Source organism: Apium graveolens, chromosome 2 (assembly GCF_009905375.1).
Source record: "Apium graveolens cultivar Ventura chromosome 2, ASM990537v1, whole genome shotgun sequence".
NCBI lineage: Eukaryota > Viridiplantae > Streptophyta > Magnoliopsida > Apiales > Apiaceae > Apium > Apium graveolens.
This window is the reverse complement of record NC_133648.1, coordinates 6,093,746-6,229,030: the sequence shown is the minus strand read 5'-3', so window position 1 is coordinate 6,229,030 and position 135,285 is coordinate 6,093,746. Positions and strand designations below refer to the sequence as shown.

The 135,285-nt window shown below is 33.0% G+C and overlaps 13 protein-coding genes and 1 non-coding gene across 20 annotated transcripts in view; 7 read left to right on the top strand and 7 right to left on the bottom strand.

Moving 5' to 3' along the window:
- The first annotated feature begins 21,202 nt into the window (after positions 1–21,202).
- LOC141705793 (thylakoidal processing peptidase 1, chloroplastic-like) lies at positions 21,203–24,665 on the top strand. 4 transcript variants are annotated; one of them, XM_074508682.1, is made up of 6 exons: positions 21,203–22,062; positions 23,806–23,853; positions 23,961–24,029; positions 24,108–24,194; positions 24,326–24,393; positions 24,499–24,665. In XM_074508682.1, the coding sequence occupies exons 1-6, from the start codon at positions 21,424–21,426 to the stop codon at positions 24,605–24,607; spliced, it is 1,020 nt and encodes a 339-aa protein (XP_074364783.1). In that variant the 5' UTR covers positions 21,203–21,423; the 3' UTR covers positions 24,608–24,665. The 4 variants fall into 4 exon arrangements, with proteins under 4 accessions (XP_074364783.1, XP_074364782.1, XP_074364781.1 ...); XM_074508681.1 differs by having other exon boundaries at positions 23,803–23,853; XM_074508680.1 differs by having other exon boundaries at positions 23,785–23,853.
- Positions 24,666–27,702: 3,037 nt separating this feature from the next.
- On the top strand, positions 27,703–32,169 carry LOC141706815 (lysine histidine transporter-like 8). Its single transcript, XM_074509658.1, has 5 exons — positions 27,703–28,284; positions 30,048–30,181; positions 30,411–30,838; positions 30,952–31,083; positions 31,554–32,169. The coding sequence occupies exons 1-5, from the start codon at positions 27,881–27,883 to the stop codon at positions 32,040–32,042; spliced, it is 1,587 nt and encodes a 528-aa protein (XP_074365759.1). The 5' UTR covers positions 27,703–27,880; the 3' UTR covers positions 32,043–32,169.
- Positions 32,170–37,816: 5,647 nt separating this feature from the next.
- Positions 37,817–38,698, bottom strand: LOC141705792 (dof zinc finger protein DOF3.4-like). Its single transcript, XM_074508679.1, has one exon. The coding sequence runs from the start codon at positions 38,560–38,562 to the stop codon at positions 37,948–37,950; it is 615 nt and encodes a 204-aa protein (XP_074364780.1). The 5' UTR covers positions 38,563–38,698; the 3' UTR covers positions 37,817–37,947.
- A 5,003-nt stretch (positions 38,699–43,701) lies between these two features.
- On the bottom strand, positions 43,702–47,426 carry LOC141706814 (ent-kaurene oxidase-like). Of its 2 annotated transcripts, none has more exons than XM_074509656.1 (9): positions 47,280–47,426; positions 46,925–47,091; positions 46,461–46,621; positions 45,467–45,628; positions 45,236–45,376; positions 44,883–45,137; positions 44,641–44,802; positions 44,379–44,573; positions 43,702–44,292 (listed from the first exon to the last, which is right to left on the bottom strand). In XM_074509656.1, the coding sequence occupies exons 2-9, from the start codon at positions 47,076–47,078 to the stop codon at positions 43,981–43,983; spliced, it is 1,542 nt and encodes a 513-aa protein (XP_074365757.1). In that variant the 5' UTR covers positions 47,079–47,091; positions 47,280–47,426; the 3' UTR covers positions 43,702–43,980. The 2 variants fall into 2 exon arrangements, with proteins under 2 accessions (XP_074365757.1, XP_074365758.1); XM_074509657.1 differs by having other exon boundaries at positions 44,641–44,793.
- A 6,338-nt stretch (positions 47,427–53,764) lies between these two features.
- LOC141705791 (ent-kaurene oxidase-like) lies at positions 53,765–57,090 on the bottom strand. The gene is made up of 8 exons (XM_074508678.1): positions 56,929–57,090; positions 56,674–56,834; positions 55,516–55,677; positions 55,277–55,417; positions 54,924–55,178; positions 54,680–54,841; positions 54,415–54,609; positions 53,765–54,333 (listed from the first exon to the last, which is right to left on the bottom strand). Exons 1-8 carry the CDS (start codon positions 57,053–57,055, stop codon positions 54,010–54,012), a joined length of 1,527 nt encoding a protein of 508 aa, XP_074364779.1. The 5' UTR covers positions 57,056–57,090; the 3' UTR covers positions 53,765–54,009.
- Positions 57,091–65,117: 8,027 nt separating this feature from the next.
- LOC141684842 (uncharacterized) lies at positions 65,118–67,638 on the top strand. The gene is made up of 2 exons (XM_074489983.1): positions 65,118–65,519; positions 67,048–67,638. Exons 1-2 carry the CDS (start codon positions 65,118–65,120, stop codon positions 67,636–67,638), a joined length of 993 nt encoding a protein of 330 aa, XP_074346084.1.
- Positions 67,639–67,849: 211 nt separating this feature from the next.
- On the bottom strand, positions 67,850–68,569 carry LOC141684835 (uncharacterized). The gene is made up of 2 exons (XM_074489974.1): positions 68,320–68,569; positions 67,850–68,232 (listed from the first exon to the last, which is right to left on the bottom strand). Exons 1-2 carry the CDS (start codon positions 68,567–68,569, stop codon positions 67,850–67,852), a joined length of 633 nt encoding a protein of 210 aa, XP_074346075.1.
- A 6,771-nt stretch (positions 68,570–75,340) lies between these two features.
- On the top strand, positions 75,341–82,632 carry LOC141684829 (protein FAR1-RELATED SEQUENCE 5-like). The gene is made up of 3 exons (XM_074489964.1): positions 75,341–76,148; positions 76,205–77,404; positions 82,442–82,632. Exons 1-3 carry the CDS (start codon positions 75,341–75,343, stop codon positions 82,630–82,632), a joined length of 2,199 nt encoding a protein of 732 aa, XP_074346065.1.
- Positions 82,633–82,667: 35 nt separating this feature from the next.
- Positions 82,668–84,312, bottom strand: LOC141705790 (protein JINGUBANG-like). Its single transcript, XM_074508677.1, has one exon. The coding sequence runs from the start codon at positions 84,198–84,200 to the stop codon at positions 82,845–82,847; it is 1,356 nt and encodes a 451-aa protein (XP_074364778.1). The 5' UTR covers positions 84,201–84,312; the 3' UTR covers positions 82,668–82,844.
- Positions 84,313–99,206: 14,894 nt separating this feature from the next.
- LOC141706811 (wall-associated receptor kinase-like 14) lies at positions 99,207–103,444 on the top strand. Of its 2 annotated transcripts, none has more exons than XM_074509652.1 (3): positions 99,207–100,074; positions 101,701–101,769; positions 101,852–103,444. In XM_074509652.1, exons 1-3 carry the CDS (start codon positions 99,315–99,317, stop codon positions 103,075–103,077), a joined length of 2,055 nt encoding a protein of 684 aa, XP_074365753.1. In that variant the 5' UTR covers positions 99,207–99,314; the 3' UTR covers positions 103,078–103,444. The 2 variants fall into 2 exon arrangements, with proteins under 2 accessions (XP_074365753.1, XP_074365752.1); XM_074509651.1 differs by having other exon boundaries at positions 99,208–100,074; positions 101,695–101,769.
- A 900-nt stretch (positions 103,445–104,344) lies between these two features.
- Positions 104,345–106,696, bottom strand: LOC141706813 (allene oxide synthase, chloroplastic-like). 2 transcript variants are annotated; one of them, XM_074509654.1, is made up of 3 exons: positions 106,355–106,696; positions 105,862–106,012; positions 104,345–105,008 (listed from the first exon to the last, which is right to left on the bottom strand). In XM_074509654.1, the coding sequence occupies exons 1-3, from the start codon at positions 106,373–106,375 to the stop codon at positions 104,542–104,544; spliced, it is 639 nt and encodes a 212-aa protein (XP_074365755.1). In that variant the 5' UTR covers positions 106,376–106,696; the 3' UTR covers positions 104,345–104,541. The 2 variants fall into 2 exon arrangements, with proteins under 2 accessions (XP_074365755.1, XP_074365756.1); XM_074509655.1 differs by having other exon boundaries at positions 105,862–106,008.
- A 184-nt stretch (positions 106,697–106,880) lies between these two features.
- Positions 106,881–108,829, bottom strand: LOC141706812 (allene oxide synthase 1, chloroplastic-like). The gene has a single exon (XM_074509653.1). The coding sequence runs from the start codon at positions 108,612–108,614 to the stop codon at positions 107,040–107,042; it is 1,575 nt and encodes a 524-aa protein (XP_074365754.1). The 5' UTR covers positions 108,615–108,829; the 3' UTR covers positions 106,881–107,039.
- Positions 108,830–119,852: 11,023 nt separating this feature from the next.
- Positions 119,853–119,932, top strand: LOC141709979 (small nucleolar RNA SNOR75). The gene has a single exon (XR_012570526.1). It is a non-coding gene; the product is annotated as a small nucleolar RNA SNOR75 (small nucleolar RNA).
- Positions 119,933–132,611: 12,679 nt separating this feature from the next.
- Positions 132,612–135,285, top strand: part of LOC141705789 (protein PATRONUS 2-like) — a 3,535-nt gene continuing 861 nt past the window's right edge. The window contains exons 1-3 of the mRNA XM_074508676.1: positions 132,612–132,772; positions 133,964–134,044; positions 134,213–134,470. Of these exons, the coding sequence (XP_074364777.1) occupies positions 133,978–134,044; positions 134,213–134,470 (325 nt within the window). The 5' untranslated portion in view covers positions 132,612–132,772; positions 133,964–133,977. The remainder of the gene's footprint in view (positions 132,773–133,963; positions 134,045–134,212; positions 134,471–135,285) is intronic.

Here is a 135,285-nt window from a genome sequence, read left to right as displayed (position 1 = left end):
TCTTCCTTCTCCATCGTGAATTTCCTTCCCAGTGCTTTTTGGGCATTTTCAATGAATTCCTTCAACCCCGTTGCCGAACTCACATAATTATCAAAGAAATAATTTATCCCCTCACTCCTCGATGTACTATTTTAAAACGTCGAAAATGTGTTTCTAGTATATGCAATGAGTCACTTGCCCTTCAACTCATATAACCCATTTAATCATTTATGCTCTTGCAAGTGATACTTATCCATAAATGATTCCCATTTATCCTAAAAAATATCTTCAGTGAGGGAATTATAAATACAATGGTTGAAATCCTTCATGAATTCCGGGAAAGCCGAATAATAATGAGCTAATTTCTCGAGGAATTTCTGACTAATGTGCCAAGAACACAATAAATGAGTAGTACGAGGGAGTACCTCCGTAATAGCGCTTTCCATGGCTTGATCTTGATCTGTAATTATAGTCATTGGAGGCTTATTCCCCACACCTTCAAGCCAAGAATGAAGAATCCAAGTAAAAGTCGACGCGTGTTCATCTCGCATCAGTGCAAACCCAAAAATCACCGATTGATAATGATGGTTGACTCAAGTAAATGGGACAAATGGCATTGCATATCTATTTGTCCAATAAGTGGTATTGAAAGCCACAACATCGTCAAAATTTTGGTAGGCCATTAATCATGTCGGATCAATCCATACTAGACACTTCAAACTATTCTCTTCATCAACTTCGGTCCTAATAAAATATTTAGAATCACTTTCGTCATTCAACCTATGCAACAAGTTCAACCCCGCTTGGGCACACTAATATCAAACCTTTTCTTCTTCTCGTCTCTTATCACATTCCTAACATGTTGAACAATGAAACCAACTTTATCATTACCTCCATGAATGTTACCAATCACATTCATCACTTGACAATTACGAATCCCCGAATCATAAAGAGTTTTAATCAAACTATGGGTAGCGGTGTTGACATGTCTTTCGCATTGTACCAAATTCATCTTACTATGGGAAACAAGACTGTGGTTGTGTACCAACTCAAGGCTAGTTATCTCCTAAAGACATTTTTTCTTTTGATAATTGATATACATCCTCACCTTGCACCCACTTTTAGGAAGAACCTCTCCATGCCGTTTATTTTTGCAACTCTTGGCGGCGACATTTTTTTCCATAAAGCCTATCAACATATAAACGACCATGTATCTTGTTGTCTTTGTTAACGTTGACTCGCTTGAATTTTAATAACAAATCCATTTCTTAAAGCATAAGACCTAAAAAATGACCGGCCTCATCAAAAATTTGAAAATATTGATTCAAATATATACTCCTCCCCTATCAACATTATCATACATATTTGCATCCTCTACATTATCAGATTCATCCTCACCCTCAACATTATCATTATCATTTTCAAGCTCATTTTCATCATTTTCATCTTCAACATCAACCAAATCATCATCTAAATTAATAAATTCCTCATTTTTATCTAAAAACTCATCATCTTCAACAAATACAGGGGTTTTAAGTTCTCCACTAGTATTTAAATCATCAAGATGTAAAATATGATCAATACCCTTTTTTCATTTTTACGTTTATGACGAAACATACGAGCAAATAAATTGTCCGCCATGAAAAATTGAAATTGAAGAGAAGAAATATATCTTGAATTGACAAAAGTACTTGATTTTTTTGATAAAAATGTCCCAAAATCGCCTAACATGTAAACTTGGAGATTAGAGTTTTTTTGAAGATTTGGTGTTTTTGTGTGGTGAAATGAATGTGTTTGGGAATTCTGGGATAAGGGAACAGTCCCAACCGCGGACAATTTCCGCAGTCCGTCATCCCCAACCGCGAACAATTTTCACGGTCCGTGTGTAATCCCATCCCTTTGTTCCTCATCCAACGGTCTACAAAGCGTTTGTTGTCAAACGGTCTACAACAAACGGTTGTTGTAGACCGTCCCCCAAAATAGAATACTTTCACCCCACCGTCCCCTTGATTTCTATACATTTACTATTTACACGTATTTCGAGACATACTTAAAGTATAGTTTTATAATATTTTCTTTAAAAAAATTGTACAAAAGTTTAAACATAAAACTTTTATTCAGAAAAAAAAAATAAAAAATATATTATAGATGTTACTTTAAATAAGTATTGAAAAGCGTGCCAAAAAATAACGTATATAATTCAATGAGACAGAGGAAGTATGATTTATAGTGAGCAGTTGTAAACATATATATTATATTATTAATTAATTAATTTAATTAAACGGATCGGTTCGGTTTTTTGGGGTTTGGTTTTCGAACAATTGGGTTCGGTTTCGGTTTTTAAATTTTCGGTTTCGGATCTGTTCGATTTTTTACGGATCGGTTTTCATCACTTTTTACCAGCTGTTTCGGTTCGATTTCGATTTTATTTTGATTTTTTGCTCAGCCCTGTTATTATTCCACCCGCTAAGATCTTCCAGCTCCCAAATCTCCATTCATGTATCTTCCAATGCTAAAATTAAGATTTTCCAATACAAATCATAAACTAAGAAAATGAAATTAAATGGTTATTAACTTTAAAGGCTAACATGTGTGCAAAGTGCAAATAACAAAGGGCTACCATTCTGCTAAAAAACATGTACAAGTGACAAAGTAACAATGTTTTTGAATTCCACATTTTGTTCAGGAATTTCAAAATATTATGTAATTAACTACAAAATAAGGACTTAAGCTTATAGAATTTGTAAGTATTACATAATTTAATAATTTCCTCTACAAGGGAAGTCGTCACTGTATCACTAGGCACTAGCTGAGTTAACTCGAATAAAATCTCGTTTTATAAACCATCAGCATAAAGGGGGGGAGACAGGAAGAAGAAGTTTTATATACAAACAAGTAACTAACTCTAAAGAACTGTTTGTGTGAAAGGTAAAACTCTTGTAAAAGATAATGTTATTTTATTGCTAACTATCTTAATCAGCAAACAATCCTTTGCTGACTTGGCATTTGTAGTATAATGTTCATTAGTCCCCCCTTAAACGAGCATGGCCTTAACTGCATTCACAGATGCACTCACTGTTGTACCGGATTGTTGTGAATATGTTGTGAACTTGATCAATTCATTAACAAAACACCATAGTAGATTTAACTTAGTGAAAAATGTAGCACCTGACGGATAAGGAATATAGTCCCAACGGATGACTCAATATAGTCCCGACGGATGATGATTTATTATCCATCGAGTGAGTAACTTATGTAATAATAAGTCATGTAGCACATTTCTGCAAACACCTTTGTTTAGATTCTGTAGTAGCATATAAGTCATGTTGACTTTAATTAAATATGCAGAATAGGTTGATTAATTGTACATAAGATGATGTCTTGTAATTCTGCATAAATGAAATGAATTCAAGTGCCAAATAGCTACCCGACGGATGTTCAGCAAAGCTACTCGACGGATGATCAACAAGGCAACCCGACGGATGATTATGTACCTGACGGATAATCAATTCAAACATCTGTTGACAGTGAAAACACAGTCACATGCGTCAAGTGTATGTAAGAGGAATGTGGAATCATATTCAACCGGGTTTTTGAGAACAAAGAAGCATTTCCATTTCCATGCTATTATGAAGATATTCAAAGATGCCGGAATAGAGTAATGAAGTAGCATAGCATTAAACTTGATAGGTTTTGTTTTATTATCTTGTCTTATTACTGTGTAATCTTGGTGATATATAAACCAAGAGTAGCAATTAGAACGTATTGTAGACTAAACAACACATTTTCTCAGAGAAACAATTGTAAGCTGTATCCTTAGCATTTCTCTATAAGTTTAGTTGTTCTTATTGTTATAAGCAGCTGTGAGCTATTCAAGCTTCACAGGGTTCTCTTGATATATATATATATATATATATATATATATATATATCTGGTGGATACATTCAAATCCACCAGAAAGTTTTAAAGACTTGTATTTTTATTACTTTGTGTTTTGATTTAACTAACTCTTATTCCGCACCTAGCAAATCAAACACCTATATATATTATTAAGATAGAACATTTTGTAATTCAGAAAAAAAGTTTCAAAAATTTCATTCAACCCCCCTTCTGTAATTCTTGTTGCATTGTTAGGGACTAACAATTGGTATCAGAGCTAATCTCTTGAAGAACAAAGAGTTTAAAGATCACAACTAACAGTAAGATGAACAAGAAGGATGTTGGAGTCAAGATTCCTTTTCTGGACAAAGATAATTACCATCACTGGAAGGTAAACATGCATCTCCATCTACTCTCTCAAGATGAGGCCTATGTGGATTGCATAGAGAGAGGCCCTCATGTACCAATGAGAGCTGCAACCGGAAATGAGCCATCAGTTCCCAAGCCAAGGCATGAACGGTCAGATCCTAACATTGAACAAGTCAGGAAAGACAAAAAGGCCATGAATATTCTGTTCAATGGAGTTGATGGTGACATGTTTGACAACATCATCAATTGCAAAACTGCCAAGGAAGTTTGGGATACAATTCAGATTATCTGTTATGGCACTGAACAAGTTAGAGAAAACAAGATGCAGTTACAAATCCAGCAATATGAGCATTTCCACTTTAAGAAGGTGAATCTCTCACTGATATCTTTAGTAGATTTCAAAAGCTACTATATTCTCTAAAGCTGCATGGAAGGATCTACCAAACCAAATATTCTAACCTCAAATTTCTGAGATCCCTATCAAAAGAATAGAAACCAATGACAGTCTCCTTGAGAAATTCACAAGAATACAAGGACTTCACACTTGAGAGACTGTATGGCATTCTAAAGACTTATGAGCTTGAAATAGAGCAAGATGAAAGAATGGAGAAAGGGAGAAAGAAAGGAGGGTCCATTGCACTAGTTGCTGAGTTAGAAAAAGAGAAGGAGATGAAGATAGAAGTTGTTGAGTCTACTTCAAAGGTTCGTGAAAACAAGGGCAAGGGGCTGGTAGCAGAAAATGAAGATTCTTTGAGCCAGGATGATATGGATGACATTGATGAACATCTAGCATTTCTTTCCAGAAGATTTGCCAAGCTCAAGTTCAAGAAGAACTTTGAAGCAGCTAAGCCAAATAGAAATATGGTGGATAAATCAAAATTCAAATGTTTCAAATGTGGCTTGGCAGGGCACTTTGCCAGTGAGTGTAGAAAGTCAGATTCCAGCAAGAAGAAGTTTGAGCCTGTGGATTATAAACAGAAATATTTTGAGTTGCTCAAACAAAAGGAAAGGGCTTTCATTACACAAGAAAATGACTGGGCAACAGATGGTCTGGATGAGGATGAGGATGTCAGTTATGTCAATCTAGCCCTAATGGCCAAGTCTGATGAAACAGAGACAAGTTCTTCAAGTAATCAGGTAATCACCACTAACCTTGCACATTTATCTAAAGCTGAGTGTAATGATGCAATAAATGACATGTCTATAGAATTATATCATTTGTGTGTTACACTTAAGTCCCTCACTAAGGAAAATGCTAAAATCAAAGAAAACAACTTGTTTTTAAGTGAGAGAAATAATGTGCTAGAGTCTCAGTTTATTGAATTTGAAAAACTGATAATTGAGTGTAAGATTGCTAAGGATGAATTAACTAAGTCCTTGAAGAAAGAAGAGATCTTGAAGAAGCAGCTTGAACGAGAACAGGAAGTGATTAAGGCATGGAAAAAATCTAGAGATGTTCATGCTCAAATCACCAAAGTTCAAGGTATTGAGTCCTTTTGTGATGCAGCCTGGAAGAAGAATAAGGAGAAGCTGGAATCCAATTTGGTTGAAGGATTGCTAACAGATGTAGACTCGACGGATGATGAGAGTCATCCATCGGATAATCAAAAGGATTATCCGTCGAGTGACATAAATCCCCATCTGTCGGTTGTGAGCAAACCTGTGAGTAAAGCCAAACTTTCCAAGTTAAATGATAAATATGGATCAGTTTCCAAAAACTTCATTTTAGGATAATCTAGTCAAGTGAAGAAGGAAAAGAAAGTGAATGTGGGTCATCTGTCTATCAAGCAATTGAATGACAGACTAGAAAAGATTGAGGTTAGAACAGAGGCTAAAAGGAAAAACAATAGAAATGGTAAAGTAGGGATTAACAAACATAACAACTACACACCTGATAAGTATACTCCAAGAAAAATATGTGTTAAGTGTGGTAGTGTAAATCATCTGTCTGTTAATTGCAAAACTACTATGCCTACTTCCATATCTGTGCCACCTTCTTTTCCCAACATGAATGACATGCCTTCTATGCCTATAAATGCTATGTCTACACAGAATATGAATGCACAATTTGCTAACATGCCATTTGCACCTAATCCTTATTTTGTTGCATTTAGTATGCCTCAAATTCCATTTAGCATGCCCTACTGGAATAACATGTTTACTAATAGCATGCCATTTCATGTTAATCAAAATGTGCATGATAATTATGTCTTAATGAATGGTTTCAAAGGTCCAACTCAGATGACTAAGGATAAATCTGATATCCCCAAGTCAAATGAGATCAAACCTAAGAAATAAAAGAAGAAAGCTAACAAGGCAGGACCCAAGGAAACTTGGGTACCAAAATCAACTTGATTTGATTTTAATGTGTGCAGGAAAACAGAAAGAATCTGTGGTACTTGGATAGTGGTTGTTCAAGACACATGACTGGTGATTCTACCCTGCTCACAGAGTTCAAGGAGAGAGTTGGCCCAAGTATTACTTTTGGAGATGACAACAGGGGTTATACTATGGGATATGGCTTGATTTCAAAAGACAATGTCATCATTGACGAGGTTGCCTTAGTGGATGGTCTCAAGCACAATTTGTTGAGCATTAGCCTGCTATGTGACAAAGGTAATTCAGTAACCTTCAACTCAGAAGCCTGTGTTGTGACTAACAAGAGGAGCAACAAAGTGGTTCTCACTGGTGTGAGAAAAGGTAATGTGTACTTAGCCGACTTCAACTCATCAAATGCAGAATCTGTCACTTGTCTTCTCAGTAAAGCAAGTCGAGATGAAAGTTGGCTATGGCACAAGAAGTTATCCCATCTAAACTTCAAGACCATGAATGAACTTGTAAAGAAAGAACTGGTTAGAGGCATTCCTCAAGTGGAGTTTTCTAAGGATGGACTGTGTGATGCTTGCTAAAAGGGAAAGCAAATTAAAGCATCATTCAGAAAGAAGCTTGATTCAACAATTGAAGTGTTGGATTTTTAACGCAGCGGGGGCATGGCAAAACACTTTTACACATACAAAATCCAAATAAAAGCATATAAATCGTGAATAAAAATTCGAGGGATCGAATCTAACCTTTTAAAATTAATTCGGAGATAACGATCAGAGATCCTTAGCAGTTGCTCCTCAAGTGTGAAGCACTCCACCGGTATCCACCAAGAAAGCGACTTTTAGGAGGAGGAGGAGGTGGAGAGAATTTGGTTTTCTAAAACTTTTGGGTTTCTGGGGTTAGAATAAAATAGGGTCTATAATAGTGTATTTATAGGCAAAATTTTCAGCTGAAATTTTCCCATAAATATTATTATTATTATTATCCCATTTATTATTCTCATTAATAATTAAAACACCTTTTAATTATTAATCCTTTTTCTAAACACTTTAGAAATAATTCTCTCTCTTGATTTAATTTCCAAAAATTAAATCCTTAATTAATAATATTAAGAACTCTTCTTAATTAATTTGTAATCAATTAAATCTCATTTAATCAATTATTAAATTTGCCAATTAATTATTTATTTCATAAATAAATAATTATTAGCCATTATTAATTAATTCCTCCACCATTAAATCATTCTCTTTTTATGGTGTGACCCTGTAGGTTCAATATTAAGCCGGTAGTAGAAATAAATAATAATAAAACTATTTTATCATTATTTATATAAATTCTCTAATTTATTAAATATGATTAATTAATTAATCACATTTATTCTACATCGTGAGTGATGCTTCTCAACATATCGCGACTATCCGGATAATATGAATTCACTGCTTAGAATACCAAGAACCTGTCAGTGAATAGTTACCGTACAATAAACTCCTTCTACCCTACAATGTCCCGATTAAATACAAGGCATGGATCTCGTGTCAAGCCTATCTAATTTAATCACTTGCTCACCATTTATTATGCGTAGTTCTATGCAAATTAGAAACTCCTTTCTAATTTCATTCACTCTGGCCAGAGATTCCTGAACTAGCATAAGTGGATCAGCCTTGAACATTCGCTTCCTTCACTGGAAGGGGTAGATCCTTTATTGATCATACACTATCTTCGTGTACAAATTCCTATACCCAGAAGAGCCCTAATAATTGTCCCTGGAGACTAAGAACTAAACCAAAGCATAGTTCAGTGTACACAAGATGACTATGATGACCTCAAGTCTAAGGATACTTGTACAACTATCACTAAGCGAACAACTGCTGACACGTGAGTGAACTCCATCAGTTATTCAGCTGGGCGAGTCATGTTCAGTGAACTTATTCTATAATAAGCACCTACATACTAGCTATAGTGTCACCACACAAATGTCTATGAGAACAGACATCCTTCATAATGAAGCAAGCATAGTATGTACCGATCTTTGCGGATTATTAATTACCAGTTAGTAATCCTATGACCAGGAACTATTTAAGTTTAGAGTTATCATCTTTTTAGGTCTCACTATTATGATCTCATCATAATCCATAAAAAGCTTTACTCTAAACTATGGTATATCTTATTTAAACACTTAAATAGATAAAGCCCGTAATAAAAACAAAACAAGTCTTTATTAATATTAATGAAATCAAAACAGATTACATAAAAGTTATTCCTAAATCCTAATACATGATTGGACTTAGGACATATTCCTTTCATGAAGAACCTTTGCAACTGCTACACACGGATTGGTTTGGACCAGTCAATGTGTTGTCCATTTCAAGGAAAAGATTCTGCCTAGTAATTGTGGATGATTTCTCAAAGTTCTCTTGGACATACTTCCTCAAGTCCAAAGATGAGGCTAGTGAAATCATCACCAATCACATAAGGCAAGTCAACAATCATCCTGATTTCAAAGTTAGAAGAATCAAGAGTGACAATGGAACTGAGTTCAAGAATTCTGTCATGAGAGCATTTTCTGAAGAAAATGGGATTTTGCATGAGTTCTCAGCAGCAAGAACTCCACAACAGAATGGAGTAGTAGAAAGAAAGAACAGATCACTTATTGAAGCTGCAAGGACAATGCTTGAAGAATATAAGTTACCAACATATTTCTGGGCTGAAGCTGTAAATACTGCATGCTACACTCAGAATATTTCTCTGATTAATCAAGCAAAATGCATGACTCCCTGTCAATTGTTCAAGAACAAGAAGCCAATTCTTCATGTCTTTGGCTGCAAATGTTATATCTTGAGAAATCAAACTGATCAGAATGGGAAGTTTGATGCTAAAGCAGATGAAGGAATTTTTGTTGGATATGCTGTTGGTAAAGCATATAGAGTCTACAATCTGATAACCAACATTGTTGTGGAATCAATACATGTTGTGTTTGATGATAAAAAGATTGAAGGACTACAAGATGGAGATTACCATGAAAGCCTCAAATTTGATAATGTGGAGATGGTTAGTGATGACAGTGATGATGAAAGTGATCAAGAAATAGTATCAAAGGATAATACAGAAAAATCCATTGCCAATGAAGCACAAAATTCAACATCTGTCGAGTTGCAAAATACTTCATCCGTCGGGAGACAATCTGCTTTATCTGTCGGGAGACAACCAGCTTCATCCGTCGGGAGACAACCAGCTTCATCCATCGGTACTCAAAGTTCACCATCTGTCGGGTCATCAAAAGAAGCTGATAGTCAGAATAGATCACTTACAGAAAGTTCCCCTTGCTCAAATCAAAGATCCATTAACTCGGGGGGAGTTTCCAATAATCAAAACTCAATCACACATCAAGACAACAATGAGGCCTCTTCATCTAGAGCTAATCTACCTCAACAAAGGAAATGGACAAAGGATCACCCCTTTGAGCTCATCATTGGTGATGTATCTTCTAGAGTTCAAACAAGAAGAGCAACTCAAGAAGAATGTCTATATAGCAGCTTCCTCTCTAAGGAAGAACCAAAGAAGGTAGAAGAAGCTTTGTTGGATCCTGATTGGATTTTAGCTATGCAGGAGGAGCTAAACCAATTTGAAAAGAATAAGGTATGGAAGCTGGTACCCAAGCCTAAAGGAAAGAATCCAATAGACACCAAATGGGTATTCAGAAACAAGATGGATGAAAATGGCATAGTATTCAGGAACAAAGCAAGATTGGTTGCTAAGGGCTATTGTCAATAAGAAGGAATAGATTTTGATGAAACCTTTGCTCCTGTTGCAAGACTTGAAGCCATCAGAATTTTCATAGCCTATGCATCCCATGCCAATTTCAAAGTCTATCAAATGGATGTCAAGAGTGCATTTCTAAATGGAGATTTGGAGGAGGAAGTCTATGTCAGTCAGCCTCCTGGTTTTAAAGATCCAAATCTACCTAATCATGTATACTATCTTTTGAAAGCACTCTATGGATTAAAGCAAGCACCTAGAGCCTGGTATGATACTTTGTCAAAGTTTATTTTAGAGAACCACTTCACTAGAGGTACTATAGACAAAACTTTATTCTTTAGAAATGTTAATGGCTCTAGCATACTTGTTCAAATTTATGTAGATGACATTACTTTTGGCTCTATAGATGAAAAACTTTACAAAAAGTTTGCCAAATTGATGCAAAGTAAGTATGAAATGAGCATGATAGGAGAACTAACCTAATTTCTTGGTTTACAAGTTAAGCAAGTTAATGATGGAATATTCATTAGTCAAACTAAATACATTTATGATCTTTTAAAGAAGTTTGATCTAATGGATTGCACATCTGCAAAAACTCCCATGGCCACTGCAACTAAGCTTGAGTTAAACACTACTGAAAAGTCTGTGGATATTTCAAGTTATAGGGGCATGGTTGGCTCACTTATGTACTTAACAGCTAGTAGGTCAGATATAATATTTGCTACATGTCTTTGTGCTAGATTCCAGGTTGATCCTAGAGAATCTCACTTAGTAGCGATTAAGAGAATTTTCAGATATCTCAAGGGAACACCAAAACTTGGCATTTGGTACCCTAGAGATTCTGGTTTTGATCTAACTGGTTATTCAGATGCAGATTATGCAGGTTGCAGAATTGATAGAAAAAGTACAACAAGAACCTGTCAATTTCTAGGAAACAGGCTTGTGTCCTGGTTCAGTAAAAAGCAAAATTCAGTTTCTACTTCTACAGCTGAAGCTGAATATATTGCTGCTGGCAGTTGCTGTGCACAAATTTTGTGGATAAAAAACCAATTGCTACACTATGGTCTGCAAGTAGAAAGGATTCCTATTTTCTGTGACAACACAAGTGCAATTGCCATCACTGAAAATCCAGTACAACATTCAAGAACAAAGCACATAGACATCAAGTACCACTTCATAAGGGAACATGTAATGAATGGTACTGTGGAACTACATTTTGTTCCAAGTGAAAAGAAACTTGCAGATATATTTTCCAAGCCACTGGATGAATCCACCTTTTCAAGGTTGGTAAGTGAGTTAGGTATGCTTAATTACTCTTGAATCTTTACATATAATTTGCAAGTTGTAATGTAGCCAGAAATCTAATTGATTTTTCAGTCTTGGATGAAATTTTGGCTAAGTCAAAGTTTACATCTCGACGGATGATCATTATCCATCGAGTTTGATCATCCGTCGGTATACTATTTGTTAATAAAATCAATTATTTTTCTGGAATATTTTATGACTCGACGCATAACTTATTTATCCTCATCCATCGAATTGTCTTATTTTTAGCCGTTGATTCTTTGAACATTATCCATCGAGTATACTTACAGTTTGTAAGCATAACACGACGGATAATTGATGGAAATTTTACAGTTTATTTTTAGAAACGGCTATTTTGGGTAATTTTTATTGGTCACTTTATTTTACTTTATTATTTTATGACAGTTATTTTTGAGATAGTATAAAAGCATAATTCATTTTCATTGCTTTTCTTTTATCATTCTCAAATCATCTGCTCTAACTTCTCTCTTTCTCAAAAGCATTTACTCTCTCTCTCTGCAAGTTTTTACTTTCTAACAATGGCACCAGTCATCAAGATCATGTCTCAAACTGGATTTATCTATGAGAAGAACAACTTCACTGCTCTTGTGAACAAGGGGATTCAACAGTCTGGCGACTACCACAAAATGATGGATTTTGTGAAGAACTTCAAACTCAACTATGCCATGCAGGAATCACCAACCATCTACTGTGAAGTTGTTGAAGAGATGTGGACGACTGCAACATACAACTCAACTGATAAGACTATCACTTTCACTATTAAAGGTAAGGAATTTTGTGTCAATAGTGATTTGTTAAAGCATGTTTCAAAATTCCTGATAATACTGTAACTTCACCACACACAGACACTGACATTGTTAATATGCTTAACTCCATGGGCTATGCACTCTCTACTTCTAAATTAAGTGAAATTAGGAGGTTGGGTCTTAGGAAGGAATGGAGTTAATCCATGTGATGTAGTTACTAAGGTATTCTCTGGTAAAATCAGTAATTTTGATTCAGTTAATATTTCTATGCTTTGCATGCTAGTTACTGATAAATTTTTCAACTTTAGTGATCTTGTCATATTTGAGTTGGGGTTTAAGTTAGGGGAGCTAAATAAGAGGGGTAAAAATGTTTACTATGCTAGATTTTTAATGATGCTTGCTAACCACCTCTCTGAGGATATTGTGCTTGAGAACCCAACCAACAAATTAGATTATTGGGTTCAAGAAAGGAGAATCATTGCAGATTTGAACAGGGCAAACCATCACAAAGAGGTGCCACTCTTCTACTTTCCAGTTATGGAGGCACCTCAGGTAAGTGAGGTAAGTTCAACTGTCTCTACTCTTCCAGCCTCACAAACTTCTTTGCATTCCAGTGTAGCCATGACAACTGTGTCATTGACCCAACAGTTGCCTACCCAAGCTACCAAATCCAAAATTTCAAAAACAAAGTCAAAGAAAGCCCCATCTGGTGTCTCTCAAAAGATGCCAGTTGTAAAATCCACCAAACCAAAAGAGGGGAGTGTGAAGGTGGGTAAGAAAGGTGAGGGACAGGGTGAACATCAAAGAAACCCTAAGGATAAGGTTGGAGAGGTGAGTGTTTCCCAGCCTAGCCACACTGCAGTTTCCCAACAAACTGCAGTGCTTAATAAGGATATAAGCTCACTACTAGTTACATCCTCCCAAAAGGATGTGACTATTGAACATAGCTCTCAGCCAAGAGCACAGGCCAAAAGGGTAAGGGACACAAGCTCACCCCAAACTTACACTAGAAAGAAGAAATCAAAGACCCTTGGGGATGCACAAGGTTCACACAATGTGCAAACTGGTGCTAAAGACACAGTCACTGCACCTTCTCAAAGTCAGGTTGATGTGGCTCCAATAAATGTGGAGTCACAGCCAAAATCTCTAACAATTGAAGCCCCTGAAACACCAAACTCTCTCACACACTCTTTGGATGTTGACATGATAAACACATCACTTCCAAATTCTCCATCTTTAACTCTCTTGGAGAAGCCAAAAATCCAAGCAAGTGAGCATCATCTTCTAGATGATTTGTTGGCTCACTTGCCATTTCTTTCTGAAACTGTTGAGACATCTATGACAAAATTCTCATCAATCTGCACAGAGTCCACAATAGTTTCCACTCCAAACTCATTCATTTCTACTCACTCGATGGATATTGTTCATCCGTCGAGTAGTGATTGTATCCCGATGGATAAGCTTAACAGCAGTTATCCATCGGATAGTCAAACTGCTAACCTGACGGATATTCCTTATCTGTCGAGTGTCTCTGCACAGCTTCAAATTTCTTCAATTATTACAAGTGCAGCAGACTTAGTGGTAGTGCAATTACTCATAGGATTGAGGGAAGGGAGTGAAATGAGTGAGAGTCTGGGTTGCTCCCAGGAAAAAGGAGAGGAAAAGAGTGAACAAATGTAATCCATTTTTTCAGGATTGGAAAAAGTGAGTGTGAGGAGTCTCACCTTAGATGGTGAAGGTGAGGGTGTTAGGGTGGGGAGCCAAGGTGAGACCTTGATGCAACAAAAGAGAGATCAATAGAGAAATGCAGGTACAGGAGTGATAAGGATGGAAACCATTGCAAGTGAGTCAATGAGTGTCAATGATGCAGAAAGGGAAAGGCTATTTCAACAAGAATATCAAGCGGTTATAATTACCATTTCCCTGGATGTTGAGACATTTACTCACCCTGTGACAGCTTACCAAACTCTAGCTGTATAGGGCATTGAGGAGGCTGAAAGATTGTTGAACTTGGTGCAAACTACACAATCTTTACAAAGAGCAAATGATCCAATCACTGGTATGCCTTCCAACATTGGCAGTGATTTTGAACTAGATGAAGCTTCTTTTGGGGATGCTGATGGGGATGATGAGGAAGACAACATGGACATAGGGGGAGATGCAGCTAGTCCTTCCTGGATGCTTACAAAAGAATGTTCCTACTCACATCTCCAATCAACACTATTCAAGCTAATTCATGACACCCAAGCAGCCATTCAGGAATCTTCCAATGCTAGCACAAATAAGCTCCTCACAGCACATCTTGAAGCATTCCAGCTGCATAAAATTTAAGCCCTCCAACACAGTCAAAATATGGATGCTATCAAGCAAGAAATCTCAGAAGTCAAGAAAGATGTTATAGAAGGGATGGATGCTAGACTCCCTACAACCATCATGACTGAAGTTGCTCAAAGCTAAGAAAGGAGGCTGATCTCAATAGGAAAGTTGAGGCCATGGACTCAAGACTGTCTACTGTAGAGAAGTCAATGGCCAAGATACTCACCAATCAACAAGCTCAGACTGCACTTCTTCAACAGTTGGTGGCTGCTCAACTCCCTCCCACACAACTTGATGATAACAAAAATGGGGAGAAAGGCTCAAATGAGGGGGAGAAGCAGCTTAACATTCAAGTTAGCAAAATAATTATGCCTATAATTGCTTTCAACAAGCCACCAACTACAGACAGTATTGATCTGATTAATGAAGCAGCAGCCATATTGTGAGCAGCTGAAAAGAAGCAGTTGAGTCCAAACAACTGGGAGAAAATTGATGAGGATATACAAAAGAAATTTGGGCTAGCAAAGAAGCCAGAAAAATCAGCCATTCATCACTCTCAAGTCAGGCAAATCTCTGTGAATGAAATGAGCATGAATAATCTGGAAAGAGGACAGTCATCCTGCATCAAATCTCCAAAGGCTAAGATAATTTTGAAGCCAAGGGTGAACTATCCAAAATCTTCACTAAAGAACCCCTTGGACACAGTGTATGAGACACCAAAGCCTGATGAAAATAAGCTGTTGGCAAGGTCTATAGCATTCTACAAGGATCCAGCTGATTCAACATTAAAAAGAAGAATTGCAAAAGTTTTCAGGAATGATAAGGAAATTTGTGTGGTGGCTGGACACCGTCAATTTGCTGAAGCAAAGAGAGAAGAAAAGGCAAGATTGAAGCAAGAAAAGAAGCAAGCTGCTTTAGATGCTAAAAAGGTCAAACAAAAGAAGGAGCAAGCTGCTATCTTGGCCAAGTTACAAGCTGTGAAACCCACACAACAAATTTCTGCACAACCATCTGAAATTGTTGAATCTCAAGATCAAGAAATGCAAAATGCACCTCCACAGACAAAGAAGCCAAGGTACAAGCAAAGAATCAAGAGAAAATTGGACTTCAGTGATGAGGAGATGGAAGGGTACTTTCCCAAAGAGTCTACATCTACAACAACTCAAACATCCATGCCCTCTGTGGCACATGGAGAATTTAAGATAGATCCATCCAAGAACTTTCATGGTGAACCTATCATTCCAAAGGATGAGCCAATAGAATGGGATAGTCTACCAATACATGAACTCAATCTACCTCAATTCATGAAGCCAAAGAAGACAAAGACCAGAGCAGTCAAGAAAGTGAAGCCCTCAACTCTCAGATCCAAAGCTCAAACCAAAGTCAACAAGGGAGACATCATGTACATCTGTGGCATCAAGGAATTCTCAGATTTAAACCTCTATCTAGATGAACTGGAAGAAGTTAAAGGAATTGATGCATACAGGAATCTACCTGAAAGGTTAATATTCAAGTACAAGGGAGGAAAAGAGATACAGTGGCCACTTCACAGGATCCTTCAAGAAAGCCAATTTATGCTTATAAAGGTTTATTCATCCTTCAAAAAGAACTTTGGATTCAATGTGACAGCTAGAAGACTTGTTCTAAAGAAGATTGAAGAACTGAGGAGTATTAGAGCCAAAGATGCACTCTCAAAGACTCTAACTATTCCTTACACGGGGAGTAGAGTGCATCGAAGGCCCTAATGGTTGATGGAATTCATGGGTGATAAAGGAGTTAGAAGATTCTTCAGATTAGAAGACCAATTGAGCATCTCTAGCAATGAGACTCTTTTGGAAATGCAAGAAATGTTAAATCTCTCAGAATCTGATGAACTGGAATTCCAGAGACAGCATCAAAATCAGATAGAAGCAAACAACAGAAAGCTTGGAAAGAGATCCAGATCTTCAAGGAAATAGATTAATCTGCTCAGGCTAGAGGAGCACCTTGAAAATGACTGTGAGCAAATCTTTGTACACTTTGTTAATTGAAGCACTTTACAGTTTTATCTACTTCTATTTAAATTTGTATTTTTAGGGTGTTTTGTTATCATCAAGTTTCTCTTAATTTATGGCTACAATTCTATTAGACATAAATTGGGGGAGATTGTTGTGAATATGTTGTGAACTTGATGATTTCATTAACAAAACACCTTAGTAGATTTAACTAAGTAAAAAATGTAACACTCGACGGATAAGGAATATAGTCCCGACAGATGACTCAATATAGTCCCAACGGATGATGATTTATTATCCATCGAGTGAGTAGCTTATGTAATAATAAGTCATGTAGCACATTCCTGCAAACACCTTTGTTTAGATTCTGTAGTAGCATATAAGTCATGTTGACTTTAATTAGATATGCAGAATAGGTTGATTAATTGTACATAAGATGATGTCTTGTAATTCTGCATAAATGAAATGAAGTTAAGTGCCAAATAGCTACCCGACGGATGTTCAACACAGCTACCCGACGGATGATCAACAAGGCAACCCGACGGATGATTATGTACCCGACGGATAATCAATTCAAACATCAGTTGATAGTGACAACACAGTCACATGCGTCGAGTGTATGCAAGAGGAATGTGGAAGTCTATTCATCTGGGTTTTTGAGAACAAAGAAGCATTGCCATTTCCGTGCTATTATGAAGATATTCAAAGATGCTGGAACAGAGTAATGAAGTAGCATAGTATTAGACTTGATAGGTTTTGTTTTATTATCTTGTCTTATTACTGTGTAATCTTGGTGATATATAAACCAAGAGTAGCAATTAGAACGTATTGTAGACTAAGCAACACATTTTCTCAGAAAAACAATTGTAAGCTGTATCCATAGCATTTTTCTGTAAGTTTAGTTGTTCTTATTGTTATAAGCAGTTGTGAGCTATTCAAGCTTCACAGGGTTCTCTTGAGATATATATATATATATATATATATATATCTGGTGGATACATTCAAATCCACCAGAAAGTTTTAAAGATTTGTGTTTTTATTATTTTGTGTTTTGATTTAACTAACTCTTATTCCGCACCTAGCAAATCAAACACCTATATATATTATTAAAATAAAACATTTTGTAATTCTGAAAAAAAGTTTCAAGAATTCCATTCAACCCCCCTTCTGTAATTCTTGTTGCATTGTTAGGGACTAACACGGATTCACTCTCATCAAAAGTATTACTAAGAAAAGACAAACCAAAACGATTGAACAATTCCAATGTAAACTCATGCTCAGTCCTTTTGTAAGAATGTCTGCAAGGTTATCTTTAGAAGCAACTTGAGTAATCTGTACTAAATCGAGTCAAAATTTCTCTCAAATAAAATGACAATCGATTTCTATATGTTTGGTTCTAACATGATATAGTGGATTTGCTGTAAGATCAACAGCAGTTTTGTTATCACAAAACAAAGTAACATGACATCAATTGTACTTTCAAATCAGACAAAATGTTTTTGAGCCAAACTACTTTACAAGAACAATCAGCAAGAGCCTGATATTCCGCCTCTGTTGTAATCCTGGAAATTAAAGACTGTTTCTTGGAACGCCAGGAAATTGATGCAGAACCTAATAAGAAAATATAACCACCAAAAGAATATCGTTTAACTGGATTACTTCCCCAATCACTATCACTATAGCCCTGTAGTTGTAAATTATTGGTAGCTGAAAAGAACAAACCATGTGTAATGGTACATTTAAGATATTGTTAAACTCTGACAGCTGCTTTCATATGTGCCTCTCTTGGAGCACGAAGAAACTGACTAAGTAACTGAACAATATAAGAAATGTCAGGCCTAGTGGTAGTTAAATACAGTAACTTACCAACCCAAGTCCTGTAAACTGTAGGATTCGAGATAAGAGGTCCTGATTCATCATTATCATATATTTTTAAATGAAAACAATGGGCACTGAAAGAGGGATACAATGTGTCAAGTCAGGTTTTTTGTAACATATCCAAAATAAATTTTTACTGACAAAGAAGCAATCATTTCTAATTCCTGAAAGCTTCTAAACCCAAATAGTATTTAATTGGTCCTAAGCCCTTGATTGTGAACTTGACATTTAACAAATTTTTGAGGTTGTTTATCAAGGTCATATCATTGCCAGTAAAAAAAAAGTATGTCATCTACATACACGACCACAACAATGAAACTGCTTCCAGAAGTATATGTGAAAAGTGAATGACCATACGGAGATTGTACATATTCAGCATCAAGTAAACTGATATACAATTTAGCAAACCACTCCCTTGAAGCTTCCTTCAAATCATACAAAGACTTGATTAATTTGCAAACCAAATTTGATCCCTGAGACAGCTTATAACCTAGAGGTGGTTGTATATAAACCTCCTCATGTAAGTCACCGTGAAGAAATGCATTATTAATATCAAGTTATTCTATGTGCCAATGCTTTGTTACTACAACTGTTAATAGTGTTCTCATAGTAATCATCTTAACCACAGGTGCAAAAATATCATGATAATTAATACTTGTAGCTTGTGTATATCCTTTAGCCATTAATCTGACTTTGAACCTTTCTTTCTGGCCATTTTGCAAAGTATTAATCTTATAAACCCATCGACAACCAATGCACTTCTTATCGGGGGTAAAGGAACCAAAATTCAGGCGTTATTATCTTCTAAAGCTTGTAATTCCTTGTCCATGATATCAACCCATCTACTATCCTTGCTAGCTTCATAGTAATGTTTGGGTTCAACAACCATATCAGCAGAATTGGCTTGAACAGTAAGAACCTGACTAGATACAGTTTTTAAACCAGGGGTGGTAACACTCTAATCTTTAAACCAAGCTGGCCTAATTTTAGATATGTGGGAAACTCTAGAGGGAACAGAATTACTAACAAAAGAAGGTAAATCTGAGATTAAAGGCTCATCTGTAGTAATATTATTATCAAAAAAATCAGGTAAAGAAGATGAAATCTCTGTAACAATTGGTGATTGAACTGGATGCTAGCATCATTATGATCAGAAGGAACAACTTGTGAATTTAAAAAAGAACGAGAAAAATTGTGACTTAGCCAATTGAGAAAGGTATAAGAATTATCATAAGAAAATTGAACAGACTTATCAGAAGAAGAAAATTTAAGCTGATAGGGAAAAATATTTTCAAGAAATCTAACATGACGATTAACAAAGATAGTATGAATAACAGTTTATAGCCTTTTTAAAGATATATTCAACAAACATACACTATATATCTCTATCAAACAACATCATCAAGTACAATAAATTTTAGGTTTGCTAACTTTAGATAATATTTATTTTACCATATTTTATATCAATAAAATTCTTTTTTATTTCATGAAAAAAATATGTACATATTAAAATACCTCATTTGTCCTTGTCCCTTTTAATTTTTTAATGGTCAAATTGATCAACTTTTGACAAAATATTAAATTTCGTTTATTAACTATTTTCAAAAATCCGAGAAAAAATCTTTAAGAATTAAAATATAATTTTTAATATTATAAACTTTTCAAATATTTATATTATACATAGTACAAAAATTTCAGTCAAACTAAGAGTTATATTCAATTCAGATTTAATCCATTAAATTTAAGGAATTTTTATTTATTTTTAAATTGTTTGCATATTTTGACCGAATTAATCTGAAAATCTTGTACAATATTGATGATTTTGTGAGTTTATTATAAATCTTTCAAAATGTCAAGTATTGTAGAGAGATTTCAAAAATTAAAAATATATTATTAAATTCATCAAAATACACCAATTTATCAAATAAAACAAAATTATTGATTTTTGAATACCATCATATTTCAATGCATTTTTAAAAATCTTTTATTTGAATATCAAAAAATGTTAATAATTTTTTAAAAATTTATATTGAATACACTCCAATTATTTCGATAAATTTTTACAATATACAAATTGAATACAGAGTTAGTCTCAAATGAGAACTAGTTCCCTGAAATCTAGTATGTTCTATAATTATATTTATGTGTTCTGCAAATTTGTTTTCACTAATTTTTCTTGAATTGTATCAAAAATTCTAATAAATATATTTTATTTTTACATAATATTGTCATAATTTTAATACATATTGTCATAACACTAAATATAGAATTATAGTATATTTTGTGATTTATGCATAATCATATAAATTTCATTATTTTTATTAACATAACATATATATATTTTGAAAATATAAGAAAAATGAATTATTTTTCAGTATTCTCCTATTAAGATGTTTTTAAGGAAAGCCAGCCCATCGAATACATCCCTTTTCTAAAACATTTTTAAAAGAGGAAAAAAAACAAATAGCCGTAAAAATTTGGAAAAAAATCTTAATTACTATACACTACTACTAGTTTTTGTCACCACGTGAGTTTAAGATATGCCAAAAACAGATTCCAACTCCTAACAAAAAAACTAGTAAGTCGTTTTCAAACATTCTCAAAATTTCTCAAATATTATCTCCCACACACAAATGCCCTTTGTTCTAAAACCCTAGGGTTTATCAAGATTTCGAAATTCACCCCAACATTCTTACCAGTTCCACCCCCACCCCTCTCTCTCTCTCTCTCTCTCTCCCTCCTTCCCTCCCTCTCATATTTATAATATCGCTCCCTCCCTCTCTCTCTCGTTTTTATAATCTCTCTCGCTCTCTCCCGCTCCCTCCTGTTGTCTCTCCCATACATATTTATAAAACATGGCGATGAAGTCAGCAGCAAGCTACTCAGGCCATATAGCCCAAAACCTAGCATCCACAAGTAAAGCCACCGGCTTTCGCTTATTTCAAGATTTCACTTTTTTAACCCAAACTCTTTTTTCCGACCCCAAATCATCACCCAATGTCAAATTCAAGAGTCCCGCTTCAAATTACTCAAATCTCGCTGGAGAGATTCTCTCTAGCTCCTCAATTTCTCCAGTTTCAATGGGCTTGTCTTCGATATTGAAATCGACAAATGTGGTTCCTGCAAGTGGGAATTCTTTCGGAGTTTCGCAGTTGAAAGCCAGCTTTGTGCTCCCTTTTACGCAAGTGTCTAAGTGGTTGCCGAGTGTGGGAAATAAGGTTGAGCAAGTGGGGACTAAATGCGAGAAAAGTAAAAGTTTCGTTGATCAAGTGGGGAGTGATTGCGAGAAAAGTAAGAGTTTGATTGATGGGGTTAGTGGGAAGGGGAGTTGGGTGAATAAGTTACTGAATTGTTGTTCGGATGATACAAAGGCGGCTGTTACTGCTATGAGTATAAATTTGCTTTTTAAGTCATCGTTGGCTGAGCCAAGATCGATACCTTCAGCATCTATGGCGCCTACCCTTGACGTTGGTGATCGTATTTTGGCTGAGAAGGTATGATCTTTGTTGGTTTGAGTGATAATGTAGTTTTATTTGTTTTCAGTGAATTTTGAGTAATGTGTAGTTTTATTTGTTTTCAGTGAATTAAGCTGTTATATAAATTTTAGAATGTGTATGTTGATCATGACATATATTGCAGTTTGAATTATTTGGTATCAGTTGTGTTATATGATTGTACGTTATTTGACTGAAATTAAACAAGGAAGTGTTGAAATGGGTACTGAATCTGAATGGAGAAAGACAAACCAACATGATATACAGGGCACTGAAATTAAAGTAATTAACGAGTCACACTGATGAATAATAGTAATATTGAGTGAGCTGCAGTCACACTAGTAGGTTGGGTTGCAGCCCTGCTTCTGCCGGAGGGTCAACGGTTCCTCTTCATCTATTAATCTTAAGTGATTCCTTAAAAAAGAACTTATTTGTTTCTATTTTTAATTCGTCCAATTTGGCCTCTATATGTACATATATTGATTATTGAAGAGAAATGAATAATTTGACATGAATTTCAAGATTACAGCAAAGCTGAATCACAGAAAAGAGAAAAACAAAACTGGTCGCATTTAAGTTAACACACACAAAAGGGAAAAAGAATCATAGTAGCATTCCAGGTGATTGTCAGAATGATAAGAATTTACCAGTTTGTACCTCGTGGGCCTCAGTATTTTCTTTTTTTTAAAAAAAAAAAAAAAGAGAAGCCAAAGCTCACGTTACCATATTTAGATTCCCCAACAACTATTGATGTTTTGTCCTGCGTAATGGTAGAAGATGTTTCTTCTTATAAATTAGCTTGGTCCTATATCCAGGTGAAACTCGTACTGGTTCTTTTTCATCAGAAAGGGGAAAAAATACAAATATCTAACAGTTAGGTGATAATATATTTTTATCTTCTTTCTTTCATTTTACATGTAGAAATTACCTACCTGTCTAGAAGTTCTACGGGGATCTGTCACTGATTAACACTTCTGTTGTTTGTTCTCGTATTGGCATCTGCAGTGCATTGACTTGTGGGCTTTATAAATGAAGGAATTGTGGGTTACATTGTTGTTGTCGATTGACTTGTTAATACTCTAGGACCAAAGATAGGATATAATTTTTCATATTCTGCATAGTACCGGCTGTTGTTAATCGTGCACTAGGGGGTAGATTACCCCAATGAGCTGTACTATCAAACAGTTTAAGCTTTTACTAGTGTCGCAGGAGCCAACTTTCTTGAGAAATCACTTTCATTGAAGGAAGTCGGTCACTATTATGTATTGATTTGTCAATGCAAAATACTTGTGGGAATTTCACTAGAGATATAGAGTTACTTGTTGGTCAGTTTTTGTCCTATCCAAGAGAGACAATAATCACTTCAGTCTTCAGGTGCTTCGCAAAATTTCAAAAGATATTTTTTACTGCCTGACAGTACCTCAAATATTGCAGCTGTGTGGTAATTAGAAACCAACACAAAGTTTGAGAAACAAAATAAAAGAATTTTTTTTAGAAATGTCCGTCCACGTGGTACTCTAACCTCTTCAGATAACAGGTGTGCGGTAGCAATATAAACTGAGAGACTGCAGAGAGTTCCTGTGCAAGTTCTAATTTTCATATATCAGCATTTCTATCCGGCATCCGTTTCCCATATATCTTATCTTGGCTAAAAGATGATATTTGTATGACTTTGTACTATGATAATTACATAAAACATAATCACTTAAAGACTAATTTTAGGTTTCGTATCTTTTCAAGAAGCCAGAAGTCTCGGACATCGTTATATTCAAGGCCCCACCAATTCTTCAGGTGCCCATGACTGAGTAAAGAATTTTATGTATTAAAGCAAAATGAAATTGTGTTATGCAAGGCTGTTAGGAAACCAAAATAGTTTTTGAAAATTCCTGTGTATGTAGGAAATTGGTTATAGTTCTGGCGATATCTTCATAAAGAGAGTAGTGGCTAAAGCTGGGGATTATGTTGAGGTAAGATAAATCTTCTCCTGAGGGGTACCATTTTTTTTTACTGGTTTTGAGCACTCAAACATTTGAATATTATGATAGGTACATGATGGTAAATTAATAATCAATGGTGTTGTTCAAGAAGAAGATTTCATTTTAGAGCCGCTTGCATATGATATGGAGCGAACGGTATATACTTTTTGCTCATATTCGTCGATCTTGATTTTTCTGTAGATTAGTTTTTATTATAATTGATGAAGGCCTTTATTCTTTTTTCTTCCTCTAATAAGTATTGGGTGATCGCTTTTTTCGTATTACAGCTTGTGCCTGAAGGTTATGTGTTTGTGATGGGTGACAATAGAAACAATAGTATTGACTCTCATAATTGGTAAGCTGGTATTTTCAGAATACAAATCTTCACTAATTGTTTTCGTCATTTTCTAACATGTCTAGATTTGTGTATTTCTGCTGCTTCTTTCACAATACTTTCCAGGGGTCCTCTGCATATCAAACACATACTTGGTAGATCAGTTCTTCGATATTGGCCTCCTTCCAAAATTAGTGACACTATGTATGAACCCAGTGTGCAATTTGCCTGTTGAGACTGATTCAGATAACTTGTTTCATACCGAGTTCATAGTCCTGTGTTTTTCTGTTCTCCATCTCTCTCTATCTCGTATTCCACTCTTTTCTTTCGTCTGTCCTGTGCAATGAAGGGATGAAACTGGATAGAATTGGGAAATGAAAAGATAGGCACGAACTAAGTATATATTTTCTCACCCCTACATTTAGGGGTGAGCAGAAAAAACCGAAACCGAAAAAATAACCGAAAAAACCGATAAATCAAACCGAAAAAAACCAAACCGCTAAAAAACCCGAAGAAAACCGAACCGACAAAAACCAAATTAGCGGTGCGGTTTCGGTTCCGGTTTTCAATCAAAACCGAATCGAAATTAACCGCACCGCTATATTATATATATATATATAATATTATGTATATATACATGTATATATTTTTATAACCTGGTTCTAATATTTTGTTAATTAAATATTTACTTAACATTAGTATGATAAATTGTATAATATAATACCATTAAATTAATTAAGATTAATATGTAAATACTCTTAAATCATAATTTTTTTAATATGTATATAATCAATTTTATCATATGTTTTGATATATACTCTTTTTTTTCATTGTTGTGAACATATATTTTTATCATATTTCGTATCTATTATTTAAGATAATATGAATTATACATTCAAAAAATAACTTTATGAAAAACATCAATTTTATTTAACGAATTTCAAAGTGACAAATCTTTGGTGATTAATGTAATATTATCATTTACTTTGATGTTATTTTTTTATCCAACACATTATCAACAAAAAAAATTGTGCATAAAAAAAATATAAAAAACCGAATAAAAACTGAAACCGATATATGGTTAACCGAAACTGAAAAACCGTTTTAAGCGGTTTGGTGGCGGTTAATAGCAATTAACCGAACCGAACCGCATGTATTGGTTTGGTTACGGTTAATGCTAAAAACCGCACCAAACCGCACCATGCACACCCCTAGCTACATTGCGGGATTCGTTAGGCATGCATGATTACTCGATAGTAGATAGCTTAGATTAGTGTAGTAGTCTCACCCAAAAGCAGTGTTCTGATTTATTTTTTTTGTTTTTAGTTTTTTTAGTTTTCTGTTCTATTATCTATTCCCAAGGGTACACATTTATTTATTTTTTAAAAAAAATTAATTGTATGGTCACATTGATTGTCCATAATCCCAACACTAGAGGGATTTTCATCAATATTATTAGTATTATATGGAGAATTTAACTTACCAACAGGTGTAGATGCACTTTGTTTGGAAAGTAAAAATATGTTTTCACCTCTTTTTTCTTTGCTCTTTTTTCTTTGACTTCTCATCATTTTTTTCCCTGTAAAAAAGAGAGAAAAAGAGATTATTACAATACTACAAATATAATTGAGAAGAAGAACCACAAACTGAGAAAAAGATAAATGTATCTTCTTCTTTTTTAATAGTGTCCTCATTGTTCTTCTAATCAATTGGTAGTAAGTAGTAACCTAATTGAGTTGGTTGTGTTAGAAAGTTGTATGGGCTGATTTTAATATATTTGGGCCGCGGTCATGTAATCAACAGGCTTTCAGTCTTGTAAAACAGGCCACTACAAGCATCCAGTCTGAAAAATGATCTTTCTATCACATTTTGGCTACTATATACTAGATTTTAATTTTATCAATGGTTTTTTTTTTAAAAGAAAAATAATTCAATAATTAAAAGACATATGACATCTACATATATAATCGAAATTGAATAAAAGCATAATCATATCCCGTTGATTTCTTTTTTTATAGAGAACCAAGCGAATTTTTGAAAGATATATACATGTTGTAATCCTCTAATTATTATTTTGAGTAATCGACCATAATTACATCACCATAAAAATCATTTTTGCTAAATTAATATCATGTAAATTCCGCAGATCAAAATCTTAGATCGACTCTTCGAATACTGAGTCAAGGAGTACTATATAACAATAATTATATGTATAGGTGATGATGTGCGATTATTACATGTGTTGATTATGATTCCCATGAGCAGCATAGCAGAATGCAACCTTACTTCGCATGCGGGTACTATTATCCTGCCCTCAAGGCTCAACCTGCGTCCCCTCCCATATATTAATCATTACTCTCAACCGTCTCCGCTGATTCACAATAATCGATTGTTTGAAAATTATATGTTCATCATATTTGCATAGAGTAAATTTTTTTACAAATGATATATAAAGCGGGGATAGATAATATGACCTTCACATTTATAACAATATTTCGGTAATAAAGTATTCATGAAAAATTACGGTGAACAATTAATTTTAACAATGAATTGTGAAGAAACATCATCTTCGATCTACTATACTATGTTCAAATAAAAAAATTCAATATTTCTATCAATCGGTGTCACCCACTCGAACGCGGATGTTTGAGTTCAAGTTTGCGATCATTTTTCGACTCGAACTCGAGCAAGTATACATTCACGTAATATTGGAAAACATTTTTAAATAATCTCCATTCAGGTTTTTGCTGACAGCTTGTAACAACATGTGAATAAAGGACCCGTAAACCCTAATCAAAACTCAGTCAACACTGCAAGGTCAACATAAATTTCCTGCTCCCCATGTTAATTCACCTTAAAACCTCCCACGCGCAAGCAATCACCTGTTCCTCAGCCCACCAAACTAGTCATGAACCCCATTAACAACAACTCGTACAAGCTCTCAAATCATTTTACCAGTAATCAACAATATCTCTAGTCCCCCGCAAAGCTAAAATCACTTCAAATTACGTATTCCAAATCATATTAGTGTTATAAATCTGTCAATTTCGGGTCAAGATAAAATCACTTAAGACTAAAACTAAAGAAGTAAAAATCTAAAAATGAGTCGTTTCAAGTCACTTTCGGCTCACTTTCAAATTTTTTCTTAGTTATCTGAATTATAAACTGTATCGAGTTAAATCGAGTTTCGGGTTGTATCTAATATTGTCGTCCCTACAAATCATCACACTCTCGTAAACAATCATAAAAGCAAATCCACTCCGCACCATAAGCTTCCATGTTCCCCACACCACTACATCCCAACCCTATACCACTCTTAAATTCAGTCAGTCACTTGTCGCACTTCGAGACTCGAGTATCACATTCACAAACTCTCCTCAAACTTCTATCTCTATCACCACCGTTAAAACCCACCTCGAGATGCGTTTCTAAAATCCCCCACCAACTAGAAAGACAACAAAAAACGGTACGTACATTTTTATTTTACTACACAATTATTTGTTGCACCATGAACATGAACACAAGCATGGAAGAACGTCCCGAGACTGAGCTCATTTCAATCCCGGCAACTCCACGTGCATCAACTCCGGAGATTTTAACTCCCTCAGGACAAAGGTCACCTAGGCTGGGAACTTCAAAGGAGGGGAAATCGTCGTCGGCCTGGACGCCGACGTCGTTTATTTCCCCTAGGTTTTTGAGTCCCATAGGGACTCCAATGAAAAGAGTGCTTGTAAATATGAAAGGTTATTTAGAAGAAATGGGTCATCTTACCAAGCTGAATCCTCAGGATGCTTGGCTTCCTATAACGGAGTCGCGGAATGGGAATGCGCATTACGCTGCATTTCATAATCTCAATGCTGGTGTTGGGTTTCAAGCTTTGGTCATTCCTGTTGCCTTCTCTTTTCTTGGCTGGTACATGCATTTATATTTCCATACTCTCTTTTCTTAATATTGATTTCATGTGTTATTATGATATATAAGCATGATATGCATATTAAGTTTCAATTCTAACTTGTTGAATAGCATTAAGTTTCCATTCTAACTTGTTGAGTAGCATTAGATCGTGTTGAGGCCTTTATCTAACAACTTCAGGTTTTAGTTTGTATGTATTCTATGCCCCCTTATCCGTATCTAGCGAGTCATTTCTCTGATGTCTTAAGGTTTCAGAGTGACTGGTTAAGTAATACTCGTATCAAAACCTTTAATGTTGTGAACATTGTCATGCGGAAAAGTTACTTAACATGTTACCAGAAACACGAAAAACTGTCTTTGAGTTTAAATTCTCTACTTCGTATTCCTAAATATGTGCTTATAGTACTAATACAATATCTAATCTTAAAAATAAATTTCATTGTTCTGATGCTTTAATTTCAATGTAATAAAATTAGAGGTAGGACCATATTTTAATTTTGTAGTGAATGAAACAGCTGGTTACTGGGATTGAACTTGGAGAGATGTGAAAATTGAAAAAAGGCTACCTAACTGAAGATTTTTGCTTAACTATGTGTCCCTAATGTATTAATTTAATCATGGTCATTATGTCTTTTAAGTAAAAATAGTATATTTATGTCTCTTAATATTTTGATAAAAGAGATTAGTAGTGTGGGTCTGCCAATCAATGTGGAATACTGTAATACTGGGCTGTTTGCTTTTGGGAATTTATCATGCTTTTGACTGAATGGGGAAAAGAACAGATCTTGAAGAATATCACTGGATTTTACTTTAGAATATTTTTGTAGTTTCTTTAATTTAGCTTTTGCTTTTACAGACTATTTAAGTTATACTGTATGAAATGCATCAGTGTTTTTCCAGATTGGGGCCTGATGTGTGTTAATATATATTATTGGAGCCAATGGGATAGTTGGTATAAGCTTTATGATTGATTGTTTTGATCAATAATTATAACTGTCAAGATTTTATGCAGTCAATTATTAATTTCATTTGGCAGAATAAGAATCCAATGCTTAGAAATGCAGAACTTGTTCTTCATCTGGTGAATATTTTGGTTAGAGAACTAGTATATAGCCTAATTCGACTTACTTACTTTATGTTCTTTAAATAGTAACATTATGGGAATGTCGAGAGAAAAAATTAAATCCATTTGTTAAACGTAACTCTGATATCTCTACTTGACACAAAAAAATGGAAGAAGAAGAAGAAAAACCTCTGATATCCCCACCCAGTCCCATTGCGCTAGAGTACTGGAAAGAGAAGTTATTGTAGACGAGGCTTCTGAATAAATTTCTGCCAATATTAGCAATGATAATACTGGTTTTAGCTACGTTGCATTGCCATGTTAAAGTATTTTGTTATAGCGATTGGGTGATTGTATAGGGTTTGTGGCACTTAACATCTAACATACGTAGTAAGTAGCCAAAAGCACACAAATTTACAAAACTGAGGAATTGTATTTTTGGAGTAGACTATTTTCGTCTGGGAGCAATGCTCTTGAGTCTTGAGGACTTGTATTTTGATACAGCTGCACATCTATAACTCAATGGCATGTACTTGTTTTTTAGATAAGTAAATGGCATTGATAGGTCTCATTTACTACGGACAAAGAGATCTAGCTTATTGAGAAGGAATGCAATTTCATTAAATTTATCCATTTAATCATGCTAACTTCTGATCTCAGTAATTATACTTATTTTATGGTTGTAATTCTATGTATTCAGGAGCTGGGGAATAATATCATTAACCATAGCCTACATATGGCAATTGTACACACTCTGGATTCTTGTTCAGCTACATGAAGCAGTTCCTGGGAAGAGATACAACAGATATGTCGAACTTGCACAAGCAGCATTTGGTAAGAAAACTTGATAAATTCACTGCCCCTATATATATATTAAAAGAACCTAGTGACCTGTGATTTATCAATGCAACCACCTGCTCATTCATACATCTCAACTTAGCTAACCTGAAATGATTCGGAATGTTGAGAATTGCAGTGATATTATTCTTGTTTCATTAAATTCTCACTGGTGATCTGTTGTACTTGTACATGGTTTTTAAATTATGTTAACATTCTTTTTCAGGGGAAAGATTAGGCGTCTGGCTTGCTCTCTTCCCAACTGTCTACTTATCAGCAGGGACTGCAACAGCTCTGATTCTTATTGGAGGGGAGACTATGAAGTTATTCTTCCAGATTGTTTGCGGTCCTCTTTGTTCATCTAATCCATTAACAACAGTTGAATGGTATCTGGTGTTTACTTCATTGTGCATTGTGTTATCCCAGCTTCCAAATCTCAACTCGATTGCAGGACTCTCTCTTATCGGGGCCATTACAGCCATCACCTACTCGACTATGGTGTGGGTTCTCTCTGTCAGCCAAGAAAGGCCACCATCAATTTCTTATGAACCACTTTCATTTCCTACGGTTTCCGCCTCTCTTTTTTCTGTTCTAAATGCACTAGGTATAGTCGCATTTGCATTCAGAGGCCATAATTTAGCCCTGGAGATTCAGGTGAGTTTTTGTAGTTGGAATATTGACCATGTATTTTTTTTAATTTTCTGAAATACTTCTATTAGAATGTGGCATCTAATTATAAGTAAAATATTTATCTGTGACTTCTTCAGTCAACAATGCCATCAACTTTCAAGCACCCTGCTCATGTGCCAATGTGGAGAGGAGCCAAAGTTGCATATTTCTTTATTGCTACCTGCTTGTTTCCTGTTGCCATTGGAGGTTTTTGGGCTTATGGAAACCTTGTGAGTATTCCAACATAAGATTAAACTCGAACTTCAAGTCTACAAGACTAGAACCATGTTTGCTTATCTGTTTTTTACTACATCAAAGACCAGAAACAATAGAAACTTATCACTAAACTTGGCTGTAGTCTACTTCGGTTAAGTTTTCTTTCAAGCACAACTGACATGACAGTAACACTTAAGAAACATGTTGCTGATCAAAATCGACAAAAAACATTTTGTTGCTCTGTGAAGGAAAGAGAGCCAGTGAAGGTTCTAAATTATCTGGTTGTAATTACGATAGAAATTACAAAATTGACTGGAGCGACTTGCATTCGGCCATATGCCATTGCATCCACCCCCCTAAACTCACACTTGAGCAACTGCATTAATTAAATACGTTTTATTATCGTTTAGATCACTGTTAGATTAATAACTTTTTCGTGTGGTTGTATACTTGTATTAATTTGCAAATGTGCTTTTTGGTGCAGATGCCTTCTGGAGGGATGCTTAACGCGATCTTTGCATTTCACAGTCATGACATCTCAAGACCACTCCTCGCAGTGACATTTCTTCTAGTCGTGTTCAATTGCTTAAGTAGTTTCCAAATTTACTCCATGCCTGTTTTCGACAGTTTTGAAGCTGGTTACACTAGTCGTACCAACCGCCCTTGCTCAATATGGGTCAGGTCTGGCTTCAGAGTCTTCTACGGATTCATCTCATTCTTCATCGGGGTTGCATTGCCTTTCCTGTCCAGTCTTGCTGGTCTGTTAGGAGGACTTACATTACCGGTCACATTCGCCTACCCTTGCTTCATGTGGGTTCTCATTAAAAAGCCGACAAAATACAGCTTCAACTGGTATTTTAACTGGATCCTTGGTTGGCTAGGTATTGCATTTAGCCTGGCCTTTTCCATGGGAGGTATTTGGAGTATGGTTAATAGCGGTCTTAAGCTCAAGTTTTTCAAGCCCCCCAACTAAAAAGCATATAAATTTTGTGTATGTATTTTCTAGTACCATGGTTTTAGTCTTATGCTTATTTGTACAAGTATGAAAACTGTACTCTGTACCTATAATATTCATCAAAATTACATAGTCTGCTGGTGTATTTGCTTGTGTTCTATGATGCACTATATCTGTTCAGCAAATGTGCCATTACTGGTGTAGCCATTACTTGTGTAGCCATTTAGCGTTGCCTACATATATACCTTTCAACTGCACCTGGAAAATGTCTCTAATCCTATCGAATAATCACTATTGCATTCAACTAATCTCACAATCTTTGATAACCTCTGTGGGAATTGTCTCATTATTTATGTCTGACTTGTCTGAATTAAAGTTTGCATCTGCATGCCCCCTTATCTGATGATGTTTCATTTATCGGTTGTCTAGTAAGATATGCTATATTTCATCCGTCCAGAAATCACTTCGCATGATGATTTGTACTCCCTTAGTTCCGGCCATTTATATACAGATGGTCCGGACGTGGAGGATAAGAAAAACATTAAACAAATATTACTTTTGGTCAGCGTTTTATAAACAAATATTACTTTGGGTCAGAGTTCTAAAAATTGACCGATTAACCGATTAATCGGATTTCGGACGCGTCTGGTCTGGGATTAATCAAAAATCGGGTCAAACGGCCGGTCAAAAATCAGTTAATTCGGGTTAAAAATCGGTTAGTTCGGTCAAAATGTGAAAATTAATTAAAAAAAAATACTTATTAGAGAAAAAATGAAATTCAAAATAATAGTTAATATCTATTATATATATAATAGAGCAAATAGCGGGTTCGGTGAAACAATTTATTCCAAATTACTAATTTACCCCTCAATAATAAATGCAAATAATTATCAAATTTAATATCATGTATTAATTACACTTAAGTCAGTATTACTCCTTTTTAATAAATATAAATAATTGTCATATTTAATAACATATATTAATTACACCTAACTCATTAATATTAATAATTTTATATATGTTACCATTTATTATTGAATATTACCAACCTATAATTTAATATCTAAAAAAAAAATAATATCTGCTTGTATATATACTAAATTCTTGTTTTTTGAAGACTTTATATAAAATAAATTTATTTTCAGCAAATAAATTTAATATGTTAGCTAATCTGAAAATGACAATGTTAGTGTATCAAGTTTTAAATTCAAGAAATATAATAGATATTCTCTTTGTATGTGAATAAAATAGTGGGTTATGAGAGCGTTTATAATAAAGTTGAGATTCTTATTATATGACCAAATCGAATATAAACTAAGACTGGTTTGAAGATTTTGAATATATATAATAAATATTAAAATATCAAGTTCATTACAGTTATATTAATATTTTACAATAGTAAGGTAAATCATTTTTCTTACATTAACCAATTTAAAGTTTTTTCAGAGGTATAAGTAAAAGAGTTATAAGATTACAACAGTGGTATCAAAATCAAAAATTTCGCCGATAAATTGCTACAAGACAACCAAACAATCTATTGAGCAAAATCGGAGCATACAACATTTTTGCCATTTTTTATCAAAATCAACAATTTTCCGATCAAAATTTGACGAATCAAACACACGATTTGAGGCTATGAAGAGAAGAAAAGGAAGAAGAAATATACTCAGCATCGAGTTGTTGAAAAATGACGATTTTAAATGAAGAAATCAGACGGCTGCCGAATAGAAACTGAAAAGATAAGGGAAGAAAAAGAGAGATGCATAAAGATTATTAAGACTCTTATTATCTTAATAAATAATGCACACAAAATAATGTTATAACTTAGTATGGATGTACAGATGCAATTTTACACATCTCAAATATAATTATTTTACATATATATTTTAAAAAGAATATAAAAATATGTTCGATATTATTTCGATTTAGCATTTCGATAAATTCTCGATTTTTGATAAACCGTAAATCAGTAGTTCAACCAATTTAGTCCATTTTTCAATTTTCATTACCATTGATTACTGACCTATCTATTAATATATTTATCATAAAAAAATGATGTATATTGAAAAATGTATTTATATTATCAATTGTACAATATTATATTTAATGTGTCGTCTTTCATATCCAGTCATTACATCTCTAATATGGAAAGTAAGATTACCTCATATTCATTATATTTTGTATCACTAATTGTACCATGTTAACAATTATAATAACTATTTAATTAACTCCGCAATATTTCATTATTATGAGTTGTAATTATTTTCATAAGATATGTGTGCTTTCATTTATATTATATTTTGATCGTATATTTCAATTTCATTTCCGCGTATTCAATTCATTTTGAGAAAAAAACACGTTAAGTAAAATATCAATCTCAATTTCATAAAGAGAGATATTTAGTTAATCGATCCATCGTGAAACAACATGAATATATCGTCGATAATTACAATCAAAATAACATCAATTCACACGCTATAAAACATGTTCGTGCATTGCACGGGTTATAAAGTTAGTTTAATAATAATATACTGACTCTCCCTAAATCCTAATATCTTGAATAAGTTTTTTCAGTTAAATTACTTTTATTTCTCCCGAAAATATACTCGATTGATTCATTTCCTGTAATTGATTTGCTATGTAACTAATTTTAACATATCACGAATTTATATTTAATTTATATATCGTAGTTACTAATTTTATAACTACTAAGTAGTGAATATTTATTATTATGCATAAATCAACTATAAAAAACATGTATATATTACTTAGATATCAAATATGAACTAGTAATAATGCGGTATTATTTTTGTAAATTTTATGAAAATTTAATAAAAATTTATGTATTATTATTTAATTAATTAAATTAATTTCAATTAATGCTCCGACTAATCATTGATTATCCGTTTAATCGCCGAAAGGTACCTCTATCGAACAATGACGATTTCCGAATTTTAGAACACTATTTTTGGTAGGTACGAGGTGAGAGAAAAAGAAAAAGTGTAATTTAATGAGTGAAAAGTAAAAAATTGGATGAACTGGATCAAATAATATAAAATCAGTTGACGAAATTGGGGGATATATTTAATTTTTACGTTATAAAATTTTATTATTTTTAGTAAATTTTGAAATTTATAGAATTCGGTAGGTCATCCTATAAAGTAGAAGTTTTACGCGTATTTCTTAAAATCTGATGACTTTCATTTTATCGATTTTCTAGTTGGGAAAGATATGCATTATCTCATCCTTTCATAAATCATTTCGGGATGATGATTTGTATAAGTTTTAAGGAAAATATTGGTTCTCAGAACGATAATATATGTGTATTTCTTTAAATTTGAGAACTGACTTTGGATATTAGGGCAAATGTTTGATTTGATTTGTCACCATATCATCCACTTAGTGGTGAAACTTACGGTGGTTGAGCATTTGGGGGAGGGCGGTGCGGTTTTTCCTCAAACCGCAAAACAAACTGTATAAGCAGTTTGTTTAAATTTTCAAACCGCATCGCGTACCCTCAAAAATCGCATAAACCCATCACAAAAATGCGGTGCGGTGTGGTGCGGTTCATTGCGGTTTATACATTACAAGTTCGAAAATTTTAAATAAATACAAAACTTAAATTTAATTAAATTTCCGAATAATATAACAAAGTCGCCAATATTCTTCAATAATATAAATTAGAAATTTCACATTGTAAAGTTTAACGTAGAAGTTTGGCTCGGCAATTAAATGAGTTCACTATTAAATAAGTGGTTTTGTACCATGTGTCTCATTATTTTTTAAGAAACACAAATAGGATGACCAACACGCAACAATTGGTCCTGCATGATCCCTAAGCAAACACTCTTAGTATGTTAAATGAAATCAGACTTAATAAATGTAATCGTGAAATATAAGTATTATATATATTAAATATTGCGGTGCGGTTTGAACCGCATTTCAGAAATTTAAAACCACAATCTGCACCGCACTGCGCGGTTTATTAAAAATTTAAACCGCAACCGCACCACGAAAATTAAAACCACGTTTTGCGGTGCGGATTGATGCGGTGCGGACGGTTTTTGCGGTTTTCTGCTCATCCGTGTTGAGCATGAATGGTCAATGGTTTATACTCCCTTCGTCCCATATTGTTTTTCCCATTTTGACTTTCTCTATTGTTCGTGATAAGCGATTGACTACTAATTTACGTCTAATTTATAAGATCAAACATAGGCTCTGTTTGGGATTGCTGTTAAAAATTGCTGTGCTGTTAGAAAAAGTGCTGCTGGAAAAAGTGCTATTGTAAAAATCAGATGACTGTTTGGTAATTTTTTTGATTCGTATATGTTTTGATGCAAAAAATTAAAAATAATGATGCTTTTGGTAAGGTTTGATGGTGAAATCAGCATCTGCTTCCCGCAACAGCTGAAAATCAGCTTTTTCTAAAAGCATGGGGGGACTTACTTTCTCTAACAGCAGTTTTTAAGCCAAAAACACTTTTCAGAAAAGCAGCTTTTAAATTTTACCAAACAGTTTTTTAACTGCTTTTCAGCGAAAAGCTGCTTTTAAATTTTACCAAACAGTTTTTTAACTGCTTTTCAGCGAAAAGCTGCTGTTGCTGTCTGCAACAGCAATACCAAACACACCCATAGTCGTGAGTGATTTTGTTGGATTCGTATTTTTGAGTATTTTAATATAATGAAGTTTTTATTTAATACTAATACTGTATTAAAGATATTTATTAAAGATATTAACAATGAAAAATGTGTATTAACAAACGTGTCCAACACAAAAAGTAAACGTTTTTAGGCACGTGCCGAGTATCAATCTTTCACATTTTCAGCTTTGCTTAAAATTAAGAAAACAAAAACAGTGAAAGCATCTTATGCTCATTTCAGTTTCAATGGTTGAGATGAACCGATATTTTCAACTTGTGCTAATGTCAGTGAGTGACACTCTCCTACTAGTAAACAGTAGGAACAAGAGCATAGCTCATAGGGTTATGTTTGGGTACCCCACACTAACAACTCTTCTCATTCACGCCATTCGCATTCCATACCAAATACTAAACCAATGAAATAGTCCAAGCCAAAATTTTCTTGATTTTGTACTGAGTTTGGCCAGATACAGTAAAGTTGAAGCATTCAACAATGGATAGCTTTCAATCATCTTTCCCATTCAGTGGATACACTACATTTGTTAAACTTTTTCATTTTCAGCATTGTCATTGAATACATTCAACAGTACAACAACATTAAAGAACAAAAAAACATTCATTCCGTAACCCAACCGAGCCCCTAATGAGCCAAACTCAAATTTGTTCGTGAACGGTCAGCAAGTTTTTAAATAAGTTATGCATTTTCAATTTTCAATATGATCCGTAAGAGATACACAATTATTGTTCACGAAAAATGTACTGCAACAATCATCTTAGGGTGAATATCACTAGAGGTTGAAGGATTAGAATTTAGAACTCGTACAGAAACAGGAAAATAAAATAGACAAGACTTCACTAGACACTAGACTATGAAAGCATTGGAAGAACTTTCAACAAGCCAATAAGGTATAGTTGAGATTGGTAAACGAATAAGCCAAAGTACCAAACAGCTTAGGAAGCAGGATCAGTTCTTTTACTTGGATTCTAAACATGTCTCTGTCAAAAACAAATCAGACCCCTAATCAGGCACATAAAACATATGATTAAATTAAACCATGAAATACAAATTGCTTAATTTCCCGAATGATTCATCTAACAAGTTCATAACACAACACAAGTCATGATGCATCGAGAGAAAGAGAGAGAGAGATCGAGAGAGAGAGACAGATTGGTATTTTTCATATTCATATGATCATATCACATACAATATTTAGTAGATATTTATAAAATCCACAAGAACTAGTAAAGTTAGAACTTAAATAAAACAAGCATGAAAACTGAGAATTATTTGACACCATTTCCAGGAGTGGACATAGCAAGATCAGACCAGCAATAGTATTCTCCATCACCCATCACATTTTCAACTTGCCACGTGTTGCAACCCCCACCAGGAGCCACCATTGCACCACCACCACTTTCATCATTTTCTCCACCAACTTTTATCATCGACCATTCCCAAGGAGACATATCAAAACCAAGCTCAAGCCCAGCCATAGGATCTTCTAAAACAGCCTGGTTAAGATTAAATTCATTAACCTGATGCCCCATATCCTGGTTCATAACAGGCATCTCTTGCACCAAATCATTGCAGGCTAAACCAGCAGGAACGGAGACAATGGAGGTGGAGACAGAGCGAGATTTCTTGACAGAAGACTTGCGGGTGCCACCGCCAACAGGGACATTACGAAGAGTGCCACCTTGAGTCCAGTAACGACGGCATGACTTGCAGAAGTAACGAGGTTGGCCTAGATTGTAGTTGTTGTAGTAGCAAAATTTAGTGTTGATTGATTCACAACGTGGGCATGGTAATGGTTCGGTTTCTTGTGGTTTAGTTGTTCCTGTCTGGAGAAATCTCTTTGCTGCTGCTGTTGCTGGTTTTTCGCCAGAGTCTGAGGACATTTTTGTTTTGTTTTTGGTTTGTTTAGCACTGGATTGTATCACTAGTCACTTTATATTATATTGAGGAGGACGAGAGAAGAGCTAGACAGAGTGGGAGATGTCCCGGAGTGGAGACTGGAGAGTGTAGAGAGAGTATAAGTAAAGTTTATAGATAAATAGCTACCTCTCTATTCTAAAAATCTAAAAATCACCCATTTTATGGATTAATTACCCGATTAATTATTTTAATATATTATGTCAATTCAATTATATAATTCGATTAATCCCTGCACTATTTTCTTAAATTAATATATTTAGTATAATAAATTATTTATTTTTATATTTTATTAAACACATCCGATTAATCACCAATTATTCGATTAATTACTCTACCGAATAACGCCGATTTACGTTTTTCAGAAGAATGGCCTATGTAATATGTAGATATGTTTCGAGGAGATGACCCATAATATTACTATGGTTAATTAATTTCAATACACTGTTCTCGTGATTAAATATTTGGAAAAATGGAACTAATGGGTTGATTTTTATATATATATATATATATATATATATATATATATATATATATGTATGTATATAACTTATAGGTGATAATTAAAAAAATTGAAGAATTTATCAATGAATTTTCGACGATTAATCAAATTGGTTGAACATTTTTTATAAATTTATCGACAATTTTTTAAAAAACTGGCTAATTTCTATAATAATGATGGTACTATATTAATCAGATATATTTTAATTAATATTTTTTACACTAGGTTATCCATATTTATATTTTGAGTAATGTTCTAAAAATTTCCGATTCAACCGATTAATCCCCTGCAAAATACTCAGCCGATTCGATTTTTGAAATCCGATTAATATTTACGAATTTTCCTTTATTGAAGTATAGATAATTATTTATTAAACTTAAAATATTATATTAATTTAAATTTGATTAATTATAGAAATTATGATGTAATAAGTATATTTTTGTTAATAAATAACTATTATGGTCATAATAATACATTAAATATAATTTAATATTATAATATACCATATTTTTATTCCGATTAATTCTAAATTTTTAATTAATTTTTAAATTATTAACTCGACCATCTTGCTCGATTACTTAAAATTTTGAACAATATATTTGACTTTGAGATATGGACTAGAGATTTTAGAATGGGAAACTAGGAGGGGACTGTTGGCACTTGGAAGTGAAAATGAGCAGAACCTGTTGAGTAACCAAACACCGTCATTCATTTTTGGGTATTAATTGCCTTTTTAGTGTTCACATATTGTGAGAATACTGAGGGTGACTAGAAATCGAATCTTAGTTCTTCAGCCAGTCTAAGCTCTATAACATATTGAATAATCAGTTTATCTAAAATTTTAAGGTGTTAGAGGAAGGTCTAATAAGATCATATAGTTAACAGAACCCAGAATATCGAATAAGTCAAATCTTTCAGACTGCAGTAAACGATATGACTGTACGCTGAACCAAAATATTTGGGCCATTTTAAACAAAAGTTTTGAGACAGCGAAAATATGGTTAAGGTGAGATTAGCTTTAGAGCTCAAATGCAGAACAACAATATCTAAAAAAGGATTATTTTTTTGACAAATAAAAATGGTTTTTGGTTTACAATAATTGGAATTTATCGTTTTCTTTCCACATTCATAAATATTATGATTTGCAAAATTAAATTGTTGGATATTCTATTTAATGAGATTGTAAACTGAATTATCCACACTTGATTAAATACATAAAAAACATTTATACTTGTGAACATTTTATAATTTAATGTACTTTAAGTTTGGTTTATCAATGTAATAGTACTATTTATGTACTAGACAATAGTAAAACTTTCGAAAGATATGTGGGTAGAATGAAACTAAAAACAATCTGGTTCATAAAATCAGAAGGAAACAGTTACTTCAAAGACAAAAGACAAAGCTTACAAGTAACCCAATATCAAAACAACCAGTTCAAAATAGAGATAGGTTGAAAACAATAAGCAAGACCATAGTAATAGTGTAATAATATCACATCTTGAATTTGACTAGACTGTAGAAATTATTTGACCAAATATTAAAAATAATACTCCCTCCATCCCATTTTAGTTGTCACATTTTCTTTTATAGAAATTAAATTGACCAATTTTTGACCAAAAATTAAATATTACTCTTATATTATTTCAAAAAACTGAAAATTATATATTAAAGTAGAAATCTACTTTCGGGTGATATAATTTTTTTATTTTGTTCAGTTATAAATTATTAATAAACTTCGATAAAATTTAAGTTAATTTGACCAGCACAAATCCACGACTAAAATAGGATGGAGGGAGTAATAATTGATTATATTTACGGAAGAGAGTGAATTCAGATTGAAAAGTCGGTGGAAAAAATGATGAATGTCGGGAAACGTGGTAAGAAGAAGCATACATGTCATAGTCTAGGTCTGTAACCATCTTATTCTTTGCTTCCTTCCATATTTTGATGTGATTCTCTCTTATCTTTTCACTGTCACAAGTTTGCTCAGTATTTGTGTAGCTATCATTTTTACTCAGCCTTAAAATACACGTAAAAAATTTAAAGGACTTATATTTTGGGACGGAGATAGTACTTATTACTGAAATAAATTTATGATAAACAATTTATAACTTGAAAGCCATATATTTTAGTCCCGGATAGTCGGTCTGATCAAACAACAAGACTTGCGTTTGGGAACCCTTTCACGCTCAAAATCTCAAATGCCTCAAAATTTTCAAACTCTCCTTAACTGAATATTATATGTAAAAATTTGCATGGTATATACTGCGCGTTGGAAAATCTTAAAATATGTAGTTTATAATTTAAAATGAATAAATGACTTATAAGTGATAAGTAAATTAATGATTATAAGTTATTTAAGCGTTTGGATAACTTTATTTATAAGTCAATTTTCTTTTACTTAAATGAATTAAAATAAATAATTTTTAAATATAATTATCTTAATTCGTGAATTTTAAATTAGATTAACATTTAGAACATATATTTTAAAACTAAAGTTGCTAAAAAGGTGAAAAATCAAAATAAGTTGAAAAAAGTAGGTCTTTACTAAGATTCAACTTATCAGCTTATAAGTTATAAATCCCGCTTATAAGTTGGGTCGAAAAACACTTATCGATAAGTTGTTCCGAACTTGTAAGTCATAAGCTGCAGTAGCCAAACATACCCATAATCTTAGAAACTGATTTCGGCTAATGTATACTTCAGTGACAAAAAACAATACACGAAATAAAGGTACACGAACACGAAATGAAACGAATCCTTAACGGTTCAGATTTGAGTTAGGCATTCATGAGATGAAACACGAAAGTAAACGAGATGAAAACATACGAAACGAACAAATTGACAGCTTTATATTCAACTTACCATGCTTTGTCGGGGTTGGCAAGCCACCAATAGACCAGTTCAGAGTGCTTATATTGTGTATAAAATGCGACTATTATACGAGAAATGTGTTGAGATAATAGTACACGCGAGCCTCAGTCTTGTTCACGCTAGCTTGTTGAGCATACCATAATAAAAGAGCAAAGCTGCATATTCTCTGCCCCTGGTGGCTGACTTGATGGACCATGGACGTGTGACACGGATGTTAATAAAAAAATGTCATTTAGTGAAGAAAAATAAAAAAAATGAATAAAATATGAAATCGATGAATATTTAATATATAAAGTGGGTATAGTGAGAAAATATAGTGAAGGTAAATGGTTATAGTTATTTTTTATATAATAAAAATTTACTATTTTTGAAACGTATACAAAAGTGACATTACAAAAAATAAATTGTATAGAACTGAACAGGACCCGTGGGGTAAGTAGATTATTAGATACGCTACGTACAAGTTACAACCGGTAATAAGTTGCTCGTTGTTGCTTGTTGATCAAGCAGTTCCTTCCACTTCCCCATCTGTTCAGAACAGTTGGGGGTAGCTTTTAAGTTTAAATGTTTGATCTCAGCACGCACAGTCTACATATAAACGGAGCAATATATGCATCACTGTTTACACTTTACATACAATAGACCTCTACTTTACCATTTTTTATTACTAAAATATTCCAGACCCATGGGTATGTTCCAGAGTCCTTTTACAGTATCAAATTAAGGCCGCTTTGTATGTTAAAGGAGTCTTTTTGCAGTATAAAATTAGTAACGATTCGAGAATAAAGGAGTCACTTAATTATCAAGTATTTTTCCAGGGTGCGCTCATTTTCACATGTTAATAGTTAGTACTTGACGAAGTGTTCACGAAATATTGATGGAGAGCTTATTAATAATGATAGACCCCCTCCATGCACAAAAATCTCCGTCAATAAAATTTTTATAACTTATCAATCACACTTTATTAACACGTGTCAATAAACACACACTAGACAAACCGAATTTCTAATATCATACCTTGACCCAGTTGTTTGATTTGATCACAATTCACAGCAACTATTGAGTCAACACTTGTACCCTACCATTCACCAACTCCCAGGTCTTCACTCCGGGTGGTGCTAAAAATCAAATGTTTCACCATCCTTATGCTATGTTACATATACACCTGCATTGTAACATCGTTGCATAAACATGCGAGGAACCGGGAAAGGCCAATATAGGCCGAGCCTCGGTTAAATTGAAAATTTTCGTATTATTATTTTTTCCGCAATCCCGACTTTTAGTTAAATAGCATTAAAAATAAATTATTAAGTGTCGGCTAACATCCAAAAATTAGCGACATTTCATTTTAGTGTCGTTTGTTTTGAATTCTTGATTCCGTCACACATTTTCTTACATTTGTAATGCAATAATTTGAAGAAATCATTTATATGGTTCGTTATTGGCACCTTCATGAATTCGCCTATATATGCAGCCTGCGAGTTACCGAGAGGCTCGTTTTGCTACCCCGGCCAATGAGCATGTAAAATTGTGTTGTTGAAAACAGAGAACGCGTGCAACGGAGATATTCCATTACTCCACAGCCAGTGTTTTTATATATTACAAGGATAACTCTAAGTCCAGAATTTTTTTGGAGCATATTGCGACTTTAACAACTTTTAACTAGAATCGGTAGAGTATATTGGAACGATTAATCACTCGGGTGATTAATCGATAAAATCGGCGATTTTTAGAACAGAGCCTCCGAGTAACGATGAGGAGCAGGTAAGGCGTTCAACCTCACAAGTTATGAAATCACAACTCGAAGACATTGGATGCATAACATCTACAACCAAACCAGTACAACAGCTTATGAACTACTTGGAAAAACACTCTAGTAAACATTGAGAACTAAATTAAGCAAAAAAAACATCGAGAACTAAAGGCAGGGAGGCAAAAAAGTAACGTAGTAGTACTGATAGACACCTGGTATCCACGGGTGTTCTGATTTTATTTTTGCAATCAATCAGCTCCTTGGCTTTATGATTGCTTTCATCGGATGGAGTTTGCGAGATGTAAGCCCTACAGTATCAACGTCGGCTATCTGACCATCCGTCAATCTCCATTCAAACTCTTGTGTTAGTCTCCCGATTGCCATACGAGAGATTGTCATTGCCTCAAGAGCTCCTGCACACACTCTCTTACCTCCTCCAAATGCCATTGACTTGTGCAAATCCATGCTATCGGATTTTTCTTCCATGAATCTCTCGGGAATCCACTGTTCAGGATTCTCCCACACATTCTTGTCCATGTTACATCCATAGATATTTAGGGCAATCTGAGAAAATAATGTTAAGGGTTTTAATTAAGATTATGTCAATGTTGGAGGGAAATATCATGAAAGTGTACAGGGAAGAAAAGAACCTCGCTACCGGCAGGAATAAAGTAACCTCCCAGCTGAGTATCTTCGTGCGCATATCGCAAGGGAACAATTGGAACAGGGCAGTGAAATCTTATAGTCTCTTGGAAAATAGCATAGAGAAAAGGAAGCTGAGGCAACTTCTCTTCCGTAATTCTGTCAGACCCACATACCCTATTGATCTCTTCATACAGCCTTTCCTGAAGTTTGAAAAGAAATTAAATTCATGCATAATTCTTCATTTCAAGAGGGAAGAAATGTACCAACCTGTCGATTTGAATCTTTAGCAAGTTCATACATGGCCCATTCAGTTGCAACCAGCATAGTATCTGATGTTTCAATGATCACCTCCCAAAGTAACATAAGAAGTTGTTTTTCTGATAGCGTTTTCCCCTCAGTTTCCAAGTAATCAAGATAACACTGCATACCCTATTTTAATCACGGTCAAGTTATTTTGGTGTAAAAATTATTGAAAGATCATTAGTAACTCAAAGGCAATGTATAAAAACCTCTCTTGAAGCACTTTGTTCTCGAGCTCTTTGAACAAGGGATTTCATAACTGCCATCCTGCGGATATCCATCTGTTCTATTTTGTTTTCAAAACTTCTATTTGGAATCCATTTTAAGTATGGGAAGAAGTCGCGCCAATCAACATCAATTGCACCCACCATTGGATCATGAACTAGACAATTAAATATATCATGTCTTGACATTGTCATACCAAGCTCATCCACATAAATGGACTCCAAATCCTCTCCTAAAGTCTGCAAATTACAAGTAGGTGTTCAAAAATTAATTTACCTTGCTTCCCATTTGTAAAATTACAGTTACAAGTACATGAACCATAATAAATTGAACTCACTTGTTTCATTGCTAATCCAAAAAGTCCAAACTCGAACACATTTCTGAAATTTATAGACTCGAGTGGAGAATTCTTTAACATGGTATGCAACTGGTTTGATGTGTTCTCAATCAAAGCATCTCTGTAGATGCGATGTCGCTTCTGCTTGAGGTAAATAAATAAAAAGATGATAGTATAAAACTAATATCAGAAAACAAAACGAAGTTTAAAGTTTTCTTTCGGATCACAAACCTGAGCATTTGGTCCCAGAATATGTGTTAGTAAATGTCTCTTTACTGTCTTGTGGAACTCATCATAATCACTTGTTGCAACCATTGATTTATCAGCTGTAAGGATCGTTAGTGCTTTTGAGAGCTTTCTAGTAGAGATGGAAGGGAATCTTGTCACCACAGCCTAAAATTAAACCATAAGATTTAGCACACAAATATTATTGCTATCACAGTCCATTCCCAAGTATAACAGAAATCGTTTGTGCATCAATGTTTCATAAAAATTACAAAAATCAGAAATATATTTCAAACCATCAAGCTAGTCTTAATATGCCAAATATGAACGTTCGATTACAGAGGACTCAAAGGCACAACTTGGAATCCCAGGCCTTGTAAAACCAGAAGTGTAGAAGAGAGACCATCAAAAAGTCATGAATGAAAAGTTTATATCGGATACTTAATACACATAAAATACTCATGAGAATTACAAAAAAATGCTACAAATGGATTAAATAGATAGCATTACCACATATACTTTACACTACTTCTTAACAAGTCTAGCAATGCATTCACACAGAAAGACTTGAAAGACATATTAGCTTGTCCTATACTTATCGTCAAAGAGTATTAGTTGTATTATTCAGAGAGGGGATTAAGTAACTATTGCTTACAATCAATGTTCATTAAGTTGATTATGGTGATTCGGGGAAGTGAGTTTAGTTGTTGACTGAATCATAAAATCAAAAGATGCTAGTCGAACCTTGTATCACACTCTCAAACAAAAGCACCCATCATACTTTAAGCTGATACAAGAATAGTTATTAGTTTCAATTTGGTTTCTACACATGTAAGTATGTCACTCTAAATTACAAGTTTACATTCTACGCAGAAACCAGTTACAGGTATTATTGAGCAATTGATACGAGCTACGCTAAACAGATAGTCCACAAAAAAAACATATTTGATTGAAAAACAAGAAAAAATTATGAAAAATTCAAATAAAATAGTGTTGATACCTCCTTGACAACATCATTGGAATTGAGAACAACCATAGTGTTGGAACCGGTTTTAATCGAGTAAATAGGACCATACGTGACAGCCCACTTAGTAAACGTCTTATGAGGTTTTTTCTCTTTCAGTTGCAGCAAATTCCCAATCAATGGTAGCCCTGGTACCTCTGCATCAAACACACACACACAATATGACACCTATGTCAAGAAACCAGTCGCCTTTGCCAGGATCTTATATTAATATTCTAACAACCTCCGCACAAAATCAATAGTTTACTATTCGTGTAATTGAATTATAATTTATTCACATATACCTGGTACCTCTGCATCAAACACACAAACACAATATGACACCTATGTTCAGAAACCAGTCGCCTTTACCAGGATCTTATATTAATATTCTAACACCCTCCGCATAAGATCAATAGTTTACTATTCATGTAATAGAATTATAATTTATTCACACATACCTGGTAAAGGAGGGAGATTTGAGGGTGGTTTTCCTCTATGATCCACAAATCTTTTGATCAACCAAAGAGAAACACCGCCAAGAACTACAGCAGGGCCACTAGCAGCAAGTACAGTGCCCACAGGTGTTGATTGCAAATTCACAACTAAGTCCATATTATTCAAATGCCTACAACAAGTTGAAAATTCAAGAAACAAACATAAACTCAGGCTATGAAATGATCAAATGTAAACACAAACATATATAGAAACTAATCATCAAAAAAATCCAAAAAAAATTGGAAAAAATCAGTAGTGTGACACAGAAAATGAGGTTGACTGAAGGAAAGATCCAAAGGTGGTATGGAGAAATGATACCTTCAAGAAATGGACAGGGGCAGGAGAGCAGATGAATTTTGTTTTGTACTGTCCAAAATTTACGTTAAAAATGTAATGGAATATGTGTGAAGCCCTTGAGTTGAAAGAGTTGTGCTCTTTTCGACATTCCACTTTTGTCGGTAATGTATACAGATATTGTCCTCTTTTGTAATGCATAATTAAAAAGATCGGTTTTCGTGTATATAATAAGTGCGTAAATTTATAAATTTTAATCATTTTAATTATTATTTGTTTTGAATATGTAGAGTATCTATTATTATAAAAAAAAATAATTAAAATTAAACCAGTTAAATATTTATAAATTTTCACGTTTATTAATGTTCATAGCACCTGATAATTTTTTTTTTATTTTAGAAAGATTTATTTATGTCGTTATCTATAAAAGATACTACTCCTCGTCTCTTTTTCCGTGCAATTATTTAGGCAGGTTTCGCTTTCTCTAGAAAACTACGACTACTACTCATTATTGCACATTGTGATAAAAGGATTTAAAGTTATCCTAAAAGAACTTTAATATATGGCAAAAAAAAAGGATCTTTAATAAAAGGGTCTCATCTACTCACTAATTATTTGGTTATTTCTGTTTCGGATCGTTAGCACTGTGGCTTGCCCAGCTCGACGAACTCGTTTAAGTGGGCTCGACTCGGCTCGTTTAATTAAACGAGTCGAGTTCGGAAATTAAACGAGCCGAGTTCGGACAGAAGTTCCGAATCGTTTAATTATCCGAGCCGGCTCGACTCGACTCGGGAAATTAAACAAGCCGATTTCGGGTAGAGTTTTTGACTCGATTAAGTGTAAAATTAAACGAGTCGGCTCGCCCGACTCGTTAAAACCGGCTCGTTTAGCATTAAACGAGTCGGCTCGCCCGACTCGTTAAAACCGGCTCGTTTAGCTCCGGCTCGTTTAGGTTTAGCTAAACGAGCCGGCTCAACTCGACTCATGAAATTAAACGAGTCGAGTTCGGGTAAGGATTTAGGCTCGATTAGTTAAACGAGTCGGCTCAACTCGACCCGATTAATCTCAACTTGAGTTATGTGCAGCTTGAAACTCGGTTTGCTCGGCCCGAATTATAGTCCTAGTTATCACTTGACCAAGCAGCTTTAGCTTATGCCATCTAGGTCTTTCGACTCGCCGGAGTTCTAATAATATTATTAAAAAAATAGTTATTCTAAAATTTAATTTCAAAATATAATTCTAACAAACTATACTCTTTATGCTAGTAATTAATCAAACAAGAATAATGCTACATATCAAAAAATATCCTAATCTTTTTTTCAAAATGACACATATTTTTTATTTATTTATACAGATTTATATTAATATGTGTAGGGTCTATTTTATTAATAAGCAAACATACACTAGTTCGATAACAAATTATTGTTTAAGAATGTTTCCGGGAACCGTTTTTGAAACTAATGCATTTTTTTTAAAACAATTTTTTTTGCAGAATATGAATTTGGTATAGATTAAGGTTTTGTGTTATTTGAATTTGAGTTTTCAATTTATTAGTGAAATTTGTCAATTTGATTGCATATTATAGTTTTTGATAAATTTGTACTCCCTCTATTTTCTTTTATATGTCGTTTGACTTTCTTGCACACAATTCTAAGTATTTTGACCGTATTGATAAAATAATATTTTTTAAAATTTTATTTTTCTAAATTAAAGTGTTATTTATATATTTTTATTCACAAAAAAAAAATTTAAAAAAATATTTTTCAAACTATGCGATCAAAGCACTTAGAAGTGTGTGCACAAAAGTCAAAATTTATATAATAAAAAACAGAGGGAGTATTAAATTTGATAGGTGGTGCCAAATGCAGGTCACTTTTGCCAAATGCAGTTTGATTAGATTGCGTTAAAGCCCCTCGTGCTCAATAAATAATTCAACCCTAATTAATGTATACATGTGTACTTTTCGTGATTACTACGTAATGTTGTTGATTGCTAAGTAGATTAATAATTAGACTTAATATTCATATAAAACAATATGTGATATTATATTTTATGAATATTTAACTTTTTATAAAATAATTTATCATGTCAATTTTTATTGAAAATATAATACATCAAATTTAAAAAATTTATTGAATATCATTAATTTTTTTTATATTTAATATCAGCTATTTTCATTTTTCTTATATAATATCAATTATAAAATATGATTTTTTTATAGAAATTGTTCTCAAAGTATACTTATTTAAAAAAAATTAAAATATATTTTAAATTGAGATACTAATTAATGAATTATATAATTTATGTTTCTATTTTAAATACACAATAATAATATTTAAAATATACTTGTAAACTAATTTGCAAGTATTTATTTATAATCTTTTAAATAGTATATGCATAAAGGTCTCAGGTGACGGAGGTGTTACCCTCTAGTGGATTAGCCGAGCACGACCATGCTAACTAATTCACCAATATTTATTTGTACATCTTTTAAATGTATAAAAGATATATTAAAAAAGTACATACACATTATTAAATTACATATTAACATTCAGTACGTAAAGATTTTCATTTCTCAATTCTAGTCATCAGAAGAGCATCTCATCCATGTACAAAATTTTCATGAAATTTGAACCAAAATCTATAAATCTCTAAAAGATGACAATTATTGATCATAGAGACGTGTAAATATAATCATAATATCAAAACAATATGATATGAGGTAATAAACATTGACAAACGAGTAAAGCATATATACCGAAACAAAGTGATTAGAGCTTCTTAGAAATGCTATGCAGATGAGTTTCTCCGGACTACTAATATCTTCTGGAACATATAGTGGCAAATATGTCAAAGTACCCATTTGTATCAGGTCCAAAGCAACTAAAATCACATTGTAAATAGTCGCAATTATTGGACTCATTTCATCCAAAGACATCCAATACTCATATGAACAAGGACTTTCACAATGATTAACTTTTCTTAATGTCATTCTAGTTTCATCTAAATTTTTTATGCCATACTTTCATCCAATAATCTAAACGCGTTTCTATGAAATCATGCAAATCTGTACGCACCCTTCTCCATTGATCTTCTGACCCATAAATCTGATGGGCTACTGATCTATATCCCAATTATCGTCAGCGGAAACATTTACATATTCATGAATATATGGAACAACAAATTTTGGAAATTCTGAAGGAATGGATTATTCTGTTGCGGGCCCTTTGAACTTTTTACCTAGATTTAGATGTAGAAGTTTATTTGTCAACATGCTCAAAGTATGAAGGATCTCTTTTTGTGGAACTCCTACTTTTCGGGCGCCCCATACTTTGTCGATCACTAAAAGGCTCTTCCACTATCACTGTCTCTGGGTGCATCATTTTCTCCAATTTAGATATATACATTTTCTTCACCTGCGGTGATTGTTTCAGCATAATGTTAAAGTAATTCCACAAAATCTCATCATCATCTTGAAATTGTTTGTGGTTATCATCGGGAAAAAAAGTATCACCTTCCATATGAAGAGTTTTTCAGAAAATATGAATACTATTCAACTCGATACACTTTCCTTCATTATCTAATATCCTCATCTGATGCGCGCATGGAAGACCATGAGTTGTTCTCAAGTAACAACTACATGTAGCAGGGTCAATGCTTACTCCGTGACGACTATATTCCTTAATATTTTTTTAATAGTTGTATGAAAAATTTTACCGGTCAATTCAGTCAAGAGATGCAAAACAGTGACATGAAAATCTTTGTTCGTGGACTTGACGAAACTAGCTTTAATTTCATTTTCTTGAAGTTGTAAATATGAATGCACCCTCGACCAAATTGTGTCTAGACTCCCCGTTGAAGTCCTAAAAAATCTCTTTAGTGGACTATGAGCGCTTTCAACCCTATTATTAAGAGAGGATAATATTCAAATAATACAATAAATTATTAAAACTAACAAAAAGAAAAAAATGATGAACAACTAAGATGTCTAATGCACACTAAGATGAATATGTCAAGACCATGTATTTTCACTACTCACTTTTACCAATTTTTCAACTATATTTACTTTACCCATTCAAATAATACTCTCTCCGTCCTAATTTATCTGTCTTGTTTGACTTTTTATGGTCAAACTGACTCAACTTTGACCGTAAATAAAAATTTATTTTTTCATTATTTTGAAAAACTAAAAAATACATATTAAAATAGATTAAACATGCTTTCTAATGATATAATATTTATAAATATTTTCGATAACGTACTATGTGAAATTTTTGGTCAAAATTTGGTCAATTTGACCGCAAAAAGTCAAATAAGACAGATAAATTGGGACGAAGGGAGTATATATTTTAGATTCATTTATAAGCTGACCAATATATATGTTATATACCTTTTTAGTTATTATGTTATTAATTGGTAATTAAATTTATTAATCAAGACTGAATACATTACATAATTTAATTAATTTAATTAATTTATAATATATATATATATATATATATATATTTATTCATTTAATATTGTATCTGAATTCTACTCGGGGAAAAAAAAATGGTGCCAAAACATATATGCATTTTGAAAAAAAAAAGATAAAACAAAGGGTGTGAAAACATAACACTTATTATAAATTAGTTGAAAAAAGATAAGACAAATAGTGTGAAAACACTACTCTATCTTACATTACATGCATGTATTAGTAGCTATTTAGTATTCATATATATATATATATTTTTTAAATTAGTTAAAAATTAACTTTAACACGTATTTATAACTAGTGACTAAAAAATGACATAAAAATAAAGTTATATATTAATTTAGTACATATTATACAAATTTTCCAAGAAAAAAAGAGTAACATCAAAAGGGCATAAATTAGCTAAAAATTTAATTAAAATATATATTTATAATCAGTGACTAGCAAATGATATAAATATAAAGTTATCTATTAATTTTGGCAATACTATACAAATTTTCCAAGAAATAGATATTACCATCAAAAGATCATAAGTTAGTTAAAATTAACTAGAACACATATTTTCAATTAATGATTAAAAATGGACATAAAGATAAAGTTATTTATTAATTTAACACATAATATATAGATTTCTCAATAAAAAAACAACAATATCATCAAAAGAGCAAAAAAATGAAGTTTTTGTGTATTAAAAAAAATGGATAAGACTTGGAAAAAAATGGACAAAATCTTTAAGTCACCTTAGTTAAGGATGATGAAACTCTCTTCTTCTTGCGGTTAAATGATGGATTGAAGATGATGATGAAGTTCTAATGAAGCTCTTTTCTTACTCCCGGTCAGATGATGGATTGAAAATAAGCAGATTATACTAATATATTTTATAGAGAGATGAAAATGAGCAGATTATACTAAGATATTTTAAAGAAAGATATAAATAAAAAAAGTAAGAGTTAGTCACATATTTATAGGTGAGATAGAATATGAAAATTATATGAGATTAATTGTATAACGTGTGCATTATAAATATAAGTTAATATGAAAATTATATTAGATTAAATGTATTATGTGTAAAATATAAGTTTAATAGATGTATTGTAAATATAAGTCAAAATGAAAATTATATGAGGTTAAAATGTGTAAAATATAAGTTCAATGTATTATTAATTATACTGTAAATACAAGTTAAATAAATTAACGGTTAAAATATTATAATATATACATGTATACATTTCAAGTCATCCGTAATGTCCAAAAAACTAGAAGATGATTAACAAAAACCTAAAAGATATTAAGTGTCAAGTGTTTGCAGAGAAAACTAGGATGGTTATTTGGGTAATATATGCATTTTGTAATCTTGACCTGTATTCAGAAATTATGAATTTAACTGAATCTATATTCTATTCACACACATGGATAACAATCAATTGCTTCCCTAGTTAGAAAAGTATTATTTCCGTCGAAAGTAGTTAATGGTCTATTATTAGAATGTTAACTCATGTAATGGACAGGGCAGTTTGTTTCATCTATTTGGTTCAATAGGTGTGATTCAACAGGCGATAAGTTCTTATTGAGATAATGTATAATGAAATACTTTTATGCAAAATTATAACTTGGCATAGCAAATTTGCAGGCAGCAATTTTCTGAAACAAACATAACCATTTGACTTGAGTAGTATTTTGAAGCATAGGGAGAGTTTCCAAGGTTTTTCCAGAATGGGGAAGGTGAACCGGTTGTCGCTAAAAAATGGTGTCAAAGTTGGTTGTGCTTTTAACATCACGGGTTTTTCTGACCGATGTCTAAACTATGATGTCTATTGCAGCAATATTAGTAGTGCCTTTAAAGTACTTTAAACTTTAAATCAAGAAACCTGAGCTTGAACATTTCTTGAATTGTTGAATATAGTACCAACAAAGCGATTCTTGCATGGGATGAATCTAAAGAATGTGTTTATGTTATTAACCAGGGATCAGTAATCAGTATATCTACTCTATTTCAAACTTTAATTAGGAATGCTCATTACGCAGAAAGAAAGAAAAGAGAATGTAATTGTGTTGTGTTTGACAGAGTATCTCAATGCATAATTTGCAAAATTAAATTCTCTAGGACAAGACAAGAATACAGATGCAAGTTTCGTCTTCTGCAACAGCTTCCCAGGACTTAAAACCTTATCATACCAAAAGTGTTGTAGGAGTTCAGAAATTGGACTAGTGTGACGAGAAGCACAAGTAGCAAAAGAACTGACAGAAATTATCCACAGGAGCTAGGTGCAAGGAAATTATTTATTCAGCCAATCTGCCCCTTGGCTTTAAGATCGCGAGCATTGGATGGAGTTTGCGAGCTGTAAGCCCTACAATATCAACATCATCTGCCTGGCCATCAGTCAATCTCCACTCGAACTCTTGCATTAGTCTTCCAATTGCCATACGAGAAATGGTCATCGCCTCAAGAGCTCCTGCACACACTCTCTTACCCCCACCAAAGGCCATTGTCTTCTGCAAATCCATGGTGTCAGATTTTTCATTCATGAACCTCTCAGGATTCCACTGTTCAGGATTCTCCCACACATTCTTGTCCATGTTACATCCATAGATATTTATCGCAATCTACAAAAACAATGATGATATTATAACTAAGCTTATGGCAATGTTGGAGGGGAAACTCAAGAAGTTGTTTAAGAGAGGAACCTCGCTTCCCAAAGGAACAAAGTAGCCTCCTAACTGAGTATGCTCATGCACATAACGCAAAGGAATTATTGGGACAGGACTGTGCACTCTCAGAGTCTCTTGAAAAATAGCGTAAAGATAAGGAAGGTGAGGTAACTTCTCCTCTGTGATTTTATCAGACCCACAAACCCTACTGATCTCCTCGTAAAGCTTTTCCTATATAAATTAGAAGAAATCAGTTCCATGATAAAAAGTTTGCTCAACAAGCATGGATAAATGTTCCAACCTGTCGCTTTAAATCTCTCGCAAGTTCATACATAGCCCATTCAGTTGCAACCACGGTAGTATCTGATGTTTCGATAATCACCTCCCAAAGTAATATCAGAATTTGCTTCTCTGATAGCATTTTTCCCTCAGAATCCAAGTAATCAAGATAACACTGCATACCCTGTTGTGATTTTAGTCAAGTTATTATGATGCTGTAAGATTTATTGGAAGATCAATTAATAACGAAGAGAATGTAAAAGAACCTCTTTGGAAGAACTTTGTTTTCTAGCTCTTTGAACTAAGGACTTCATAACTGCTATTCTGCGGATATCCATCTGCTTGATTTTGTTTTCAAATCTATTATTCGGAATCCATTTTAGATATGGGAAGAAGTCTCGCCAATCCACTTCAATTGCACCGACCATTGGATCATGAACTAGACAATTAAACATCTCATGTCTCGACATTGTTGTTTGGAGTTCATCAACATAAATGGACTCCACATCCTCTCCCAAGGTCTGCAAAAGCCCATGTAGAAATATAAGGCATTTACCTATCTTCCTCTAGTAAAACCACTATGGATGATACAGTAATAAAAGAAAATTTTGAAACTCACTTGTTTCATTGCTAATCCAAAAAGTCCCAACTCGAACAATTCTCTGAAGTTTATACTCTCAAGAGGATAATTTTTTGACAAAGCATGTAACTGGTTTGATGTGTTTTCAATCAAAGTATCTTTGTGGATGCGTTGTTGCCTCTGCTTTCGGTTAATAGTACAAAGAAGAATTAAATTTAGCAGCAACAGGAAATGAATCGACATGTAAAAAAGTTATAGAATTATTTTGCAGCACAAACCTGAGCATTTGGTCCCAGAATATGTGTTAGTAGATGTCTCTTCGCTGTCTTGTGAAACTCATCGTAATCACTTACTGCAACCAATGATTTGTCAGAAGCAAGGATGTCCACTGCTTTTGAAAGCTTTCTTGTAGTGATCGCAGGGAATCTTGTCACCATAGCCTAAATTGAGGCCATACAGATTGAATTATAAACCTCATTGCTGACATTTCATTCCTTGGTATAACGTCGATAGTTTGTGCATGATGTAAGAAGAAAAACCTAGATGATCTGTCATAACTTTATAAAACCTTAATGCAACTCTAAGCCAAAAGTAAAAACCATCAACACTAGTTAAAACATGCCAACTACAGAACTACTAATGCTTCATAACACTATAACAGACTACTTAGAGACTCAATGAGTCCCATGTTGTATAAGGCATGATTCATGAACACAACTGCCACACCCACAGCTTGTTGAGTCCCTGTTTAACTCAAAATTTCGCAGCCATTACAGTTAAAGCCGATATAGATATTTTTAGGCTGCATCATTTTGGTTCTAATCCATGTAATTCTAAAGCAACAATTACAAGTTCACATTCTGCACGAAAATTAGACATGTACCTCCAACAGCTTTTTAGAGCAACTCTAACAGCTTAGCTATTTGGAGTCTTAAAATCTAATATAAGAAATATGGAAAAAAAAACTAGTCCAACAGAAACCTGGTGATTCCTTAAATCACTAAGATCCACTAAGATCTTCTTTCAATTCCTTATTTTTAGCTAAACTCTCTAAATTTAATATAAAAAATTGGATCATAATAACTTAAGACATCAATATCTATTCTCATCTCCAACAACATTTCCTATATCCATTCCTTATATATTATTTTATCATTAAAAATTATCATTATTACAAAAAGTGAAGAAAGAGAAAGTTTTCATTCAAATATTTATTATAAAATAAAAGTTAGAAGAGCAGAGACGTTAGCTAAAGATAAGGGATTAGAACAAAATCTTAATCGATTTTAGTGATTTAAGGAATCACTACTGTTGGAATAACTTTTTTCCTATTATTCCTTATATTATACTTTAGGACTTCAAATAGCTAAACTATTGGATTTGCTCTTGGGAGCACAAAACTACTTCACTAACACTAGGAAGAGAAAAGAGGCTACCTCTCTGGCAACATCATTAGAATTGAGTACAACCAAATTGGTAGAGCCAGTTTTGATAGAGTAAATAGGGCCATATTCAACAGCCCACTTTGCGAAAGTCTTGTGAGGTTTCTTCTCCTTCAACTGCAGCAGATTTCCGATCACCGGTAGCCCTGGTACCTCTGCAATGACACAGTAACTTATCAATACTTTGCATGATACTGCATGTTATAGATCATCTGCAGAAACATCAGCATTACATATTTATAAATTTACCTGGTAAAGGTGGGAGATCAGGGGGTGAATTCAAGTTATGATCCACAAATTTTTTTATTAACAAAAGAGAAATACCACCTACAGCAACAGCAGGACCACCCAGTGCTTGCAAACTTGCAACATCCATTTGATTTAACTGCTAACTAAGTGTGATTTCAAGAACACAAGTTATTACAAGTTAATGAAGGCATACATGTAAACACATTACTAACTTATGTAATTATATTCACACAAGGGAATTAAAAAAGGTGGTTGACTAGGGGACAAAAACATAAAATAGCCTGCAGAAATGATACCTTTAAGATTCGGACACAAGTTCAAGCAGATAGATTTTGTCTTGTAGTATCTATGGGAAACAAATTAAATACATGTAAAAACTAAAATTTTAAATTTTTACAAAAATCTTTAAATTATATTGGTGCAAGAAGTCATTAATAAATTGGAAAAGAAGGAATCCCAACATTATTGTCCTTGTACTCGGTCCCTCTATTTTTAATTGTCATATTTAACTTTTGTGCAGTCAAATTAATAGAATTTATTAATATTTTTATAATTGATCAAAACAAAAAAAAATATCATTGAAAAGTATATTTAGTTTATTTTAATATATAATTTTCAGTTTTTTAATTAATATAAGAATAATGTATAATTTTGGTCATGATCAATTTGACCATTAAAAAAATGAAATTTGAAAAATAAAAAGGGAGGGAGAAAGTATAACATAAACGAACCAAATATAAATATCTCCTGTACGTTTTTCTTGCATTTAATTTGCACTTTATAGCTTTTAATTGTAATCTTAAGCGCTTTAGAGTTGATGGTAAATATGTTACTATTAGTTGATCACACTTTTTTTTACCTATAAATATGTATTACAATGCAAGTCATTTTTCATAGCCTCAAGCATCATTTCCTCATACATTACAATATTTCACAATATCTTTCTAACTTTCTATTTTTTTCTCCCATGGATAAAAATTTGTCTTTTTATCTAGTTGCTGCTCTTCTCTTGTTCTCAGGTAATTTTATATATTTCTTCTTACTTTGAAATGTTAATCTGTTATAAAGAAGCGTACAGTTTGTTGGGATTTAATATATAACCTGTTTGTTTTGGAGTCGAACTCTTAAGTTCTCGAAAGGGACAACAGCTCAACCAATAACCAGTTTATTGAATCATTGTTGTTTACATGCAGGTACAATGCTTAACGTTGATGCCCAGGGAACATGCATAACTACGTTAGATCCTAACAATTGTCAGCTTGCAAAATGCAGACAACAGTGTCTTGCGCAATATAACGGACGTGGAATGTGCACTGCTAAATCAGGTGGTCAGTCATATATATGCAACTGTGTTCATCCTTGTGCAGCACTTTCCCCATCGTAATTATGTGTATTTTTTCATGATAAAATTGTTCCATGTAATATAATAAGGATGAAATTCCATGAATAAAGTTTTGAATTCATTGGTAGATCTCATTGGGTTTTTTTTTTGCTAATTAATTACACACACGAACACACTAGTCGAACTCTTGATCTAATGCAAGGAGACAAGTATTCAACTACTACAAAAAATTTCTCGTCAAGCATGCAAATTGGAGCTCAGGTCGTTAAGTTTACAATCTCATTGAAATCAGGAGAGTGTTCTGATACACTCCACACCTTGACTGACTTGTCTAGGCTCCCACTGTACAAAAGCCACCGTTGATCATCAGAAGCACTTGAATTTGGATCCTTCTCCACCTCCATGCACTTAACAGGTCCAGTGTGACCCGTCAACACAGAGAGGCACGAGTGAGCTGATCCCTCTGTCCTCTTCTCTTCCACACACAAATAGTCTTATCTGCTGCACTTACGAAGAATGCCTAATTTCGCTGCTCTCTGCAGATGTCGATGGTATTCTATGTGAGAACGATGAAGCATATCTAGCTAGGATTGTATAAAATCTCTCGATAAAATTGCCTACTTATAGCAATTATACAGAAAGGACCAATAAACATCACCTCATAAACATCGCTGTCAGTAAAGACCGATGTTAAAAATGTTTTTAACATCGGTTTGTTCCAAATTGATATTAAAGACCATTTTTTGCATCAGTTAAAATCAAAACTGATGTTTAAACTACTTTTTAATAAACACGTAGAAAACAACCCCCTTAACAAAAACATTTTCCCCCTCTTTGCTAAAAACATGTCCCTTAGAAACCCTCATTCATCTCTCTCACTATAACATATTAGATATACTATTTTATTGTAAATTGTAATTGTAGGCTAAGAAAGTTTAGACGAAGAACATAAAGTTCTGATAATTCATTTCATACCCCTTTCTGTTACACAACTGTCTATTTATATATTATATGTGGGCCGGATACTATGCCACCACTACTATCTATGTATAATTGAAATTCACAAAATTACAAATAGAAATTGGATAATATCCACTTGCAGCTATTCTAGAGCCTTCCTCGGAACGACGTCGTTGCTTGAAATAATTGACTAAGTCAACTTAATTACTTAATAGTCAAAACGACGCCGTTCTCTTCATTCCTTTAGTACTTCAAATTAGAGTTAGTTTCCCAATTATAACACTGCCCCTTTCTTGAGCCGCAGCGTCCTCGCTGGCGAAGTGTGGATAAGTTCGGCGAAGAGTATCATAATCGAACCAAGTAGCATCTTCAGGAGCCATTCCCTCCCATTGAATAAGAACATAGACGACAGCTTCGTTATTGCGATTCAGCAGTTTCCGATCAAGAATCTTAGCAGGATAGGCCGGTGAAGAAAAATCTGAGGATGTTGGTGGGCCAATTTGGACGAGGTCACTTGGTCCAATTTTCTTTTTAAGCAGGGAAACATGGAAGATATTATGAACCTCGGCCTCTGCCGGAAGTTGAAGTTGGTAAGCCACTGTTTCAATTTTTTTCAAGATTTTGTAGGGACCAAAGAAACGGGGAATAAATTTGGAATCTTTCATCATTTTCATGGAAGTTTGTTTGAAAGCTTGTAACTTGACAAAAACATCCTCTCCTTCTTCAAAGTGTTTTTCAGTATGACCTTTGTCCGCATATAATTTCATTCTTTCTTGTGATTTGTGCAGGTTGGCTTTCAAGAGTTTATGGAGCTCTGTTCGTTATTGAAGGAATGCATTAACACAGGCGTTTGGGGATGAACTAGCTTGGTGATAATTGAAGCTTGGGGGTGCTCTGCCATACAAAGCAAAGTACGGGGTCATAATAATGGCAGAATGGTGGTTTGTATTGTAGAACCATTCGTCCATTGGAAGCCATTTATGTCATTGATTTGGTCGTTGATATGTAAGACAGCGGAGATACATTTCGAGACACTGATTCAAGCGTTTACTTTGGCTATTCGTTTGCGGATGGTAGGCAGTGGAAAGTCGAGAAGCAGTACCCAATTTCTTGAAGAGTTCGGCCCAAAAATTGAAGGTAAAGATTTTATCCCTCTCTGTGATAATTGCTGTTGGAGGTCCATATAGCTTGAACACGTTATCTAATAGTGTTTGTGCTACCTGTGATGTAGAGAAAGGGTATTGTAGAGTTATAAAGTGGGCATACTTGGTATACTTATCGACAACCACCAAAATTGTGTCACGACTATTAGATTTTGGTAAGGATTCGATAAAATCCATGGTGATTGTGCTCGAGGCTTGATTGGGTAGGTCAATGGGCTGGAGTAAGCCAGGAGAACGAAGGTGTACGCTTTTACAGCGTTGGCAAACTTCACATTACTGAACCCAACTGGTTACATCTTTAGTAAGAGAAGGCCACCAAAAGATGAAGCCGATGCGTTTTATTGTAGCCTGGCGTCCTGAGTGTCCACCTTCTCTACCATTATGGAGATTCAGCATAATCTGTTATCGCGTGTTGCCCACCTGACCGACAACGAGGCGCCATTTAAATCTTAAATCCCCATTGTGCAATATAAAATTAGGCATAACTGTGGGATTCACAGCAATTGCAGCTATGGTATCCCTAATATCGGGGTCTTGATTCCAAGATTTGCGGACTTCCTCTTTCCATTGCGGAATAAGAACGGAGATAGCAGCTGACTGAAGAGCTTGAGGTTTGTCGTGGAGTCTGGATAATTTTTATACAAAATATTGTAGTCGAAGCCGAGGAGTTTGGTTAGACACTTTTGCTGCATCAACGTGGTGATCTTTTGGCTGAGTAAGAATTTGATAGCTTCTTGATCAATTTTGAAGGTGAACGGTCTGTCGAGTAAGTATCCCCTCCATTTGTTGACTGCAAGAACAACGACCAATAACTCTTTTTCGTAAGTCGATGACCCCATATTCTGAGGAGAAAAGACTTTTTTATAGAATGCTAACGGGCGACCCTCATGCATCAAGACTGCACCTGCCACATACATACAAGCATCGGATTCAACAATGAATTGTTTTGAAAAATCTGGAGTGGCTAGAACAGGTGTTTGGCTCATTGTTTGCTTTAATAAATCGAAGGCCTGTTGTGTTTGAGGATTCCATCCAAAAGCACCTTTTGTAAGGAGATCAGTAAGTGGCTTACAAAGAATGTCATAGTTATGTACAAACCGACGGTAGTATCCAGTGATGTTTAAGAAGCCACGTAAGGACTTGATGTTGTGGGGGAGTGGGCCAAGAAGTTATGGCTTCAACTTTCTTACAGTCTGTTTCGACCCCTTTGGAGCTAATAACATGACCTAAGTATTCAACATGCTCCTGGTCGAAGGCACACTTACTGAGTTTGATGCAAAGTTTGTTCTTTTGAAGTGTTTCAAAGACCAAGTCCAGGTGCTGTAGATGATCAGTATGATTTTTGTTGTACACCAGAATATCGTCGAAGAAGATGCATTCGAATTTACCAAGGTATGCACTAAAAATCTCGTTCATTACACATTAAAAAGTGGCTGGTGCGTTGGTGAGGCTGAAAGGCATCACCAAAAATTCGTAATGGCCAAGAGAGGTTTTAAAAGCAGTTTTATATGTGTCTTTGGTCTGAACACGAATTTGGTGATAACCGATTTGTAGATAAAGTTTCGTAAAGAATGTACTCCCATGTAGTTGGTCGAGCATTTCTTCGATCAATGAAATAGGAAAATGATTTTTATGGTGATGGCGTTGAGAGCTCTATAATCAACACAAGATCGCCAACTATTATCTTTTTTCTTGACAAGTAAAACTAGGGATGCGTACGGGGATTGGCTGTGCTTGATTATGCCACTCTCCAACATTTTTTTAACCATTTTTTCTATTTCCATATATTGCAGGTATGGGCATTTATAGGGATTGATGTTAACTGGTGCACTGCCTTCGATGATAGGGATGAGATGGTCCTGGGAGCGAATGGGAGGAAGATCCTGTGGGGCCTGGAATAGGTGTGAGTATTTCTCGACTAAAGGTTGAATATGGGCTGGAATTGTGGGAGTTGGCTGTTGGGTGTCAGGCAGAGCTTCAATAGCTGCTAACTGGACCAAAAAACAGGTTTGTTCACCTATCGGCCCGAGTTGATCTTTGTCGAAGAGCAGATTGAAAGTGGTGGCTAATTTAGTGGATGTTGAAGTATGATCTTCTTCATTTTCCATTTCACAGTCATTTGTTGAACATTAAAGTCAAAACAGACTGGGCTAACATATTGTAACAATTGTATACCAAAATAGAATCATATCCCCCCAATGGTAAGACTAAGAAATCAAACTGAAAGTTTGTCGTACCTGCTTGCCAAGCTAATCCAGAAACAAGTTTGGTGCATGCGGACTTGGAACCATCTGCTAATGTGACATTCATGGTGGTACAGGTAGAAGTTGGAATGCCCAGCTGCTTGACTAAAGATTGAGAAATGAATTTGTGGGTGGACCCTGTATCGACCAACATTATGACTGGGGTCTTCTTGATCAAGCCTTCGAGTTTCAGAGTGTGTAATTCTTGCGTACCCTGGAGAGCATGAACAGACACATTGAGTTCACTATCTTCATCAAGTGAAACTTCAATATTTGGTTCCTTAATATCGTCACCTACCATAAGGTAAATTTGTGGTTGTTGACATTTATGTCCTCTTGAATAGACTTCATCACATTTATAACAGAGGTATTTTTCACGTCTTTTTGCCATTTCCTGGGGTGATATCTGCTTAATTTCAGGCATATTTGAAGCGTTCTGCTGGAATGGGGCAGAATTAGTAATAGAAGAGGTAATGGACTTCGAAGTTGACCAAACAGGGTTGGACTTAGTGTTTGGAAAGTATGATCTCGAAGGTGCTTTGCTTCGCTTCTCGAGGATGTCAACCAAGGTTTCTTGTTCGCGTGCCTTTTCCATAGCTTCCGTGAGTGTCCTGGGTTTATAGACATACAAGGCTTGTTGTATATCCGCTCGAAGGCCACTAAGGAAGCTAGATAAGTAGAAATCAGGCGTGTGAACATTGTGATGGGTGAGAATGTAGCCTCGTAATTCTTCAAACTCAGCTATATAATCCGCAACTGTTCCCGTTTGAACTAGTTTGTTGAATCGGCCTACTAAGTTCTCTTGAGTACCAGTAGAGAAGCGTTGTAAGAGTAATTCCACAAGGGTTTTCCAAGTAAGACCTGGGTGTTCCACCTGAATGGTTTGGAACCAGTGATCCGCAGGTCCTTCAAGATATAAAGAAGCAAACACAATTTTGGTATGTGTGTCCATACCCGGGTTTAATAGAAAGAATTTATTAGCCTTAACAACCCAACCTCTCGTGTTTGTGCCATCAAATTTTGGGAACTTGATTTTAGGGAGCTTATATGGAGCCAGAAGTGCATATTGGTGAGATTGTGTATCACCAGAGTAATTGTAAGTTGGAATATAGTGTTGTTGGTTAAGGGTCTAAGTGGAAAAGTGTGGAGTGTGAGTTTGGTGGCGAATCAATGTGTTTGGTTGTGGTATGTGAGGTTGAGTTTGTACAGCAGTGTACGGATGTTGAGAGAATGGAAATAGGGTGGGGTTTGGGTTTGGGACGAAGGGAATAGGTGGGGTTTGGGTATAGATGGGGCCTGTTGACATAAACAGTGGTGTAGGAGTGATGGTGCTGTTAGTAATTTTAGGTGGTGTGATGTGAACATTAGCAGAAGAATTAGAATTACGTAAACTACTGCTAGGAGATGAGAAAGTACCTTGGTTTTTCAATTTAATAGTTTCGAACAGATTCCGAATCTAGGATGTAAGGTCCATCTTATTTGTTCTCATCTCCGTAGCTAATGAGTTGAACTTTCGACCCATCTCTTTCATTTGATTGGTGAGCTCCATCATCAGATTTTGATACTCTGCCTCCTTCATCAATGTGCTATTCAGTACCTCTTCTATATTAGTTTCTAATTTTTATAGCTCTTTTTCATGTTTAGTTAGAGATGGCCCATCCATGCTCTGATACCAATTGTAACAGATTAGATATACTAGTTTACTGTAAATTGTAATTGTAAGCTAAAAAGGTTTAGACGAAGAAGATAAAGTTCTGATAATTCATTTCATACCCCTTTCTTTACACAGTTGTCTATTTATATATTATATGCGGGTCAGATACTATGCCACTACTATCTCTGTATAATTGAAATTCACGAAATTACAAAAAGAAATTGGATAATATCCGATTGCAGCTATTTTAGAGCCTTCCTCAGAATGGGGTCGTTGCTTGAAGTAATTGACTAAGTTATCGTAATTACTTGATAGTCAAAACGATGTCGTTCTCTTCATTCCTTTATTATTTCGAATTAGAGCATCTCCAACGCGGGAGAGCTCTTAGCTATAATTGCTGATGTGGAAGTTTTTTACCTATTCTCTACAATTTTATCAACTCCAACGCTACTTTCTTGGTAGCTAAAATTATACAGATTCTCTACTCTTCTTCTATATCAATTGATTATCTATCCATTCTCTATATGCATCCACCTCATCTCCCGCTTAGTTTTCTCTCTCCCGCATCTTCTTCTATTTCTCCCGCCACTCTATTTTCTCCTGCAGAGGTATGTCTAAAATCTAATTTGTTAATTTTGCTTCAATTAGGGTTACTGATTTCTAATCTATTCCATTTGATTTTATCATTATATATTAATTTTCAAATATTTGTCATTGATAGAACACACACACACACACACATATAATTAGGGTTCTATTTCTTAGAAATTTGGGGATTTTTGAGCAAATTTTCAGTTCTTCAGCATCTTGTGTTTTATTGATAGAATATGGAAGGTTCATTCACATCCTTATTGAATGATGGTTCATTTGAAGAATTCATATTTCCTCAACCACCCCCACAAACTCAAAGCCAAAACCAACAAGAAACTGCAAAATTAAAAAAGGGAAGGAGATCAAAGAATTTCATGATTGAAGAAGATATGTTGCTGATTTCTGCTTGGTTAAATATTAGTATGGATCCGATTCAAGGCAATAATCAAACTCATTCATGTTATTGGGATAGGATTTGGAACTACTATACTGAAAATAAAGCAGGACTTTCAAGTGATCGGACGCCAAATTCGTTGTGTAATCGCTGGTGTACAATCAACGAAAAAGTGGCCAAATTTATTGGTTCCTATAATCAGGTTCTTTCAAAAAATCAAAGTGGCTTAACTGAGCAAAATAAGGTACTGTGTTTAATTTGATTTATGCTCTACTTTAATGAATTATGTGATGAATGATGTATGTGCCTCTGAAATGAATCAGTGGAATTATTTGGGTTGATTGTAATTGAGGGTACTTGTTTATTTGTAGTTTATGCGGGTTATATACTATTAAACTCTACTTAGTTTATTTCTTTTTTAGGGGTATTTTGACAATTGTGAAGCTTATTTGGGATTACATATACATGCTTGTCTAGCATTGACCTATCACCCGCTTAATCTTTACACGAAAAAGGAAGTAGTTAATAAGAGTATTGGTGTTTCCAGATTATCATACATGAACTGCACCCTGTGTTCATTATCTGTGTTTCTGTTGTAATATATAAGCTGTTACCTTTCATGTTTTTGCAAGAATCCCACTGAAAAGATGCAAATCCTTCTGTAAGAGGATGTAAACTCTATTTAAGTGCCTTTATTGGGCAGCAAACTAACATTATCCTGCACTAACATAGGATTATAGGAAGCAGATTGGGGATGTTGGAAGACAAACCTCATGTGTGAGAGGAGTAAGAAAATGCACCGACCTTCCCTAATATTGAAACAATCTAAGCCAAAACCAATGTCGTCATTTAGTCTAAGATAATTTCTCATAATCTTAAAGACGTAATTTGCCAAATTAACAAAACGCGTGTGCTCTCTTATACACATACACACACTACAAAAAGACATTTAAACACAATTAAATCTATGAAAAAGCACCCCTCATACATAATTTAGCAGGAGGTGTTGCAAAAGTTTATTTTAAAACACTAGTATTTTAGAGCATAGTTACTCGGGTGTCCCATGAAACTACTAAGATAAGATGACATACAAGACCAGATTTGTCATACACTACTAGTTGACATGAATTGTTGCCACCTATGTGATTGTAGTCTCTTGTTCTGGGAAGCTCTAATTTGGGCATTCAACTTCCTTCCTTTCTATCAATTTTATAAAATTGTGCACAATAGTCTTGCCCTCGGTGGTTATAATGCTTTCTGGATGGAACTGCACACCCTGTGTTCACATGCAAATAGTTACCTTTTATTTATTATTTTAATTTGATTGGTATGTTTATAGAAGTACAAAACTAAGAATCGTGAGGGAAGAGTTGCAAAAATGTGATGCAAGATTTTTATGTACTAAATGAATTAATTGAAACTTATTCTATTAATTTTGTTGGATTTTTGACAACATTAATAAATTTGTTATAGTTACCAGACTATTAATTTTGTTAGTAGATTATATGATCATTTATATTCAGTATTTGCAGCTTATAACAGAAAACTTCTGGAATTAGTGACCAGTAACATGGTAATGGAATTTCTTTATGCTCCTGGTGGTTTGACTTGGTTAACATGATAATGAGAAGTTGGTTATTTAGAGAGAGGTTGGTTATCAGAGCAATCTGTGGGTTGCTTATGACTCTGAGAAATGAGAAGTAGCAGCAGCACTATTCCCCTGTGTTCATTATTTTGGCATCTGTACTCACTGACTTCCATGTGTAATGCAGATAGACCAAGCATTGGAGCATTACGAGAGTGTAATGACTGAAAAATTTATGTTCATGCGTCACTGGAATGCACTGCGATTTGCTCCAAAATTTCAATCTTGTTTCAAAAAGAAAAATAAGTCAGCTAAGGACAAAGATGCTTCTTCACAATCTGTTGACAGTCAAATTCACAGTCTAGAATCTGATGAAATGATGGAACGTCCAATAGGAAGGAAAGCTGCAAAAAAGTTAAAAAGAACAGGAAATGAAGCAACGGACGAGGACAGCCTGGAACTTCTCAGAACAATGCAAAAAGATGCACTGGCCATTGCTTCTTCAAGGAGTGAATCGGTTAACAGGAGCTTGCAGTTGCAACAGGAGATGATGCAGTTACAGAAGGAGGGGCAAGAAAGGCAAAAGGAAATTATGCAGTTGCAGAAAGAAAAGTTACAGCTCCGCTTAGCGAAGGAGGAGAGGGAAAGACAGAAAGAGGAACGAGAAAGACAGGTTTATGAAGCATCTATCATGGCAGTAGACACTAGTAAGATGCTCCCAGATCAAGTAAAATATTACGATACGCTCAAAGCTAGGATCATGAGAAACATATTGTAATAATTATGTGTACTTGACTCTATTTTGTAACTGTTATGTATTAAACTTTAATTTATTTTATATGTAACTTTAATGTGTTATACTTATTTTGACTCTTTTTTGTAAATGGGAGAGATACATAAAAAATGCATTACATTAAAAATTTAAATAGAAATTACATAAAACAGTTAAACAGAAATTACATAAAATAAATTACATAACAAATAAATATTTAGTTCCTGTCACTGCCATGCATCTGCCAAAGATGTTCTACAAGGTCATTCTGTAACTGAAAATGGACTTGTTTGTCTCGAATTTGTTTATGCACTTGTATGAATTCCCTGAGGGTACTTGAACGACTACGATTTGGAGTAATAATTGGTATTGCAACATCTGTATCAAAGTGTTCTCCCTCCATATGTAATTCCCTTTCATCTTCAATGATCATGTTGTGCAAGATGATACAAGCAGTCATAATATATTTCATTGTGTGCAAATCCCAAAATCGTGATGGTCCACGTACCATTGCAAACCGAGATTGCAAAACTCCAAATGCTCGCTCAACATCTTTTCTTACAGATTCTTGTGCAGTTGCAAAATATTTTTTTTTGTTACCTAGAGGTTTTGAAATAGTTTTGACAAATGTTGGCCAAGAAGGATATATACCATCAGCAAGATAATATCCCTAGTTATATTCATGACCATTGATGGTATACCTCACTTCTGGTCCACGACCTTCTGCCAAATCTTCAAATATATGAGATCTATCTAACACATTAATATCATTTAACGATCCCGGTAGTCCAAAAAAAGCATGCCAAATCCACAAATCTTTTGAAGCTATTGCTTCTAATATAATAGTTGGTTCATGAACATGACCTGTATACATATCTTGCCAAGCAGTTGGACAATTTTTCCACTTCCAGTGCATACAATCAATACTACCAAGCATCCCAGGAAAACCTCGTCGTTCATTTTCATTTAATATTCAAGACACATCTTCAGGATTTGGTCTTCTCAAATATTCATCTCCAAACACTTCAACGATTGCTTTAACAAATCTTCTTAGACTCTCTATTGCTATACTTTCACCAATTCGAACGTAATCATCGATAGCATCAGCTGCCGTTCCATATGCAAGCATCCTTAGTGCAGCAGTCACTTTTTGAAGAGATGATAATCTACGAACTCCCACAGCATCAACTCGTTGTGTAAAATAATTATCATGAGCTGTAACTGCTTATTCAATTCGTAAAAATAGAGATCGTCGCATCCAAAATCGTCGACGAAACTGTGTTTCTGTGTATGTAGGTGTAGTAGAAAAATAATCACGATATAGTCTATCATGACCTTCTTCTCTATTTCGATCAAGTACACGATGATTCATAGTGGAACCACCATGATGCGAGACAAAATTCGATCTTTGTCGTCGATGATGAAGGTAAGCAGCACTCATTCTCATTCTTGCTTCATGTTCTTCTTCTTCGGCTTGCATAATGTCAAGAATCATTCGTGTGATGTTGTCCATTACAAATGAATGGTTCAGAAGTGGGATTGAATTTGAGTTGTGTCTGGAAATTATGTTCTGGCTAACTTTCAGTTTTGTTATCTATTTATAACATCTAAAATATGACCGTTATAAAATATAGCCGTTGAAATATAGCCGTTGGAATATAGCCGTTGCAAATATAGCCGTTGGAATATAGTCGTTGCAAATATAGCCGTTGGAATTTGAAATAATATTAAAATACTATATTTGAATTATAGCTAACCTAACCATTATAGCTAACACCATTGGAGCACAACCCCTTACAGATTCAGCAAATTTTACCTAACAGTTATTATATATTATTTTAGCGAACCATTCTAACTACTACCCTTGGAGATGCTCTTAGAGTTAGTTTCCCCAATTATAACACTCACTGCTTCTTTCTTCTCTCTCACCCGACTCTCTCCTTCATCTCCTTCTCTTTCCTGATTCTCTCTCACTCACTCACTCTCAGCCTTCTGCATTGAAACACTAAATTATACTACCTTAATTAGAGTTGTAGGTTTCAAACCCCTAATTTGAATCCTAGATTTCAAGTAATCGAACCCTAACTTTCAACTGAAATGGCCGATTAACTGCAAGTTTTCGTCGATTTGTGCAAAGAAGGTTGAACCCCAGCTCGAATCCGCTATAATTAGTAAGTGTTATTCTAATTGCTTTTCAAAATTCAATTTTCGGTTTTAAATTCTTTCTTTTTGTGAAATGGGTTGCTTTATTTTGGTTCTTGATTGTTTTGTTGATGTATATTTTTTGTTGTTTTTGTATTCGTAAGTAAAAGTTGTTAGCATGTGCAGTAAGTGAAGACGCCATTTTCTCACTATGTTGACATGAATTAGAAGTTCGTACTTGATGTTCACAATGTTAAAGGAAGTTTGATGTTGACACACCATGGTTTCCACCAGCAGAATATATTGTAAAATTCATAGAAGCTAGTCCAAAAAAATGTTTCTATAAATTATATGAGATTTTGTTGATTGTTTGTATAGAAGCTAGTCCAGCAAAAAATTTCTCTTAAAATTATATGAGATTAGATGAAATATTGTTGATTGTTGATAGTCTATGACATTGAAGGCTTTTAAGCATTTTATGGATCTGGGTTTAGTTGATTTAATTGCCGGAGTAGGGAACTGGCATGTTTGTCAACTGTCAAGTAGCATTGTCTAACTAGATGCAACAGAAAATTCTAGGTGTCACCTGTGAGGTCTATGTCATTTTTTTTTCGCTCAATTGAAATGTCAATGACAACAATAGTTTTCTATTAGGAATTAATACAATATTATTAATTATGTTTACAGCTTGTGATCTATGTGGTGAGAAAATTTCTGACTAAAAATCCCTGGTTTTAGTCGAACGATCGACACCAATATGATTTCCTTTGTGTGCTAGATAATTTTTTTTAATATTTCGTTTTAAAGTTTGCTAAATGTTTGTCGATGGCATTGACTCGATTACATGGAAAATCAGTTATGATTGCTTAATCCTGGAACATATAATGGTTTAGGTGCAGTAACATATTATGTTTGTATTTGGGGGCTTCCAGTTACTCGAGTGATTTGTCGAATGGCATTGCAACAAATTTTTTATTGAATGGAATTGGGGAAGACGTAGTTTGTAACAATGCTAAAGTTGTCAACTTCATTGAAGATTCTTCCGGGTTAAGTACACATTTGAAGGAACTTTTAACGTCACACTAAATTACCAAAATAGTTAAGCTGGTGACTACAATTTATTCTGGCATCAAATTTGAATACATAATTGGTCGTAGTAAAAACTGATGTATCCATGGTAAACTGCACCGAAGTTTAAGCGAGTACTTTGATTAATATGTTTTGATAGGACAACTTTTATTTATTGCGTATGAACCAGGTAACAGTAATTCTTGATGATGGAAGAACATTTGAAGGTGATGTTTTGGTTGGGGCTGATAGAATTTGGTCAAAAGTAAGTCAGTTGGATATGTTGTTTCTTCAAATTATTTGTAAAACATGTTGATAATGTGTTAATTTTTAGGTACGGTCAAAACTTTTTGGAGAACAACAAGCAGTATTCAAATCATACATGTTACAGCGGACTAACTGATTTTGTGCCTCCATATATTGATTTCATAGGGTATGAATTTGACATTTGACACTCTCTCGTGACCTTTGTATTTATTAATGGCCTCTGATGAAACTTTATGTAGCTCAAAATTTAAATTCTCAAGCTTCTATTTAACCTGAAATATAAATGAGTTTCACTTCTTCATCTTCATATCTCATCAGTTTCTTGATTTGTAGATATCATATATTTTTGAGATTAAACAAGTACTTTGTGGCATCAGATGTTGGCAATGGAAAAATGCAATGGTATGTATTGTATTTCAATAAACCAGCTGCCGATTTTGTATCTACACTAGCCAAAATAAATTAATACTTGTTTAATCAGCACAGCCATATCTTACATCTGAATCTAAATGTCAAGAATTTCTTTCATTCTCAATATCTTCTCATGGTAATCTAACACAAGATTAGTCTTCTACTTCCCTCCGTCCCCCTCAATTCTTTACATTGGGGGACGGGGACTCGACACGCACTTTAATGCTCTTATTAAATGTAGTTGCATAATTATTTTTTAATTTTTTTTCTTCTAAATAAAAATATAATGTTCAAACTTTTATACAAAAAAAGAAAATTTTAAAAATAAATTACGGAAGTATACTTTATAATTGTCGTAAAATACGTGTCAAGCATGTGAAAAAAACTGTAAAGAAATTAGAGGGATGGAGGTAGTACTTATTTAGTTAAATATAGCTGAAACTATATTGATGTGCAAAATCAAATGTTCCCTGTCTATGACACTCGTAGGTAGGGTATTTGAAGGGTAAAATGCAAACAGCTACTTGAGTGTTCAGAGGTTTTTATAAAGACTACTCTATTAACTGATAGATTAATCTTGCAAGAAAGGTTCGGTTCCTTGGGAAAAACATCGCAATCTTCTTATTTTCCTTATATAGCAGGCGATGATGTATTATTATAAATTAATAATAATGTATACGCTTTGCTCTATGCCACAGTTAGCTCATAGTTCCACTGCTGTTGGCTAAATTTATAGCATTTTTATTCATCGCAAATATCAGAATTTTGACATTTAATAAAAACTATAACTTTGCATTGGAAAGCAAAAATGTCCAATACCTATCTCCGCAGCTATACTTGGGGACCCATGTCTTGGAATGCTTAAAAGCTTAGCTGTAGAGGTTCTTTGTAGTACTTGAAAAGGCCCTGTGGCATCAAGGGGTGTGATGATTTCTATTGAAGACCTACAATACTACAGAGAGATACTTGCAATTTGTATATGAGTCACTTATAGTAAGAGCATATTTGATAGTCTATCTTAGTTTTAATATTAATTAATACCTTACAAATTGATATCGAAACGGGGCTAGATTTAGAGATGAAGATGGTCATCAAACCAATTTATAGACATACTCATGTAAACTTGATTTATCAAAATTTTGATTCTGCTTCTTAATTTGCTGATGTAAAGATACCATAGAAAACGAATGTTTCGAGTAAAGATAGTTCATAAAGTTAGCAGATTGGCATCTGGGATGCTGTACACATACAAACCTTATCTTGATTTTGGCTTATCAAAACTATCTGTAAGTTTTATGTTCCCTTCATAAATATTATTTCTCCTGGTATATTGTACAAATATTCATGTGTTAACTTCTTTTCATTTCAGAATGTGTTTGGAGTGTATATTACAAATTATGCCATCAGAATAGCACGTAAGTTTATGCAGTGGTGTTGCCAGCTGTTATGATATGGATGATAGCATTATATGTAACAGGCTGCATATACCGCTCTAGAATATGATCTGCTGTAATGGCTTGCTGTGGAATAGTCTGCATATGATCTAGTAACAGGCTGTAAAATATGGTCTGCTTCAACATAGAAGAGTAGTAGGAAAATCTCATTTTGACTTGATAATGTTTAGATTTGAAAATTATTTTTTTGATTTTGTCACTGATGTATATTGAAATAATTTGTATTAGTTTGATAATAATAATGAAAGTTGTGGTTATTTAGATGTGATTCATTTTGCTTGTTTTAGTTTTTGGTATTTTAATGTATATATATAATAGATACATATATATATATATATGGGAAATAATCAGGAGCCAACGTTGGTTGGGGGGGACAACCAGCCAACCCACAGCAATGAAACATTGCGGGGAAAGCAATGTTTCAATGCGGGTCTTGCCTTCCGCAATGAAATATTGCGGGATATTTCCATGCACAGGAAACATTGCGCATTCCGCAATGTTTCATTGTTGGGCCGCAATGTTTCATTTTTGGTTAGGCTCCCAGTTTTTAATATCCAAACTGTCCATCTCTTTACCTTATTCTAATATTTAACTTATTTATATAAGTATAAAAATAATATTAATGTTCAACAGTAATTAATTTTTTAAAATATGTTAACATTAAATATAACTAGTAGTAATATATTAAAATATTATCAATTTTAATAATAAATTTATCAATTTAATTTTTTCGGTACTTTTTCTTTAAATTATCATATGAATAATTTTAGTTTAAAAAATAATATTATTAATTTTATACTTTTTAGTGAATTGAGTTATTTTAGTTTAAAAAATTTATCAACAGTCAAACTTATTTTTTGTGCAAAACTTATTTTTGTGCCAATATTAATAAGAATTTTAAAATTCACAAAATTAAATTTGGCACAAAAAAAAATTTGCTGAAAACATTTCATTTGACCGTTGAAATTGCCGCAATGAAACATTGCGGCAGTTGAATTGACTGGTCAATAAAGCAGAAGCTTGACCGACACGCCGCAATGTTTCATTGCGGCAGAAGCTTGTGAATTTTAAAATTCAGATTTTCACCTATAAATAATCCTGCCTCATCTCATTTTTTTTCAACATTCTTTTCTCTATTTTCATTCTACATTTTCTCTTCAACATTATCTTCTCTAATATCCGAAAAATGGTTTTCTACTACGATTTTGACAATAATAAGGTAATTATAGATGGTGTGGCTTACGATGGGCCCAAAGGAGAGGAAGACATGGAAATAGCTCTCCGCCGTATTCAAATAGCGCTTGAGCGCAAGAAAAAAAAAGAAAATGAAGCTAAAGCGAAGGCTTAAGTCGAAGAAAAAGAAAGACGACGATAAGGGTGATAAAGGCGGTTCTTCCAACACCGTTAAAGTTTGATCATTCTCGTCGACATAAAATGATATTATGTATTTGTTTTGAAAAAATATTTGAATGTACTCCATTTATATTTGAATGAAATAAATTATTTAAATTTTTATTTTTCTTGTACTTGTCCAATATATTTTATCAATTTTAAATTTTAATAAACAAATATAATACTAAAATTTGAAAATGTGAAAATCTAAAAAAATGAAAATTTATCGAATTTTCGTTATCTATAAAAAATATAAAATAATTTAGCCCCCAAAATGTTAAACATTTCTTGGTAACAAAATATATATAAATACCGTATTTTATTTAAGAAATAATTTTTCTTAATTATTATAATCATTATATTTTAACATCCATATAGTTGGTTCGTCAAAATTTGTACTTTACAACTTACACGTCAAGAAACATCATTTGACATAACTATTATGCAAAATTTTCACAAAACTATGTAAAATAGTTGCATATTATAATTAAGTTACTCTTATAAACATTTATATTTTCAAAATAACATTTAACATATTAAATGAAATATAATAAGTCTAGAAACTATTTTGTATAATTTTTTTTGATTAATTTTCTAATTTTAAAGAAAATAACAAAAATAAACAACCCAACCGCAATGTTTCATTGCGGTGGACACTTCCCCCCGCAATGAAACATTGCTGGGGTACGTTGTAAAGTTTTATTAAAACTGCAAATATTTACAGTTGTTGGCTTGGGGGTTTGTACAGTGCCGCAATGTTTCATTGCGGCAATCACAATGAAACATTGCGGCCGTGCATTTAATGCACACACCTACCTTAAAATGTCTGTATTTTTGAAACATTGCTGTTTTTACTGCTTCTTAACATTCTGCTCAAATTTATTCTTCTGAAAAAAAAGGTAGGTATTCAATATCCATGGCTTCTTATTTATTTGATTATTCAAGTTCATCTAGTGATCATAACGATTTTAATTATGTTACCCCCCACACAAAAAAAGAGGGTTTATCGTAAAATCTTTAATGATGATGAAGTAATAGATGTTGATAGTATTGAAGATAAAATTAATGATCCGGGGAAGCGAAAAACGCATAGTGATGATGATGTTGGTTTCGGTTGGAAGAATCACGATGTTCACGGTGATTCCGATGATAGTAATGATTCTTTTAATGGCGATGATGATGATAAAATTAATGATGAAAATTTTATTGGAAATATGAATGATGTAGTTCCTTGTGTTGGTATGATGTTTGATTCGTTGGATGAAGCGGAAAGTTTTTATCGAGGTTATGGTCGAAGTATAGGGTTCGAGATAATTATTCGAAGTAGTCATAAGCATTCAAGAAATGGTGGTATATCGTCACGTTTGTATATATGTCGAAAGGGTGGAAGATTGGGCCCAAAACCCTTGGAAGTTGAAGATAGGGCTAAAGGGAAACGACCTCGAGATGTTATTCCTCGAACTTGTTGTCGTGCTCGTATGTGTGTTGCTCACAAAGTAAGCTCATACAAATGGGAAGTAACCAAGGTCAACCTAGAGCACAATCATGCTATGCTTACATCGGATAAGGTAAATTTCATGCAAAGATCACGCAACATAGATCCGTTTACCCGATCTTTGATTGAGTTATTCAACAAATCAGGTATCGAGACCCCCAAAGTGATGAATTTACTTAGTGAGACGTGTGGTGGTATTGAAAAAATTGGTTTTTCCGCTCAAGACGTACGAAATGTAATACGTGACATTCGAAGACGGGTTTTTGATTCCGGTGATGCGGAGTGTGGTTTGTTTTGTTACGAGACTTGCAAAAACAAAGTGATGGAAATTTTTTCTACCGAGTGGATGTGGATGAGGAGAATCGGGTTAGGGGTTTGGTGTGGGTTGATCCTCGTTCGCTTAACGCGTACAAGAATTTTGGAGATGTGGTGACTTTCGACTCGACATATCGGACTAATAGGTATGACATGCCTTTTATTCCAATTACGGGAGTGAATCACCACTACCAAAATATTTTGTTTGGATTTGCACTTATAAGGGACGAGAAAGAGACTACTTATAGATGGGTTTTGAAGACTTGGTTGGAAGCGGTCGATAACAAGCCACCTATTACCATTATTACGGATCAAGACATCGCTTTAAGTAATGTCATTTCTGAGGTTATGCCTAACACCAACCATACATATTGTACGTGGCATATTAGTAGCAAGTTTCCCGAGAAACTATCTACTTTGTATACTCAATACTCGGAGTTCAAGACGGATTTTAATGCATGTATCTACAAGTCATTGTCACCAACGGAATTTGAAGGTAGGTGGGAGGACTTGAAAGAGAAATATGATCTTGAAAATCACAATTGGCTAAATGATATGTATGCAATTAGACGGCAATGGGTTTTTGCTTTCACGAAACAACATTTTGCCGCCGGTATGACTACCACCTCAAGGAGCGAGTCTATGAATTCATTTTTTGATGAGTATGTGAAAGCGTCGACCGGTTTGAAAGAATTCATTGAGAATTCACAAAAAGCTTTGGACTCACAATATTTACGGGAGGTTCAAGCCGATTTTGACACCGAGTACAAGGAAAGGAGACTATTCTCTAACTCGTCAATGGAGATACATGCCTCCAAGATATACACAAAAGAGATGTTTAAGCGATTTCAAAAAGAGCTTCAAAAAAGTCAATCTTTTGTTGTGAAAAGCATGAAAGGTTGTGGAGATTATCTTTCAAAGATGTATTTGGTAGAAAAGTCCACCTTGCCGGAGATTAATAGAAGGAATTTTTTCTTGAAGGTTTCCATCGACGGGAGTTATTCTTGTACATGTAAAAAATTTGAACATTCCGGGATGATTTGTAGACACATGATCCGTTACCTTAACAAGAAACAAAAGACGATGATACCACCAGATCTTGTAACAATGAGGTGGACAATAAACGGAAACAAAGTTGCGGGACCTCTACCGTGTACGCCTCGGATGCTTGGTAATGTTGTAGAATCTCAAACGGCAAGATATAGTGGATTGTGTAAAGCTTTCCAAGGTTTGTCCGTTGTTGGTAGTTGCTCCGTTCCGCGGTACAATTACTTGATGAGCGTGATCAAGAGAGAAAAGGAGTATGTGATTAAGTCTTTTCCGGGAGAAAAGAGAGAGAAAAAAATAAATGAGGACTATGAAAGTGATGAAGAAGATGATCCGTTATTAGATCCCCCAAGGTCACAAACAAAAGGACGTCCAAAAGCGGGTAGATTCAAAAGTGGTATCGAGACGTCAAGTTCAAATAAACAATTTCGAAAGTGCAGTTTTTGTGGGGCGAGGGAAGAAGGCCATGATAGAAGAAATTGTCCCTCGAGATTATTAGGAAAAAAAGGAAAAAATTGATTGTAATTTCTTATCATGTACTTTGAAATATTAATGAATTTTAATTAAATATTTTCAATGTTGTTAATGTTAGTACTTGTTGCCATTATTAATAATCCCAAAAAAAGAAGTGACTCCAAAAAAAAATTTGAAAAAAAGTTATTTTTGAAGATTTTTTTTTCCAAAATTGGGCAGAAAGTTTTCTGTAAAACAGAAAAAGTATTATATAAAAAATAAATCATTTGCAAGTGCAATGACCAATCTGCAAATTTATGCAAAATCCAGATTACCCCCGCAATGAAACAATGCTGCATCCGCAATGAAACATTGCGGCATCTGCAATGAAACATTGCGGGCCTAAACTGGGCTTTGCCGAATTTTGCATATTGGTCACTGCACTTGCAAATGATTTATTTTTTATATAAAACTTTTTCTGTTTTACAGAAAACTTTCTGCCCTATTTTGGAAAAAAAAAATCTTCAAAAATAACTTTTTTTTCAAATTTTTTTTTTGGAGTCACTTCTTTTTTTGGGATTATTAATAATGGCAACAAGTACTAACATTAACAACATTGAAAATATTTAATTAAAATTCATTAATATTTCAAAGTACATAATAACAAATTCGGCATGACCTCTTTGTTTTTAAGTTAAACTTTACCTGTAAAATAAAAAAACCGGCATGACCTATTTATTTTTAAGTCAACCAAAAACCTGTAAAATTTCAAACCAAACCAAACTAAACTTAAAAATGAATGGCCTTGACATGCCAACTACAAACAAACCAAACCAAACTAAACTTAAAAATGAATGGCCTTGACATGCCAACTATAAAAAAAACAAACCAAACCAAACTAAACTTAAAAATGAATGGCCTTGACATGCGAACTATAAAAAAACCAAACCAAATCAAACCAAACTTAAAAAAATGGCCTTGATATGCCAACTACAAACAAATCAACTAAAATAAATACATCTAACCAACCAAAATAAATACAACGAATCTAAATAAAATACAACCGGGCAAAATATGTACAACTAACTAAAGTAACTACAAGTCACTAATCAAATAACAAACTAGTGTCCCGCCTCTCTTTGTCGAATGTCCCACTCAGAAATGTGTCTAGCAACCCCTTTTGATAACTCGTGCGCCATCCGATAGCGAAAAGTCTGTACATCAACTTTAGGGTTCCACACAGCTGATGGCAAGGAGATCCCGTTGAGCATAGCGTCCATGTACTTGGATACATACACACCACAATCATTGCCACCATCTTGCTTGGGTCGAGCATCAAGACCATGAACCCGGGTATATTTCAATGGAAAGCGAGATGGATGCAAATAATTGAGCATATATGGGATCAACTTTTCCTGCAAATAACGGGAAATGAACCTAACAAGTCATTATTTAATTATTAATCTATTTAAAACTACTGGTAGGGAATTAAAGAATGATATTTCACGGGAAATGAACCTAACAAGTCATTATTTAATTATTAATCTATTTAAAACTACTGGTAGGGAATTAAAGAATGATATTTCACGGGAAATGAATCTAACAAGTCATTATTTAATTATTAATCTATTTAAAACTACTGGTAGGGAATTAAAGAATGATATTTCACGGGAAATGAACCTAACAAGTCATTATTTAATTATTAATCTGTTTAAAACTACTGGTAGGGAATTAAAGAATGATATTTCACGGGAAATGAACCTAACAAGTCATTATTTAATTATTAATATATTTAAAACTACTGGTAGGGAATTAAAGAATGATATTTCACGGGAAATGAACCTAACAAGTCATTATTTAATTATTAATCTATTTAAAACTACTGGTAGGGAATTAAAGAATGATATTTCACGGGAAATGAACCTAACAAGTCATTATTTAATTATTAATCTATTTAAAACTACTGGTAGGGAATTAAAGAATGATATTTCACGGGAAATGAACCTAACAAGTCGTTATCTAATTATTAATCTATTTAAAACTACCGGTAGGGAATTAAAGAATGATATTTCACGGGAAATGAACCTAACAAGTCATTATTTAATTATTAATCTATTTAAAACTACTGGTAGGGAATTAAAGAATGATATTTCACGGGAAATGAACCTAACAAGTCATTATTTAATTATTAATCTATTTAAAACTACTGGTAGGGAATTAAAGAATGATATAGTTACCATAATGATATTTCACGAAGTTTAAGATATACATGAAGAAAGAAATTAATGAGGAATGGCAAAGAATACTAGAATAAGATATTCACAATATTTTTGTATCAATCTGGTGTCTCAACAACTGCAGAAGATATAGGTAATGACAAGTTTAAGAATTCTTACTATGTTCTTATAAATAAATGACATTCTAATGAGTGGAATGCCATCTTGTAGAGTTGCATTATCACAATTTGTGGACATAAAAACTCTATCCAGAATGCAACAAAAAACAAAGTTTACTGTTAGATAAATTGTACTTGAATTCAAGCAATGATCTTAAAATATTGTACTTCACACCTTAACAGTTTAGACAACTGATGTAAAAAATCTCAAGCTTAAGAATGATACTCTTCAGCTACTTACTAATGTAAAAAAACAAACTAATTCCCAGAGGACTTTCATCAAACACTTCATTGGCATTAATAAAAAATTAGCTTAAAATCAAAAAAACTACAAAATACACACAAAACCCATCTAAATTACCCCTAATTTGAAACCTAATTTAACCTAATTATTAACTAATTTACCCCTAATTCGAACCCTAATTATCACATAATTAACATAATTTCGAACAAATATCACATTCACATAAAAAAATCGAATAGTAATCGAATAAATCGCACTCAAACTCAAACTCATTGTATAATCGTGTGTGTGTTGGTGTAATCGTGTGTATAAGTGTGTACATAGCTATAAATCGTTTGTATACCTGATGAACAAGAAGATCAGTGGAGTGGTTGTGATTGAAATTGTCTCAAATCGCTTCAATGTCGCTGATGGTCGTGTTTCAGTGTCTGTTTTTGAGTTTCTGCGTGTATATGCGAGTATCTGTGCCTGAGTTTCTGTGTCTGTGTGTAAGGTAAAACGACTACCGCAATGAAACATTGCGGGGACGCAATGAAACATTGCGGAGATATAATATTTGTGTTTATTTGACATTATTAATGTTTAACATTATTAATATTTTCAAATATTCAAATATTTTCATTTATTATTAAAAATATTGAATAATTAAAATATTTAAATATCAAAAATATTTTCCTTTATTATTTTAATATATATTATTAAATATTTAAATATATTAATTTCATTTTAATGTTTCAATACTTTTAAAATATTGAATATTAAATATAATATTTAATATTATTATAAAATATTTTATAATATTTTTTAAATATTATATTTTTAATCAGAAATATTAAGAATAATATCTTATTAAATTAATATTTATGTAGTTAAAAAAGCATTGATAAATGAATTAACATAGGAAAAGGGTAAAAAGGGGAATGGAGTATGTGGGTCACTCCCACAATGTTTCATTGCGCCCTCGCCATGAAACATAGCGGCAATAGCGGATCCTAACCATTCGCTTTTTACTTCAATGGTTCTGATTTGTTGGTTGGATAGAGTCTCTATCCAACTATGGTTGTGGATAGGGACCCTATATATATATATATATGTATGTATGTACCTATTATATATAATAGGTAAATATGTAACCACAGACATCAGTAATGACTGAAGTCTTATAATGTCTAATACATCGTTTCAATTTATGAAAGCGTTGTTGTATGGACATAATTGATATCGTTTCTTGTTTTTCACATCGATTATTAACCGATTTCTTAGTATATTTAATACATCGGTTATTTATCTGGAAACGATATATAATGTTATTTTTCACATCGGTTCAGAACCGTTGTGAAAAACAGAGATTTTTTACTACACCCGCGTAGAAATCGATTTTTTGTATCTTTCACAACAGCCAATAACATATGTTTATTGACATTTTTCTTAAAGTGCGTCATTAATAAATTGGAAAAGAAGGAATCCTAACGTTATTGTCTTACTTTGTCATTGAAAAATACATTTAGTCTACTTTAATATATAATTATCAGTTTTTAATTAATATAAGAGTAATGTATAATTTTTGTCAAAAAATGATCAATTTGACCATTAAAAAAATGAAATGTGAAAATTAAAAAGGAAATGAGAAAGAATAACATAATCGAACCAAATATAAATATCTCCTGTAAGTTTTTCTTCCATTTAATTTGCACTTTATAGCTTTTAATTGTAATAATTTTTTTAGCTTAAGAAACGCTTTAGAGCTAGTGATGGTAAATATGTTACTATTAGTTGATCACACCTTTTTTACATATAAATATGTATTACAATGCAAGTCATTTTTCAAAGCCTCAAGCATCATTTCCTCGTACATTACAATATTTCACAATATCTTCCTAACTTTCTATTTTTTTCTCCCATGGATAAAAATTTGTCTTTTTATCTAGTTGTTGCTCTTCTCTTGTTCTCAGGTAATTTTCTGAATTTCTTCTTACTTTAAAATGTTAATCTGTTATAAAGAAGTGCACAGTATTTGCGATTTAATATATAACCTCTTTGTTTTGGAGTCGAACTCTTGACCTCTCCAAAGAGAACAAGAGCTCAACAAATAACCCGTGTATTGAATCATTGTTGTATATATGCAGGTACAATGCTTAACATTGATGCCCAGGGAACATGCATAACTACGTTGGATCCTAATAATTGTCAGCTTGCAAAATGCAGACAACAGTGTCTTGCACAATATAACGGACGTGGAATGTGCACTGCTAAATCAGGTGGCCAGTCATACATATGCAACTGTGTTCATCCTTGTGCAGCACTTTCACCGTCGTAATTATGTGTATTTTTCCATGATAAAATTGTTCCATGTAATGTAATAAGGATGAAATTCCATTAATAAAGTTTTGAATTCATTGATAGATCTCACTTTTTTTTTTTGCTAATTAATTACACATACGAGCACAACAGTCAAACTCTTGATCTACGTCAAGCAGACAAGAGTTCAACTACTGCAAAAAATTTCTCGTCAAACATGCCAATTGGAGCTCAGGTCGTTAAGTTTACGATCTCATTGAAATCAGGAGAGTGTTCTGATACACTCCACACCTTGACTGACTTGTCTAGGCTCCCACTGTACAAAAGCCACCGTTGATCATCAGAAGCACTTGAGTTTGGATCCTTCTCCACCGCCATGCACTTAACAGGTCCAGTGTGACCCGTCAACACAGAGAGGCACGAGTGAGCTGATCCCTCGGTCCTCTTCCAAACACAAATAGTCTTATCTGCTGATCCGCTAAACAATAGATTCCCAGAAGCCACTAGACATAAAATTGCTAGCTTATGTCCCTTAAGGACCCCTCCATGCGACAATTGTTTATCGCATTCCCAGAAGTTAACTAGCCCGTCCGAGGATCCACAATACAGTATTGATTGTGATCCGTCCATGACTAAAGATGTTATAGCGCATTCTTGACTTAGAAGCTTTTGCACGAGAATGTGTTTTGTTCCCTTATTATGTGCTTCCCTTCTCCATACATTAACACTTCCATCTGCGGAGCCAGTGAATACCATGTCATTTTTGGCAGCAACAATAGAATTAACAGCGTCTTCATGGGCTTTTACGGATTCAAGACACTTAGAGCTGTCAACTTTCCAGACCTTAAATGTTCTGTCCCATGAAGCAGAGTAGAGAAGGCCTTTCTCCTGGTTCATGCTTAAAGAAGAAATGGCGTCGCTGTGTTTGATCCAAACAGAGGTCTTGTTACGCTTCACTTCTACGTAGTTCTTGGGCTTGATGGAGCACTTAAAAATGTCGATAAATGTAGGTAAGGTACCAGAGCGTCTGTGGACGTCTGGATTCTTGGAATGAGCTTTCCAAATTCGGACTTTTCCATCTTGATGCCCCGTGAAGATCTTGTCACCGCAAATTATAATGGCCTTAACAAGTCCGCTGTTAGACTTAAAAGCCGAGAATTCTTTTAAATTCTTCCAAACCCTTATGTTCTTGCTCTCTGAGCCCGTGTACAAGAGATCACGTGTGGCAGCAAGCGAGTAAATATGACCCTCTTCACGGACTATAGAGCCGATGAGCGCATTCTGAGGTAATTTTTTAACAGGGAGGTCAGGATGTTCAATCTCAAATTCGGTCCAAGGAGATCGAGTGCAATTAGGATTTTGGCACCAAGGGGACATCATCATGGGGGAGCCTTCACCGCTTAAACGAGTCGTGTCGTATGTAGAAATGCTGCTCTTTCGTTGGGACAAATCGATACTAAGATCGTCCCTCATTGAGGTATTGATAGAAAGGTTATGATCAACATCCAGTATGTCGCCTGATTTCGAGTGCATGCTAGTCATGTCACCTAATGAAGCACTTGTTGGCCTCCCTTCCTCTTCTATCATCTAATATTCAAATTTGTCAATGTATACTATAAAATTTTATACCACAACAACTATTTCCTCAAGAATATATGTAATGCTAAGGAAGTAAATCAAGAATATGCAGAAATGATGAACATGGAGTTGAAGGAAGAGGTAATGGCCTTGTTTAGAGGAATTTTCGGGTTAAACAATCTGGGTAGGACAACTTGTGTGTGTGGCAGTTTTTTCTGTTAAATAGATGGCTGAGAGATATGTCCGGACAGGAACAGGACCAGAGGTTCGTGTCGTGTAATTTCGTTTTTCGTGTACGTAAACATGAAACCCATATCCGACCCAAATGATTTCGTGTACCCATATGTGAAACTCATATCTGATTCGAATCGAATCGTGTCGTGTACTTTTCATGTATTTTTCGTGTATATTAAATAAAAAATTAATATAATATATATACATATAATATATATAGAAAAATCTATTTTAATGTATAATTTAATGAAATATGGAGAGTGTATATATAAATATATATATATATATATATTACATAGTATTCTATAAAAACTTGTAAATATTTATATTATATTTATATTATATACATAAATATATGCATGTGTTATATATATTAATTTATAAATATATTTATCTCGTGTAATTTCGTGTACTTTCGTGTACCTAAATTGAAACTCATATCCGACACTAAATCTATTGTGTAATTCCGTGTTCATGTACATTCGTGTTTCGTATACCAAAAATTAAAACTCATTTCCGTATTTTTCATTGTCGTTTCGTGTCGTGTATTAAATTGCCCGCTCAGAACCCAAATTTATAGCTTAACATGTTTTCCCGGGGCACAAGTTAGCCAACCCGTATTTCAAATTCAACATTACTTTTCTAAACCCGAAAATAATGTTTGATGGCATTACGATTTCTGGAAAATCTGCACATATTAGATCAAATACTTGGTCTCATAATTGAGGAGCGTGTATTTAGATCAACATCGTATAGGATTACCGCTTATATGATCTTATTAGTACCGCTTATAAGATCTTGAGTATTTAGGAGAGTTGGTAACTTATTACTATCAATCTTATAAACGGAAAACCAACTTATAAGCGTGTAAAGTTAAATGTAATTGTTCATTTTGAAACCAAACTGATCAAGTTTTGGAAAATTTAGCGGTAAAAGCACAAGCCTATGAACATGCCTACTTATAGAATATGGAAATCAACAGTTGTTTGTATATTTTTGTATCTGTAGGTTCACGTTATAGTCACAATCACATTATTGTTTTTCGGAAGGCGAAATGTTTACAACCTTTAGAGAAATGTCCTGATATGGTTTGTGTGTTGAAAACATAGAAACTTATGTGTCAAATGTATATGCTACTAGTGTTCCTCTTTTGGAACTGGGTTGTGATGGCTTTCATAAGTTTTCTTCCCTGTTGAAATTGGTTTATGCAGAGTAATGGTTCTTGTGGAAACACGGTTAGCTAAGAAGAGATGGAAAATAACGTACATAATAGATGTTGATAACACTGTGAGGCTTGATTAAAAGCCCGAGCTTGAGTTCGACCGAATTTTTAATTACTTGAAACTCGGCTTCTAAAAAATTTGATACACTTGAACTTAGAAAACTCGATAGTTCGGATCGATTTCACCAAATATATTAAAACTCGGAATATGATCGGCTCGACTCAAGTTCGATTCAATTAAATCTATAAAATATTGATGACATATTGAATATTTTAATTAAAAATATATTTGTAGTAAAAAAAACCTTAACAAGGCTCGCGAATTTTAAGACTCGGAGTAATTTGAAGCCTGTGCTGGGGCGCCAGGTGTGCGTTGTGCAACTCCAGCCATAGTCAGTAAATAATTCAAATAGCTTGTGCTTGAATTAAGCTCGATTATTATCAAACTAAAATCGAAAATATTACGATGAATTAGCATAAATAGTTTGACTCGTATATTATCGGGCCATCCGTCACAAGTTACTATTCCCTCCTTCTCATATTATGTGTCACATTTTCTTTTATAAAAGTCAAATTTATCAATTTTTCACTAATGATTAAACATTACTCGTATATTATTTCAAAAAACTAAAAAATTTAGATTAAAGTAGATTAAATCTACTTTTCGGTGATCTAATTTTTTTATTTTGTTCAATTATAAATTATTAATAAATCTCAGTCAAACATAAGTCAATTTGACCGGCAAAAATCCGAATAAGACGAGATGGAGGGAATACTAACTTTCGGCACTATGTATAAGTTGTCCCAGGTTTACTTTAATAACATTTATTAACAAGCGAAATCTCTTTTTAAGTGATATTTTGTTTTCACTTATTTTTTGGTACCACCATCTTTTGGTTCACTTTTTATGATTTATAATTCTATATATATTATTTTTACCCGTTTTTCTTTATTAATAAACATTTTAAGTGATACTTTGTTTTCACTTATTTTTTAGTTCTATCACTTTTTGTTTTTAGTTTTTATGATTCATGTTATAAATCTAAGTGTAATATTTTTATCCTTTTTAATTCCTATATGACTTATAAGTTATAATTCTATATGTATTATTTTTACCCGTTTTTCTTTATTAATAAACCAAACCTATTTTTAAGTGGTACTTTGGTTTCACATATTTTTTAGTTTCGCCACCTTTTGATTTCACCTTTTATGAATAATGTTATAACTCTAAGTGTATTATTTTTACCATTTTTTATTCCTATATAACTTATAATTCTATATGTATTATTTTTACTAATTTTTTAAATTTTTATAAGCCATGAATTTTTATAGGTTTGGATCCTATTTTTAAATATATTTTAAAATAAATTAGTTCATAAATTGGCTCAACTAAATAGGTTCCGAGAAATATGAACCACGACCAAGTAAATAGGCCATATGTTTAAATTGAAATTTTTTAATTTAATTTTTTTTTAATTTGTTGGTATAATTCCATTTTAATAAAATGGTATGAATATTATAAAAACTGTATTTTGGTTTCACCACTATAAAATAATAAAATTGTTGAAACCGTAATATGATTACAATTCTATTTTCGTAAAACTCTAAATTATTTCTTGATTTTCATCTTAGTACGGTTACGCCGTATTCTGGTTTCACCCATATATTTCTCTTTCATGTAGAGTTCTATGTTGGTTTTAACAAAATATAGATTGGAATCATATTATAGTTACGATATTTCTATTTTTCGAAGAATTGTTTTAAATTTTTTATTAAAATAATAAAATAGAATTCTTTAAACAGTGTTATTATTAATTAATAAGGAAACCATTTTTTAAGGGATACTTTTGTTTCACCCCTTTTCGGTTTTACGAACATTCGGTTTCACCCCTTTTTAAATCTTACTATAGCTCTAAATATACCATTTTTATTCTTTTTTTATTCATATATGACTTATAATTCTATTTTTAATATTTTACCCGTTTTTTATTATTATATACCACATATTTACAGTGTTCTAAAAATCGGTCGCTTAACCGATTCATCAGCCGAATAATCAGAATTCGGACGTGTCCCGTCTCGATTAATCGTTAATCAGGTCAAAGTACGATTTTTTTAAAAATCGGTCAAAAGTCGGGCAGTTCGGGAAAAATCGGTCGATCCGGGTCAAAAATCGGTTGAATCAGTTAAAGTTTGAAATTAATAAAAAAAATAAGAAAAATTTAAGTTTTTCGAAAAATAATAATTAACATTCATTTTTTTGTTAATCTTACCATTTAAACATCAATATTGAATTAATGACATGTGTTTTTATTTTTGTAAATTATATTTAAGGTTAGTGACATTTAAATAGAATTATTTATTATCATTTATTAAATAAATTGTTTTCGATTAATACTCCGATTAATCACCAATTATACGATTAATCACTGAAAGGTCCATCCACCGAACAATCCCGATTTTCGCTTTTTAGAACACTGCATATTTATATTATTTTTATATAAACGGAATTGTATATACATTGTAATTTCTAGATTCATACCTACATAATTCAATTTTAGCACCAAATGCAAATTTATACATACATAATGAATATTTTATTGGAAAAATGTATGCAATCTCAAACTATATAAAAACACAAATTCAGCTAATAATAATTAATTTCATATGCAATTACTTAGTAGTGTTGATTTAATTTTTTTTTAAATTATCCATCATTCGTTTTGCGACTAAAGTTATGATGTAAAATATTAATTGTGTTTTTTTGAACAACAGATTCATAATAACGTTGAGTTTATTGTTCTAATAAAATTTGAGTTAATGAAAAATACATATAATTTAAAAAGAAAAATTACAATAATCATACAATTTTATTTATTATTATATATTTTAATAAAAAAGTAAACTAACTTTTTATAATCATTATTTGATATTGATATTTTGATCTCGTCTCGTACTACGCACGGATTATGTACTAGTACAATTTACGAGGGAGGCCCATTGGGAGAGCATATTGGGCTCACATCTCACCGTCTTATTCTTTTGGGCCGTTTAACAAATCATTATTTCTCATTCTTTTTTACCTCCCATCCTGCAAGTCAAGAACCTGATTCAACCATTAAATTTAACTTTTAGGTAGATCCCCTCGTCAATCACCGACAGGCAAAGTGACACAAAAATCGAGGTGCCCTCAAGCCGCCACGTATCAGACAACTGTTGAGCTATCGCCACGTATCTCAATAAACAATAATGCAATTACTGATGCAATTACCACAGGTACATTTTTTACACACGAACCACAATTAGAATCATTTTCTGGTTCCGGGCACAATAACTAACCGGTGGTTAAAATCTTAAGATCTAAGATAGGAGAAGAAGGCCGAAACAAGATATTATATTTTTTAACAAATATAACTTCAGTCTTACCCGAAACAGAATACAAGTAAGACTAAAATCTCATAAACGGGAATTTAAGCTACCTGTCCGATAAATTTATTTTTGAGGTAATTTGTCCGCCTTTGTCATAAGCAGAGACGACAGAGTGCAGAGGGAGCCCTGACCCCCTAGATTTTCCAATACGATCTTTCTGATACTCGTTTCGTCCTGTTAAATATTTCCTCTTTTGACTTTTGTAGTGTTCTCGGTAATCGATTGATTACTAATTTACGTCTAATTTATAATATCAAATATAGTCGTGAGTGATTTTGTTGGATTCGTATTTATGAGTACTTTAATACAATGAAGTTTTTATATTTAATATTAATACGAAATTAAAAATATTAACAATCAAAAAGTGTATATTGGTAAACGTGTCCAACACAAATAGTAAACGTTTTTAGGGACGGAAGGAGTATTATTTTATAGCAAATGTACCTGTTGATCAGGGGCCTTTAACCTCTTCATCATCATCCGTAAAAAAAAACCTTGTTCATCATCACTTAAACCCTTGTTCGAATCTTGTAATGTTCTTTTAGTATTTTTTTTTTTCTTTATTTTTCAATTTTTACCATTGTTTGTTGTAATTTTTTATTTTCATATTTATTTATTCAAAATTATTAACATTTCAAATCATTATTCGAGTAAATTTTATAATTGATAATAAAGTAATACAAGTTAAGTATTTTTTTAAATTTAGATTTTTTTTTAATAGTTTAACTTTATTTTTTTAATTTTTAAAATTATTATTTAAAACCGACCTCTCTAAATTTTTGTTCTGCCTCCGTCACCAGTCATAAAAGTAATCAGTAGATACTGTGCAAGAGTGGTGAACGTGAGAGTGAATGTTGGGGTGAGCGCGGTGCGGGCGGTGCGGTTTTTTCCTCAAACCGTAAACTAAATCGCACATGCGGTTTGCTCAAATTTCCAAACCATAACCGCACTGCGTACCCTCGAAAACCGCATAAAACACACCACGAAAATGCGGTGCGATGTGGTGCGGTTCACTGCGGTTTATAATTTACAAGTTCAAAAAAATTAAATAAATACAAAACTTAAATTTAATCAAATTTCCGAAAATAGTTTTAGTAAATCAGAATGCAACATATTAGTTCACTGGTATAAATACTTGGATTTTGGTTTTCCTAGTGAAGAAATACAAAGAAAAAATTGTGTAGTCTCTTTTTTATTTGTCAGAAGATCGTGTGGTCCATTTGAATTCCTAATGAATTTAACCAATAATTCTAACTCAATAAGGATGCTATGACCATTTGGTGAAATTCGGTTTAACTAAGAATATAAAATGGTTTTTTATGTTACCGATAGGAATATAAGTGTGTGTGTATATATATATTTATAATATATTAAATATTGCGGTGCGGTGCGGTTTGAACCGCATTTCGGAAATTTAAAATCACAACCCGCACCGCACCGCGCGGTTTATTAAAAATTCAAACCGCAACCGCACCACAAAAATTAAAAACCGCGTTTTGCGGTGTGGTTTGGTGCGGTGCGGGCGGTTTTTACGGTTTGTGCGGTTTTCTACTCACCCCTAAATGTTGTGTTAGCCTTTTACAAAACTAATGATCATGACCTATTAATTAAAAAAGGGATTTTTTATAGTGTGCACAAGAGAACACAATAGTCACTAACTCCGATATAAAATGAACTCTTCTTATTTGTGATTGAATAAAAATTGTTAATGATATCATGCATTAACATCAATTCCACCAATAGAAAGAGACCATTTTTATTGGATTTAGTTAATAATGTATGCGAATTAAAAATCCCAACAGTCAAGATATGAGAAGCAAAGGTGTAGTTAAATTAAAGAGACAAATATAACGCATTTCAAGGTTACAAAGTCCAAGAAATGTTACACCTTTGCCCAACTAAAAGAATCTTTCAACCGACCAAACCCTACAATCAAACATTAAAACACTCAAAACCAACACACCCTCCATCTTCATGCAGACCCTCTGCTATAATACTAAACCAACCTTCACTTCACTTACAAAACCCTCCACAACTTACATCTCCATTAGCATAAACCTATCATAATGTCTTGGTTAATCTCTAAAAAGCCTCAAGAAGATGATGAAAACAAGAACAACTACAATGTGGACTCAAAAATGATAGTAAGCAGTCATTTGCAGTTGAAGACCGATCCGAATAACAAGACAGGTGCACTAGACAAGGAAGTTGTTCTCCGGCGAATACGACAACGGAAGCGTGTCAATAAATTCCGGTCACTCGTGGGCTCGTTGCTCCCTTCAACCAAGAGTACTAGTGGTGAGCAAGATCATGATAAAGATGACACTGAAAGCAGCATTAGTAGTCCAGTGCAAGTACTGCCCCAGAACAGTACTACTAAATGTGTTGACAATCCTTTTGTAGATCCTTAGTTTTTTTTTATTGCCATTTCCTACTAGTAATGTAGTAATGTAATGTACAGTCTCTGTTTAAATTTCTGCAATCCTATTACCTGTTTGAGTCTCTGTAAAAAATGGTGCCTAATTTGTTACACCCTGCACACACAAGATATATTATTACACCTTCATAGTTACAAGATTAACTTTTAGAAGCTATAAAGATTGGCATGGTGGTTGAGTTCTTGTCCCCCATGCGGCGGAAGGTCAAAAGTTCCACTCATGACCTACGTGAAAAAGCCCTGAAATGCATTTGTTCAACACCAAAGCAAGTGTCAAGTGCAGTATTTGTTCAACAATGAAGCCCACTACTTATAAATCAGCACAAATCTAGAAAGAAAAGCCCACACTCTTAAAACAACTAGAAATGAAAGCCCACTATACTTAAATCAGCACAAATCCTTACCATATCTCAAAGGCCCAATGGGTAATTGTTATGGGCTTTCTTTTTCTTCATCACCATTGCTTTATTGTCATTACATTGCAAAAACATTATCATTTCTAATCTAAATCATTATGCTATTTTTAAACATTTGAATATGTAATAATTAAATTTTTTATCTTTCAATATTTTCAGTAATGGCAAAAGTACTCCTTGAAGTCAATAGAATAGATGATGATGATTTCTAGCACTAATTGTCAAACAATATTCACATTAAAACTGTCCTTTACTTTTTCTTAATCTCTTCTATATATAATAGTGAGATTAAAAAGTCTCATTAAAAACACTAAATTACCCCTTTTTTTAATTTTTATATAAAAAATCTGTTTTATGGGAATCGAACTCGAGATATTTCATCCACCTATACAATCGAATACCACTACACCATAATATCACATGTGTTTTTTATCATACATATAATATGTAAGTGTGCTAAATGAATATTTTATTTAACTTTAAAAATATTTACTTGAATTCCGTAAAAAGAAGATATTTACTTGAATATTTGTACAGTTAAATTTAAAGAATTAAATTCCGGATACAAAATTAGACATAGTATACATAAATGAATTACTATCTTATTTATTAATCTTTTTTTAGTTTGAAAATGTATCTCATATATTTTTAACATATTTTATTATTATAAAAAGTAATTAAAATACTCGAAATTTGACTACATGACCCGGCCGAAAAATATTGTCACATTCTACGTGTAGTAAATTTAAATTACAAGTTCGGCAAAAATATCTTACCAATAATGTGAATTTTTTTAATAACTTATGTTAATATAAATTAATGTATTTGAGGTGTTTATAAGATCAAGTCAATTGATTATTTATATTAAAATTACTAACTTCACTGGTAGCGCATTTTAACTTTGGGACTTGTCCCGATTTTAAAATATTCGAAATTTGATATGAGATCTCACGAGATTTTTTAAAACTACGATGATATATTAAATCGATTTATTTTTCATTTTTCACTTTAAAAAAACTAACTTTTTAAAAAGAATTCTTCTAAATAAATAATATTAATTGATCAAGATAATATTGTACAAATATTTTGAATTATCCAAATAAAAGTTATATTTATACTATACTGTAATATTTGATTCAATGCATTTTATACTATTTAAAAAATATATATATTGTTCAATAATCTAAATGAATTAACCAGTTCAACTAATATTTATAAAACTATATCAAATTGAAAAATATTTAATTTTAGAAGAATAATATACATTATTATCAAATTATTAGAAGAAGAAGTATTAGAGTAGTAATGAAAGGAACTTAAAAACGGTTTAAATAAAGATATAATTATTATTTTTCCTTGGAATCCTTGAAAAAAATCATGAATATCAATAATAAGACTTTATAATATATAATTTATTTTTATGTTACAACCATGATTGATACTAAGTTGCGTAAAAACTAGATATAGATTGTTTGTCAGTGATAATATGAATATCATATTTAAATTATTGCAAATTTATTTATTACATAATTTTAATTTTTGAATAATTATAAATGCATGTTATTTACATAATTATTTGTCTCACTAGATGTTAATAGTGATTATACATGTACATAAATCAGATATTTATCATATAAATAATTGAAACCATCGTAATTTACTAAGAAATGTAACATACGACAATTTACATGCTCACACACACATAACTTAATGTTACTTTCGTAACCGTGTAAATAAAAAATTACTCCCTCCGTCCCAGTAGGAAGTATACATTTGATTTGGGCACAAAGATTAAGAAAAAAATGGAATGTTAAGAGAAAAAGTAAGAAAAGTGGGTAAAGTTATGGGGTCAATCAATATTTAATGTATAAAGTTAGTGTAGTGGAAGAAAATAGTGAATATGTGTGGGTGTAGTTAATTTTTATATTATAAATTTTTTACTATTTTTGGTAAGTTTTGAAATGTATAGAATTAAATGGGACACCCCAAAAAGGAAAATGTATAGAAATGATGCGACATATGGAGTAACATTTTTCCATGTATACATACTTTAAATTTGAAAAATGTTCATTAAATTCAACTTTTATATTAACAATAGTGTAAATTTTACATTATTGTATAATATGATTGCAAGTCATCCTAATTTCAATTATTTATTTTTTATTTTTTTAAATTGAGTAAGTTAATTGTAAGTTAGTAGTGAACTCAATAATAATATAGATCAGTATATATAGTTTATTTAAATAAAATTCAAAATTTTTGGTTAACTCTGTATTCAACATAAATGTTATTTTTTTAACTTTATATTCGTGAACATACTAACGACATTCTACAAATTAAGTATAATCGTTTCGTTTTAAACGTATATTGAGTACACTATTTATATTCATTCATTAAATATAAATTATACAACACAAACAAATATATAGAGAGAGAGAGAAAATTTTTCTATAGAGACCCATTTTATTTGGAGACCTTGGAGACCTATCTTACAACCATTAGATTAGATTACATTGTGAGATTAAATATTATGTTATAACAATTAAATTAAACATTTGTGTACCCATTTATTACTTGATTCACTATACACAATCATCTGCCATTATCTCTCCCACTAATCATTATTTTTATTATCCGTGGTCATCAAATATTATAAAATGTAGTACTTTAAATTTAAATAAAAAATATAATACAACTTGCAAAATCAAATATTATGTGAAAATTATATTAGAAAAATTATAGTGCAGAACTTAGTGTAGATTTTTTTAAAATAAATAAAATGTAGTACTTTAAATTCTAAATAAAAATATATAATTTAACATGCACAACACATATATGTGAAAAAATATATTTAAAAATAGAGTTTTAGTGCATAACTTAGTCTAATAAAATTATAATGTAATATATTTGATGTGGGGTAAATGACAAAAAAAGTATTTATGCATAAATAAAAACTTAGTACTTTTAATCCTAAATAAAAAAAAATATAATACAATTTGCAGAATAAAATATTTTGTGAAAAAAATTATTAAAAAAATATAGTACAAAACAAATCGTAGAACTTTATAAATAGAGTGTAATACTTAAAATTATAACATGTAGTGCTTTTAAATCTAAATAAAAAATATATTGCAACTTGCAGAATAAAAAATATTATGTGAAATATAAAAAAAAAATAGAGTGCAAACATTTTGTAGATTTTTTATAAATATAGTGTAGTACTTTAAAATCTAAATAAAAAATATAATTTAAAATAAACAAATAATATTTGAAAATTATATTCAAAAGTAAAGTTCTAATGCATAACTTAGCCTAATAAAATTTATAGCTTAATATATTTGATGTAGAGTAAATGACAAAAAAATGTTTTTATACATAAATAAAAAAAAATTATAGATAAAAAGAATTATATTGAGTAAGGAAAAATAAACTACTTAATGTATGTAAAGTAATACATTTAGTTTTATATTTTATTTTATACATATATAATTTAATATGAGACGTACATTTCATCCAATATAACAGGTTTTATGTTTTATTTTATAATGTAATATAAGACGTACATTTCATCGAATCTAGCACGTTTTATGTTTTATTTTATAATGTAATATGAGACATGCATTTCATCCAATCTAGCAGCCTATAAACGGACTCCAAATCTCCAAATAAAATACGGGTTCCACTGAACTTTTGTCTATATATATATATATATATATATTGTTTAATGAGTTATATTTGAAATGTTGTGTAATTTGGTATTGTCTTTTATGAAAATAATACACATTGATAAATAATCAACTTGTATTTGATATACGTTAGACATTGTATAACATTTATTAGTAAAAAAATAATTAAAAATATTATAATTACATGATGCATAAAAAAATTCTAAAAAATGACCCGTGCGATGCCCGGGTTATTATGCTAGTTTTTTTAATAATGCAAAGTAAAAATATAATCATATTGCCAATAAAGATTTTAAATCTACTTTCTGTACATGTAAGGTACGTACATACTTTTTCTGTGTGTTCTACTAATTAAAAATCCTCATGTTTTGATGATGAAACTCCACTATGATGAGACAGTATCATAAGTAATCAACTAAATTTATACTAGTGGATAAGTGGTTCAAAAAGCCTTTCCATAAATTATTGTAAAGAAAGTTTCAGCAATTATCTGAAAGTCCACCAAACGATTTAAACTTATAAATTCTTTAGAAAAAGCTACTAGTTACAGATCTTCCAAATTAATAATAATTTTATTTTCCAGTATTTTAATGTTGATTTTGGGACCGAATTTAAAGTCTATCAAACGTCCCGCAAAAAAGAGAATGCGAGCAATTATTCCGTCAATTAACCTTATACGTGATAATAAGTTAATATTGTCATAGTAAATTCAAGAATACAAAACATAAGACACATTAGACCCATATATATAATGGGTCTGCAAAAAAGAAAATGCGAGCAATTATCTCATCAATTTACCTCCTACGTGAGAATAAGTTAATATTATCGAAGTAAGTTCAAGAATACAAAACATAAGATACATTCGATCCATATATAAGTGGTCTGCAAAGAAAAAACGCGAGCAATTATCCTGTCAATTTACCATCTATACGAGAATAAGTTTATATTGTCAATTGAAGAATATGAAACATAAGAGACATACAACCCATATATAATGCCATAATAGGCCTCATGCCTTCGAATTTCTTATCATTCATATTTCAGCATCAGAGCAGTTTTTAATAGCGACCCTAATTTTATATTTTTGTATCCTCATTTTTAACTTCGTTTGTCAGCAACGGTCGCTATTTTAATGGTGACCCTAGAATGCTTTAATATTATACAGTTACTTTGCACATGTTGAGGAAGTATCGAGTTGTATGTTCTTGTAGTATGTGACGTTTTTATATGGGTAAATATGATCACCAGCTGTGATCGCGGTCCGGTTTGATTCGGTTTATATGTTAAATCAGAACCAAACCGCATAATTGCGGTTTTGAAAAAATTTAAACCATACCACATATTATAACCCAATAAAACCAAAACACTCGGTTCGGTTTTATTCGGTTTGGTTTAGCGGATTTTGACGGTTTAAGATATTTCTTATTAGTGTATTCGGGAAATAAAGTAATATTTTTTATTTTCTTTTTTTTCTAAGCAACATTTCTTATATTTAAACTTTCTTTCTTACAATTTAAATAAGTAATAATATATTTATTTATTCTATCGTAGTAAAGTATAACATTCGTATTAGTTGCAAATGATTAACGTTTAATAACATGTTGATTAATTAGTTGTAATAATAAATATTCAATGTAATAGTAATAAAAAATTTATCAACATTATTTTTAAAGGAAATAAATACACAATACACAATTTTAGTTACTGATTATTGAATATAATTATTTTATGTTATATAATCATAAATATAAAATTATATATATATATATATTAATGCGGTTCGGATCGGAAGCGGGTTGGTTTAAAATCAAATCAAAACAAAAACCATAAGCCGCGGATTTTTAAAATAGTTGAACCGTACCCATAAACCACATTTCGGTTTCAGTTTAGATCGGTTTAATATCGATTCGATTTATACGGATTACGCGATTTAACCCGAACCGTGATCACCCCTGATGATCACAATTCCAGGCAATCCATTTAATTCTTATTCCACAACTTAGACTCAGAACTGAGTAACTGGTGATTTGTTCAACTGTTATTGAGTTTACGAAAGTATAAAATCCAAGTTCAATTAATATATTCGTATATATTATCTGTGTCCGTGATCAAAATGAAAAAAAATAATATTTCTGAATCATATTATAACTTTTTTTTTGAATTATAATTGTTAGATAATTGATTCAACAATTAAAAAATTGTTTGTTGCATGACCATTTTCTGGCTGGGACCGCCCATTTGTATATTTATCAATTCGTTGAGATTAGGGTTTTAGAAATGTGTGGCTAGTTAGTAAGCGCACATTTGGCAGGAAGCGGCAAGAAAATAAATCAGCATTCACACTCAAATTAATACTCCCTCTCTCCCATTTATTTTTATACACTTTCTTTTTTATATCTCATTCAATTCTATACATTTCAAATTTACCAAAAATTTAATAATATAAAAATCAACTACATCTATTATTTACTGCCACTACATTCAATTAATCCATTAAATATTGATTGGCCCACCACTTTACTCAACTTTATACTTTTATCTCGCTAAGTTATACTTTTTCCTTCTCTCTCATTCCACTACTTTTACCAAAATTCTCAAAAATAACATTACTTTACTACTATGTCTATATACAAATGTCTGGACGGTAGGAGTAGACTATCGTGGAGAGTGGAGAGTGGAGAGTGGAGAGTGGAGAGTACGGAGAGTGGGTATGAATATACAACCAGATAGATGTAGATCATCACTACTTGTCAAACTGAGTTTGTTACAACATCCCCTGTATTTTGGTTTCTTTACACAACTTTCTCTCCATTTCTTGCTAAAATGTACCCCTCAATCCATTTTAATTGTTTACATTTGTGAGGAAGTGTCGATATGTATTTTAAGGTGCATAAAAAGTATAGTTATATAATTTATTTTTATAATTTTCTTTTTATGAATAAAAGTTAAATGGTTTAATTTTTATTCAAAAAAATAAAATTATAAAAAAATTACAGAAATATACGTAATATGCACCTTAAAATGCGTGTCGGACTCTCTCTAAAAAATGTAAACAATTGAAAGGGACGGAGGGAGTATTATTAAAAAGTAAGGTTAAGGGAACCTAAATTTAAGTGATCCTAATCACTATGAAATTTTATTCTCAATATTATAGTAATAAGATAAAATTTTATATTAAAAGTATTCTTATTTTAAGTTTATTTTTAAAAATACGATAAACATTATGTATGACCTTTTTGCGAATATTTCATATAAGATTGTAAAATACATAAGGTTTTTGCGAATGTTGCATATAAAGTTGCAAATATTGTATGAAGAGTTTTTTTTGTTTTTTTTTTAATTTCGAGAGTAAGGAATGGTGAAAAAATAAAACTGATCCCGAATATATATAAATAATAACCCCTTAAAATTTAATGCGAGGATAATTTTGTTATTCCCCCACTATTTTGATCTAAAAATTAATAAAAAAAACTCCCGAAAATAACAATTTCCTGCTTTTTATTATTAGTCTAAATTATTCTAAGAAGCAGTTTTTCCCTTTTATCATCAAAATTCTCACATTGTCATCCTTCCATATCTGCCCCTGACTTTGTCACCACTCTAACCAACTCTTTTATAATCTGCATCTACCATTTTCTAACTACTACAAAACAGACGAAACATTTCATATTTCTGATCAACAACTTAGATTATTATGCCATGAATATAAACACAACCAAATTGCAGGCAAGTTCATCTCACAGTATCAATATCATTACACTTCTTATTCTTCTCTCATCAACATTAGTACCACAAACACATGCATCAACAAAGTGCCAACAATCATGCGGCTCAACCAAACACCTTCCTTTCCCATTCGGCTTCTCCTCTGCTTGCCAAATCCAGCTCACCTGCATCAACGACACCGTTTTTATCGGAGAATTCCCGGTGCAAAAAATCACTTCTGACAAAATACTTGTAAACATACCAGCCGAATGTGGCCGTCCTATGAAAACCCTGCAACAATTCTTTAACCTAAATTACGCGCCGACTCGAGACAACGGGATTCTCTTACAGAACTGCACTACTCCAGTAACAGGCTGTTTGATTCCTAGTACTCTAGTGCAAACAAATTTGGAGTTTTTAGATTGTGGATCATCGATAAAGAAAGACAAAATAAGTTGTTATTCGGAGCAAAATAAGGAGACAGAATTTATCGACTATGTCAATGTTACGAGGACTAAGTGTGAGTCTCTGATCTCTGCGGTGTCTACGCAGACTTTTAGTAATAGCTCAGCTGTGTCATTGGAAGTTCAGGTGGTGCAGTTAGGGTGGTGGTTACAAGGGACTTGTTCGTGTTCTAAAGATGCAACATGCACTAATATTACGTCGCCTGTTAATAAGCAGCCTGGGTATCGGTGTAGTTGCGATGATGGATTTCATGGGGATGGATTTAGTGCCGGAGTTGGATGCCGGAAAGGTACGTCTCTTTCACTCATAATATTCCGAATAGGCGAATACTAGTTTCCAAATCATGTGAATTTAGCAGGAAATATTATTTTTTCGAATTAATTGTTAATTTACTAAGGTTCGAACAAATAACGTCCGCAGAAATTAGGGAGATATCGCTACACCGAGATGTTTCGTTTGTGTATTTATTTTTTACTATCCTACATGCAAGAATAATGATGTTAAGGAAAACAGGGAACCTTCTTGATTTCTTTTCTAGGTTTAGTTACTTTTATGATTATATTAATTAAGAGTAATCTTATATATCCAAAATAAAATTCAAAAATATTTTTAAATAATAATGACTCCTATCAGTGTTATAAATTTCGGAAATCAAACTTATTCGGTTGAGGTACCGATTTGCAAATTTATCGGACGATATCGTCCGATTTATCAGAAATCGGTCAAATCGAACAAATATTTTTAACCAATTTTCATGTAATTTATCTGCATTTTTTGAAAAATCGGCCTATTTACTCCTATATGTGTACACAAGTAGTCCATTTAATTTTTGGTAGAACAACTAATGATAGTGTGATAACTCAGCATTTGAGAACAAGTTCATGAACAATTTTTTTGGTTTATTTAAAAAATTAGAAATGAATAGTTAATTTGTATAATATACAATATTTGATTAGGGCTGCTATCCCTCTGATAATGATCAACGAGGTCCACTTAACCAGCATGATTAGAAAATGCTAAACAAGATTATCAAAGTCCATAAAAAATTCATAATGTGGTCATAATCTTTTCATACACGCAACAAAACAAAGTTCAACAAACTTGACTTTAATGAGCCCATTCATCAAACAAGAGCCAATAGCAAGCACTAAAATCTTTATTTAATCGAATAAAGTATGAAAATAGGGAAACTACTTGGAATATAGATGCATAATTATTTGTATGTCTTTGCAAGACGTATCTTTATTTGGATGCTTGCGTCTGTGTGAAGAATATGTGATGCGAGTGTGTACAAGTTATCGACCGTTCAGCATTTTATCATGTTTTGAATATAATTATAAAATATAATTATACAACTGTCTCATAAATTTTATGGCCGTTTGGTTATGTACAATAATTTGGCCAGTTTTTCTGACCGGAACTAGTTGACAATACTGACTTTAGTTAATAATGCTGAGAGTGTTCTAAAAATCGGTCAATTCGGACGAGCAATGAGTACTCGAAAATGGGAAGTGAACCGATTTAAATTTAAGCTAGAACTTGGTCGAGTATTTGGATGCTGAAAACGAGTACTCAAAAATCAGCCGATTACTCAAATTTTGGAGACGTAACCGAGTGAATCAGATTTCCGAATTTCACAAACTTGAAACTCACATGTCAAACTAGATGAACCGGTTATTCAACAATTTATCGGTTAAGCTATAACTGGTTCGAGGTTTTCTACATGGAAGCTTTTATTTATTTGCAAATTGTTTTCATACCGTTCATAATTTGTCCCAGCATCTACCTTTGTAACATACATGATTGCACAGAAAATTAATTTTGTTCTAAAATTTTTCCAGGTTTCAGATTTGTTATTGAAGTTTCTATTTGATATCTTGTTAACATTATATCACTGACTTGTTAATAGATTTAGGGTGCAACATATGGAGGTTCTTTGCAGGCCATTGTGGAGGAGGCAATAGAGTTGTCATGTTAGTTGGAGGTAATGCCAGTTTTCATTTGCAAGCCCTTAAGTTTAATTACCTGAGAAAGCTTAACTGTAAGAACATGACAATGTTTTCCAGGTCTTACTGCTGGTGTTTTGCTGATGGGATGCATTGGACTAGTTCTTCGTCGTCGATTTGCAACGAAGACCGAACATAGAAGAATTGGCAGACTTTATGATACTAAAGGCCTTAGCATACCTGTATTTCCCTACAAGGAAATCGAAAAGGCTACTCATAACTTTTCTGATAAACGTCGACTGGGGACTGGAGCCTTCGGAACTGTGTACTGTGGAAAAATCCGCGGGGATGATCAGTGGGTTGCGATCAAAAGAATCAAACGTGGAGCAGATGCAGAGAGCATTGAGAACGTTATGAATGAGATTAAGCTCCTCTCTTGTGTCAATCATCCAAATCTTGTGCGCCTATTAGGCTGTTCAATTGAAAGAAATGAACAGATTCTTGTATATGAGTTTATGCCTAATGGAACTCTCTGCCAGCATTTGCATAGAGAAAGAGGCAGTGGGCTTGCATGGTCGGTTCGCCTCACAATTGCCACAGAAACTGCTCAAGCCATTGCACATCTCCACTCTAGTATAAACCCTCCTATATATCACAGAGACATCAAATCCAGCAACATATTGTTGGATTACAACTACAAGACAAAACTCGCGGATTTTGGACTTTCTAGAATTGGTATGACTGAATCCTCGCATATTTCCACTGCCCCTCAGGGTACGCCAGGGTATCTTGACCCTCAGTATCACCAAAACTATCATCTCTCGGACAAAAGTGATGTCTATAGCTTCGGGGTGGTGCTTCTTGAGATTATAACGGCATTAAAAGTGATAGACTTCACCCGCCAGAAGAACGAAGTGAATTTAGCTTCTTTTGCTATAGATAGAATTGGGAAAGGGCTACTGAATGAAATCATTGATCCCCTTCTGGTGTCAACTTTAGACAACGCAACCTTTTCATCAATGCACAAAGTGGCAGAACTGGCATTTAGATGTATAGCATTTCACAGTGAAACGCGGCCTTCAATGACAGAAGTAGCATTTGAACTAGAACAAATCAGGCTTAATCAATGTGAAACCACAGAAGAGATAAACACAGCTTCATTAGGAGACCGGAGTCCTCTGAGAGTTGCCACCAAGATATCTGCATTGGACAACAAAGGTCTGTCTGCGAGTTCAAATTCAGTAGAGAGTGAGAAAAACTTTTCGCCTGTTTCTGTGCAGGACTCATGGACAACTGACAGAAGCTCCCCTTCATCAAATGGTCTGCTCTCTCAGAAAACTCAGTGAATGATATTATACCATGACTACAAGTGGCCAACCAAGAAATCTGTGTTCGCCAGGAAATTAGGTCTGTCTGCGAGTTCAATTCAGTAGACGGTGAGAACTTTTTGCCTGTTTTTATCCGGAATTCTTGGAAAGCTGGTCGAAGCTCCACATCCACAAATAGTCTGCTCTCTCATACAACTCGGTAATCTATAAGTATTTACCTTCATCGGGGGGATAGCTTTCTGTGAGATGATTAAGGATTTTTGGTATTGCTGTAAGTACTTATTGTATATAAGTAGTCTACTATCTGTGGGTGCCAAAAGGATCTTGGTCTGTAGAATCATAACCAAAAACATTATAAACTGTAAAACTAAAGTTTCAAGAACCACTGCCACATACAACATACAGTTCTTGATCAGGTAAACACCAAACCAAACTACAAATACAGTCATACACAATATATACTTCTTAAAACTATGGTATCTATGAAAGCCTTACATCATTCTAGACTCTAGTTGAGCATTCCGCGACCAGTTACATACTATATTTTTCATCAGGTGAGACTTGAGAGTCACCTACAGGCTACATCATAGCATAATACTACCATACATACTTGAATATGCAACATTATGTGTAATGTTTTACACTTGCTGCACAATTCAGTAAGTCACCTACAATGTTATATGTAATGTTTTTGAGAATCTATATATACTTGGGAATTTAACAGTAAATAATTTTTAAATGTATAACATTATGCAATATTTTACAATTGCACTGCATCTGCGGAACTTAGAGCTTGCTTATAGCTTTTCTATTTTGCTGCATTTTACTGTGAGGACATTGACAACCACTTAATAAAGCAGAAAAGGAAAATTTAGACAACCAACACATTTTGATCATAAAGATCAAATGAACATGACAGGTTTCTTAACAAAAAAAAACATGACAGGTTCATTTGATAAGGTAAAATGACAGAACAATTGACATTTAACTATGCAAAGTATAAATGCTTTTGACCTTGCACGCAAAAACCAAACTAAGCATAGCACAGACATTATCCGATATGTACGTATATCTTACCTCTACTCTGATTATCAAGCGAATGTCACATCTCCTTTTAATCGGCTAAAATTACTTATATCATGGACTATGGTGGCCATTGCAAACTTTTATACTTTGGTCAATTTCTAATAATTTGAAATCCTATTGTCACGTTTTGGTTTAGGAAGTGCAGACAGCATCAACAAGCATGTGATAAAAAGGAGAAAAGATAGATTGGGACAACAAATAACACTTTCACCAACACATTTTTTATCACAAAGATCAAAATTCAAGATGACAATATTATCTGTTCCCAAAGTATATGAATGACTGAAAAAGCTAAAAAAATAATGCACATTTGCAAAAATATCACATCCCACTAAGAGCACTAGAACCTGAACTCAACCCGACCCGACCCATTAAACTTTCCGACCCACTGGAAAATCAAATACTAGCTCCCTTCAAAGAAGTGACAGTAACAGAAACTCCAATAGGAACCTTAGCCACATCGATTTCAAACGAATCATACCTTAAAAACAGCTCCACGACCAATAATCTCGCAGCCAAAACCACCAAATCTTTGCCAGCACACTGCTTATTTGCAACTGTTGGCCTCTCATTCTCGGGTCCATTAGACCACAACACATGTTTCAACAATTTTTCTCCTTCCCCAACAAACCGATCAGGCACAAACTCATCAGGCCTGTCAAAAATCTCCGGGTCCCTAGTCGCGAAAGGATGGTACCCCAAGATCATTTCCCCTTCTTTCACTTCAAAAGCCGCGTCATGAGACTCAATGATCAGATCACGCTTTGCACGCCCGTATTGAGAAGCAACAGGCGGATCAATACGAAGACATTCGTACACAACTGATTTCAGCAACAGGCCGATGGCTGCTACTTTCTGATCTCCTGCAGTAATCAAAATATTTCTCCGAATAAATAGATCTATGTCATACAATATTATAAATGTACTGAACATTGTAACAGATCAAACAATATCAAAGATACTCATTGTACTACTAGGTGACCAATCAAATTTCAATAGATGGAATATCCTTCTGACTTAACATAATGTTTATGTTCATCCAATGAATGAAGAAAAAAAGTTCAACTTCAACAATTTCACTGAAGATTATTCATTTTCCAGCATAAAGTTAATATGTAAATGACTATTGATCCAAATTCTCTATAAAAATTACATCCTTGTGATCAATTATGTTCCAAAATTGAAAACTTCCGTCTGGGATAGCAATCAGCCAATTAAGAGTCATTTCAAAAATGTGTCACTAGGGAAACAGAAAATTAGGTTCCTACTAGACAATCACAAATTGATATATTCGACTAAAGCATAAAGCATCACAAATAAAAATAAATTGATATGTTCGAACAAAGCATAAGCATCACAAATAAAAATGAAACTAGAGGTATGTTAGGCAAATCCTTTCTTAAACTTTACTGATTTATATGGAACGTGATTTCAATTTTATAGAACGGCGTAAGTGCACTCTATCTATTTTCAATGGTTGAAGATACACCGACAGGCATAATGCAACTGCTCGAATTGGCATAATGCAACTGTTCGAATTCAGACAAGATCTATCCAAAATTAATATAGAACGCCACATTCATAGTATTCTTAGGCCAATTGGGCATTTGTTCAACTGACATGAAACTCATGCTTGAACCGATCAAGCTCTAGTAGAAATTTGGATATCTCGAGGCATATACTAACAAAAATCAACTAGATGATTACACAACATACCAACCCAAACACCAGTTAAACCGTTGTGCCTAGAAGCCCTTATGGAAAAGGTTGAGGACAGCACTTGCATAACCACCTCTTCTAAAGCTCCAAGGTTCCAACGAAGATCCATAGTGTGATAACGGAGATTTAGAATTGGGTACCTAACTATCTACAGAAAACAAACTATGATCAAAGAATTGAGTAACAAACAGAGAACATAAAGCAATTTATCCAAGGAACTCTAATAGTTACACAATGTATTGTTAAAAAATAGGCAAATGCTACTAGTGAAAACAAAATAATAAAATCCATAGCATCTAGCCTCGAGGCTATCCCTCTTCTCTCGATAACAAGAGGTTGAGGGTTCAAGCCAATCTGTCTGCGATTATCGAAGCACCCTTATCAAAACGCTTGCTTTCAAAACCAAATAAATAGAATTGAGAATCTCTAAACACAACTAAATAAAAATGGCAGTAATATCAATTCAACATAGTAAGTTTAGAAGATATACCTGTCCTGGTCCCTGGACCATGATAAGTATCTTCACCACCTCGTTCAGTTCGATAATAGTTCTTGATTCCTTTCAAGTGATCCTCAGAACTACCTGTTCCCAGTGTTATGGATACATATACCACAGATACTTCTAATACTAAAAAACAAGTAGTATAATATAGAGTTCTGCAGTTGGGAGTATTAAACAATTAGCCAAGTTTCACAGCTGCATAACAGCTCCATTATGTAACAGAATTAGATCTAGAATATGATGTCATTCATGTAGTATAAATATAAGAACTCATCTCTGTATCAATCAAGTTAATTAATACAATTACTTTTCTCATTTCATTATCTTTTTCATGGACTATGGTGGCCATTGCAAACTTTTAAACTTTGGTCAATTTGTAATAATTTGTAATTCTATTGTCACGTTTTGGTTTAGCAAGTGCAGACAGCATCCACAAGCATGTGGAAAAAGGAGAAAAGAGAGATTGGGACAACAAACAACACTTTCACCAACACATTTTTTTATCACAAAGATCCAAACTCAACATGACAATATTATCTATTCCCAAAGTATATGAATGACTGAAAAAGCTAAAAAATAATGCACATTTGCAAAAATATCACATTCCACTAAGAGCACTAGAACCTGAACTCAACCCGACCCGGCCCATTAAACTTTCCGACCCACCGGAAAATCAAAAACTAGCTCTCTTCAAAGAAGTGACAGTAACAGAAACTCCAATAGGAACCTTAGCCACATCGATTTCAAATGAATCATACCTTAAAAACAGCTCCACAACCAATAATCTCGCAGCCAAAACCACGAAATCCTTGCCAGCACACTGCTTATTCGCAACTGTTGGCCTCTCATTCTCGGGTCCATTAGACCACAACACATGTTTCAACAATTTTTCTCCTTCCCCAACAAACCGATCAGGCACAAACTCCTCAGGCCTGTCAAAAATCTTCGGGTCCCTAGTCGCGAAAGGCTGGTACCCGAAGATCATTTCCCCTTCTTTCACTTCAAAAGCAGCATCATGAGACTCAATGATCAAATCACGCTTTGCACGCCCGTATTGAGAAGCAACAGGCGGATCAATACGAAGACATTCGTACACAACTGATTTCATCAACGGCATTTGTTCCATTATTCCCATAGTTATCTTCCCTCCGTTAGATCCGATCACAGATCGGATCTCGGTGGCTAACTTCGTGTGGACCTTCGCGCCCGCACGACCAATTGACTTCATCATATTAGGAAACAGAAACTTCATTCCGCCGAACGAATTAAAACACGTGGCAAACACAAAATTATGACACGCTTCGTCCTTGGAAATACCATTCTTCTCTGCTTCCTCGAGTAAAAAACCCGAAGACTCGTAGAAGAATTCGTACAATCTGTTATAATCCTTTTTCACTAAAGCAGGTGGCAGTGAAATTGAATGGATTAACAGTTCTTCTACGAGCTTCGGGAGTCCAAGGACTAATAACGGATGGAGATTGAAGAGTACCCATTTACTAACAAGTTTCGGGCCGTCACAGCCGAGCTTAGTATCAGCCGGATTGACACCGTGCAATGCTCGGGCTAAAAAATTAAACGCAGCCTGATCATTAGCTTCAGTAAAGCTTGTTTTCCCAGTACTAGCTATTTCAGCTTCGAGTTTTTCGAATAATTCACTGTAACTCGAATGAAACTCTGGAATGACTTTGCTAGCAGCTGATCTGAGCTGGAAAAATAATAATTTCTTCAATTTCTCGTGGTTTGGTTCAGACGGATCGAGATAAGATAAAACTCGATATCCGCCTGTTAGCTCAGTAGAAGGCATGAAAGTGCCCGTGAACAAATTCTTTTTTTCGACTTTCGAAACATCGAAAAGAACCGGGAAGCTTTTCCCGTCAAGTAATACCACAACGTTGGAGTTTGATGCAATAGGAGGTCCGGGTGGCACGTTAGTTCGAAAAACGGTTGACTGGTATTTTTGGATTCGAGATTTAAAATATTCCTCCCGGCCTTGGTTATAAAAATAGTCTAGTCGGTCGGTTAGCGGGCCGATCATAGGTAACCCGCAGCCTCCAGGGATTTTTCTGACCGGGAGGTTAGTGGATTCGGGTTGCGTGGACGCCGAAAGTGGTTGGGTGTCGGATACGGATGCGGAAATACGAGTACGACCGTGGAAGGCACGGGGATTATATGTTGTGGTGTTTTTGAAAGGTGGTTGAGATGAGAGTTGAAGAGAAGTGAAGGAGGATGTGTACGAGATTGATGCCATTTTGGATGCAAAGTAAGTTGAAATGTTTGTGTTAATGGAGTGGAGATTGTGAAGAGATATTTATAATTTTGTTTCTGGTAAAGAAGGTGCGACGACTTTTATTGAAAGGAGGCAAAAGGCAAAAGAAACTACTACATTTCTGCGTAATGGGTTTTCATCGGAAAATAATTAAAACGAGCGTTTCATTTCTCCGACCACGTGTGTTTGTTTCATTTTTGCGGCTAAAAATGAGGCTTTATTCTATAAAATCAATAATTTTATCATATTTTTACATGACATTTGTATTTATTCATAATAAAGTTAAATTGGAACAACCTGGATTTTGATACCGGCCAGATCTCCTTTATGATAGATAATGTTTTCTATTTTTATTGTTTGCACAAAAATTTTCAGCATGCAGAACATACAATTTCTACTTATTAAATTTAAATTATCTTCAATAATTTTAATAAATTATAAATATTCGTAAAATATACTTTACTAAATAATATTTTTATAATATTTTAAATATAGAACATAGCTAATTTCCGATGTCTCAAATGACGGTCTTGATAGAACTTTACTATGAGTTAATTTACACTTTTACTTTTTTCATACTTTTTCATTTTGTATTATTATGCATCTCCAAAAGTATACCCTGACAAATATCTCCAAACGGATACCCCTCCAAATTTCGAAACTTAGTCCCAAAAACAGCCTCGTTCCGGAAAACAGTGAAGCCAAAATAATATTCTCTTCATCCCAATTTATCTGTCTTATTTGATTTTTTGCAGTTAAATTGATCAAATTTTGACCGGAAATTTCAAATAGTATATAATCGAAAAAAATATAAAAATTATATCATTAAAAACGACATGTAATCTACTTTAATAAGTATTTTCGATTTTTCAAAATAATAAAAAATTAATATTTAATTTAAGATCAAATTTGAGTCAATTTAACTATAAAAAATCAAATATAACATATAAATTGGGACGGAGATAATATGGAAGAAAGTTGAGGATGAGGTATGAAGGCAAAACCAGTCAAACAGGACTCATCTCCTTGACTTTATTATTTAGTACACCCACACTGCTACACATACTATACATAGTACACATATTTAATGCAAATGTGCGCTGTTAACGTCGTGTATGGAAGGAAGCTTCATTTTAGTCAAAGTATTTTGTACTATTTCATCAAGTATTCAAAATTTTATAATCTTTGCTATCTTGTTTGTATAATTTTTAGGTAACATATCTCGGTCTCACTAAGTGGTTAGAACTTGGACGGAATACGGAATTTTAAAGAAATAAAAAAGAAATATATATATATATATATATATAATTTAGTGACTCTTACTCAAATTGGTGAAAAAATCTAGCAAATATTAACAATTGGACAGGATATTAAAAGATAACTAGCATAAAAACTCGTGCGCGGCACGGGTCTGTATTTGTATCGAAATATTATCTCGAACGAACTTGCGCCTATAAGAAATTAATTTTTAAATACGGTAAATGATTATTTCAACTTTATTTTATATTCATATAGCAGTTACGTAATAATGAATGATATACTTTTATAAATTTAATTACGTTTCATAAAAATTTAAATAAATAAATATGCAATGAAAATAAGATGACATAAAAGTCATCACTGTATTTCTTTTTTTTTCCTTTTCGAAGATATAGACAACTTAAGTGGTGAAAACTTATTATTGTTGTAAAGTTCGATTCTCGCTCACCCCCGATAATTTTGATATTAGATACTTAGTTTAAGGCATAAAAACCTAATTACCAAAAAACATTAAAACTATACTATTATAACAAAAATACTTGTAGTTTGTTTATAGAGATATGCATCGGGTCACTTTGGATCAGAAAGTGCTATCTGATCCCTGAACCCACCCTGCATCCCGAACGGAGATTCTATTTCCTTCCGATCCTCACTTCCGCACCCCAATGGGGAATCCCGCAGGATTTTGGATATACTTAAAAATAAAAATCATGTATTTTTATTTTGTTTTTAAAAAATAAGCTACTAATTCGTATTATACAAAAACATTAGTAATATCTCATATTTTTAAAATCAAATCATATTAAAATTGATTTACATTATAAAGAAATGATAAATTAAAAAATCAGACAAATATTTTTAAATAATATTTTATAGATTATTTTAAAAATACAATAATATTTTATTAATATTTATATAATAATTAATATAATATAATATATAAATATGTTATTATGTATATATATACATATAATCAGAGTCGGGGAAACGGGGCGCGGAGACACTAATCCTAGACTCCGCCCGATCCCCGAATTTTTATAAAACATTTCTCGTTGCTAGGCCTGCCCACGAAAACTTCTCGAAATCCCTGACCCGAACGGGCCGAGATCGATCGGGGTCATGAAGGACGACGTTAATTCCCATCCATATTTATTTCATCGAGATTGAAAAAATGAAAAGTGAAAAAAAGATAACAGGTTTATTAGTAATTCATCTCAATTCTTAATTGTTACCACTTAGGTTGACTAAGCGGGTAAATTAATAAGAGTGCATTTTAAAACTAATAAAAACTTATATTTTCTGTTAGAAGCTAATAACAAATGAAGTACACTCAAAAAAATATCATGATAAAAAATAAATTTTCCAAAATGAGGGTGTAAAAATGAATATTGTCTAATTTAATTAAACCTTCAACACTAATTTTCTTATTTTAGAAATATACTTAATAACAAGTAATGAAATGCACTACATTTAATATATTATTTATATTAAATAAAATTTTAGAATTTAATTTTTTTGTGTCACTATTCGACTAATCCAATTCACTGTTTTAAAACTCGAACGTTTTAGCCAAGATATCGACCGAGTACACATAATTGAACTTATTCACGAGCTGTTTTTCTTTAGTCAGATAAAAACCCGATTTTGAGTCTAACTCGGGTCAAACTTGTATCTGCTCGGATTAAATATTAAGAAGTCTAAAATAAATATAAGGTAAAAAAAACTGAACCAACACAATTTCCTAATTATTTAAGAGTTTTACTAAATTTACTTACTGATCTCGCTGTGTAATCTATATATGCCCAATTTTGTACAAAATTAACATATTTACCTCTATAATGAATTATAATTAATATTTTTTTCTATTATCTAGGAGTGTATATATAATAATGATAAGAATAAGAGTAATGCGTATTGTTTCGATTTGTTTCATCTTTAAAAGTAATATATAATTTTGTATATGATACATATTTATACCAAGGGTATCTCCAATCACATCTGTGTATGCCATATTACTCCATTTCCTACTCTATATATGAAGTTACAGAACTTCAACGATGAATTATCCTATCTTTATAAATAAAGAAAAGCACCGTGCAACTCCAAATTTGAAGTTACACTGTAGATGTGAAGCTATTGGTTTTATAATAAACCCTAAAACATATTTATATATCATGCATGTCCAACTCTCTGTTCATTTTAAAAATATTTAATTATTGTACATAGTGATTAAGTAGATTAATAGTAAAATTTGAAGGAATTATTAAAGATGAAATGGTAATATAAGTAAAAAAAAGTGAATTTTGAAGATGAAGTTATTTTAAAATAGAGAAATGCTCGGATATAGCCTAATGAATTAGTTTTTAAAGTTAAAATTTTAATATATTTGATTTTTTAGATTCGGGTACTCATTCCAGATACTCCCGGATTAAATCAGATACTTTTGACTAGACAAGCACAAAAGTCAAACTGAATAAAACGGAATTATGATTTTTTGAAAACAAATTCAAAAAAATGTTTAATTTTATAAAATATATTTTAAAACATAATTGATATATATATATGTGTGTGTAACTACAAAATTTAAATTGCAGTTAAATAATTATATAAACTATTATTTTATTTACTAAAATTTAAAATTAAAAAGGATAGAATATAATTTTCTAAACAAAACTTTTAAAATAAAATTAAAATTCATTGTAGCACCATGGTTTTAATATAACATTCAATCACAAGTTCGATTCTCGATATCAATACAATTATAATACATTTTTTGCTTAAATAACAAAGTGATGGCATTTATGAAATTTTTAGAATAAAACTACAAAAACTTAAAAAACGGACTCACATAAATAATATAAACCAACGATTTACTCACTCAAAAGTCAAGGAAATAAAAATAGAATTGGATAAAATGAGAGGATGTTGCTTATTTAATAAAAATTTTAATTTGCACTAAAAAAATTATATATCATAATGGTACTAACATGAAATTTTTAAGTAGGAGGTAAGGGGTTCGATTCGTATTGGATACACCAATTCTACTTATTTATAACAAAAATTGTGTAATGATGACATTTTTATATTTTTTTCGCCATAAAAATGCAAAATCCTGATTTCACGGCCGTTAAAATGACACTTGGAGATGACCTAATGAATTAGTTTTTAAATTTAATTTTTTAATATATTTGATTTTTCATCTCATTACTCATTCCAAGTATTTCCGGATTAAACCAAATACTTTTGACTCGATAAGCACAGAAGTCAAACTGAATTAAATGGAATTATGATTTTTTGAAAACAAATCCAAAAAAAGTATAAAATTCATTTAATTTTATAAAATATATATCATAACAATTACAAAATAATTGATATATATATATATATATACATGTGTGTGTAACTACAATATTTACATTACAACTATATAATTGTATAAGGTAACAATTTATTCACTCAGAAGTTAAAGTAATAAAAAATAGAATTTGATAAAAAGGAGAGGATATGACCTGTCTAATAAGAATTTTAATTTTTTCTCAAAAAGTTATGTAGTGTGATGGCATTGACATGAAATTTGTGAGTATGAACCCGCCAACTTTTGAATGGAGCAACATACCCGGCTATCGTTAAGATGTCAATCCAAGAGATGGAAAAAGCTTTCGGACTTCTAGGGAGCAATGAGCAGCAGAAGGTGACCTTAGTTGTGTACCAATTGCAGTGAAGCGCTTACGACTGGTGGCTCATGGAGAAGAGGAAGAATGAGACGGCAAATGTTGAAGAAAATCCTGAACCGTATACATGGGCAAAGTTCAAGAAGGCTTTGGAGGACAAATACTTTCCAAGAACAGTTTGTTTGCATAAATAGAGGGACTTCATTCGGCTTGAGCAAGGTGGAAGAACCGTCATTGAATACGAAGCAGAGTTTGCAAAGCTTGCGAAGTACGCACCGACTTTAGTGGCAGATGAGAGTAGCCGAGCACGAAAATTGGAAGAGGGACTTCGAAGTGACATTAGGAATTCTGTGGCATCGTTTGAACTTCAGACGTATGAGGCTGTCCTCAACAAGGCTTTAGTGATTGAGAGAGGCTTGGCAGAATCTGAAAAGGCAACTGACAGCTAGAATAAGAGATGGTTCGCTCATGCTGTTGGTCAATCTTTTCAAGGGGGACCATTCAAGAAACAACATGTGTACGATCAATTTGGTGGTCAAGGAAATCAAGAAAACTGCACTAGGTGTGGCGGGAACCATGCACATACGGAATGCCGTTGAAATACAGGCGCATGTTTTCATTGCGGGAAAGTCGGACACAGAATTGCTCAATGTCCTAACAATTCGCCACCAAGAAAGGAAGCAAATAACAAGATGGGTAAATGACGTGTATTTCAGCTCAATGACAAATATCGAAATTAAGGTATTATTTCTTTTCTTTAGTGACTTATTTAATTATTATAAATGTGGGGACCAAATTCTTTTAAGGAGGGAAGAATGTAAAATTCGTAAATTTTTAATTAATTATTTATTAGATATTATTTGTTAATTTAATTAGATTAATACTGGTTTAGAATATTCTGGAAATTTTTTGGTACACGTTATTTGATTTGAGATAAGATTTGTTATTTATGGTAAGAAGTATAAGAATAATTTAGAAAATCGAAATCTTTTTAATTTTGATATTTATGTGTATAGAATATTTATAGTAGGAATTTACTTGGAGAGGTTGTAAAATTTTAGAATGAAATTTTATTATTTTCCTAGTTTAAGGTAGGTTTTTGTATGCTTATATAATAACCCAATTAAAATATGAAGAAAAAGAAAACTTGTACAGGTTTTGGTGTGCGAGGTATGTGTCTGCTTCGTATTTTTATTACTTCGTTTCTTCCTGCAATCATGATTTAAGTAGAATGTTAACTGCTATTGCCTTGTCTTCAACTCACATGCGGCAAACTGAATTCTATGTTATAACCATGTTATGCTATATTAGTGGTTTTGCACTTAATAAAAACTCGATTATAATTTAATTATTTAATTATTCAATTCATCCGGGAACATATGGGTTCTAGAGAGCAGGTTCAGTGCATCAGATTTGCGTGGTCCAAGTTTAAGTTTATTAAATAATTATTTGTGTATTGTTTGCCATGTTTTAATTGATGGGTTTAGACTAACAAATAATTGTTAATTAAGATTTTGTTAGTTAATACTTTTTTGTCATGCTAATATAGTATCATGGTTTTGTAGATTAAAAGTTAATAAAGTTCATCCTTAATTGATATTCATGCTTTGTGTTTTAGTTATATTATTTAATAATATAATTTTTGCGTCAAATTTCATGCTTTTGTTTAACTAATTGCCTAGTGATTATGTATCCTATATTTATACTATAATATGATAGCCGGAATAGGATATAATTTGTAGTTTGGTTAAACCCTCATTTTGATTATCCATTTCTATCACGATCGTCGGATCTTCTTAATCAAATAATTAGACCCGTTAAATCTAAATAATAAAAAAATACACTCCACAAGTTTTCAGGTTCAATTCATGTCAACAACAAATATTTATATTATTATTTATAAATATATATATAAGTTCTTATGTTCGAATACCATTAATAACAAATATTTATATTATTTATAAAGATACATATAAGTTTTCATATTCGAATCTCACTAACCAACAATAAACATTTACATTGTTATATACGAATAAGATCTCAGCAATCATATACTATTTATACTATTTGAACCTAACTTAAAATTATAACTATATAATCATTATATATTGTTTAATTATTTATATTGAATTTTAAAAAGTAATTATAAAAAAAATTAAAATAAATAAATACCAATCAACAACCGTGCATCGCACGGGCCGTAAGCTAGTATATTATAATAGCCGGAATAGAGATAATTTGGTCCAACGGTTTGGTTCAACGATAATTCCTTAATTTTGATTATTTCAAAAATAGATAAATAGTGTTATTTATCTAATAAACTACTAAATTATTAAACTACTACTAAATATAGTATACTTATCCTACTAAACTACGAATACAACTTATCCTGTTATTAAAATATATAAATAATAGTGTTACATATCTGCTAAACTACTAAATTGTTAAACTACTATAAATAGTCTATTTATTCTACTAAATTACGACCACATGTTATTTTATTATTTTTATTATAAATTTATAATCATTATATATTTATATAAATATTTTAAAAATATAATATAACTTGATAAATAAAAATTTAAAATAATAATGGAAACCCGTGCAATGCAGGAGATTTATATTAGTATACGTAATAGTATAAATTAGATTAATGTTAGGTGGACAAATGAAGTTTGAAAATGAACAAAAAGGTTTGTACCATGTAGTTGGACCATGTGCAATTATCGATGGGCTTTGAGGCCCATTTGTTTTGTTTTAAATTTAACATCTCTGTTTAATAAATCTATATTTATATACTATAATAACCGGAATAGAGATAATTTGGTTCAACAGTTTGGTTCAACGATAATTCCCTAATTTTGATTATTACAAAAATAGATAAATAGTGTTATATATCTAATAAACTACTAAATTATTAAACTACTACTAAATATAGTATACTTATTCTACTAAACTACAAATACAACTTATCCTATTATTAAAAGATATAAATAATAGTATTATATATCTGCTAAACTACTAAATTGTTAAACTACTAGCAATAGTCTATTTATTCTACTAAATTACGACCACATGTTATTCTATCATTTTTATTATAAATTTATAATCATTATATATTTATATAAATATTTTAAAAATATAATATAATTGGATAAATAAAAATTTAAAGGGAACCCGTGCATCCCTAATTTTGATTATTACAAAAATAGATAAATAGTGTTATTAATCTAATAAACTACTAAATTATTAAACTACTACTAAATATAGTATATTTATCCTACTAAACTACGATACAACTTATTCTATTATTAAAAGATATTAATAATAATGTTATATATCTGTTAAACTTAAATTGTTAAACTACTAGAAATAGTCTATTTATTCTACTAAATTACGATCACATGTTATTCTATTATTTTTATTATAAATTTATAATCATTATATATTTATATAAATATTTTAAAAATATAATATAACTGGATAAATAAAAATTTAAAATATTAATGGTAACCCGTACATCGCATGGGATTTACGCTAGTTTATACTATAATAGCCGGAATAGAGATAATTTGGTTCAACGGTTTCGTTCAACGATAATTCCCTAATTTTGATTATTATAAAAATAGATAAATAGTATTATATATCTAATAAACTACTAAATTATTAAATTACTACTAAATATAGTCTACTTATCCTACTAAACTACGAATACAACTTATCCTATTATTAAAAGATATAAATAATAGTGTTATATATCTGCTAAACTATTAAATTGTTAAACTACTACAAATAGTTTATTTATTCTACTAAATTACAATCACATGTTATTCTATTATTTTTATTATAAATTTATAATCATTATATATTTATATAAATATTTAAAAAATATAATATAACTGAATAAATAAAAATTTAAAATATTAATGGGAAGCCGTGTATCGCACGGGATTTATGCTAGTATGATATAAATGTTCAATTTTTAATTTCCTGCTAATTAGAGTCATGTATAAAGTTTTTGTTCAGCTTCTATATGATCTATCATGATTTCTGTTTCGTTAAATATGTACATAATTTGTTCACAGTTAATTAATTATTTGTGTTCCGCTATTTAAATTTTTATTGGATTTGTTCGTGTGTTAATATTTTGTGTCCAATCTCTTTCGAGATAAGTGACTTTTCGTTGCACATATTAATAAATCTGTTTTTTTTTAAATATTTAATCGACTTAATTTCAAAAAATTGTTATATCGAAAATATAATTTAGAAAAGATTGTTTTATAAAATTTCCCCGGTTTTAGATTATACATCGAATTATAGAATCCGGTCACTGGTTAGTGTGATACATAGAACATAGAATTAGTTTTACGCACGTTCCGGAACACATAGATGCCTTGTTGAGTTTGTCTTCACGAAGGCGTAAACTAGCCCGCATCGAATCATCGAATTACAGAGCCGTGTCGCAAGGTATAATGCAACCGTAATTTAGAACTGTGGGAATATAATATTTTTGTTCTGTTTAAGATTATTTAATCGATTTAGAAATTCAATTTTTTTGAACTTATTGAAAAATAATATTTTGGAACCGTCATACGATGGTTACTTGCTGGGCTTTGCAGCTCATTGTTTTAACATATTTCAGGTTAGGGCCTTGGAAGTTAAAGATGTGAACTACGTGGATTTTGATGTAATTTGATTTAAATGCAATTTATTGGAAAAGACTTATCGTATTTATTGAATAAATTTGAGTTATCTGTTAGACATTTATTTATCGGATTTGTGGAGCTGCGTCTCTATTTTTATGATTTTGATTATTGAGTTTGACGCTGCTTTGAACTTCGTGATATATTTGAATTATCGAATAATAATATATTTTATTTAAGTTTTTGTATTTATATTTAGGGGCCGTTTGGTACAAGGTATTCAACAAAGGGAAAGAGAAAGAATTGGGGTCATTCTCTTTGTTGATGTTTGTTTAGTAAAAACAATCATTCTCTTTCCCCTTTTTTAGTTGTAGGTTTACCCCTTATTCCTCAAACTCTATTCCCCACCTCCCACTAGTTATTTGAACTCCCTTTCCCACTTTTATTTTCTTATTTCAATTATAATTTAAATTTTGGACCAAAGAAATACATCAGTATGCAAAATTAATTTTAAAAATTAAAAATGATTTATAATTTAGTTTTTATAAATTAAAAATAATTTTGATATAAATTTATATGTTAATTTATTAAAAAAGTTAATTGTGCTATTAAATAATTAGATTTGTTTATTTATTATAATGTTAATATATTATACTGTTATAATATAAATATATTTGACTATATTGAGATTGTTTAATATTAAAATATCAAAAATAAATGTAATCATGTAAATTTTAATTCCGTTTCCGAATCTGAACCAAACACGTAAAACAATTCTGGGTCTTTACTTTCCTTTCTCCTCCTTTCCCTTTGTCGATTCCATTCCGTTTTTCAGAGATGAACCAAACGCCCCATTAATAGTCTGGAAGTGCGTGCTGTTACAGTAAATGACAAATACAAAATATTTCATTACAATTATATTTATCAAATCTTAGAAACTTGTAAAAATAAAATGTACTACAAGAGTACAAGTGGTTACTGCAAATTATATATGGTTGTTTCTACGTTTGATGATATATATTATATTCCAAAACCCATATCTCTTTTATCTTTTAATTCTTATATATGGTTGTTTATGCGTTTGATTATATATATAGCGGGTTGCGGTTGCGATTATTTAAAAATCAAATCTGCAGTCAATCCACATATATGCGGTTCCTGTAATTTCGATTCGCATCTAATCCGTATTTTGCGGTTATCCGCAAAGAGCGGTGCGGTTGCGAGCAGTGCAAACGATTTGTGCGATTGAGCGGATTAACTGTACAACCCTAATTATTGCTGATTTTAATTATACGCGGATTTTAGCGGAATCGTTGAATAAATATAAGATTAGAGCAAAAAATTGAGATTCTTGATGATGAGCAAAGAAAATAAAGGCCTGTTTGTCAAATGAGAAATAGCAATTTTGAGATAAAAAGGAAAAAAAGGCTAGAGGGGTAGATTTGTAATTACGTGAAAAGGTAAAGCCTTAAACCCTAAACAAGAAATCGCAGCCTATAAAAACAATCTTATAGCTGCCAGAGTTCATCGTCTCCGTCTCTCTTATTTTTTCATATTTTAGTTTTGTTTTTTTACGTTTTCCCATCGAAATTTAACATGATAAATATTTTACATGTACGTGTTTTTTTTTAATTTTGGTGGGATTTTCTCAGTGATGAATAATCAGATGACGAGTCCGATATTCCATTCAAATCGTGACGACAATCGAGGCATTTGTCTGAGAGAAAATACCAACCCCATACCTCTAATTTTCTCATTGTTTTTGATTGATTTTGTTATTGTGTTGTTTTATTAACTTGTGTTGTATTTGGATATTAACACACATTCGATGCTTTGATTAGTTTTTATCTATTAACACTTTCTGCAAATTACGTCTGTGTTGAAAAACAGGGTTTTTTTAATGGTGTTTGTTGTTTATGGACTGCTTTTCAAACATTTAAAACTCTTGTCCAAAAGAAACTGTTGGGGTTTATTATTTTGGTGGATTTTAAAATTTTAATATATGTAATTTTATTTAATTGTCGAACTTCATAGGCGATTTTGTCAGCATATTTTGCAAAATAAATAAATTAAACTTATGTATTTTTGATAAATTTTCTAAACTTAATTGATTTATATTTTGACGAACAGGATCAGGCAAGATGAGACCCTTTTATTCCTAAAAACTATGAGACCCTTCAACATGAATCTCCTCGGTGCAATGATAGAAAAAGAGTTGGTCTTAGAAAAATGATAATTATGGGAATAATTAATATTATATGTGTTAGGTATAATATTATATGTGTTAGGTATGAATACAACACAGAGGGGGTGCATGTGTTTTGGCTTAAATGTTTGATTTTTGATCGACTTTGGCTTTAGCAGTTGGTTGTTATCAATGATTTAGTAGAATAGATGTTAAACATAAATAACTGTGCAAATATGTAAAACAAAGATTTTCAAAATTCACTTAATTTTATATTAAAAATCAAGCAGTATTTTGCTACAAAATCTCTAAGTTCTTGTTTTAGAACTTAGCTTCTTTCTCGAGAGAGAATTACAAGATTTTCTATCTAGATTGTTACAACTGACTAAGGACCAGTATTAACTTTATAACTCAGTTAACTGCTAGTTTACACAGTGGATAAAAACATGCTATTAGTTTTTCTAAACTGTCACTTGTCATTTCTATTTATAGAAAAACAAATCTTCCATTTCTGGCTTAGCATATCTTTAGCATCCCGTATTTACTTTAATCTTCCTCTTTCAGTTAATCTTGCCATTGATCTTGCACATCTCTCAAGCTACTTTTTGTAAACTTGTCAATCCAGCTGTGTGAATTGTTTGTTGATTTGCAACCTTGGATATTGAACTGTTCTACAATTCTGTACTTAGAGAAATTTCTTCACTTCGAGATCTCCAATTAAGCTGTAGAGAACTCGACATCTCGATAGGCATGTTGCCTTGTCGATATCTCTGAAACTTCATTGTTGACTTGACTTATCGACAACTCTGAATTCTCTAGTGAATTTTGGTTTATCGATAACTCAGAGTTCTCTAATGGATTTTGGCTTATCGATAACTCGGAGTTCTCTAATGAATGTATACTTGTCGATATCTCTGAGTTCTCGAATGGGTATATGACTTATCGATATTTCCAATAGCATTTTCTGAGTTCTCGATAGACAATTCCTGAGTTCTCGATAGGTCTTTCTGAGTTCTCGAATGACTTCTCTATAACACTAATTATGTGACTTGTAGAGATCTTGACTTAGAATATTTTTCACCAAACAGAATTATTCAACTCCAAGCTTTTTCACAATTCTTCTGAGGCATGATCTTCTTGATCTTCTTCCAGATAGAATTCTTAGGCTTGACACTGTTTAGGGAAAAATACTCCAGTCTGCTCCATTTACATTTTACAGACATTAAGTGTTACAAGTATAAATTACAGATTAAGGTTACATTATAACTAATCTTAAGGTTGTCAGAATGACTTAGTCTTGTTATGATACAGGCATGTCTTGCACAACAATCTCCCCCAATTTGTGAGAAGATTGCTTATCACAAATTCATGTCTGTTAACAAGACTAACCCCAAGTTAAAGAATGAGAATAAAACAATGCAAAAGCTGATACAACACTTGTACATTGAACATTTGACAGCTTACAATAATTAAGTAAAGACTGAGCTTTCTGATCCTTTCTCAATTATGTTCTTAATCTGTACAAGTATTTCCAATTCTTATAGGATGGGGGTGTCAGTTAGAGCCTCTATTAGTTTCAGCAAATCTGGCTTATGATAACTAGCTAACATCCATATCATGTATCTTGACAACGAGCCAACTTTTACATTCAGAAATTTTCCATCCTTTGATATTCTGCTCTTGCCTGCTGCCTTCAACTCTTCTGATCTTCTGATATACTCATCAATGTCATGCTCATACTTTCTCCTCTTTTCAGCTAGCAAATCTCTATGCTTATCTCTCATATCCTCTCTGTTAACCACAAACACTGCCAATACTGTTCTCCATGCCTTAGTGGCTGAATCTTTACCGTTCATCAAGCTTATCACCGTTTTCAGTTCAATAATTGAGAGAGAATCCATTAGTCTATTTCCAAGCTTTTCAAAGGACCCATCACTGTAGTATATTCTAACTTCTTTGATGTTAACAACCCAAACTCTGACAATTCTTTCAGCTAGCTGTTGGAAGTAGTCTTCATCTGAATCCACAACATTCAGAGGTTGGAAATCATCTTGATCATATCTGTTCCAGATGGCCTTTTCACCAAATCCATGATCATTGAGAAATTCAGCTTTCAGTTGTCTTCTTCTTTGTCTTCTTTGTCTTCTGAATCTTCTCTTAACCTTGGCTTCTTTTGGACCTATTCCAACTGTTTTGAAGTGTGTTTTATGGGGTGGCTTGAATGAAGGTACAGTTTTGAGTCTTTTCAGAGAAGTATGGCTGTGAGTGATTTGAGTTTTGAGGAGAGAGTTTGCAGTGAGCTTGTAGAAATATTTAGGCTTAGAGGTTTGAGGTTGAGCAATTTTTGATGAGGTTGAATGTGAAGGTTTAGCAATTAGTATTTGGATATTTAGGGTTTGGAGGGGTTGTGAGGTATCATTCTTTTGTATTTGTCTCCTTCCACCCCTCCTTTGAGTCTCAGATCCACTTTTATTCTCCTTCTCTTTCTCACTATCACCTTTTCCACCAATTGCCTTGCTAGATTGACTTGAGTTTGAGCTAGAAGGATTTTGATCATCTTTCTTCTGCTCATCATCACCCAAGTCATCTGTGTTGATTTGAGTTTTAGGCAAATTGGCTTCAGGGTTATCAATGTATCTCCTCAGAATCTTGATCATAGCTTCATCTTCACTAGTCTTCAATTTCTTACTTTTAAGCTCAGACTCAAGCACCATTATCAGTCTTCTGTTGGCCCATGACACAGTTTTTGGGTACTTGGAAATATTTCAGTTGCTTGGTTGTAGAGCAGATATAGTGTACTCCTTTGCTTGGATGTAGATAAGCTTCTGGGAATGCAGCTTCTTGAGCCTTCTTCAACTCTGCTAGTAGCATTTTCTCTTCATTGTTGATTATCCTGACCTTGTTAATCAAAATATCCACCTCAGATGCTCTTCTGGAAATTAGATAATTGAAGTTGACTTGCATACATCTGTTTACACCAGAATCATTAAGATTGATCACTATCCTTTTCTCCAAAAACTGGTCCTTGATTGGGATCTGCAGCACCCTGATGAAATTGATAGTCTTTTCCAAGGTCTTTCTGTAAGTGGAGAAGTTATTGTTGAGAGAGTTCCTTAGTCCAGTGAACAAATTGTCAAACTCTTGTGTCATTCCTGGACCTTGGGAAGCCATAAGGAGCCTCTCTTGTTCTAGACCTTGTACTTGACTTTTGAGTTTTGATTGTGATTGTGCTAGCCTTGCATCTATCTCCTCCTTAGTCTTGGTGACAGGCATGAGTAGGGGAGTAGGAATCTCAGGTCTTACAACTTCAGGCAATGCTGGCAGTGGGATGTTGAGTTTTTCCATAATGGCTCCCAAAGCAACAGTATTCTGCATTTGTAAATGCTTATGGGACTCCACTAGGGCATGAATATCATGCTGTTGACTCTCAACCAACGTGGTTAGAGCTCTGACTTGTGAAGATAAATCTGAGTTGGAAGTTTGAAGTGAAGAAATTTGAGCTTGAAGTTCTTGTATTTGAGGAGTAGAGGTTTTGGCTGAGAAGGACCCAAAGTGTTCATCAACAGCTTTTCTGAAACCCTCCTTGAGAAGAAATGAAGGCTCATACCTTGCAGTATACATTTGATTGAGCTTGACCCTGGTATCATTTGAATTTGTGATATGAGCTTGAACTTGATCAAACAGGGCCTTGAAAGAACTCTTCATATTTGACACTTCCTTTTCAATGGAGGCCAGATCCATCCTTGACATTTGCTCAGTGAAAGACTGAAATTGATTCTTGATGTCCTTTTGAGAAGGCACAATGTCATCCATCTTTTCCTTGATCAGCTTCCTGATTTTATCTTCATGTCCAGTCAATTTTACTTCAAGGGCCTTTCCAAAGAGATGGAAAGCCTTGAGTTGAGCTTTATGCACATCTATGATGGCATCATAGACTTCAGGAGGAGTGAGAGATTTAACATTGCTTCCCATGATAGTTATGTACTCCCTCCTGAATCTAGCCAAAACTTCATCCATTTCTGCCACATGGTCATCAGACAACCAGGCATCTACATTTCCATCTTCTTCAGCTTCATCTAATATCTTCTCCTTCTGTTGTTCAACCTCTTCATTGAAGCATAACAGTATAACTTGATAATCCTGGTTCCCCATGTCTGAAGTGAGCAATTGCTGAGAGAGATTGGTCAAGCCTGATATTTGATCTACCAACATGTCATCAACTGTAGAAGGCTGAGCTTCCATATCTTGTAGTCATTGAGCCATGACATGTGGTTGGCTGGATTGAGATGTGGATGACTGCTGAGAAATGTCCAGATTACCACCTGTGACTGAAGTCACAGTTTGACTCAAAGATAAATCTGTAGTTTTGACAGTTTATTGTTCACCACATGTAGTGGGAACCTCCATTGGCATTGGAGAGGATTTGACTGGGTTACTGTCATGTACACCAGTCTCAAGCCTTTGTGCACCTTGCAGAGCACTGTCACATAAATGTGATGAACTTGCCTCTCCCATAACAGCGTCATTGGAAATTGTACTCCTAGCTTCAACTGTCAAGGCAATTTCAGCTAGGGTTTTGAGGGGAGTTGTTCCTTCTAAAGGAACCTCCAATTGAATTGGAGAGGATTTAGATAGCTCTCCCTCAAGAGTATTACCCTCAAACCTATTCATCTGTGAAGATGATTGTGCACATGAAGGTGCAAGAGGGACCATGGGGTCTTCAGTAAAAACTGATGAAACCCCCATGTTTGTGATGGTTTCATCAAGGTCTACCCCAGCTAGTAGCCTCTCACCATCTAGATGTTGGTTCTGGGTGGTGAGCACAGTTTCATGAACCATATCACTTGAGTGTTGGTGCACTTGAGAATCAGATTCAAGTGCTCTATATGATGAAGAAATTTGAGAGATTAGAGAAGTTTGCTCAGTTGTGAGTGTTGGCAGCTCCCCTTGAATGGATGAGGGAGCTTCAAGTGATGTGCCCTCACTGTGTGTGCCATCCTTATTTCTTCTACCATACACTCTAGGTACAGGTTGTGCTGACTCAGTACATGATGCATTGGGGTGAATGCTCTTTTCAATAGATACATCCTGTTGAGAGGATGCATCTAGTAACTGTTTACTCCCCATTTGTTCAACTGTGCCCTTTTGGGAGGACACAGAGGTGTTTTGAGTGGTCAACTCAGGTAACTTACTCTTCTTTGGTTTCTTGACCAAGGGCGACTCTGGTTCAGTTTGAATTGTCTCACTCTCATTTACAACAGCAAGGGTTAGTTCCTTTATCTTCTTTTTACTCACTTCAGTCTTTTGAGAGACTAAAGTGGTTGGTTTGCTAACATATAGTGATTTAGAAGAAGGGGTTGCAGCTTTGGAAGGTCCATGTTGGTGTGCCTATGTTTGTGCTTCCACAGGCTCAGGAACCATAGCTGAACTAGCAAATTTAGGAGCCCTCATGTCTGGCATAGGGTAAGGATAAGTCCTGAATCTTTCCAACATAAATGGAGTGATTTTAAGACTTACACTCACCTTATTCTTTGAAGTAAGTGAGCCAAATATTATTTTGGACACTTGATTACAATTGCCAATTCTACTACTATCAATACCAGCTAACAAATGTATGTCATTTACTTTATGAGCTAAAGTAGACATAATAAACCTTGGCAAAAAGATTTCTTTACCTCTATTCTTCAAAGGCATAGTAAGCCTGGTAGCCAGCTCCTCCATAATTGAAGCCCCAACATTCAGATGCCTGTTGTGAGCTATTGAGAACACCAGCTTCTGCACCACACTTGAGATGTTATCAAAGCCAGTTTTTCTGCAAGTAAAAGCCCTTACTACAGAATCAAACACAAAGGACCATTCCTTCCTAAGATTTGTCATGTTCAGGCTTGCCAAGTTGATTGAGCCACTGTAGTTGATGAAGTCCATGAATTCACTCAGCTCATCTGCAGTTGGCATCTCTCCATAATTCTCAGTTGGCAATCCCAGGGCTGTATTCACATCAGCAGCTGAAAACACAATTTTCTGGCCTCCAATTGTGCATGTAACCACCATAGAAGTGACATTCTCTAGAACAACTGTCCTAGTTATAGCTGATGTCCAAAATTCATGAAGAACGTCCAAATACAGCACAAGACTTGCAGTTAAAGCACCTGCAATATAAGATTCAGAAAGAAATTTCACAAACCCCTTGAAACTATCAAGGGCTTGGTTAGCATCAAGAAAAGTAATAAAGTTAGTTCCCTTCTCTGGAATGATAGCTGTAACAATGTTTTGTGCCATTTTAGTGTTTAGAAGTAGTGGGTAAGAAAAAGTTTTGAGAAAGGAGCAAAAACAAGAGAGAAATCGCCTTTTTTCTGAAAGCTAGGTCACTTGAGATCTCGAGAAAGTGTAAGTATAGTGTATGTATCGAGAATTCTGGGTATTTATAGAAAAAGTAAAATACTTATCGATAAGTCAATTACACGTTTGATATTAAACTTATCGAGAAGTAATTTTGAATTTGAAAAAGGTACATTCGATAAGTCATTTTATTAATTCTTTTCGAGAACTAAGAAATGATTTATCGAGCACTCTGATAAATGCCCAGTTTGTCCAAAAAGGACTGAAATAATTCTAATTTATTTGAATTGAATCAAATTGAAATCAGAATAAATTTTTCAAAAGTATTTGACTAAAATAATTCATTGAATTAAATTATTTTAGTTCTGAGTTATTAATAAGTCTCAAAATATCCTTGTCGAGAACTCTGTGAATTAACACTATTAGAGAACCCTGCATGGTCTTATCGATAAGTCATAATAAAGCTTATCGAGAAGTCATTCGAGAAGTCTGTAAATAGACTTATCGAGGAATCACTCGAGAACTCTAAAATGACTTGTCGATAAGTCATTTTGACTTATCGAGAACTCAGTTCTCTATACCTTTGAGTACTGTTATTCTGCCTTGTGTTAATTTTACACATTTAAGATGTAAATTAACAACTAAGCAGTTTACTTAGAATTTGAAATATTCTAAGTTAATTTTTGAATTTTTAAGAAAAATAAATATACAGAGATTCTAAAATATTTATAAATCATATTTCAGTTAATTTCCAATTAAATCAAACTAGGTTGATTTATTAGAAATTATTCTGCTGCAACACATTAGCTGAGTTCTTGCCTTAGGATGAAGAATTGAGCATTCCAATTTCACTCACAAGTCTAGTGAAGGTTGCTTCATTCAAAGGTTTAGTAAAAATGTCAGCTAATTGTTTCTCTGTTGGAACAAAAATAAGCTCAATGGTACCATTTACAGCATGTTCCCTGATAAAATGGTACCTAACATCAATGTGCTTTGTTCTAGAATGATTAACTGGATTAGCTACTATATATATGACATTAGTATTGTCACACATAATAGGAATTTTGTGTAAAACTAGACCATAGTCCATTAGCTGATTTCTAATCCAAAGCACCTGAGCACAACAACTTCCAGCAGCTATATATTCAGCTTCAGCTGTGGAAGTTGACACATATTGTTGTTTCTTACTATACCAGGATACAAGTCTTTGACCAAGAAATTGACAGCTTCCATTAGTACTTTTCCTATCAACCCTGCATCCAGTAAAGGTGATTTCCTCAACTCTAACCACATGAGTGAAAGGCTCATTCTTGAGGATACCAATGTAAAGGTGATTGGTCATTCTTATAAACATCAACATTTTCTTTTTCCATAAAGTGTAGTTGGCCTTATCAAAAGGAGGAATCTTGATACTACTGATTTTTTGTGTATTCATTTTTCCAAGATCTAATCTGTTTACTTTCAGATTTTGCTCTGATACCACTTGTTAGGTATGAATACAACACAGAGGGGGGGGGGTGAATGTGTTTTGGCTTAAATGTTTGATTTTTGATCGATTTTGGCTTTAGCAGTTGGTTGTTATCAATGATTTAGTAGAATAAATATTAAGCATAAATAACTGTGCAAATATGTAAAACAAAGATCTTCAAAACTCACTTAATTTTATATTAAAAATCAAGCAGTATTTTGCTACAAAATCTCTAAGTTCTTGTTATAGAACTTAGGTTCTTTCTTGAGAGAGAATTATCATATTTTCTATCTAGATTGTTACAACTGACTAAGGATCAGTGTTAACTTTATAACTCAGTTAACTGCTAGTTTACACAGTGGATAAAAATATGCTATTAATTTTTCTAAACTGTCAGTTGTCATTTCTATTTATAGAAAAACAAATCTTCCATTTCTGGCTTAGCATATCTTTAGCATCCCGTGTTTACTTTAATCTTCCTCTGTCAGTTAATCTTGTCATTGATCTTGCACATCTCTCAAGCTACTTTTTGTAGACTTGTCAATCCAGCTGTGTGAATTATTTGTTGATTTGCAACCTTGGATATTTAACTGTTCTGCAATTCTGTACTTAGAGAAATTTCTTCACTTCGAGATCTCCAATTAAGTTGTAGAGAATTCGACATCTCGATAGGCATGTTCGCTTGTCGATATCTCTGAAACTTCATTGTTGACTTGACTTATCGACAACTCTGAGTTCTCTAGTGAATTTTGGTTTATCGATAACTCAGAGTTCTCTAATGGACTTTGGCTTATCGATAACTCAGAGTTCTCTAATGAATGTATACTTGTCGATATCTCCAAGTTCTCGAATGAGTATCTGACTTATCGATATCTTCAATAACATTTCCTGAATTCTCGATAGACAATTCCTGAGTTCTCGATTGACAATTCCTGAGTTCTCTATAGGTATTTCTGAGTTCTCGATAGGTCTTTCTGAGTTCTCAAATGACTTCTCTATAACACTAATTATGTGACTTGTAGAGATCTTGACTTAGAATGTTTTTCACCAAACATAATTATTCAACTCCAAACTTCTTCACAATTCTTCTGAGGCATGATCTTCTTGATCTTCTTCTAGATAGAATTCTTAGGCTTGACAGTGTTTAGGGAAAAATGCTCCAGTCTGCTCCATTTATATTTTACAGACATTAAGTGTTACAAGTATAAATTACAGATTAAGGTTACAGTACAACTAATCTTAGGGTTGTCAGAATGACTTAGTATTGTTATGATTCAAGCATGTCTTGCACAACAATATGTATAAAAGAAAGGTAATGACAAAAAATAGTGAATGTAATTGAATTAATTTTTTTTATTTTTGGAAAATAATGAAAAAGTAGTGAAAAAATGTAATCGACCTCTTGTTAAGGCGGGCTAACTATGAGTCATGACCTATGTTTCATCATATTAATACGTGTTCCAGAAATCGCTAGGCGTGTCAGGGCGGTGAGGTAGCTTTAAGAGATTAATCGGCAAGTCGGAGATTAATCGGACCACTTAATCGGAACATTAATCGGAAGAATATTAATATTATTTTTAATTTTTATAATTATATAATGATCAATATATCAAATATATGTTTGAAAAAAGAAATTATAATGATATTAAACAATATCTACACATTTTACATTCGCTATGTGCTATAGTACTAGTTATTGAGTTTATAATATTAACTATATTTTAATTCACACTTTTAAACAATATGTCATTTTTATATTTTAAGTGAGAAAATAAATATATTAGATTACTTGTTACTTCTTACCAATACTTTTAATAGAAATTGACATGATATTGTGTGAAATTATGAAATTAATGATTTAAAATTATAAAAACATAAAAAAATGTTTTTTAATTATTTTCCGCCTAGAGCGCCTATGACCGATTTTTGACCGCCTAGTCCGCCTAATCCCGATTTTGACCCAATTTTTTAAAAAACGCCTAAATCACCGTATAGGCCCGAATCGGGACGTTTTACCACCGTCTAGCGTGTAGGCGCCGTCTAGGCCGCCTAGACGGCGCCTAGACCGATTTTTAGAACACTGATGCCTAGACGGCGCCTAGACCGATTTTTAGAACACTGATATTAATTAAAGCTTGCTTTATCTTGCAGATTTTGCATCGACCACAACTCTGTACATAATTATTTTAAAGAAAAATGTGATCACCACGGATGATACATTCGTGCGAAATTCTGTTATAATTTACGGAAAATAAAAGAATAAGAAGAATAAAAACAAACAATAAAGATGGATCGAGAGGAGAACAGTATTTTTAAGGTGATGTTTAAAAATACTCACTTTTAGGGTGTAATTGCTCAAAATAGCTATTTTCAAAACACATGACTAAAAATATCGTTTTAATTACGCATTTTATAATTGGATAAGTGTAATACATATTTGAGAATTGAGTATCAAAGAAAATTAATAAATATACTCATTTGTAGTTTAGATATTACCATTGAGATATGCTTAAAAAAATAGGATACTCATTTGACAAATGCGTATCTCGTACAAAACCGGATACCCAAAGGAAAAATGCATATCCAAAACAATATTTTCAGTCATTCACTTTCGGAATGGGTATTTTCAGTCATTTGCACCAAAAAAATGTTATTTTTAACCTTCTTTCATATTTTTAAAGTGAGATGTCGCGATTGATTATTATGTTTAAAACTACATTTTAATATTTACTTGAATTTGTATAAAAAATGTGTTGAATATGAGGAAATAAAATAATAATTTTTGACCTTATTTATCAGACGTGCCATATTTTCAAAATTCGTTATTTGATCTTTGTAAATTTGAAAACCAAACTCCAATTCGTAAAATTTTGAATCCAAAACCCTTAATGATAATAACCGCCAAATAATGATTAGGGACGGTCATCTGGTCACTTCGGGGTCGGGGTACTATTCCCGTCCCCGAACACAAAATCGATCCCCGAACCCAAACTGGAAAAGAGGATCCCCGCGGGTATTCGAATTATTTTTTTATTTTTTTATTTAATAAAATTAAATTATAAATAATATTTTTTAATAAAAGATCTTATAGTAAATCATAATATATATATTTTTTTTAAAAAAATAATATTCATTTTAACCTTAATTTGAATTAATATTTATTTCTAGTATTAATAATAAACAAAAATAATATTATTACAATGAAATAATATCACGACAAGTAAACTTGTATAATTTAGAAGATAAAAAATTGAAAATAATATTATATTGTATATATTTTAATATTTATTTTGAAATATTTATATATATAACATTATTTTTATTTAAAATACGAATCGGGGTCGGGGATCGGGACGGGAATACACTAATCCTCGATCCCATCCCAATCCCCAAAATTTGCACACATATCTCTCCCATCCCCGCCCCGTACCTGAAAAAATTCACGATTTTCCGTCCGTTCGGGATGAGAATCAGATTGAGGCGGGATAGAGAAAATACCCATCCCTAATAATGACCGAGACACCATCCTTTACTTTTACTCTTTAATATATTCTTACGATAAATATAGATTATATATGTACTTGTGAAGGGTTTTGATAAACAGTTTTTTAGCTTGTGTCCAATGACATATATTAAAAATTTGTAATTGAAAAATTGTTAAAATTTTATTGATAAAACCTTTTGTTACTGTAAAGGGGAGTCTATTATTTTTAATAAACTAATCATCAATAAAATTTTGACAATTTATTAAATACGAATTCTTAACATATATACCGGAACACACCATAAAAAATTTGTTAAACAAAATCCTCTACGTGTCCAAAATGATGCTGGACTGTCGTTTGTATTATAGTCAAATCCAAAGTGCTACTTTGGAATTTAAACTGAAATTTTCATAAGCTCACTTTCAAATTCGAAATAAAATCGCAAAATATAATAATTAAAAAATATTCTTTCTGTTCTAATCATTTTTATATAAATGGTTTGGACACCCGGAGAACAAGAAACATAGTAATAAAATCATGTTACTTTTGGTAAGATAGTGTGATGAAGGGGAAAAAAGTATAATTTAGTGAGAAAAAATATAAAATTGGGTAAAGTGTTAGGATCAATCAATATTTAATAAATAAAGTGAGTGTAGTGGGAGAAGCCAGTAGATATAGTTGATTTTTATATTATTAAACTTTTATTATTTTTGATAATTTTTGAAGTATATAATATTGAATGAAACATCAAAAAAAAATCGCATAGAAATGAATGGTACAGAGCGAGCGGTATTTTAAGTAACATTTTTTTTATCATGTGTTGTTACTTTGAATTAAATTCATAAAAATTTCTAACAAAATTAAGGTCCTCGTTTTTGCTTTAGTAGTCCGAAAAAGCAAGGACCAATCTCAGTTTTCGTGGAACTTTGAGGCTTCCTTTTGTAATTATATCCAAGTTTTGACCGTTAAACTATCCGCCCCGCTTAAAAAAAGGGGGAAACAAAACTAAACACAAAAACCCTAATTCATTTCTAAAGCTCTCGTGCCAATTGCGACTTGTTTTTCACAAATTTAACCAATTAAATCCAGGTTTTGTATCTATTTCACTATATCTTTTCTGTGTTATTCATTAATTAGTATATAACTCTGCATTTGTGTCTGTAATTGGCTTCTTGTATGTGTTATGTGTGTGTGTTTGTGTTTGTGTTGATTTTGGGGTTTTTGATATACATTGGTTATGTTAGTTTTGGAGGACTTGGGTTGCTTGATTATTTGCAATTTGTCCTCATTTATCGAAATTGATCGGTTAATTTATTCCGTAAACAAGTTGGATCACTTTCGAGTTCATTTTGGGGGATTATTTAATACCACTTTAAAGTGCATTAGAAATCGGTACCCTGACGATGAAATATTATAGAGGAGAGTAAATTATCTAATAGTATAGTGCTAGTTGGAAAAAAATATTGAAGGGAAAATACAATGCTAATGCTAAATAGCTGCATCTATTGCTAAATTTGAAAGAAAGAGGTTTGGTTGCTAAAATGAATCGACTTTATTCTTTAGTGCTTGACTTCGTTGAAATGACTTTAGAGTCTAGACTCTTGTGCTCAACTTAGTGCAATAGAAATCGATACCCCGATGATGAAATATACTAGAGGAGAGTGAGTAATCTAACAGTATAGCTGACAGTCGGAAAAAAATATTGAAGGGAAAATACAATGCTAATTAATAAGGTCTCCTCCTAACCTTGAGGTTTTGGGAGAGCTTTAGATTCGGGTTCAGTAAGTACTAAGCCCTTTTTAGGCCGTGTAATAGGGAGGTGTAAGGCATTTGGTACTTCGGTAGGGTGGGCAGCCCTTAAACCTAAAAAAGGTTTAGAACCCTTCCCCTATTTCTGCATTTCATTTATATTTGGCATGCTTTAAAAAAAATTCTCAAAAAGGGTCGGTTAATAGCATAGCTCTTTCTTTCCCCGGTCTCTTTTCGAAGTAAAGGCCTATTCAATTTAGAGTGGTGATAAATAGTAAGCTGTTCTACAGATAATAATATAGCGGGTATACTGTAGGGAGGGGTGCTTTTGGATAGTCTGTATTACTATATGTTATATATTGTTTCAGTTACATATTTCAACAGCTGCTTATTTCTGTGGTAATTTTTGTACATGTAACATATCTACACAAAGTAAATACATGTTGCACTCGTGATATTGAAGTAGGATTTCAGAATTTAGATGTTTGTTTGTAATTCTTGGTCCTCTAATTGACATTTCTTTTACCTCAGATATTAGCTGAAACATGACAACTCACCGCAGTCAGCGGCCGTTGATCATCCAGGATGAAAATTTGGGCAGCCTCCTCAAAAGTATGATTTCAAATTTATGTTAAATTTGTATGCAGGTTCTCGTATTACCATCAGCAATTTTTATATATGTGATATTTTCTTATACACTCCATACGAAATGAAAATGTTTGGCTTCAGCCTTTACAATTTGTATGGAAAATAGTTTGTTAATTTTGAGGTACTTTGCAGAAAAAGGAACTGAAGGAACCATAAAGACTTCTAAACCAGCTGCCAAGAAAGGTCAAGTTCTAGGAAGTCGTAAAGCTTTAAATGACATTACAAACAAGTCATCCCTTCATCCCAGTGTCTCCACTAAGAAAAAGAGTGCAGCAAAAGAGGAATTTAATATTGCAGGGGAGAAGTTTCTGCACGATCATACCAAATGCGTTGAAGCAAACCAGAAGGCAATGGAGTCTTCTTTCTGGGACACGGTTTTCCCGAAACATGGTATTAATACTACACAACTAGTTAGCCTGTCTCTAATTTATTAACTTTGGTCGACTCTATTTTAAAGTCCTGGTTTAACTAGAAATGGTTACATACACAATTCTTTTATTTTACGAAATAAAATAAATCTGTAAACTATTTTCTCTAGTGTATGATCAAGAGGTTTATATGAAACACTATATATGTAAATTTTTAGATTGGTAATTTAAAAATTCTAAAATGTTATCATTAGATGTAAATTTTGGTAATGTATAGTGATACCAGTATGAATCTGGTCAAGTTGGCTAAGAAAGGAATATAGATGTTAATTTATGGTTGTGTTTCTTTTTCTTAGGGTAGCACACTCTGCCACTTTAGCACATAAGCAGGAGAAAAGTTAGCTCACTCACATCTAGTGATAACATTTCTTTAGGTTGCCATATTTGAGCTTACAGACTTATAGTTCTTTGTCACCAATCAATAAAATAATTTTGTAAAGTGCCTTGCATTTCACCGACTTTAATTCTTTACAACTTGCAAGTAATTCACAAGTTGTTGATTTGGGTGGGATTTGATTGGCAACAGCCATTTTACATGTTATTCTGATTTATAAATTTTGTTCATAACTAGCTACTTAGTTTTGACTCATAGTGGCGAGTTTGACAATGAAAATGAGATGTCCTTTATACAAATTAGAAAAGATTCGGGATTTTTCATGTGTGAAGGATGGAGGGGGATAGAGAAAGAGGGTTATTAAATATGCGATGCACTGGTTAACAATAATTTGAGGACTGAGTGTAACCAAAATATTAAATACTAGCGTGTGTATGTGGGGT

Coding starts and splice junctions, on each gene's coding strand:
- LOC141705793 (XM_074508680.1), top strand. CDS start 21,424: ATGGCGATGAAGTCAGCAGCAAGCTACTCAGGCCATATAGCCCAAAAC. Junction 23,854..23,960: donor AGGCCCCACCAATTCTTCAG/GTGCCCATGACT, acceptor CTGTGTATGTAG/GAAATTGGTTATAGTTCTGG. Junction 24,030..24,107: donor AAGCTGGGGATTATGTTGAG/GTAAGATAAATC, acceptor ATATTATGATAG/GTACATGATGGTAAATTAAT.
- LOC141706815 (XM_074509658.1), top strand. CDS start 27,881: ATGAACATGAACACAAGCATGGAAGAACGTCCCGAGACTGAGCTCATT. Junction 28,285..30,047: donor GCCTTCTCTTTTCTTGGCTG/GTACATGCATTT, acceptor CTATGTATTCAG/GAGCTGGGGAATAATATCAT. Junction 31,084..31,553: donor TTTGGGCTTATGGAAACCTT/GTGAGTATTCCA, acceptor TTTTTGGTGCAG/ATGCCTTCTGGAGGGATGCT.
- LOC141705792 (XM_074508679.1), bottom strand. CDS start 38,562: ATGTCCTCAGACTCTGGCGAAAAACCAGCAACAGCAGCAGCAAAGAGA.
- LOC141706814 (XM_074509656.1), bottom strand. CDS start 47,078: ATGGACTTAGTTGTGAATTTGCAATCAACACCTGTGGGCACTGTACTT. Junction 45,629..46,460: donor CCAATGATGTTGTCAAGGAG/GTATCAACACTA, acceptor GTTTAATTTTAG/GCTGTGGTGACAAGATTCCC. Junction 45,377..45,466: donor TTCTGGGACCAAATGCTCAG/GTTTGTGATCCG, acceptor TACCTCAAGCAG/AAGCGACATCGCATCTACAG.
- LOC141705791 (XM_074508678.1), bottom strand. CDS start 57,055: ATGGATGTTGCAAGTTTGCAAGCACTGGGTGGTCCTGCTGTTGCTGTA. Junction 54,610..54,679: donor CGAGAGATTTAAAGCGACAG/GTTGGAACATTT, acceptor TAATTTATATAG/GAAAAGCTTTACGAGGAGAT. Junction 54,334..54,414: donor TTGTTCCTTTGGGAAGCGAG/GTTCCTCTCTTA, acceptor TTGTTTTTGTAG/ATTGCGATAAATATCTATGG.
- LOC141684842 (XM_074489983.1), top strand. CDS start 65,118: ATGGAAGGTTCATTCACATCCTTATTGAATGATGGTTCATTTGAAGAA. Junction 65,520..67,047: donor GCTTAACTGAGCAAAATAAG/GTACTGTGTTTA, acceptor TGTGTAATGCAG/ATAGACCAAGCATTGGAGCA.
- LOC141684835 (XM_074489974.1), bottom strand. CDS start 68,569: ATGCTTGGTAGTATTGATTGTATGCACTGGAAGTGGAAAAATTGTCCA. Junction 68,233..68,319: donor AGTGAGGTATACCATCAATG/GTCATGAATATA, acceptor CAAAACCTCTAG/GTAACAAAAAAAAATATTTT.
- LOC141684829 (XM_074489964.1), top strand. CDS start 75,341: ATGTTACCCCCCACACAAAAAAAGAGGGTTTATCGTAAAATCTTTAAT. Junction 76,149..76,204: donor TTCCGGTGATGCGGAGTGTG/GTTTGTTTTGTT, acceptor TTTTCTACCGAG/TGGATGTGGATGAGGAGAAT. Junction 77,405..82,441: donor ATTGTGTAAAGCTTTCCAAG/GTTTGTCCGTTG, acceptor GTATATATGCAG/GTACAATGCTTAACATTGAT.
- LOC141705790 (XM_074508677.1), bottom strand. CDS start 84,200: ATGATAGAAGAGGAAGGGAGGCCAACAAGTGCTTCATTAGGTGACATG.
- LOC141706811 (XM_074509651.1), top strand. CDS start 99,315: ATGAATATAAACACAACCAAATTGCAGGCAAGTTCATCTCACAGTATC. Junction 100,075..101,694: donor CGGAGTTGGATGCCGGAAAG/GTACGTCTCTTT, acceptor ACTTGTTAATAG/ATTTAGGGTGCAACATATGG. Junction 101,770..101,851: donor AGTTGTCATGTTAGTTGGAG/GTAATGCCAGTT, acceptor AATGTTTTCCAG/GTCTTACTGCTGGTGTTTTG.
- LOC141706813 (XM_074509654.1), bottom strand. CDS start 106,375: ATGGTCCAGGGACCAGGACAG. Junction 106,013..106,354: donor TGGTCCAGGGACCAGGACAG/GTATATCTTCTA, acceptor TGTTTTCTGTAG/ATAGTTAGGTACCCAATTCT. Junction 105,009..105,861: donor TTTAACTGGTGTTTGGGTTG/GTATGTTGTGTA, acceptor TGATTACTGCAG/GAGATCAGAAAGTAGCAGCC.
- LOC141706812 (XM_074509653.1), bottom strand. CDS start 108,614: ATGGCATCAATCTCGTACACATCCTCCTTCACTTCTCTTCAACTCTCA.